Source organism: Calliphora vicina, chromosome 3, assembly GCF_958450345.1.
Source record: "Calliphora vicina chromosome 3, idCalVici1.1, whole genome shotgun sequence".
Taxonomy (NCBI): domain Eukaryota; kingdom Metazoa; phylum Arthropoda; class Insecta; order Diptera; family Calliphoridae; genus Calliphora; species Calliphora vicina.
Window position 1 is genome coordinate 75,995,226 of NC_088782.1, and position 129,734 is coordinate 76,124,959.

At 30.8% G+C, this 129,734-nt stretch overlaps 4 protein-coding genes across 4 annotated transcripts; 2 read left to right on the forward strand and 2 right to left on the reverse strand.

The window, feature by feature from the left end:
* The first annotated feature begins 36,027 nt into the window (after positions 1 to 36,027).
* On the forward strand, positions 36,028 to 56,192 carry LOC135954430 (uncharacterized). The gene is made up of 3 exons (XM_065504602.1): positions 36,028 to 36,286; positions 53,758 to 54,038; positions 54,111 to 56,192. Exons 1-3 carry the CDS (start codon positions 36,097 to 36,099, stop codon positions 54,990 to 54,992), a joined length of 1,353 nt encoding a protein of 450 aa, XP_065360674.1. The 5' UTR covers positions 36,028 to 36,096; the 3' UTR covers positions 54,993 to 56,192.
* A 1,618-nt stretch (positions 56,193 to 57,810) lies between these two features.
* Positions 57,811 to 60,440, reverse strand: Srp68 (signal recognition particle 68). Its single transcript, XM_065502999.1, has 3 exons — positions 60,268 to 60,440; positions 59,778 to 60,127; positions 57,811 to 59,551 (listed from the first exon to the last, which is right to left on the reverse strand). The coding sequence occupies exons 1-3, from the start codon at positions 60,362 to 60,364 to the stop codon at positions 58,193 to 58,195; spliced, it is 1,806 nt and encodes a 601-aa protein (XP_065359071.1). The 5' UTR covers positions 60,365 to 60,440; the 3' UTR covers positions 57,811 to 58,192.
* Positions 60,441 to 62,836: 2,396 nt separating this feature from the next.
* Positions 62,837 to 68,355, forward strand: pix (ATP-binding cassette sub-family E member 1 pix). The gene is made up of 7 exons (XM_065502916.1): positions 62,837 to 62,973; positions 63,282 to 63,495; positions 63,557 to 64,167; positions 64,233 to 64,428; positions 67,063 to 67,583; positions 67,647 to 67,881; positions 67,949 to 68,355. Exons 2-7 carry the CDS (start codon positions 63,283 to 63,285, stop codon positions 68,003 to 68,005), a joined length of 1,833 nt encoding a protein of 610 aa, XP_065358988.1. The 5' UTR covers positions 62,837 to 62,973; position 63,282; the 3' UTR covers positions 68,006 to 68,355.
* Positions 68,356 to 78,680: 10,325 nt separating this feature from the next.
* Positions 78,681 to 88,465, reverse strand: LOC135954401 (myotubularin-related protein 9). Its single transcript, XM_065504567.1, has 9 exons — positions 88,242 to 88,465; positions 87,836 to 87,998; positions 87,479 to 87,729; positions 87,037 to 87,400; positions 83,945 to 84,191; positions 83,651 to 83,879; positions 83,175 to 83,587; positions 83,022 to 83,119; positions 78,681 to 79,153 (listed from the first exon to the last, which is right to left on the reverse strand). The coding sequence occupies exons 2-9, from the start codon at positions 87,980 to 87,982 to the stop codon at positions 79,082 to 79,084; spliced, it is 1,821 nt and encodes a 606-aa protein (XP_065360639.1). The 5' UTR covers positions 87,983 to 87,998; positions 88,242 to 88,465; the 3' UTR covers positions 78,681 to 79,081.
* Between the last annotated feature and the right edge of the window lie 41,269 nt (positions 88,466 to 129,734).

A 129,734-nucleotide genomic window follows, 5' to 3' on the forward strand; every position in this document is an offset into this window, starting at 1 on the left:
ACAGAACAAAAACTAAAAGTCAGAATGCATTTCGACCTTCGAGGGAAATGTTAACATATCTGTAACTAATATCACAGTTAAATTTAAAAAAATATATATATAACTACTTTTTGAGATAATTGGTGTTTTGTAATCAATGTTTCCAATTTATCCCTTTTCTGCCTAAATTTAGCCCTTTTCAATCTTGTTTAGCCACAAAAAAATTAATTTAGCCTTTAGCCATTTTTTTATTTCCATTTAGCCATTTTTATGTCTAAATCAAAACTTATATATTTAATCTAATGATCTGAAATTTTTGCTGTTGAAAATTAGTAAAATCAGTTCAAAAAAATTGGCAGGAATATTATAACTAAAAATGTTGAACCAGTAAACAATTTAAGCACACACAAATTGTTGGAACCTTCCATACATTCTTCGAAATTGCTCTAGTTCTAAAATGCTCAAGCATTTTATTATTTGCATCAAGGAAGCATTCAAAATACAAGTTGTATTCTTGCATGGTTGCTCAGAATAGTGTTTCCACGGCAATGACTCTGTAACTTTTGAAACGATTGAGATATTTTTGTATTTTTTAATGTACATATAACTTCTTGAACATCCATATTTTTACAGCATGCCACAGCCGTAATTTCTAATGTTTTGACCAAATATTTTGGCTACCTTAGTTTTGATATGTTTACTAACTAATGGAAAAATTTATGTTTTTGAATATTTTTTTTTTCTGCATTACTTGAGAGTCAAATTTTGTTAGAAAGATAATTTTGTCTAGAAGCTTAGATTTATTGCAAATGTTTAAAAAATACCATTATTTACCCAATTTTACAACATTCAATCGATTTCCGGCACGTGTTCTAGTTATCCGATTGCACTTAAATTTTGCAGTAGTTAGTTTTAGCTACTAATGAACAAAATAAGACCCATCCACAGCAAATCTATTTTTAAGGGCATGTCTAATGTACATACATACATATATACAACATAGACAAAATAAACGGAAGCTTCAAATAAATACAATGTTATTAATTAAATTCTATAAAAATATAGGTGTTAATTATTTAATTAATTGATTTATGATGGTCTAGCTACTTCAAGTCCTTCGTTGATCAAATATTTTATATCGAAATCTTTTTTACTATGTAAAAATGTTGTTATACAAAAGTATTAAAAATACTACAAATAAAATACAAAAAAAATCTGTTTTCGATCATATATGACTTTTGAAAACAAATTCAAATCTTTTCTAAATTAAAAGTGTTCGATATTGTCAATTTCAGAATAGTTCCAGAGAAGCTTACCATTTATTATTGTTATAGTAATTTGTATATCAACTATCAAAATAGATGATTTTGTCATTCCGTTTGTAACACATCGAAATATTCATCGCAGACCTACAAAATTATATATATTCTGGGTCCTTATACAATTTTAAGGCGATCTAGCTATGTCCGTCTGTTGAAAACACGATAGGGCCAGAACGAAAGGAGCTACATGTGTGTTCTCCTTTAGTAAAAACCGCAAAGGTTTCCTCCTCTGGGGTGTATCAAAAACTGGCTTCGCTCAGAAACGTTTTTTTGAATTGCGCTAAAGATTTCTCATCTTGGGTGTATCAAAAAATGTCTTCGCTCAGAAAAGTTTTTTTGCATTGCAAAAAGATTTCATATTCATAATACTTCATAAAGCCGAATTTCATTTCGCACCAGAGCCCACTGTTTTTTTACGTTTTTTTTGGCATAAACTCTAATTTAAAAGCAATTGAATTGAAATTTGGTTTGTATACATTTTTATACTCCCAAGATGACCTGCCAAGTTTCATATGATTTGGGGCACTATTTCATATAGCTGTTATATAGCCGATCTGGCCGATTTGCCCCAACTTTTTTGTTTATAAAGCTATTGAAGTGAAATTTGATTTTTATTAATTTTTTATGTTTCTAAGATGACCTACGAAGTTTCATATGATTTGGGGCACTATTTCATATAGCTGTCATATAGCCAATTTGGCCGTTCCGACCGATTTGCCCCAACTTTTTTGTTTATAATGCTATTGAAGTGAAATTTGATTTTTATTAATTTTTTATGTTTCTAAGATGACCTACGAAGTTTCATATGATTTGGAGCACTATTTCATATACCTGCCATATAACCGATCTGGCTGACATTTTGACGTTTCCACTAAAAATATAATTTTTAAATTTTGATTTTTTCGAAAACGTGTGTATTCGGACAAAAAGGATTAGTTTCTTATTAATCTGCACACTTTGGTTAATAACTTCTCACTTACAACTTTTTGCAACGCTTTGCCATGCAAAAGTACTGATCCACGAAACACAACTACACTTGTTAATCTCATTCTAAAAATACATATAAACAAAACACGGTACAATTGAACAAAAACACATAACAACGTCACAAACATTGGTAAACTATAGTTTTACATACCAGTACAAACGTTTTCCATATTAATCCTTTTCACTTTTGTGTAAACTTTCGCCAGAACAAACAATCAAAGTTGCAAAATTTTCCCCGCCAATTTTACACAAAACGTGTGGTACATAATAATCTTTCTTTAACATCGCGCAAACATTACAGTATTGGTCCACATGTTAAAGTTAAATGTTTTTTTTTAACTAGGGTGTTTAAAAATTAAAAATCAACAAAATTTTAAAATACTTAAACAAAACAAAATTTACTTTATGCCAAAAAAAACGGGAAAAAACCAGTGTGCAGAGTATGAAATCTTTACGACCTGACAAAGACCGACAATGCACAAATAATTTTTCTGAGCGGAGTCAGTTTTTGATACACCCCAGAAGAGAAAACCTTTGCTACCAGCCGAAGGCCGGGAATGCAATAAGTTTTTAGTATGCGAATCCGGTTTTTAATAAACTTCAAAGGAGAACACCTTTTTATTCGATTAAAATTAAACTTGAATTATAATACATGAGTTTTTGACAAGTATTAATACTTAGTACTGTAGTCTAAAAATACTTTTATGAATAAACGCTTTTTCAATACATAATAATAATAATAATAATAAACGCACTCAATTTTTATACCCGTTTGTAATTTCTACATTTTTCATTTCCGACCCTATAAAGTATATATATTCTGGATCCTTATAGATAGCGGAGTCGATTAAGCCATGTCCATCTGTCTGTCCGTCTGTCTGTTGAAATCAATTTTCTGAAGACCCCAGATATCCTCGGCATCCAAATCTTCAATAATTCTATCAGACATGCTTTCGAGAAGTTTGCTATTTAAAATCAGCAAAATCCGTCCATAAATAACGAAGATATGAGCAAAAAACCGGGACAACATAGATTTTTGACCTATTTTTTATCTATATCTGGATTACTAAGTCATTAATATAGACAATATGGATATCTAATGATAGATATTTCAAAGTCCATTGCAGCGATGTAGATAAGGCTATAGTAAGTTGGACCTACAATGAGTCAAAATCGGGAAAAAAAATGTTTAACCCGAATTTTTTTTTCATCAAACAATTTTTTTTGTCATAAATATTTTTTTTGTCAATAAAAAAAAAAACTTGGAAAAAAAATTTTTTTTAAAAAAATTAAAAAAACAATTTCGAAAAAAAAAATTTGTGTTTAAATAAAAATATTTAAAAAAATTTATTTTAAAGTATAATTTGGTGAAGGGTATATAAGATTCGGCACAGCCGAATATAGCTCTATTACTTGTTTTATGTATTTTTGTTATATCTTTGTTGTTCTCACCCAAAAGCAAAATTTAACTTTTTTAATGAGAGACAACTTAACGGTACTTTTTGAAAGTAAACAAGTTTTTATACCTTTGTGCCTTAATTATGCGATCAAATGTTCTGGGTGCTATTTTAAGTGGAAGATTCGTATAAACGCAGACGTGAAATTTGTTTTTAAAAAAGTTACCAAAAATAAAATATCAATTTTAGTTTTTTTTTTAACCAAAGGTACGTTTCTAATAGTAACATCTCAATTTACTGCAACTTTTTCTATTTGAATCAATAAATTTCATCACATTTAAAGATGCCCAAGGGAACATTTTTGTCCGATCAAGAAAAGATTCAAATTAAATTTTTTCACGACCAAGGATGTTTTAATAGAGAAATTGGACGTAATTTCTTGAAGAAATATCAAAATTATGGAGTTCGCAAACCTACAAAGGGAAATACAAAACTAACAAGAACACAACTTAATCTAATAAAACAAGAAGCAACCCGCAACAAATTGAATTCCACACAAATAAAGAATAAATTGAATCTTCCAGTGACTTCCAAACACGTTGCACATATTTTGCGAAACGATGAAAACATAAAATGGAAAAAGCCGAAATGTAAACCAATGCTAAAAAAGCACCATAAAGAAAATCGTCTAAAATTCGCAAGAAAATATATGAAATGGACAGATGAGTGGAAAAAAGTAATTTTCTCTGACGAAAAAAAAAAATTATTTAGACGGTCCTGACTCATACTCATGCTATTGGCACGATTTGAGATCAAACGATTCGGATGACAAAACGTAATTTCGGTGGTGGCAGTGTTTTGGTTTGGTCAGCGTTTTCTGCAGTTGGCAAGTCGAAAATATGTTTTGTTTCGACAAAAATGAATAGTGTGATTTATAACGAACTGTTGGAAGATGCTCTTCTCTCATTTATGGATGAAAAAATTGCTGAAGATTGTATATTCCAACAAGATAATGCTGCAATCCATGTTTCTAAGCAAATCGAAATCTTGGTTTAATGAACATTGCATTCTTCTGTTGGACTGGCCGGCTTGTAGTCTGGATTTAAACCCAATGGAGATCTTGTGGGGATACATGGCCCGTAAAGTTTATGCAAATAATGCCCAGAATGAAAGCATAAAGACAGTGACAGAGCTGAAACTAAGAATTAAACAAGTCTGGGAGGAAATTGATTCCAATCTGCTTAAAAAATTAGTGGAATCAATGCCAGACCGTATTTTTGAAACAATCCATAACAAAGGATCAACCACACATTATTAATAATGCTACAGTGGCCCATAAATTAAAGTGCGTTTATAGAAAAATACCTTTAAAAATGGCTGTTACTCTCGAAAATGAAGTAAAAAAAATAAATAAAGTACAAATGAATTTTTTTGTAAACAATATTTTTAAGTGAAGTCTTAACTAATTTAAAAAACAAATTTGTAGCCCCCTAAATACGTTCATGTTTAATTTTTACAATCTTTTTAAAAAAAAAGTATTGTGTGTTTATAGGAATATGCACCAGTGTATATTCGGTAGTGCCGAATCTTAAATACCCTCCACCTAAATATGGTAGTATAACAACTGAAATAATATAACAATTGTTAGAAAGACCAGCTGACACAGAAGATATTTTATTTCAAATTTACAAAAAATTGTATCTAATTCAGCAATTTATAATTGAAATTCCCATTAGAACGTACGAAATTCAACAATTTATATACTTAATACTTAATAATTAGTTAATACGTTTGGATCAATATTTTTCCTTTTAACATCAAGTGAAGAAACTGAATATAAACAAGTAAGAGATCTATATTCGGCTGTGCCGAATCTTATATACCCTTCACCAAATTATACTTTAAAATAAATTTTTTTAAATATTTTTAGGTAAACAAAATTAAATTTTTTTTTTAATTGTTTTTCAAAATTTTTTTTTAAAATTTGTTTTTTTAATTTTTAAATTTTTTTTTTTGGAAAAAAAATTTATGACAAAATAAATTTTTTTATAAAAAAAATTCGGGTTAAAAAATATTTTTCCCGATTTTGACCCATTGTAGGTCCAACTTACTATAGCCTTATCTACATCGTTTGACTTTGAAATATCTATCATTAGATATCCATATTGTCTATATTAATGACTTAGTAATCCAGATATAGATCAAAAATAGTTAAAAAATCGATGTTGTCCCGGTTTTTTGCTCAAATCTCCGTTATTTATGGACCGATTTTGCTGATTTTAAATAGCAAACTTCTCGAAAGCATGTCTGACAGAATTATTGAAGATTTATTTCAACAGACAGACAGACAGACAAACAGACAGACAGACAAACAGACAGACAGACAGACAGACAGACAGACAGACAGACAGACAGACAGACAGACAGACAGACAGACAGACAGACAGACAGACAGACAGACAGACAGACAGACAGACAGACAGATAGATAGATAGATAGATAGACAGACAGACAGACAGACAGACAGACAGACAGACAGACAGACAGACAGACAGACAGACAGACAGACAGACAGACAGACAGACAGACAGACAGACAGACAGACAGACAGACAGACAGACAGACAGACAGACAGACAGATAGATAGACAGATAGATAGACAGATAGACAGATAGACAGATAGACAGATAGACAGACAGACAGACAGACAGACAGACAGACAGACAGACAGACAGACAGACAGACAGACAGACAGACAGACAGACAGACAGACAGACAGACAGACAGACAGACAGACAGACAGACAGACAGACAGACAGACAGACAGACAGACAGACAGACAGACAGACAGACAGACATACAGACAGACAGACAGACAGACAGACAGACAGACAGACAGACAGACAGACAGACAGACAGACAGACAGACAGACAGACAGACAGACAGACAGACAGACAGACAGACAGACAGACAGACAGACAGACAGACAGACAGACAGACAGACAGACAGACAGACAGACAGACAGACAGACAGACAGACAGACAGACAGACAGACAGACAGACAGACAGACAGACAGACAGACAGACAGACAGACAGACAGACAGACAGACAGACAGACAGACAGACAGACAGACAGACAGACAGACAGACAGACAGACAGACAGACAGACAGACAGACAGACAGACAGACAGACAGACAGACAGACAGACAGACAGACAGACAGACAGACAGACAGACAGACAGACAGACAGACAGACAGACAGACAGACAGACAGACAGACAGACAGACAGACAGACAGACAGACAGACAGACAGACAGACAGACAGACAGACAGACATGATCTTGGATCTTCTTTTAAACCCAGGTGCGACGGTATCCATATTGGGCGGCTTCCTGGTCAGCATCTGATCCCATGTTAGGGGCGGCTGGAGTATGAAACCTGGCGGTAGGAAAAAAAACGCAAACAAAACCAAAAAAACCCAAATGAAATTATGCAAACTGAAAATGGAAACCTTACGGTGCAGGGATTAATAACCCAGTACCGGCGGCTTTGACGGGTGTGCAAGCGGGCCCTCAGTCGTCGAAATCGTACTACCGTAATACTCCTCCGGTGGCTTACTTGGCTGGAGAAGTAGATAATGCTACAAGCTCCCATGAAACTACACTCTCAGATCCTTTTGGCAGTAGTGTAAAAATTATGCGATCACCACCACATGCTGTTAAAAGTGTGGTTATGAATAATGATAAGGAATTTGGCAGCGACGATGAAATTCGCCTAACTCAACTCAAGTTTGAAGAGGAGAAACTTTTCTATGAACTGGGGAAGAAATTGAGTATAGTAAACGCCGTTGTGACCAACGCGAAGAACATACATAAACCCATACGAGATAACCTGACATGTGCTATTGCTCTATATCAACAAATAAGGGAGTATAAAGAAGCTATCGCCAAAAATCCTTGTGAACAAGTTGAAAGCAAAAAACAAGTAGTAAAAGAGTCAAAGTATTCTCAAACTGAACCTCAACACCGAGTCCCAATCATGACTACTGTAGAAAAGGGAAGCAAGCGTCTGTCGTCTGCATCCCCAAAAAATGATCGATCTCCTAAGAAACAAAAAACCATGGATGCACCTGTTTCTTCACCCAATAAGGAAGATGTAAATGGTGAAACTGAAATAACATGGAAAGAAGTTAAACACCGAAAGAAAAATAGAAAGAAAACAACTACTAGTAGTAAACAAAGACCAGTACGTAATATTGGAGAAGCCCTAACTCTTAGAACTAGTAACTCCAAATCGTATGCAGAAATGCTGAAGCTTATGAAGGAAAACATAGACCCAAATAAACTAGGAGTTGAAGTAAATGAAATGAGACGGACGAAAGCTGGTGAATTACTCATAAAACTTAAACATGGTGAAGGTAACGCTGAAAAATTAAAAGAAGTTCTATTAAATACACTGGGTCAAGATGTTACAATCAGATCTGCCACTAAAAATAGTAACATTGATATCAGAGACATGGACGAATATACTGAGGAACATGATATTATTAATGCCCTTATAGTAGCCACTGGAGTAAAGGAACCCACGCCCTTCAAAATACTAAATATAAGAGAGTCGTACGGCAAAACGAGACAGGCCTTAGTCCAAATGCCAATGAATTTTGCTTCAAAACTAGTAGCAGAGGGAAGAATAAAAATAGGATGGATCAGATGCAGAGTCAGAGCAAAGGAACAAATTCCCAAGTGCTTTAGATGCTTGGATCAAGGACATTTCGCGAAGGAATGTACTGGTGTTGACCGCACAAATGTTTGTAGACGATGCTGTACCTTCGGTCATAAATCTAAGGACTGCAAGGAAAAACAAAGATGTATCCTATGTCAGGAAGCAGGGTTACAAGACATTGAACATTTTATTGGCAGTGCAATATGTGCAACAAATAGAAGAAAATCACTGATAAAACATGATTAAATTTCTACAGATAAATCTTGGACGTGGAAAACAAGCCCAAGACCTATTATTACATAAGATACTGGTGAGCAACATAGACATAGCGATTATATGCGAACAACACAGAGCACCTGATTCACAAATTTGGTACCAGGATAAAAAAAACAAGCGGCAATAATGGTTATGAATACACATATGAATATAAACGAAGTATGTGAAGAAAACGAGGGTTTTGTATATGCCACCATAAACACCATAAGAGTATATAGCTGTTATTTTCCTCCAAGCCTGGACATAGAAAAATTCACTGAACAGCTGCAAAATCTCGACATTAGTATTAGAACAACAAAAGGAGCAGTAGTAATTGGAGGAGACTTCAATAGTAAATCACCAGAATGGAACTCAAAGTTACTAGATAAAAGAGGAACAATCGTTAGTGAGTTGATAGCCTCATTAGGTTTGATAATATACAATAGTGGCGACAGTGCAACTTTTAGGGGAGGAAGAGGAACTAGTATCATCGACATAACATTCGGTAGTTCAAACCTGTATAACGAGGAAATGGATTGGAAAGTACTAGAAGATCTTACACTTAGTGATCACCAGTACATATCGTTCTGTATCGATAGAAAAAATTTGACGCAACCTATAGCATTGAATCTTCCACGATGGAATATAAGAAAGCTAAATGTAAATGAATTCACAAATACGCTGCAACAAGCCAAACGAAGAACTAACCTTGAGAATTCTGATAATGAAAGCATAATAAACACCACAATTAAAATTATAACAAAGTGCTGTAATGCTAGCATGCCGAAAGTAAAAGAGTACAATCAAAGGAAAAAACCGGCCTTTTGGTGGAGCGAGGAGATTGGACAGCTAAGAAGCGAGTGTCTGCACGCTCGCAGATTGGCAACACGACATCATTCAAATGTCACACTGGCAGAAAAGTACAAGCGACTGCGGAAAAATCTCAGAACGATGATAAAAAATAGTAAAAAGCAAAAATGGAGAGAGCTTTGTAGTTCCCTAGATGCTGATCCTTGGGGAAAACCGTACAAAATAATTACGAAAAAGATGTGGGCGAATAAACCTATACCTGGAATCAAAGAACCAATGTGGGCATTCAAGATTGTGTCTACTCTGTTCCCAATGGACAGACAAGGTTTGATATATAACCCCAAACTTCAAACAGAAGCTCGTTTCGTGCCCTTCGATTTTGAGGAACTAAAAAGAGCATGTGTCAAACAAAAAAAGGGAAAAAGTCCAGGTCCTGACGGAATACCAAATGAGGTACTCAAACTAATAGAGCAGTTTTGGCCAGAACTACTTTTGAAAGTTTACAACTTTTGTTTCAAAAATTGTATTTTTCCAAAATGCTGGAAATATCAGAGCCTAGTGCTCCTACGTAAGGGTGCAAAACCATTAAATGAGCCAAATTCATATAGGCCTCTGTGTATGATAAATACAATGGGAAAACTGTACGAGAGTCTCCTATTGTATAGACTGGAAGAGGAGATAAGGCAGCTGGGTGGTCTATCACCGAAACAATATGGGTTCCAAAAAGGAAAAAGCACAGTTGATGCCATAAAACAAGTAATTGATATTGCCCTGAAAACCAAGAACACAAAGGGCTTTTGCATTATCATTACACTAGATGTTAAAAATGCCTTTAACACAGTTAGGTGGAAGGTAGTGCTAGACTCTCTTAAGAGCAAGGGGACCAGTAAGTTCTTGTACAATACAGTATCGGACTATTTATGTGATAGAGTCCTTATGTATCAAACAGATGTAGGTATGAAAGATTTTCAAATATCTGCAGGAGTCCCGCAAGGATCTGTCCTAGGACCTTTTTTGTGGAATATTATGTATGATGGTCTGCTAAATACTACCCTCCCAAACGGTGCACACATAATTGGATATGCTGATGACATAGCACTTGTCATAACACACACGTTACCACAAGTCGTAGAAATTGTAGCAAATGACAGCATAAGCAGATGCGATAGATGGCTAAGAGAGCATGGTTTAAAACTAGCTGCTGAGAAAACTGAAGCAATCTTAATTACAGACCGTAGAATTTTTACAATGCCAGAAATAACGATTCAAGGCAAACATGTACCTTTTAGTCACAGTTTACGATACCTTGGCGTACAGCTGGATTGCAGGCTAAATTTTAGCGTACATGTAAAAACCATCCAGGATAAGGCATTAAAAACGGCGAATATATTGGCAAGGATCATGCCAAATAGAGGTGGCCCAAAGGAGTCGACAAGGAGACTTATAAATAGCGTAGTCCACTCACAAATGTTGTATGCTGCTCCAATACTCTTGCCAGCGATTCAAAAGAAAGGTGTTATATCCCAACTCTCGAGACCACAAAGAATGAGTGCTCTAAGGATAATATCGGCGTATAGGACAGTATCTACATGTGCATCACAAGTGCTCGCAGGAATCCCACCGATAGATCTTCTAATATTGGAAAGAGAGGAAATATGGCGAAGACTGAATATGGAAACCCAGCCCAGAACTGAAAATCTCTATAAAGAACAAGTGAAGAAGGATGCTAGATCAACACTCATGAGTAGATGGCAAGAACGTTGGGATCGTGATGATAAGGGCAGGTGGACCTATCGACTTATTCCAGAGATAAGAAACTGGCTAGAGAGAAGACATGGTGAAATGATTTTTTTCCTAACTCAGATAATGACTGGTCATGGAAATTTTAATTCATACCTAAAGCATTTCAAAATAAAAGAGAGCGAAGACTGCGGATCACCAGATGATAACGCCGAGCATGTACTATTTCAATGCAGCAAATACGATGATATGAGAATATCTCTATATGAATCTATAGGTGTTATACTCACCCCTGAGAACATTGTACCTGAGATGCTAAAATCTGAAAGATCATGGAAATGCTGCCAGGACTTCATTAATCGTATTATGAAGTATAGGTGTCATCGAACCACCGAACCCCTAATCTCTAACGAGGATGGGGGAGTAGGGTTTGTAATTTCGTAATGGCAATTTGTCAATAAACCACCCACCCCGAAGAAATGCGCAAGTAGTCCCGGGATGGGGCGGGGATGATATCGTGGGGACACTAGTTGATAGCGCGCTATCACTACGTCCTATATAAAAAAAAAAAAAGACAGACAGACAGACAGACAGACAGACAGACAGACAGACAGACAGACAGACAGACAGACAGACAGACAGACAGACAGACAGACAGACAGACAGACAGACAGACAGACAGACAGACAGACAGACAGACAGACAGACAGACAGACAGACAGACAGACAGACAGACAGACAGACAGACAGACAGACAGACAGACAGACAGACAGACAGACAGACAGACAGACAGACAGACAGACAGACAGACAGACAGACAGACAGACAGACAGACAGACAGACAGACAGACAGACAGACAGACAGACATACAGACAGATTTATGTATTTATATGGGAGCTGTGGCCAAATATGGACTGATATTCAGTAGTATGATTTTTGAATACAAATTACTGATCTGTGTACTATTTTGGTTCAATATATGGAGCTTTGACCTATTATGGGCCTAAGTATTTGTGGGCTATTTTGTAGAACTTCATACAAACAACTCTATTAACAAGAGTGGAGTACAATTCTTGGATACAAATTACTGATCGGTGCAATATTTTGCTTTAGTACAGATTATTTTGGATATTTGTGCAGGTTAATGTGTTTTCCGGAAGTGGCTCTTATATAGCTATGGCTAAATATGGACCGATATTCACAACATCCAGGAGTATGATTGCTGGATACTGATCTGAGCGTAATTTCATTTTGATATCGATTTGTTTTAAATATTTATTAAAGTTAATATCTTTTTCGGAAATGGGCCTTATAGGGGAGCTATGACCAATTATCGGCCAATCTACGTAAAATTTGGTATTTATAAGAGATTTATGAGTACTTAACTGATGTTCCAAAGTGGGCCTTATATGGGAGCTATGGTCAAATATGAGACCGATACTTGCAAAATTCTGTAGTCTGATTTCTAAATATAAATTACGGATCTGTGTAAAATTTTGTTTGATATTGATATTTTTTAGATATTTATGTAGGTTAATGTGTTTTTCGAAAGTGGTCCTTATATGGGAGCTATAACCAATTATCGGCCGATCTTCATAGAATTAGGTACAGCGATTTTGGTATATATGAGGACTATTTATGACGAATTTAAACATAATAGCTTTATTTATAAGACATTTATGCTTATTTAAGTGATTTTTTTAAGTGAACTTTATATGGTCAAATATTGGCCGATCCACAAAAAATTTGGTGTTGTGATTTTTTAAGCACGCAACTTATTTTTCATGAATTACTGCAATTTCGTAAGCATTTACAGACCATAGAACCATATTTCGGGAAGAAATTTTTATGGGGGCTAGGAGAACTCATGGACCGATCCTTATAATTTTTACCAGAGTTAGTCCATTTAACATAAAAATAAAGTGTGTAAAATTTAATGGTATTATCTGCAATATATTTGCACAAATAACAAAAACTATTTTAAAATTATCAAGTTTTTTTTTAAGTTGTCTCACATTTTGGATCATAACTCTGGTTCCACTGAACCGATTTTGCTGATTTTCAATACCAAACTGCTTAGGAGAACCATAAGCATTTTTTTGGAAGTCTACCAATTTTGTTTGTCTATTTTGGACGTGAGCGTGTTTTACACAGACAGACGGACATGGCTCAATCGACTTAGAATTTCAAATGAATATTTCTCAAATGAATATTTCTCAATGTTACACATGGAATGACGAACTTATATATACCCTCATTCACCACTAATGGTGGTGGAGGGTATAATAATAACATTACATTTTAAAGCATTTAATTCAAAAGTTGTATTTATATATATGGTTACATGACCCAAATCAAAGTCCTTACAAACAATTTGCTGCGTATAAATTAGAACAGAATTTATACTTGATCGTTTATTATCAGTGATCACACAGTGTGTGTTCTGTGTAACTAAACAATGTATTGTTTTTGATATATCAACGCTTTGTAGAACAACACATGCTGACCTTAGACAACCAACAACCGATTGAGTTTTATTGTTTCAGAATCCATACATCAAGTGTAAACGTAAGTAAGTAAAAAAAATATTCATACAGATTCGCAAATTGATAGAAATTTACATTCATGTGGATGACGTTGTCTGTCTAATACTCGTAGTATTTGTCTTCTAAGTGAGTCACATAACAAAAAACTATTTTCATAGAACAAGAGTATTAGGGTTCCTGAAGACACTACGCTCTACAAATCCCGGTATTTAAGAAATCAAATCCAATTTCACATAGTACTTAGTAGGATATTCAAATTATTTGATTTTTCTCTTGTTCGAATAAAACGAATAATTCGAATAAAAGATTTTAACTTGATCGAATAATTCGATCACACGTTTAAAATTAATCGAATTATTCGAAAAATTTTATTTTTTTAAAAAAAAGTAAAGAATGAAGTTTTGATGTAGGATTTTTAATATTATATTGTTAAAGAAAAACAAAAACTAACGCTAAAGTTAACAATTCAAGTATTGATAATGTTAAAAAAACATTCGAAAACAAAGTCTTTATCATTAGATTTAATAAATATTTTACAACACTTACGAACGCGGTTAATAACATCTTTTATATTTTAAGATCGTGGTCTTCGTCTATTTAAACTTAATCATTATAAATTTCATCCTCAAAATCATATTCGCCATCACTTTCAACACCACTTTAATCTATGTTAATATTTTGATTATTAATTGCGATTGTGCTAATATTTCGCCAGCATATGTTCACACCACGGCCGCCCCGTCATTCCTAGACCCTAAAATTTCTGTTTCGCAATCAATTCTAAAATTATTCAGCCATTTTTTACTAAATAACAAATATTTTTATTTTCATTGGTTCAAGTCCTAAATTAAACATTTTGAAAGACTTGTTTTTAGCAGGGACGGAATATAACTGTTATTTTTTTATTTCAGATAAAAAGGTTACGAGGAAATTCCTTTTATTTAATATTGGGAATTTTTAACCATTATCATTGCATATATATTATTTTGGTTATCGTAACCAATTAAAGAAAGAAATATTTTTTTTTGGTTATCGTAACCAATTAATGTAAGAAATATTTTTTTTTGGTTATAAGTAACCATTATATCAACCAAAAAAATGTTTTGGTTAGAAATAACCATTACAAAAAAAAATTATTTTTTTTTGGTTATAATAATAAAAAATTAATTCATAAATATTGAATAAGCCGAAAAATAAGGGGAATTTGACAATTAAATAAAGTACTTGTTTTTGTTCGAGATGTCCCAAAAGTAATCATCTACATATATTCTTTTAAAGAGTTATTTGTTTAGAATTATGTACATATTTACAAAAAATGGAAGTTCGTGGCTGCGGTTTGAACTAACAACCTTCCGGCTGCTAGTCAACTGTTGTGCTGACTACACTACTGCTTAATTATTGTATTATGAGTCAAATAATGGTTTTTAATATATTGTCGATTGTTTTATTTATTATTATACATTTGTGGAGAGATATTTTCTTGAATTTTTAGTTTTAACGTAATACAAATCGGTTCAGCAGTTGTTGAGAAATTTAAAGCTAGGTGAAATAATGAACCAATTTCAGCCAGTTTCAATAAGCTTCCTCAGGCCATATAATAGACCTAATAAAGGTTACATACAGTCAATTGCAGTTTTAATAAAGTTTTTAATGGATTTAGAAATCCCTATTTAACATTTATGAATTAATTTTTTATTATCAACTAGCTGTACTTGGTCCAGCCGTTTTTGAGTTCATTCGTAACATACATACATACAAGAGTGTTTTGGAATTTCGGAACGCATACCCTATTCCCTATTATGTTGACAATAAATCCCCAAGTGATGATCAACAAATTCTGAAATTGAAATTGGAGTTTTGAAACTGCCATTAAAAAAAATATTTTTTTTGGTCATAACTGCGAATAGGTTAACGGTATCCTACGAAGACAAAAACTCATATACAAGTAAATATGGATATATTTTAAGTAAAAATAAGCTCTTATTTTAATATTTCTCAAAATATGTTTATTTTGTTCCTACGTTTCTTGTGGCCTGAGACACGTTAATGGCCTGGCGATTTTTGAATAACTTTAACATTTTTTAACCATTTTTTGTGCTTTATGTCTTATTAGAACGACAATTACGTACACATATCGATTATTTTAAATTAAATTGCAAAAGTAATTATTTAATGGCAAAATTTTTACAAAAACTGAAAAAATTGCATTTTTTCCCCTTGTAAATGCACCACAATACTAAATCGCAAGTCGGCACGGGTTGCAATCATGATAGAAAGACAAAATATCATATTTAACTATAGTTTTATATACATATATATATAAAAATTAGAGGGTATGCGTTCCGAAATTTCAAAAAAAAATTTTTGCGACACTCTAACATACATACAAACATAAATTTTTATATATATTAACGGTATAATGTAAAAATTTGATTTTTACACACCCCTCCGCCCACAGACCGAATACCAAAAATCTGACCTTATAGTGTTAACCGCTGGGATTTTCTGAAGATACCCTGAAAATTTCATCAAAATCTGTCCAGTCGTTGTTGAGTTCATTCGGAACATACCCACATATGTACATACAAACATCCATTTTTATATATATATATATATAGATTTCATACATGATAACCAAAAACAAATAATAAATTTGTTGTAATGGTTATTTCTAACCAAAAACACATTTTGTTTGTTATAATGGTTATTTGAAACTAAAAAATCTTTTTGGTTGATATAATGGTTACTTATAACCAAAAAAAAATATTTCTTAATTTAATTGGTTACGATAACCAAAATAAAATATATCTTATAAAAATGGTTAGTTATAACCATTTTATAAATTCATCAATATAAATGGTTAAAAATGATTTTTTTGTCGTTTGTCTTATAATTGTTACGTCCCTGGTTTTTAGAACTGCAACTTCTTGCAGTAATATTTATATGTTCCTAGAAGGAGCTATCGGACCAACCATCTACAGTGATTAAAATACTCCCTTTATCTTTAGTTATTTGTCGAATTTCAGAAACCATAAAATTTTTGGGAGAATCCATATAAAAACGGACAGAAAATTGCTATTTTCGGATTTGACGTATTTTAATAAATTTTACCACACATATTACGGTTCCAAAGGGTTCCTCAAATCTATGACTATTTCATTGGATAACCTTTCCATTTCAAAAATATAGCGATTTGAAAATTGAAAATTTTTTTAAAATTGTCTAAAATTATATACACATTGCCCATAACTTTGAAGCTGCTCAAAGTGCAACATAATTTTTTATTCCATTTTAAAGGCAAAAATATTATCCTTAAAATGGTGTGAATAAAATCTATTCCAGTGCCATTTCCTTAAAGACAGCATTTCTCATTTCTTTCCTTTTGCGTTTAATAGTGCTTCCCAACGCTGCTGCAATAGGGGCCATTAATCTTAAGGCTTCCCTATCAGAAACCTTATTGCGATCTAATGCACTAGTGACATGTTTGGAAAATAAATATTTCTTTGCAACTGTTTCAGTCTGCACGTCTGTTTGGGATTCCCTTCTTTTAAAAGATGCATGAAACGATTGAATTGCAACAAAAACAGTGTAAAATGAAACAAAATATATTTTTTCTCGCACAAGTGTTTCTGTATCTTGAGTTTGCGAGAATTATCTGTCATTTAAAAAATTTTCCAGCAATTATTGGAAGGATGTGAGAAAAAGTGTTTCTGTAACAATATTTTGCGAAAAGTTTCTCACAAGAATTGTCAAAACAAGTCACATTTGAAATTTGTGTGAGAAAAACTAAATTTTAAAAAATATAGATATTTTTAACTTCGTATGTATAAATATGGAACCCAAATCAGCCGAAAATGTAAGCAGCACAGAGTTTGAATAAAATAATTTTATATACACATGTAAGTACACAAAAATGTGTTTCAAAATAATTTTTTTTAAATTCAGCAGTTATAAGCGCCACACTATACTTTTTGTTTTATATTCAAATGATGACAATCAATAAAACACAATTGTTATATTTTGGCATTTTAAATGTTTTTGCCTTTCACTGTTTTCGTTTTATTATAATTTCTTTCTTTCGTTGACGTTTGTCTTGCATTTGATTACTGGAATTACTGGAAATATTCCAATAAGAACAGAATCTGTATTGTCTGTTTTCGCATTCAAATACAGAAACACTTTTTTCTCGCACATCGAGAAACGATGGAATTTTTTGTTTCACACTTCATGTGAGAAGTTTTCCGATGCGAGAAATACAGAAACGAGCTATTGGCTTCCATTCTAGCTGCTCTTGAAATAGTGTTTCGCTTTCCTTTATTTTTCTTTAACAGAAGCCATTCAGAATGTATTTTTTCAAGCTTATCAATACAGTAGACGCTCATTAGAATTTTAAATTCGAATTTCAGAGCGTTTTTTTTTTTTTGTTATTTGAACACAAGAAATCTCCAATTTATTTTTAATCTGTTTGAACATAGTAAAAATCACCAAATTATATATGTTTTCTCCCTATTTGTTGTTTTTTTTTTGTCGCATTTATGTATACTAGGATCGCCCGGTGGCCGAAATTCGACCTTTTAAACGCTTTTTACCACTTTTATGGAAAGAATTTAAAAAAAAATGATATTCTGCAAATCTAGACCATATATGTTTCATCAATATTGGTGGACAATAACATACTTAAAAGTGTACCACAAAAAACGTGTGGCCTATTTATATATAAGATTTGTGGCTAGTTTATTTACGAAATTTGAAAGTGAAAGTGTATCATTAGAAATGTCAAATAAACGTAAAAAAAACACTTTGCCATTGGAAACTAAAGTCAAAATATTAAAAAAAGGGAACCGGTTAGCCCTAGATTTTAATGTGACAACATCTTCAATCAGCTACATCAAATCACATTGCTGAATATCCTAAAATGGAAAGTCGTCTGTATGAGTGGTTTTTAAATCAACGAGAAAAAAAGTGTACACTGACTGGGCCCATACTTAAACTGAATGCTAAACAAATATTTCGGGAGGAATATCCCGATAAAGATGAAAATGCATTCCGTGCAAATGATGGATGGTTTACCAAATTTAAGAAACGACACGGCATCCGTTTTTTAAAAATTTGTGTGCGAGATTCTTTCTAGTGATGTTGCTTCAGTCACTCCTTTTATTCATCGATATCGAGTTAAGGTCGCTGAGATGGGGTTAATGGAATCACAAATTCATAATATCGACGAAACCGGATTATTTTTTAGTTGCCTACCAGACAGAACATATATCTCTGCTTTTGAAAAAAACGCCCCTGGACATAAAAATTAAAAAAAAGACAGAATTTCAATCCTACTTGGTGCAAACTCTGATGGATCACATAAATTAATTCCAATGGTAATTGGAAAAGCAAAAAACCCCAGTTGTTTTAAAAGTTTCAATAATCCTCTGCATTACACCTTTTCAATAAATGCTTGGATGACTTCTCAGATTTTTCACGAATGGTTTCACCGAATATTTATTAAAGAGGTGAAAACAAATATTGATTTCAGGTTCAGTAATTTTAAAACATTTTTTAATTTACAGGTGATACGCTTTTTTCAAGAAAATAATTTGCCACCGAAAGCCATTTTGCTAATAGATAATTGCTCCGCTCATGCACCCATTGAGAAACTTAAATGTGACGATGGAAACATAGTTGCATTATTCTTTCCAAATGTGACAGCAGCTTTACAACCAATGGATCAAAACTCTATTAAGTTAACAAAGCTCAATTACAGAAGTGTTACTTTCTCAATTAATTGCTGATGGTGGTGAACTGAAGAATCATTTGAAATCCCATTCAATTCGCAATGCAATATTATTACTGAAACAAGCTTGGGATGAGGTACCACAAAGTGTTATGAAGAAATCTTGGTCAAAGTTGTCCAATTGGGACTCTAACCAATACGACAGCGACGATGACGTGCCAATAGCGCAATTGTTGCAAATAGATCAGGTCTGCAACGAAGGTATTCAGAGAACTCAAGCTCTTTTAGAAGAAATAGCTCCAAACGATTGCATCGGTATAGAAGACATCGACAGATGGAATGAAGATATGTTTGATGAAGGATATGTATATGTTCTCAGTAGCGATGGTGAATCTTCGGATAGCAGCGAAGACGATGTTGTTGAAGTCTCACCAGTTGTCTCTAATACTACAGCCATTGAAAGCGTAAAGAATTTAATAAAATGGTGCAATAACAGTGAATTGTTCTCTATTGTGCAAGCTATCCCTCTAATAACTTTTAACATTATTATTTAATTTTTTTTTAATACATATGTAAAATATTTTAGTTTTTTGGACTGAATTGTTATGTTTATTAATTTAATTTATAAAAATACATTTAATGTATTGGACTGAATTGTTACGTTTTGTTTTCTTGTTTTTATGAAATAAAATTTAATTAAAAAAAATTTATAAGTGTTTTATTTTAGTTTTTGGAAGTAAATTTACTCAATTTTTTTCAAGCTGGAAAAAATAGAATCTAAGAAGAACTTGCCTTAGAGTTGGTAATTGATTAAATCTAGATATTGGTTCTAAATCATTGACACCTATCATGAATATAGTGTCTGCTTGGCGCGTTGAACTTGATGACAAAGCCATATTTTATAACTTTACAATTTTTAATGAATTTCGACATTAGCGGTATTCACTGTTAAGTGCGAATGGTCTAGCATCATTGCAAATGCAAAATTTTACCGTAATCCAATAACAAAATACACACAAAAACCTTTACAATTTAGCATTTGCAATGATGCAATACCATTCGCACTTAATACTGAACTCCGCTATTGTGTAGTGACCATTGCAGTTGAATCAAAATTATTGTAGCGGAGTTCACTATTAAGTGCGAATGGTCTTGCATCATTGCAAATGCAAAATTTTACCGTAATCCAATAACAAAATACACACAAAAACCTATAAAATTTTGCATTTGCAATAACGGAAGACCATTCGCACTTAATAGTGAACTCCGCTTGTATGTTTTTGGGCCATAAGTGGTGTGAATGCACCTGTAACAAAAACTGTGTATATGAAAACAAAAACAACGCTTGTATGTGCATTATGCAACGTGTTTAGCATATTTTTGTTCGCGTCTTTTCATGTTTCCGCTCTATGAGTATTTCTCTCAGCCAATATCAATGAAATGTGTAATTAGGCTTGCCAGTCTTGAGGATTTGTCAACAAAGATGTGGATTTTGTAAAGTTTTTGGGGACAGAAATTTTCGTTTGGTGACCGGGGATTTTATTGGGGAAATTTTAAAACATTTCGGGGATTTTATAGGGATAAAAAATATTTACGATAGGTTTGTTTTTATTATCGATAATACCATTAAGTTAGCAATAAGTGAACTTTATTTAATGTTCTTTGAGTAGACAATAGATATGTTTAATGTTATTGAATGTACTTATTATAACATATAATATGATAAATACAATCTTTAGATCCTAATCAGCATTTCCAAAAAATTTTCTAATTAGAATTTTATGCGCAGAACAAAACAAATATTGATGGTAAAGTTAAGTTGAATTCACAATTGATTATTCTCAAATTTTATACAAGACTAGCTGACCCGGTGCGCTTCACCACCCCAATTAGAAGAAAGAAATAGTACTATCAAGTCTCACTTTCTGAATCTAATTGTAAATGTCTAATTTCATACTTCTGGGTCCATTATTATAGAAAATGCAAAATGTGTTCCTAATTTTAAATTTTTAGGTTTATTATTATAAAATATTCAAAAAGTACTATTGCAATAAGGAAATAGTACCATTGATTATCACTTTTAAATTCGCATTCACTAAACCATAACCCGTCAAGTTTGAATTTTAGATTTGTATATCATTTCCTACGTTATCAACTAATTTTGTTTCTATAATACTTAATATTTAATAAATTATCACAAAACCGAAACCGATCGATTTTTAATTTTTTAAAACCGAAACCACGGTTTTGAAATTCTTCGATTTTTTGGAAACTCTAGGTCCATTATTATAGGAAATTCAAAAAAGTACCATTTGAATATATAAAAAGTACCAAAAATCCCCCACTTGTGGTTTCCCACTCACTCGGGTCCATATAAGCTTATTTTCATGACTTTAGGTTCATTGGTGAAGAAATTACAAACAGTACCATTCGAATAAAGAAAAAGTACCAAAAAGTCTCCCCCTAGAATTCTAACTCACTTAGGACCATGTATGCTTAATTTCATGTTTTTAAGTCCATTGCTATAGAAAATTAAAAAAAGTACCATTAGAATAAACAAAAAGTACCATGAGGTATCCGCTTGAATTTTCAATCACTTAGGACCATATACGCTTAATTTCATATTTATAGGTCCACTATATTATAGAAAATTCAAAAAGTACCATTAGAATATAGAAAAAGTACCAAAAAGCACCCACTTGTAGTTTCGCACTCACTCGGTTCCATATAAGCTTTATTTCATGTTTCTATGTTCATTGGTGAAGAAATTACAAAAAGTACCATTTGAATAAAGAAAAAGTACCAAAAAGTCTCCCCCTAGAATTCTCACTCACCTAGGACCATATATGCTTAATTTCATGTCTCTAAGTGCATTGTTATAGAAAATTCAAAAAAGTACCATTAGAATATAGAAAAAGTACCAAAAAGCCCACACTTGTGGTTTCCTACTCACTCGGTTCCATATAAGCTTTATTTCATGTTTCTAGGTGCATTGGTGAAGAAATTACAAAAAGTACCAATCGAATAAAGAAAAAGTACCAAAAAGTCTCCCCCTAGAATTCTCACTCATTTAGGACCATATATGCTTAATTTCATTTTTCTAAGTTCATTGTTATAGAAAATTCAAAAAAGTCCATTAGAATAAAGAAAAAGTACCAAAAAGTCTCCCCCTAGAATTCTCACTCACCTAGGACCATATATGCTTAATTTCATGTTTCTAAGTCCATAGTTATAGAAAATTCAAAAAAGTACCATTAGAATATAGAAAAAGTACCAAAAAACCCACACTTGTGGTTTCCCACTCACTCGGTTTATATATAAGCTTTATTTCATGTTTCTAGGTTCATTGGTGAAGAAATTGCAAAAAGTACCATTCCAATAAAGAAAAAGTACCAAAAAGTCTCACATAGGACTATATATGTTTAATTTCAAGTTTCTAAGTCCATTGTTATAGATATTTAAAAATAGTACCATTAGAAGAACAAAAAAGTACCTATAGTTCAGTTCACACATTTTGGTACCTAAATATTATCCCCTATTCCTAACACTAACTTCACTCAGATACATATCAGCTAACTTTAATGTCGATAACTGAAATAATTTAAAATGTTAAAAAAGTACCATTAGGAGAAAAGTACCAATTTCCCATTACTTCTTACTGAAGTTTGAAATTTAAAAATATTCCATTTTACCAAAATTGTTTATGCTACAGGCATGTCTCAAAATATTAAAATCTGTGTTAATGTGCCCAAGAATAAATATGTTTTAAAAAAAGTACCAAACTGTTTACCCGGATTTGGCCCAATATACACCTTGGTACTCGAGTTCCAAATAACACCCTGTTAGTTAATTTTTGTATGAATCCAGGTACCAACGTTAAAACTATTATCAAAATTGGCTTAATAATTTCAAATATAATGTATTTTCCCGATTTTATCCCCTTTTTGGTACCTTTTCTATCCCCATTGAGGTGGTACAATTTTATTCAAATAAATTTCTGTAACGTGGTGGGAGCTCATAATAAAATATTCGTATGTCTATGTCAAATTATAGAAAAACATATTTTATGAAAAATATTTACCAAAAATAAACACAATTTTTATCTCTTAAGGGTTCGAATTTCCAAAAAGTACCAAACTTATATTTTTTATTTTTTAATAAGTAAAGAATACGATTTAAAATTTTATTCTATGTTTATTGGTTTAAAAGATACATAGGGTGCCAAAAAAGTACAAAAATGCAGTTTTTACCCGTTTTCTTCCCTAAAAGTTTCGAATTTCGAAAAAGTACGAAACTCCTGTCAGGTTATTTTTTGAATGGAGTAACATGCTATTTTAAGTTTTTTTGTATCTTTATTAGTTTTGAAGATATAAGGTTACCGAATTTATCCGTTTTTAGCCTTTTTACCCCCTAAACGTTCGAATTTCCAAAAATCCCTTCTTATCGGATCGTTTTGGGGAGGGAGGAACCCACAGTTAAAATTTCATGATTCTAGCTTCAGTCGTTTGGGCTATGCGATGATGAATCAGTCAGTCAGTGAGTCAGTAACGTTACTCTTTTATATATATAGATTTGGAAAAAAAACATTCAAAACAAACTTTGACTAATTTTTAAGAATTTTGGTTTGAAGGAACCTTTTTAAAATTATAACAACTAATTTGTTCGGTTTTTGGCAAATTAATTTAATATGAAGTTTAGTTTTTGTGAAAATTTCAAGGAAAACAATATTTGGGGATATTTTTAATTTTGGTTGGGGGCAACAATAAAAAGTACCTGGCAGCCCGGTGTGTAATAAAAACAAAACGTACCGTTGCAAAAAAAAAAAACAAACGTGAATGGTATTTATAAACTGATTTTTTATTTTATCTAACATCCAGGTAAAACAATTCATGAAAAAGATTTAATTAAAATTTTATACGTAAATATTTATTTCATAGCTACCTTTATATGTATGTATGAATACAATTTTCAAACTGTTAGTTGGTGGGTTGGTTCATTTGCATTTTATTCAATTTTAATTTGCAATTGCACTTGCCGTTATTTAGAAATACATACATTCACATTTTAACCGCATCTACACCCCCCCCCCAGATTACTCACGCCCTCTTATGAATTCAAATACTTTATTTATTACACATGCAAACATCATGTCTGTATTTATTGATCGTACGCATTCAAAATACGATTAAATATGTACTACATATTACATACTACATACCATATACTATATCTATTCGACTTTCAAAGTAAGCCAAGTGCAATAATGTCTGTGCATTTAGTTTCTGTCGTTGTTTTTTTTTTTCACTGCTAAAATAAAAATGTTTTTCTTTAACATGTATTCGTGCATTTGTACAACTATGACTGCCTACTTTCAAGGATAAGTTCAAAATTTCAAGTGCAACAATGATGACGTACGTAAACTCACTCATACACATGAAAGTATGTATGGAAATACAGAAAAAAAGCCACTCTGTTAAATCCCATCAGTTTTACAACTAGTCAAAGTATCCCTTATAGACAGTAATTTCCGCTAATATCTTATCGTTTGGCTGACTCAAATTTATATATTTATATATGTATGTGTAGTGCAGAGAGAAGTCAATTGTCACTTTAGTGTCTCTATGTAATGTAGAGTGTAGTCAGTTTAATATTTTAGTTGGTAGTGTATTTAAGAATTTAGTTATTTTACTCACCAGAAGTAATCTAGAAGAAGAAATTGAATTGACACAAAGTGTACCTTTGTAATCTGAAGTGTAATATGATTAATTTTTTTTTGTTATTCTCATTCCATTTACTTACTGCAAATTATATATGTATATGTATGTCCCCTATTAGACCAATTTGTAGTCATTTCTAAAGTGTGATTATATTGATATTTAAGGACTAGCTATTACACTACTATTACAATAATTATATAATATAGTTTAGAGACTAGTGAATTTACTTACGCCAAGTAATCTAGAGCCTGTCAATCGTATTGGATGAACCCTTAGCAGACAAACATGAAGTCGATTTAAAATGTTTATATGTATAAGTATTGTCATAAAGCTACACTTTACTGTCTCTTTCTGTATTATTAAATGTATATGGGCATTTCCTATAAAATGTTGATAATCATAGCTCACATATAAGGCCCACTTCGAAAATTACTCACGAATATAAATTATTGATAATGCCTTCGAATCGCAGAAAAAAATGCTAGGTAAAATTTTTTTATATATTCCTTGGAAAATCAAAAGCGTACGAACGTACGTTCGTGACCGCAGGAAATTTTTAGCTTCCATCTCTAACTGTCTCTATATAACCAATATGTGAATCAAATGCGCTGACTACTTTGAACCAGCTATCAGACAGTAATCTAAGTGGGGTCAATTGACCCCCTTAAAATAACTAGTTTCGTAGCTAATTATGTAACTAGTTGTGATCCTAAATGATGGGTAAACTAACTAGTTCGAGACAGTCACCCAGAACTGTTGGGTTACAAAAATTCTTACACTTATGCAATTTTGACTAGCTTTTGTATACAAAACTAGTCGGCTGTGCAGAATTTTTTGCTCCCTTCATTATGTTATGATCCAGGGGGCTAATTACCGCAGTCGAACTCGATATCGAATACCTATTTGAACGTGCGTGTATTTATTATTTTTGGGATTCTCTTATTCGATATCGAATAAAATGTATAGAAAATTGTAATGATTGTGCTCGATAACGAAGGAGTTTTCACCTAATTTCGAATACGAGTCCGAGAATTTGCCCCCAGAATAAACTAATATACATTATAGGGTCGCAAATGAATATTATAGAAACAACAAACGTAATGGTAAACGTATTAACATAGTGAACGAAATAACAAGTATGATATCTCAACTACTACAAATCATCTAGTGACAGATCATCTTTTTTACATACCCTAAGTAGTAGTAACTATGGTATTAGAAAGTCCCATGCAGAGCATTTGTGAACTGAGATCCGTATGTTCTGTGAGCACTATTAGGCTATTCAATTCCAAAATGTTTTCCATCCGACCAGAATTTCGGAAATATTTGGTGTAAAAAAATCGATTTTTCAATTGCCCATTAACATTTGTTGTTAAAGAGAGAAGTATGTATAATGCTCAATTCGGACGGACCAAGAAATAACAGACGAGGCTGATTAAACACCAAATAATATATTAAAGTCTAATAATTTCTATTTAAATATTTTGTATTAAATCGATATTGTATATTGTCTTACAGGTGAAATATATAGGTAGAAGGGTGCAGAATTGGAAAATGTGAATGACACTTGGGAAATAGGAAAGGTCTTTATGAAATTATGAAATCCAAATTAATATTGAGCAAATGCAAATTGAAATTCAAAATAGCAAATTAATATTTATAAAATAAAAATTGAATTTGAGAAATCGAAATTAATATTAAGAAAACACAAATTGTAAATGAGTAAATAAAAATGTCGAGAATTTAAAAACTTTTTCTGCGTTTACACACAGCAAGTTTACTTGAAGCAAGTCTCATCGATTCCCTTTTAAACTTGCTCGTCTGTTTACACACAGCAAGTCTGTGTTAAATTTTGTATGTCAAAACCTCGTAGACGCCATAGTGAAAATGAGAAAACAAAAGAGAATTAGAGAGACTTGCCAGTACAAGCAGACTTGCGGCAAGAAAACTTGCCCTATGTAAAAGCTGACTTGTATGACATTTTTTAAATAATTTGTTCTTATAAATGTATGTTTGTAAGTATACTATGAATATGAATTTCAAATTAACTTCAATTTAAACCTCATAGAAATTTATTATTTCTCAATATCAATTTAGAGGGTACTGCGTAACTCAATCCGAATACGAAAATGTGTGTATTTTCACAATATTAATTCGGACTTCTCCATTCCAACTTGGTTTATCTCAGTATTAATTTGCTTTTCTGAAAGATTTCTAGATTTCTATTTGTATTTTCTCAATTTCAAATTGAAATGGTGTAGGGCTATTTTAATGCAGACTTGTATTTTCAATAACTACAAAAGTATTTTTATGGACCTTGTAAATGTGCTTTTTTCACCTTGAATATATAAAAACCTTCAATGAATAAAATGGCCCCAAAAGTTATATTTCGAAATGACGAATTCACTCAGCTAAACAAATTGTTTACCTAAATGGATCTTTAAACTAAAGAAATGTATTAAAACTGCAAGGTTTTTTAAAATCTATACAAAATAATAGTTGTGTTCGCGTACTTGATAATTTGTAATAATTTGTACAAATTATCACTGGAAGTTACGGGATTCCGTTCGTTTACTTTTAAAAACTTGTAACGAGAGAGCAAGAGTGTGTTCGTAGATAGAGAACATGATATTTTTTACAGGACATTTTTTGTCCAGTAAAAAATATCAACATGAAAAATATGTTTAAAACAAATTGTTGCAAATGTAAACAAAACAAAAAAGTTGAAAATTAACAAAATTTACAAGTCTTGCAAAGAAAAGAAGTAAAATAACACAAAACAAATGTTTTAAATTGATTTATAATAAAATACAACTTATTTTTACAAATTGTTGTTCGCGTACTTTTTGGATATTTTTTTAGATTGAGAGTAAATGTATTTTTACGCTCTAAATTAAAGTTACTGGATAAGTTTTACTGGAAAGTACGCGAACACACTTAATATTTACCTACCTGTCAATGGCACTATAAAAGTCGCACAAATAAAATTGCATATTATAGCGAAATTATTTCAATTGTTCCCCACTAAGCATTTTTGCTGGAATTCAAGTTTAAAAAAGTTGAATTCCAGTCACACATTCAAACTTCAAGGGTTGAAATACAGTTGTATTACACTTGATTTCAATAGTGAAAAGGAAACTTGAATTCAAGTCGAACATTACAGTGTTAATACAGTTGAATTATAATGAAATACAAATTGAATGCATACTATGTTTAAAATTTAGTCGTCAAAAATATTTTTATTTCTTGAAATTTATTGCAAATATGTAAATTTCAATACTTTTAGCAAACATTGCAGTCAACTAGAACTGCTCGATATGAATTGTGTAATATGTATTAAGATTCATTTTCGAATGTTTTCTTAGCATGTGAATGTATGAATGGCAGTTGCATGTCGCTGCAATTGTCGGCATTTAGTTGTCTGTTGGCTTTCCGAAAAGCAAAATGTGTTTAGAGATTTTAGTTTAAATACATACATACGTACATAAATACAAACATATGTATGTATATATGAATGTGTATAAAGAAACTATGTATATGTAGTATGTCTAAATCATATCTGGTTGTTTAAGATATTTCAAATACGAATATTTAAATCAAAATAATCAATATCGACTTTTGCGTTCCTAATACTCGTACTTTGACAAAATCATGCATGTCAGTGTTTACATGTGCATTATAGTGGCAGACGAATGAATGAAAAGTGCGAAAAAAAATATTTGAATATTAAAAAACGCGGAATATCGTGACACTTAATCGAAAACTTCAGTGCTGAAAATGTCAAAGTTGCAGAATATTCATACATCAATCACAAATACCGTCAGTGTTATGTATTTAACTACTTTTCATATTTAAACCCCTCTGGTAAAACTGTAGTAATATACAGAGTATCCTAAAACTATTTTGGTTACGCATTTTTAGGAGAAATTAGTCTTTCATTCATACATCCAATTTAAAAAAAGTCAGTTAAAAATCAATTTTGTTTGCAATTGATGCAGTTTATTTACATTTGTTACTCTTTTCTTCCAAACTCTATGTAACAAACTCTATGTATAATTTTCTTGTTATCAACATTATTTTCGTAACTTTTCATACCTGCAGCTATGTGAAACAGTAGTACCAATTTATAGTACATACTATAGAGGAGTTCAGTATTAAGTGCGAATGGTATTGCATCATTGCAAATGCAAAATTGTAAATGTTTTTGTGTGTATTTTGTTATTGGATTACGGTAAAATTTTGCATTTGCAATGATGCTAGACTAGACCATTCGCACTTAACAGTGAATACCGCTTATATATCGAGGGACTATATTCAAAACCCTCTATCTTTGATTTTCACGAAAATTACTTTTTGATGGTAAAATGTTCATAACGAACATAGTACAAATTTTTTTGCTTTTTTATTTGAATATTTGTAATTTCTCTATATTATACAATTAATTTTTTCCAAATTTTCAAATACATACATACAGTTTGTCAAAAATATCTTTGCACAGTAAACAAATTTTTAAAATTTTATTTTCATTTAAGAATTCCAAGAATAAATTCATTACATTTTTGTTTTTTTTTCACACATTCCGTTATTGGACCTCTTACGACTATCTGACTCCACCAACATATTTAAAATTGACAAACATGTTACAACACCAACAACAAAAATATATGTTTTTGCAATATGAATGGTGTCAAAAAAATCTTTGCATACTGAGTGAAGAAAACAAAAAATTGGTTAAATATACTCGAATTTTGTGCAAATAGGCCTTTTTATGAATGTTATCGCATTTGAAAGAGGTTGCATAAAGTTTAGTTAAAAAATATTTTTTTTAAGTTCTACAAGTGACTTTATATTTAAATAAAAATAATGGCAGGAAATCGCATTTCGAAAAAGATTATACTTTTTGTATTTTAATTATTATAAAGGAAAATCTGCAAGCGGAAAATGATTATGGGCTAAAAGTATCACATGAAACACTCCGAAATGAGCTACTAAAACACAAATATTCCTCAGGAATGGCTAGGAAAAAACCCCTGCTCTAAATCAAAAATATTGAGAAACGATTAAAATTTTCTATAGAGTACATTTCACTCCCTCCAGAATGCTGGGACGACTAAATTTTTTCTGATGAGACAAAAATAATGTTGTACTGGAAAGCTTTCAGTTATGGTATGGGGTTGTATATCCAGTAAGGGAGTAGGGGGTTTAGGGGTAATCAGAATTTTGGATAAAATATTGACGAAATAATCTTGATGTTTTAAAAACCGATTTAACCGCTATCATTCTGAAATTCGGTTTTGTTGACCCGGTAAATTCAAACAAGTTTTAATACAAATATAACTAGACAATGATCCCAAAACATAACTCTTATTTATTTGGTCGTGGTTACTATATAACTGTACAAAAGTTATTGATACCCCTGTCCGAAGTCCTGATATTAACCATATCGAAAATTTGATATCCCTAAGCTAATTAACTCAATGGGCAGCCGTAATTGATGCTCAAGTTCGACACACAATATATTAGCAGCTAAAACCCTGCAAATCTATCACAAACTTAATATTTTATCGAATGTGCAAACATTTATTTGACATTATAAAAATTGATTTTTTTGTCCTTTTTTATTATAAATATGAATGGTTTTATTGAAATTGATTTTTTTTTGTTATCTATTATATTAATAAACATATGTTTATAAAAAATGTGTTGAAAATAATAAAGAAGTTGATTATTTATATTAGTAATCAATGTTTTCTTTGAAATTTTGTTTTGTTTTCTTTATGTGCAAAGAATTTTTTGATAAACTGTATGCATTTCAAATATAATTTCTTCATGTTTTTTTTTACTAATTTTTGTATGCTGAATATGAATTTTACATTTTTCAATCATTTATCAAAATAGCGAAAGCCGATTCTGAATTGAATTACTTACCATGAACATATTTTACCTTTTTGTTTTTGGAAAATATAAGGTCCATGGAATAAAAATAAATGTTTTAAGTTGGAATTTGTTTAAAAAATGTGTATACTTTTAAAGTGTCATCATCATGTGGCTACCAAAACCGCAATTTCCTCAAGTTTCATTAAAATCGGCTCAAAAATATATAACATTTCGTTATCTTTTCATTAGAAATTAAAATATTGAAAAATTTGACCTTTGACCTTCTTGATTTAAAGGTTAAAGTTTTCCGATTTTAGTAAAGCTTTCATACCATATTTATAATTACCAGGACTATAATATTATGAATAGGTTTTACTTAAAATTTATAACAGTAAGGAAATTGGGCTCATTCGCCAAAATATGGTCAAAAAATTCTTGAAAATCGCAAAATTTATATCGCAAGTACGGAAAAACTGTAAGAGGTATTGACATAATTTTTTCATATTTTTATTCCCTATTTTGATCTCAATAAATCCCAATGTGATGATCAATAAATTCTGAAATTTGTTTTACAAAATTTTTTAAAATTTGAAATGGTGATTTATTTTAATTTTTCTCGAAATATGTTAATTGTTATACCCTTCACCATGAGTGGCAAGGGTATATATAAGTTTGTCATTCCGTTTGTAATTTCCACATTTTTCATTTGCGACCCCATAAAGTATATATATTCTGGATCGTTATAGATAGCGGAATCGATTTAGCCATGTCCGTCTGTCCGTCTGTGTGTTGAAATCAACTCTCCGAAGACCCCAAATAACTTACATACACAATTCATACATCAATATCTCCGAAATTCTTCAAGCTCGGTCGCTATTTAAAATCGAGAAAATCGGTCCACAAATGGCTGAGATATAAGGAAAAAACTAGGACAACCTCGATTTTTGACCTATATCTGGATTACTAAGTCATTAATATAGACAATATGGATATCTAATGATAGATATTTCAAAGACCTTTGCAACGACGTATATATGGGTCAAAATCGGAAAAAAATATTTTTTAACCCGAATTTTTTTTCATCAAAAATTTTTTTTAACATTAAGGGTTCACCAAATTATACTTAAAAATATTTTTATTTAAACAAAATCAAAATTTTTTTTTTAATGTTTTAAATTTTTTTTTTTCCAAATTGTTTTTTAATTTTTTTTTAAAAAAAAGTTTTTTCAAAATTTCTTTAATTAATTTTTTTGGAAAAAGAATTTATGACAAAAAAAAATTTTTGATGAAAAAAAAATTCGGGTTAAAAAGATATCCATATTAATGACTAAATTTTTTTTTCAAGTGGCCTGAAAGAGTTAATGGTCTGGCGAATTTGTAATAACCAGGGAAACCAAAATATGCAAATGCATGTTTTTTCTGGTGAGTCTAATGAGCACATGGATAAGATATTTACACGTTTCAGAACTATTTAAGAATTTTGGCATCGATTTGTTAGTGCATATTATTGCATATTTTACCCTTAAATGCATATTTTTGCATATATTTGTTTTAAGAGCATATTTATGTCATATTTTTGCGTTTTTAGAGCATATTTTACTGTTTAATAGCATATTTTGACTTTATCAAAATCAAATTTTGTCTTACTTATTTTTCGCTGTTGTGTTAAGGTTTTTACTTCCTTTGTTTAAAATTCAAAATTGAAAAATAGATGGCTTTTCACCCAAAAAAAAATTAAAAAACTGAAAAAAAAATTTTTTTGTACACCTATTTAAATTTTTTATTTTGAAGTATAATTTGGTGAAAGGTATATAAGATTCGGCACAGCCGAATATAGCTCTCTTACTTGTTTTAAAATAAAATAAGCACTATTTTAATAATAGCGCCATCTAAATATCAAATTTTAGTTCTAATTCAAACTAATCCATTCTAAGTGTTAAAGAAATATTGTCTTTTAAATTCGCTCCTATAACATCAGTTGATGTCGAAAGAAAATGTTCTATATATAAAAATGTTTTCAGATCCAATAGACAACGATTTTTATTTGAAAATTTAAGTCAATATTTTGTAATTTATTGCAATAATAACCTTAATTGAAGAAGTGACTTTATATTTATATGAAATATCATCAAAAAATACATTTTCATAGCTTAAGTTCCTATAGTTTTTATGTTGTATTTTTTTGTTATAGTTCATGTTATTTTTGTTTATTAAAAAATAATGTAAAAGTTTGTTTTTTTAAGAGCATATTTTTTAAATTTTAAGAGCATATTTTAAAGTTTTTACTGCATATTTAAAGCGCTTAAAGCGCTTTTTTAGAGCATATTTCTGGTTTCCCTGGTAATAACTTTAACATTTTTTAACCAAATTTTGTCATTTATATCTCATTATAACGATAATTACGTACACATTTCGATTATTTTGCATTCAATTGCAAAAGTATTTATTTAGTAGCAAATTTTTTACAAAAACTGAAAAATTTGCATTTTTTCCGAATTTTGGCGATAATACAGTTTTTGGGTAATTTTGACCCAAAGGAAATACAGGTTTAATTTCCAAAATTTTTGTTAATGTAATATTCATTAATATAAATAAATCTACATATTTCTAGAAAACAATGCAGAAAGTTAACGAGTTTCACATATTTATTCCATATAAATAGTAAAATTTTGCATATATCTGAACTTTGACCTCGATGCTCGTTTTCCGATTTGGCTCAAATTTTCAGCATTTAACTTTTAGGCCTAGTATTACAATATTCCTTCCTCTTCAAAATTTTAACAAAATTTTTTTTCCATACAACTGATTGTCACTCTATTGTGCATATCTAGAGAAAAAAAACTTTTTAAACCATATATATCTCATCAATATTGGTGGACAATAATATACTTAAAAGTGTACCACAAAAAAACGTGTGGCCTATTTATATATAAGAAGATACCCGTCACCTTCGTGAGAAAAGTATATATAAGTTTGTCATTCCGTTTGTAATTTCTCCATTTTTCATTTCCGACCCTATAAAGTATATATATTCTGGATCCTTATAGATAGCGGAGTCGATTAAGCCATGTCTTCCTGTTTGCCTTTTGAAATCAACTTTCCGAAGTCCCCAAATAACTTACATACATCAATATCTCCGGATTTGCTATTTAAAATCGAGAAAAGCTGTCCACAAATGGCTGAGATATAAGGAAAAAACCATTTTTGATTTTTGACCTATATCTTTATTACTAAGTCATTACTATAGACAATATGGATATCTAATGATAGATATTTCAAAGACCTTTGCAATGACGTATATAATACCATAGTAAGTTGGACCTACAATGGGTCAAAATCGGAAAAAATATTTTTTAACCAGAATAATTTTTTTTCACCAAAAGTTTTTTTTCGCTAAATATTAAATATTTGGTGAAGGGTATATAAGATTTGGCACAGAATTTGTTTATAATTTTTTAAAATGGCAGAAGGGGAAAACTTTACAGTGTTGTTATATTCTTCGTCGTTGAATATAACAGATTGGCAAAACTGTAAGGTTTTCCCCTTTACTTTTGTAGGAGGAAATATAAAAACAACGGTTAAGCATGGTATGGGGCTAAATGTCTACCGATAGAGTTCCAGTGCAGAAAAAATGGGTGTACAGAGAAATAGCTTTTATTAAAACCCACCTCCAAAAATATTGATTTTGTCATTCCGTTTGTAACACATCCAAATATTCATCGCAGATGCACAAAAGTATATATTCTGACCACCTGTCTGTCTGTTGAATGCGCGAGAAGACCTAAGGGGATGGAAATGGGCAAAATTGGTCAAATATAATCAGAGTAATGGACCAAACTGTGATACAATCTCCATATTGATCTTTTGATAAAAGGCCAAGTTCTGTTGAAAATTACCAGAATCAGTCATTGATTTATCCCAGCACGCATACAAATTTCTAACCAAATCGTTATGATAATGGGGGTGGGTTAGTCCCTTTTTCTTAATCTCTGGTATACAAAAATTATATAAATTTTCCATAAATACTCTCTGTTGCTAAAGTTTGGTATTGAAAATGGGCAGTTTCGGTTCATGAATACTGTTTGAGCCAGGGAGACCAGCTGCTCCCTAATGGAAATTAAAAAATCTGGAAGCGAGATTAGTATTAAAAATCTCGTAATATTCCGTAATATTTTTCTTACAAATCCCGGGATTTCAGGATTGAATTAATTTTGCAAAAGTTTTTTTCAGACTATGAATATATACTTGTCAAAAGAATAATTGTGATACCCATATTGACCATGTTTAAAACATAATGTTTATTAGATTGGCAGTTCGATAACACGCCAATAACTTACTATTATTAGGTATTAGAATATGGGAAGCCTAATTCATACATATTTATATTATTTGTAATAAAATGATAAATTTGTAATAATAAGAATACACATATATAATAAAAATATTTGAAATTTCGTATAATTTACAAATAATATAAATATGAATTAGGCTTCCCATATTCTAATTCCTAATAATAGTAAGTTAAATAGATGATATTTACAAATAGACCTTGACAATGAAGATTGTTGATGACGCCCTTGGCAGGGTAGAAAATGCATTCCAATTTGCCAATTGTCTAAAATTTTAGTATTCAGTGATATTCTTTGAATTATTACAAATAAATTGTAATAAAAATGAACTTAAGCCTAATTAAAAATTTACTTTCAAATTATATATATATAAAAAGTTCGAATAATTACCAAAAATCTATAAATAAAATTACATAAATATTTATAATATTTATATATAGTATAGTAATAATAAATATATATATACATACATACATACACTGATGGACAAAAGTCACCGTCATTTCCCTTTAGAAAAGGACTACCACGTTATAAATATAATTGAAACACAAAATTTTATTATCATATCTCATATAAGGATTTGAATTCGAATTGTGAGGTTATGTTGGTTTATTCAATTTTAAATACATGTTTCCATCAAAAGAATTACTGAATTTAAAACAATGGCATGCGAAAATGAATATGAAGAGAATTTGGAAAACCTTCGAAAACTTTTCAGTGTCAGAAATATTGTACCGTTTAATATAAAGCACGTGAAATGTTCAGCCGGTAGCAGTTCCGGTGATAATTACATGTCGGTTGTAAAACGTTTGCAAATACAAGGACATTCGAGTAGCAACGACCAGAATGAAGGTATGTTTTGAAGTTTTTAAATTTGTAACATATTTATGTGGATATATTAAATCTTATTTACCTATTAATTTTATTATTATTGTACAATCAATTCAGCGCACTATAAATTATTACAGGGGATATATTAGACATACTGCACAGTGGGTCGTATCTAATATTTTAAAAATAAATCTTCCATTTTTACTTGACTGTTCAGATTTACATGAAATTTCAGGACCGTCATCTTTATGTATCGTTTGATTCCGAATATTTTAAATAATCTTGTTTGGACGAGTTTGAAATTTCAATTTCTAAATTTGACCATGAATTGATCCGGTTTTTTCAAAAATTCGTGCACATTTTACGACCGACTTCGTTAAACAATAAAATTTTCAAATATCTTCTCTGAGTCTAAATAATATTTAGATTACATATATTATAATCGATTTTAAAGTAGAAAAAGTACGAATTTTCGTTTTTTTTCATTTTTATTTTTCTAAAAAGTATCTCTACAAACATTGGTAGTTGCTGAATTTTTTTCCTAAATCAAAGGTCAGCCAAAGTTAATTCTCCAATTTTTAATATTTTTTTCTAAATACATATGGGCAATTCCATATCATCGTACGTGACATTTGTACGCCTATAGAGTGGAATAGATTTTGCAAAAATAAGAGTATTTAATAATTTGGTCTTTATTTTCCATTCAGAGGGTACTATATTTAAAAATAATAAAAAGTTATTTCGAAACATTGTTGTCCAAAATATCGAGCGAAATAAGAGTATATCGTACGTGACATAAAACGGAAGTCATTTTGAAGTACATGTAGAAATATGCGAACATTTTCGAATCGTGAGAGGCGTTATGTTTTCTTTTAATTTCTTACACTAAATCTGACACTTACGGTATGTCATACGTAGATTTTTCTCTTAAAATAAAACAATATAAAAAAATGAATGGAATATATACATTCGGTTTCAATAAACAATTTTATAATAGCAAAATAAACAATCAGAGTCAAATTCATTTCATACTATATGCTAATACGGAACTTAGTTTTAACCGCAATTTAAATTAAATTAAAAAAAATTAAATATAGTCAGTTTAAACTATTACTATGCCAATAAAATATTGTAATAAGCTCTAAATACTTACACATAGTAATATTTTTGTGGTTTCTCCTATTCAAATCATCTTGAAAACAAGTTTCAAGGGTTTTTGAGTTTTCGGTCGTGGTAGTCATTCTCGTAGAATTGCCCATATGCAGAATTTCTTATTATAGTAGTTAAAAATATAAGCCTTTAGAAAAAATTGAGACAATCTGTTCATAAATGTATTCGTTTGATCTGAAATTTATCTTTCTAAATTTCTTATACATATGTATGTTATAAATCATTTATAAATATACTAGCTGACCCGGTGCGCTTCGCCACCCCAATTAGAAGAGTGGAACAGTACTATTAAGTCTCCCTTTGTGAATCTAATTGTAAATGTCTAATTTCATATTTCTGGGTCCATTATTATAGAAAATACAAAAGAAATTTACCACTAAAGTCACCATTTGTGAATTCAAATTCATTCAGAATCATGTGTGCCTAATTTTAAATTTTTAGGTTTATTATTATAAAATATAAAGTACCATTGTAATAAACAAATAGTACCATTGATTATCACTTTTGAATTCGCGTTCACTAAACCATAACCCGTCAAGTTTGAATTTTAAATTTGTATAGCCTTTCCTATACTATCAACTAATTTTGTTCCTATAACAATTAGTATTTAAAAATTATCACAAAACCGAAAAAAACGAAACCGCGGTTTTGAAATTGTTCGGTTTTTTGGAAACTCTATGTCCGTTATTATAGTAAATTCAAAAAAGTACCTATGAGAACAAAGAAAAAGTACCAAAAAGTATTGCCTTGAATTTTCACTAACTTGGGACCATAGACGCCTAATTTCATATTTCTATGTCCATTATTACAGAAAATTCAAAAAGTACCATTAGAAAATTCAAAAAAGTATCGCTACAATATATAAAAAGTTCCAAAAATCAGGCACTTGTGGATTCCCACTCACTCCGGTCCATATAAGCCTTACTTCATGTTTATAGGTTCATTATACCTACACACAGAAAACAGATTGGTTGAAAATCGGTTGTAATTATTAAAATTTAATTACGTTAAACAACATTATATTCTAATCATTAAATAACTGTATATTTAATCGTTTTTTAATGTTTATAACTGAAATACAGTTATTGTTGTGGAATTGTGGTTCAAATAACTGTAAAATGTTGGTTTGTGTCTTTACTAATATAATTTTGGTTAATTTGGAAATGACAACCAACACTATTGGGGTTTGTAATCGATAAATTCGGTTATTATATAAAAAATACCAATTCGGTGTTCTCAACCGACGGAAAATAATGAAATGGTAGATTTTATTGACATTCGTAAAGAAAAAACAATTAAAATAAATTTAAAAACAAAAATTATTAATCTGTGAATAAATTTTGGGCAACAAAAATTAAATTATACGGAAGTGTAAGTAATTAACACCAATTTATTTCCTAAAATATATGTGTGTTTCATTAAGGACCTTTTAATATTTTTTAGGAGTTTAAAGAAGAAAAAATCATGAGTGGAACCACCGAAATAGACCGAAAAGCTAATTCTCAACTAGCCATAAAACAATATTTTCCCATTATAAAATCTATTCAGTGAAAAAATAATGCACAAAGCTAAAAAGCCTTCTATTGCAGTTCAGTGGTTGTCACTTATTGAAGTGATATTGTTCAAAACACGATAATAGCTTTAACATTGCCCAAATGCTGAGGCCAACGAGACGATCAACCAACATCCGGAGAAGTACATTTAAGTTGACTCTCTCAACAGAAACCAATTTGACTGGAGGCACATGAATAATACTACTCTGGATAGTTGCTGGATGTGAGCATAGTTCAGTGACTGTAGGAAAAATGTAAAAGAAGGACGAACGAACGGATTGCAAACTGTAAATCCCATCATACTTTAAAACACTAAAAACAATTGAAATTTATGTTTATATATGCATCTTTCTTTATGCCCATATTTATTAAATAAAGTATGTATGTATATTAAAAAAGAAAAGTCAAATTATTTTGAAATTAATTCACAGTAGTCATTGATACGTACTGTCCCTTTCACCGAATTGTATTTGAAATCAGTTACGAGTACTAATAAATTCAGTAATTCCAATCGAATTATGAGATAGTTATTGTAACCGACAAAATTCGATTGGCGCCAAATTCGGTTGTGAACACGAATCTGTTTTCTCTGTGTAGAAACTTTATTTCATGTTTCTAGGTTCATTGGTGAAGAAATTACAAAAAGTACCATTCGATTAAAGAAAAAGTACCAAAAAGTTTACCCCTAAACTTCACACTCACTTAGGACCATATATGCGTAATTTCATGTTTCTAAGTCCATTGTCATATAAAATTCAAAAAGTACCATTAGATGAATAAAAAAGTACCTATAGTTCAGTTCTCACATTTTGGTACCTAAATATTGTACCCTATTTCTAACACAAACTTCACTCAGATACATATCAGCTAACTTTAATGTCGATAAGTGAAATAATTTTAATTTTTTAAAAGAGTGCCATTAGGAGAAAAGTACCAATTTCCCTTTTCTTCCTCGAACACCCCAAAAAATATTCCATTTTGCCAAAATTGTTTATGCTACAGACATGTCTCAAAATATTAAAATTTGTGTTAATGTGCCCATGAAAAAATATGTTTTAAAAAAGTACCAAACTGTTTACCCGGATTTGGCCCAATACCTTGGCACTCGAGTTCCAAATAACACCCTGTTAGTTAATTGTTGTATGAATCCAGGAACCAATGTTAAAAAAATTATCAAAATTGGCTTAATAATTTCAAATAAAATGTATTTTCCCGATTTTATCCCCTTTTTGGTACCTTTTTTATCCCCATTGCTTTGGAAAAATTTAATTCAAATAAATTTCTGTATCGTGGTGGGAGCTCATAATAAAATATTCGTATGTCTATGTCAAATTATACAAAAACATATTTTATGAAAAAGTACCAAAAATAAACACAATTTTTATCCCTTAAATTATTCAACATTTCCATAGAAAAAAAGTGATTTTTATTCCAGGCTATGAAATTTTAGTTGGGTATGTTACATACCATCGGAAAGGCTAATGTGTCTAGTTTCTCTGCGTAAGTTTAATTTTTAAGGTTTACACACAAATATGAAAAAAATTAAAATAGTGCAAATTTAAAAACCTTTGTCTTGAGTTACAAAACATTTATTTTGATAGATATCCCACTCGCATCCCACTAAGCGACCGAAAAGGTTTTAAAGGAAAATACCTAAGCTTTCTTTTGAGAAAAAAAAATTAATAAAAAAAGAGTCCATTTTGGAAAAAAAAAGTCAAAAAGGTTTTTGATTTTTCAAAAAAAAGTAAAAAATTGTATGTCTTGAGTTACAAAACATTTTTTTTATAGATATCCCACTCGCATCCCACTAAGCGACAAAAAGGGTGTTAAAGGAAAACACATAAGCTTTCTTCTGAGCAAAAAAAAAAATAAAAAATGGGTCCATTTTTTTAAAAAAAGTCAACAAAGTTTTTGATTTTACAAAAAAATTCAAAAATTTTAAATCTTGAGTTACAAAATATTTTTTTTGATAGATATCCCACTCGCATCCCACTAAGCGACCATATAGGTCGCTTAGGAAAAGACCTAAGCTTTCTTAAAAAAAATACAAAAAAAAAATAAAAAGGGCCCATTTTGAAAAAAAAAGTCAAAAATATTTTTGATTTAAAAAAAAAAATCAAAAATATTTTATTAAATTTTTTTAATTTTTTTTTTCGAAAGATTGCATAAATAGCTATCTAAAGTATTTGGGACACATTTTGCTAAGAACAATAGGTAATAAGTTATATGGATAAAAAAAAAACACCTGTTTGGCCAAAATGTCAAATTTTGACCTCCTATAACTCAGAGAGTTCTTGACCGATCTTGTTGAAAAATGGTGTCCGAATTACTATCCAATTTCACTTGACGTGAAATGCCCCATATGTATAGATAAACTTAATACTACGTTCAGACATGTGTGTTTGAACGTAGTATGAGTAATATTGCTTTTAATTAATATTACACATACGTTGAATAAAAAATAAATGTATGAATCGGAGATGTGCATGAATACCATTCAAATGACATATTTATTATTTTACAAAAGTGAATACTGAGTTATCACTATACATATACAAAACGAATATTGTCATTGCATGATTCACCATGTGTTTTGTTACTAATTACAAGTAATTGCTTGCATATTCTGTAAACTCTTACCATTCACAAAAGCATCGAATCAATATGAATGTTATGAATATAAGAAGAGTGTTATGAATATATTTGAGTAAATATAAACTTTCCTATATGAGTATATTTGAATTAATTTAAGACTGTATTTAGAAGGATTTTTCTTGCATATTTCTATTTTTTCAATATTTTTTATTAATTCGCAGTTCATTGTATTAAAAAAAGACGAAATTTAGTTCTTGAACCACGCGTGAACATTTACATATTTAAAATAAATTAATGCACTAATTTTGTCTTATGTATTCAACTTAGCATCGAGCTTTTATGAATCATTTGAATATTTTACATACAAATCAAAACACAGTAATCATTGCTATCGGCATTTTTTAAATGACGATAGCAATAACAATATAATTAGCTTATGTTGATGATTGAAAACATTACAAATGAAGTGATTTCATTCATGTAGAAAAAAAGCGAATCAACTCATGTACATCTCTGGTATGTACATTGTACATACACTGAATCAATTAAGTCTCCGTACAGACATACTCATAATATAAACTAGTAATTTATGGTCACTTTTCAATACATATTTAAACCTTTTTTAATTCATTTTATAAAAAATCTTATAAACTAGAAATCAACATAAAAAAACTACAAACATTTTCATTAAAAACATAAAAATTTACATAAATTCAATAATTGTACGAAAAGTATCACCAACAGTTAACTATTTTAAGGCAAGGAATCCCAATATTAAACTTAATTGCATTTAATATGTGGTAGGTCCTCCTTTCTGAGCAATTGCTTCATTTTAATGGCTGTGCGTGGAATGGACCAGCTTTGTTGCTGTCAGGGAATCCAGAAATAAGCAAATTTTAATGAATAGAAAGAAAATTATTATTAACTTGCAAAATGAAGGAAAAAATCTAACCGAAATCAAGGATACTGTAAAAAGACCACGATCTTCCATTCAGTACGTTATTCAACAGTTCAAAAAAACTGGAACAAAAAATAGAGATTGGATTACGCTATCGAGCATATTGATAAAGATTTTTAATTTTGGGATCGAGTTATTTTTAGCGATGAAAGTAAATTGAATGTTTTTGGTTCTGATGGAAGAGAAATGTTATGGAGAAAGCCAAATACTGAAATGAATCTGAAGTATTTGACGCTAACCGTAAAGCACAGAGGAGGTAACGTTATTGTTTGGGGTTGCATGGCTTCATCTGGGGTGGGAAATGTTATTTTTGTTGAAAACACGATGGATAAATATACATACCTTAATATATTAAAAGAAAACTTAAAACAAAGTTCTGAAAAATAGGCTTGGGACGTTTCCAACAAGACAACGATCCCAAACACAACTCTAGATTAGTAAAAGAATGTCTTATTTATAATGTTCCTAAGCACTTAAATCGCTCAATCACCTGATCTCAACCCGATTGATCATCTATGGGATCACTTGGAAAGAAATATTCGACAGCACACTAAACGAGTAAAGATCAGCTAAAAGTTGTTATAATAGAAGAGTGGTATAAAATAGATTCCCTGACAACAACAAAGCTGGTCCATTCCATGCACAGCCATTAAAATGCTGCAATTGCTCAGAAAGGAGGACCTACCACATATTAAATTCAATTAAGATTAATATTGGGATTCCTTGCCTTAAAACGGTTAACTGTACGGAGACTTTTTTGGTGATAATTCTCGTCCAATTATTGAATTTATGTAAATTTTTATGTTTTTAATGAAAATGTTTGTAGTTTTTTTATGTTGATTTCTAGTTTATAAGATTTTTTTATAAAATGAATTAAGAAAAGGTTTAAATATGTATTGAAAAGTTACCATAAATAGCTAGTTTATATTATGAGTATGTCTGTACGCAGACTTAATTGATTCAGTGTATATCGGCACCTAAAATGCAAAATAACGTAACATCACTTTTCATAAGTTGTATAGGAGAAGCAAAAAACGATATAAAATGAAAACTACTTGAGATATTAAGTGCGTACTTTCCAGTAAAAAGTATACAGTAAAAAAAAAGTTGGCAACCTTTTGGATAAGACGTACTTTTTTGTCAAAGCTTAATCGTTCTTAAAAAAAATTTTAAATTTTGTATTAAAAACGGTGCTATTTATATTACAAAGTTGTTAAACATATAAAAGAATTCATCAGGTGTTTGAATAAAATAAAATATGCCTAAAAGTAAAGCTCGTCGTAGTTTAGCAAATAAAAAAATATTGCTTTGTAATCATTGTGAAGATGAGATAAAAGAGGAATCCGATGATTTTATAGAGTGCGATAAGTGTGGGAAAAATCTTAATTTTCAATGCACTCAATTGAGTAAAAGAGAGTTTGAGAGTTTATTGCAAAATGAAAAAGAAACTTTCAACTGTCATTTGTGCAAAGAAGGAGATGGAGAAATAAGAAAAGAACTAAATACAATTAAAACTGAACTAAGAAAACTAGAGAAGTTAGAAAAGTTGGATCAGCTGACAGATTCGATAAACTTCATGTCAGCAAAGTTTAATGAAGTGTTTAAAGATGTTGCAGAAAATAAAAAGAAGATAGCTGAAGTACAAAAAGAAAACAAAAAATTGAAAACAGAAATAAAAACTTTAAAAACATCTGTGAAAATACTTAATGATTATCGAGTTCAAAATGATTGTGTTATAAGAGGACTAAAAGTTGATGAGAAAGAAAATGCTATGGATGCTGTAGTTAATCTGTCAAAGAATGTTGGTGTTGATTTAGAACCAAATGCTGTTAATGCTGTGTATTTTCTAAGAACTAAAAAACAATCTGAGGACGGGAAAAAATCTGTTGTAGTTAAATTTTCATCCAAATATCATAAAGAAAGACTGATGGCTTCCAAATCAAAATTGAAGGGAAATGAAAGCACAAGTGAGGTGTTTGTGAATGATTTTCATAGCAAGGAAACTATGAACCTTCTTTATTATGCCAAATCATTAAAAACAATTGGGTATCAATATATTTATGCAAGGAATGGTAGAGTCTATTGTAAAAAAAGTGATATTGCAAGACAACAGCTTATCAAAGATGAAGATGATGTTGATAATATGTTATTGGAAGCAACAACAAATAAACACTGGAAGAGAAGATCTTTGGTCAATAGTCGAAGAATTGATGATGCTAATTCAAGTGATGATGGAGATGATGGTGCTGCTTACGTGTCCCCTTAAAAAGGAATGTATATATTTAAATTGTTTAATTTTTTATAATTTTTTATAATCTTATATTTTTTTATGATTAAAAATCAATATTTTCAAGAATTTGCAAATTTTAAAACTTATATTTGTAATTTGAATTCAAATTTTCTTAATATTATTAGTATAAATATCAGAAGCGTTTCATCTGTTGATAAATTTAATAAATTCAAATCGTTGATAGCAAGTTTTCCTAAATTACCGGATATAATTGCAGTCCAAGAAACTTGGTTTCAAAAGGATATTACACAAATTTACAAACTTCCAGGTTTTAATAATATACATTGTTGTAGAGATGATGCTTACGGTGGAACGACTTTATATATAAATAAAAACATACAATTTACTGTTGAAATATGCATGTTGCACTTTGTTGAGCTAATAGTTGTGACTTTGAACAGTGTTAACACATTGACTGCCACGTCGGACACATATGTGTGACACTGCACTATGCGGTTTACGCCACGTCGGACACATATGTCCGACACGACTTTTACTTTCTAGAGACATGTCAGACAATAGTGCTGGATTTTAAGAATTTTTTCGATGTTGTCTGGAAGTTCCTCATCAAAACTGTAATCTTCACATTCTTCATAACTTTCTGAACTTGTACTGAGTATTTTTTCTAACTCAGTATCCCATAAAAAATCCTTTTCGCCATTTCGTAAGACCGATTTTTATTTATAAAAAAAATCTGTTTCTAAGCAGTAAATATTACTGACAGTAGCCTAAATTCCAATATTGAAGTTTTCGAAGAGATTACGTAAAGAAAATGCTGTGGCCCCCAGCATCTTATTTGCTGAAAGTGCCTTGGCAGTCAATGTGTTAAAGTTGAAAGCAAACCCATGAAGATAGTGTCATTTTATAGATCGCAAAAGTGTTGCATAAATGACTTTATTGCTATTTTAGATGGTATTTTAAGCGAACATGCTCGGAATCCAATAATTATGGTTGGAGATTCTAACATTGATCTTATTCAAAATTCTCATTTTATTGATTTGATAACCACTTTTCAAAATTATGATTGCTATAGTGCCCATAATTTAATAACTAGACCTGTTAGTAGAACATGTATTGATCATGTTTTTAGCAATTTTTCTGAAGAAATTTATGTTGATTCAGTTGAATGTAATTTATCAGACCACAATATAATTTGCTGTAAATTTAAGAAAGAGATAAGGGAAAACAAATATGTAGTGATCGGTAAGACGCACTGTGACTACGCAAAGGCTAAAGAATACTTGCAAAATAATTTACCGGATGACTATTCTTCATTTAATGCATCCGAATTAACTAATGTTTTGGTGCATTGTATGAAAGGTGCTATAAATAATTCAATTGTAGTAACAAAGTGTAAAAAACAGCTACGTTTTGATTTAACTCCATGGGTGAATAAAAATCTTCAGGATTTAATTTTATTTAAGGAAAGACTATTAAGGAGAAGACGTAAATCGAAAAACAAGCAAAATATAGAAGATATTTTAAAGCGAATTAGTAAAATCATAAAAATTTCTGCAAATAAGTATTATTACACTGAAAGTTTATTAAAGGCAGGTAATGATCCAAAGAAATCGTGGAAATTTATTAATTGTACTCTTGGTTGTACGGAAAGTAATGATATTAACCTTAATGATTCTCAAGGGCAACCAATTATATGCGATAAAGGTGAAATGTTTAATTCGTTACGGACTCTTTCTCAATCACCCCATCGTTTTAGACTTCTAAATATAAATGATAATGATATTATTGAAATAATATTAAAGTTGAAGGATAATAAAAGTCCAGGCTTTGATGGTATTTCGCCTAAATTTGTAAAAGAGTGTAGAGATGAAATAATCCCAATTTTAACTGATATTTTTAATAAAATGGTGAATAATTCAGTGTACCCTGACATTTTAAAAGTGCACAAAATAATACCAATTCCAAAGGAAGCAAATGCTACAAATCTAGATAAATATAGACCTATCGCTGTTCTTTCTACGATTGATAAAATTTTTGAGAAGATACTTTATGATAAACTTTTGTTATACCTTGAAGGAAATAATTTTTTATACAATTATCAATTTGGTTTTCGAAAGGGATGTAGTACTGAAGATGCTGTATTAAATGTAGTACAGTTTATCTGTAGTGGGCTTGATGGTGGTTCTGATGGAGTTGCCGGAATATTTTTTGATTTTACTAAAGCTTTTGATTTAGTAGAACATGAAATAATGTTACAGAAATTGATGAAATATGGTATTCAAGGACGTGAACTTTTATTGTTTAAAAACTATTTCTTAAATAGGAAACAATATGTAAATATAAATAACACGGACAGCTTTATTGGTTCTGTTGATTATGGTGTGCCTCAGGGTAGTGGATTGGGTCCTTTATTGTTTTCCGTATATTTGAATGATTTAAAAAATCTGAATTTAGATGGGCAACTATTTATGTTTGCAGATGATGTGTGCTTGTTCTACCCCTACAAGCATGATTTGTCACTTAAGACGAAAATTGAAAGAGATGCTTCGCTAATATTTGAATTTGCACGATTAAATCGTTTAGTTCTTAACCCTAATAAGACCAAATTGTTACGTTTTAGACCACATGCTTTAAGTATAAATAGTAACTTTAACGTGTTTATTGATGGGAAGACTATTTATGAAACCCATTCTGTAAAGTATTTGGGAATTATGTACATTGCAAAGTAACTTGTCATGGGATATACATATGCATGATTTGAAAAAGAAAATAGCTCCGGCAATTGGAATTCTATATAAATTAAAGAATAAACTTGATGTTAAATCAAAGATGATGATATTTCAATCTCTGATCCAATCTCATTTGAATTACCTAGCAATTATATATGCTCACAATAAAAACAGCAATTCACTGAAATCTCTTCAATGCATGCAAAATAAAGCATTAAAAATTATTTTCAGATTACCAATACTGTTTTCAACTGTTACATTGTACAAAGATATATGCAAAACTATTTTACCAATCTATGGATTGCATGAGTATCAGGTTTTAATGTTTGTTTTTAAATGCATTAACCATATTGGTCACCAAAGCTTTACATTTTCTCAACACCAATTTAATATTAACACCCGAAATAGAACAAATTTAATGATTCCTAGATGTAGATTAGAATCAACCAAGCAACGCATTGATTACGTAGGTGCTGTAAAATTTAATAATTTACCTGTGGATTTAAAATCAATTAATCGATTTTCGTTATTTAAATCATCTTGCAAACAACGTTTATTTAACAACTTTGAAACGCTTTTGTAATAACAATTTTTTTTGTTGTTTAAACCATTTTTGTATATATTTATTACAATTTAGTTATTGTTTAACTTAAGTTAAATATTTTATTTGCATATTTAACAATGAATTATTGTGCCAACTTGCCTCAATAAAGCCTTAAGGGCGCTGAGGCCGAAATTGAAATGTATTAAATTTATTGTACGAATAAAATATTTTTCTGTAGAATGTTTTTCTATGGAAAAGAAAACAAAAAAAAACTTTAATTTAGAGCGTAAAAATACATTTACTCTCAATCTCAAAAAATAGCCAGAAAAGTACGCGACCAACAATTTGTAAAAATAAATTGTATTTTATTATAAATCAATTTAAAACGTTTGTTTTATGTTATTTTACTTCTTTTCTTTGCAAGACTTGTAAATTTTGTTAATTTTCAACTTTTTTGTTTTGTTTACATTTGCAACAATTTGTTTTAAACATATTTTTCATGTTGATATTTTTTACTGGACAAAAAATGTCCAGTAAAAAATATCATGTTCTCTATCTACGAACTGTCACTTTTAACACTCTCTTGCTCTCTCGTTACAAGTTTTTAAAAGTAAACGAACGGAATCCCGTAACTTCCAGTGATAATTTGTAAAAATTATTACAAATTATCAAGTACGCGAACACAACTATTGTAACAAAATTTTCAAATCTGAATTACTTACAATGAAACTAAAAATATATTTTATAAAAAAAAATAATTTTTTCAAAGTACACTTGCTATGTGTCTTATCGCTACCTAAATATAGAAATGCCCTAACTAAAAATGTCCTTACTTTAGAGGAGAAGGACACAAATTAATAAAACTTAAAGTTCTGTAGTTACAATTTTTATACCCTACACCACACACCATAGTGGGGAGGGTATTATGCGTTTGTGCAGATGTTTGTAACGCCCAAAAATATTGGTCTAACACCCACCTTAAAGTATACCGATCGACTTAGAATCACTTTCTGAGTCGATTAAACGATGTCCATCCGTCCGTCCGTCTGGTCGGCTGGCTGGGTGGCTGTCCATGTATACCTTGTGCACAGAGTACAGGTCGCAATTTTGAATATATTTCGATCAAATTTGGTACATGTTATTTTTTCGGCCCAAGGACCAAGCCAATTGAAACTGGCTGAAATCGGTCCATTATTTCACCTAGCCGCCATACAAATGTCCTTCCGAAATTGGACTTTATCGGTCATAAATGTTTAATTTATAAATGTATCTCCACAAATTGCGCTCCAAATAAGTTTTATATATACAAAATTCATGTCACCAAATTTTGTTACGATCGGTCCATAATTAGTCATAGCTCCCATATAGACCCATTTCCGAAAACCACTTGCACAAATCGCACGTTAAAGTGATTTGTGCATATAAATGTTGGTATAGAGTCTATTCTATAGAAACAAAATTCAACATAAATAATTTGCATATAAACATAAATCACACGACCTAATTCAATGGTGATCAGTCCATAATTGGTCATAGCTACCATATAAGGCCCACTTCCGAAAATCACTCACGAATATAAATTATTGATTTTTTAAAAGAAAAATATTTTTGCTCATTTACTTAGGGTATTATATGGTCGGGCTTGACCGACCATACATGAGTAATTATGGACCGATCGTAACAAAATTAGATGACATGAATTTCGTATATATAAAACTTATTTGGAGCGAAATTTGTGTAGATAAATATATAAATTAAACATTTATGACTGATAAAGTCCAATTTCTGGAGGACATTTGTATGGGAGCTAGGTAAAATAATGGACCGATTTCAGCCAGTTTCAATAGGCTTCGCCCTTGGGCCGAAAAAATTATATGTACCAAATTTGATTGAAATATCTACAAAATTGTGACCTGTACTTTGCGCACAAGTTTTACATGGACAGCCAGCCAGACGGACAGATGGACATCGTTTAATCGACACAGAAAGTGATTCTAAGTCGATCGGTATACTTTAAGGTGGATGTTAGCCTAATATTTTTGGGAGTTACAAACATCTGCACAAACGCATTATACCCTCCGCACTATGGTGGTGTAGGGTATAAAATAAACATAGCATACAGAGTAGTATTATTTTAGGACATTTTTAAAGCATTGTGAAATATTATAACATTATGACAATATGACAAACTTCATACTTATGCTAAAAATTCATATTTTTCCCTGCTGTGTCTCTGACTCGTGAAAAAAATAGCGATTTGAATTTAACGGTCAGCATTCATCATGTTTATAAACATGTCCATCAGTAGAAGCAGTTATTAGTATTGTTTGTAAGTATCAGTGTTACCAGTTTAACCTTTTTGAGGCTAAATTTAGTCTTTTTATTTACTATTTAGCCTCGGAAATGGGCCTTATATGGGAGCTATGACTAATTATGGACTGATCTATTTGGATACTAACATATTTCAGAGATCATTAATGAAATTTCCGATAGTGATCCTTATACGGGAGCTATGGTTAATTATATACCGATCTTTACCAAATTTGATTGAGTGAGTTTAGGGGGGCTAGGAGAAATAATTAATCGATTCTAACCAAATTCAATAGGCTTCGTCCTTGGGACAATAGTTTGATTACAAGGTTTACATGGACTGACATCAACTCAGAAAATGCTGAGGAGATTGGTATACTTTAAGATGGGTGTTGGGACAATATTTTTTGCAAACATCAGCACTACCCCTATATACCCTCCACAATATTGTGATGTATGTAGTTTATAACAAACATTACTCTCATGTACCCATGGGATCCATTGTTATACCCTTTATAAATATTACTAGGTGTGAACTACTATATATGTGAAGAGAAGAAATGAAATTCGAAGGAAAATAAAGAAGTCAGGTGATATAAAGAGGATGAAAGTGAAAAACTCCAGTCCTTAAAGGACAAGAAATATGTAGACTGGGTTTTTCAGATACCTAAATAGCCAACCTATTCCCCTGATAAAGCCTAAAAGATTACCTAGATCATATCCAGCTACATCCCCCAGTTCATCACGGAATCCATGTAATCTACTTTTTACCATTGCCTCCCACCAAACCGTGCAACCATAAGTAATAATGGACCTTACAACCGATGTGTAAATCCAGTTTACCATGACTGGATGTAGTCACCAATTCCTACCAATAGAATTCCTGCATGTGTAGTAGATATTGAGACCCATTTTAGGCCTTCCCTGAGTATTCTTATTCAATGATAATTTGTTATCAAGAAAGGTCCATAAATACTTGGATACATTCTGATAAAATCAACCCTAAACTCCCTACCCTATATTTCCTAGAATAGAGTACTAACTTTGTTTTCGTTGGGTTTAGACCCAGCCCATTTGCCTTGGTCCAGGTTCACAACGTAGTCCGTATACGGAAAAATCTTGGTACCCTTAGATTAAAAGATCTTGAGAATAGAGTTCACCGCTAGTAACCATAACAGGGGAGACAATACTACACTTGAGGTGTACCCCTGGAATTACGTCTTGAAATCCTGTTATCCCCTAGGTTTGTGTTGATAATCCTGCTACCAAGCATCGAAACTATCCAATTCACCAGGAAGTCCTTCATTCCGAGTTCAATTAACGATGTCCAAAAACACAGCTAAAAGCCCAAAAATCCAGCCTCATGCAGCACACTTTCCACAGACTTACCTACCATTGAGGTAGGCGTGCTGAGCGTAGCTATGAGGTGAGTATCTATATTGCTTAAGATAAAGATATATCAGGCGCTCAAAAGTATTCAAAAGAAAAGACGATAAGCTGATATGTCTAAAATCCTTTGGCTTCGAGTTGCTAACCTTACCGGCTTTAACTATAATGATTACCTTTACCTCCCTCCACCCTCTCGGCAGATACTCTACTGAGACATCTCCTGAAAATATCAGCCAATTGAAGTAATGCGTCCTGTAGAATATTTCATAGCATAGTCGGATAAACCCCGTCTCTACCGGATGATATAGACGGATCAAAACTATTTACCGCCCATGCTATTCCCCTGAGACTATTTCCTCAATACAATTAGAAATATGACTGAGACCCGTAGGTGTAGTCCTGGCCGTCGTCACTAATTTCAGTTTCTACACAACCAGGAAAGAGTGTTTCCATAACAAGGGGGAGTGTCTCTGAGCTAGACTCCGTCCATGATTGGTCCTCCCTTGGAATGTACCCTACAACTTTTAAGTCTTTGGATAAAATGCAAGAAATTGCTATATTCCCGTAAAACATATTTTTTGGCTTCAGTTTGTTATTATAACTCCGAAACTACTGAGCTGATTGAAAATCAATATACAGTGCACTCGCGATAATATGAACTAATTAAAACCAGGCCAGTTCACTTTTGCAAGATTGTTCTATTTGCGAATGGCAGCTAATTCTCTTCTACAGCTAGGGAAATCCCCAGATTATTATACAGTTGAATTAAAATTTAGCCACTATCCTGTTGATTTAGATTTCAACTCTGTATAGATGATAAAATACGTTAAAAACAAAAATAAGCTGTTCATATTTTAAAGCTATCCAATGGAAGTAAAAAGTGTTCATATTTTGGGGTGTTCATATTATCGCAAATGCACTGTATAAACGGATTAAAGGTTATGTAAATCTCAACTCCCCAAGTTTATTTTAATAACATCGGACTGACCCTTTTTGAGATATCATTAATTGTGTGGAGAAACGTCTAACAAAATTTATAATTTTACTTAAAAAGTAGTCAATCCTTTTTTTTTTTTGCTGTTGACCTCTGTAATCGATATTTCCATTCAAGGCTATTAAATTACATTCCTTCTTATTAAAAACTATAATTTAAAGTTAAATTAAACTACCAAATGGCACATTAATAAAAAGTAATTGGAATGACGAACTTTTCGCGAGAGCAAGAAAACGGTTTATTTTTTATAAGTCATGTAAAATTACTCATTAAAATCTTTGATGACTTCGGAACCAATAGACATATTTGAGAATACTTTAACAAGTAAAAGAAGGATCTATGGTGGAATAAAAAATATGTTGGAACGTTTGACATGTCGCACTGGTTCAACAATACTGTATTAACTCAAAATTTTAAAATGTTCAGTAGAGGGCAAAAACTGTTTGTGATTACATTTTAAGAGAATTTGAAAATCCGAAAACATCATATTAATCAAATTCCATTTGAAAATATATTTACATTGTTTTTCTTTAAAATTTTTGCAATTAGTGCAAAATAAATCAATTTTTTGAGTTAATACCATTTTTCTGAAACTTCTCTATATTTTTTGTATTATTTTATCAACAAAACAGTATCAACTCAAAATACAACCAAATTTAAATAAAAAAATTTGATTATTTTTAACATGAATAAAGGCTCAATGTATAGAAATCAAATGTATGTATTTCTATTTAAATTTTTGTATTATATTATCACGAGAATGGTCTCATATGTGGTTTTCGAGATGAAAGAGTAATCGGAATACGTTGAAATTTTTACAGTAGATAGATATTGATGTTAGTTGATTTCTTGCAAAAAGTGAATTTTTAAAAATTTTGAGTTAATACAGTATTGTTGAACGAGTGCGATGTGATTTTTTGATGTCGCAACGACGATATTTAATTGTTTCACATTGTAAACATTATGTAATAAAAATCTAAATATTTTTCATTTTAGAAGAATACAGAATGTTCCTTATTATAAAACGACAAATACCAAGTTTATCTAGACGACAACTTTATCGTTGTGATGAAGCGTTCTGTAATGAAATTAACGCTTACAATCATATTGTCCCACTATTGGAGCAATATATGACAGAGACAATTTTTCCGAAATGTTATTATGCTGGCCACGACGACATGGGTGAAATAATTGTCTTGGAGGATCTTAAGGAAATCGATTTTCGCATGCAAAATCGTTTGGCTGGCTTGGAACTCAACTATTGTGAACTGGTAATGAAGGTATGTTCATATGTATTTCCATATAAATTCAATTCAGAAATTTCTTATTATTGTTGTTTTTGCTGTTTTCAGCAACTGGCCAAGCTCCATGCAGCCTCTATAGCAGCAAAGCAATTGGACAATGAAATGTTTCGAGATAAATGTAAACAGATAAACGAAATTGTCTATTGTGAGGAGGCTGAAGAGTTTTACAAAAATATACTGGATACATCAATACAGGAATCTCTTAACAGTTTGCGTGCATCAAATGTTGATGGCTGCCTCACGGAGCCAATACGTTTGATAGAAAAACTTCAACACAAATTATTTGGCCAAATACAAAGTTGCATAACAAATTCGGGAGATCATATGAATGTAATGTGTCACGGTGACCTTTGGGTTAATAATATTATGTTCACCTCGTCAATTGCAAGTACTTCACCAGCAACTAAAGCCGAAAATAATACAGACTGTGCATTACAACAATGGAATCATCTCAACAATCGGCCCTGTAATGTAAAATTCTTTGATTTACAAGCGATGCGCTATACTTCACCCGTATTTGATATACTCCATTTCATTTACACAAGTACAAAACGAGATCTTCGAGATTTATATACAAAACACTTGCTGGAAACTTATTGTCTCGCATTATCGTCTAATCTGGAAAAGCAATTCGTGCATTCGCTTGGCGAACTGGATGCAATACGTTCAACATTTTCTCTGAGCAATATTACCGATGAGTATTATAAACACGTTCTCTACGGTTTAGCAATTTGTATGTGGATTCTGCCTGCGGTCACCTTTGATCCCGATAATATTCCAAATTTGGATATGATAAGCGAAATGAATAAGAGCGCAAAGGAAATTAAATGTACACAGAAATTAACACCCGAATATCATTCTCGCCTAAAAGACTTGGCATTGGAATTTTATCAAAATGGATATTTAAACTGTCTCCTTAATAATGAATGATTTGTATTATATTCTAAAGAGAGTCAACTCAAAATTTTTAAATGTTCACTTTTTGCAAGAACTCGATGTACAGTATAGACATATATAGATGTTAGGGTATTAAATTAATCGGGTTTCTTGTTTAATCGGTTAATCGAGCAAATAATTAATCGAGATTTAGATTTATTCGGTTAATAATCGGTTAATTTAAAATTATTCGATTAAAAAATTATTCGAAGTAAAAATTTAGGTTAAATACAGATTAGAAATATATTAACATCTACTATTTATATTTCTGAAATCGCATGATTTGTTGAAAATTTATTTAAGAAATAGTAAAATGTCATAAAACATTCAAAGACGTTTTTCTCGAAACGACTTTTTTTAATTATGACGTTGCAGCAAATGAGTGATGTATGAGTTGTTTAGGGTTTTAGTGAGATCTTCTGAAATAATCATTTATAAAAATAATATAATTTAAACGATTTTTTTCTTTAGATTTATTAAAACTTTTCTTGGAAAAAATCTCTCGCTGATTGTATATGTTGGAGAAATAAAAAGCACGATAAAGAATATTCCTTTTTGGATTGTTTTAGATTTTGATCGATATAATAGTTTCGTTATGATCAAATACTGATACTGTCAGTTGTTATACATACTCACTAATCATGTTTATTGGATGTTCAAATTGTATTTGAATTGAAAGGGAAAAATAAATACAAAACAAATTTTTAAAGTTCAAAAAAAAGGAATTTCGGTTAATCGGTTAATCGACACAAATTAATCGGTTTATTTGTTATTTTAAAATCGGCAATTTTAAATTATTCGACCAGTGAACCGTCCAAAATTAATCGTTTAACCGATTGACGACGTCTTCAACTTCCATTGTAAGTTAAAAAAAAAAAACAGATTTTTGCTTCTACTGAATATTTTTAAATTTTGAGTAGACTCTCTTTAGATCTTTGGATAATCGATTGATCTATTTTCCAACGAATAACGAGTATAATAACAGAAACTTTACAATAATTGGTTTATTAAAAATCAGGTACAGAATATAATAATTATTCTTAAAATTTAAAACAATATAATCAAATACAAGGAACACAAGGAAAAATGAATTGATGAATTACATCGATGTAATTTTCCGTAGATGTACTATCGGATCACCGTCTGCGTTTTATGTGCTGTTTTTATAATAAAAGCGAGTACTTTGAGTGGAAATTTTACATGTGTTTTGTTATTGAAGTATTGTTATCTTTAAATCATAAAATGGTAAGTTATTTGATAACGCCAACTAAAATTTACGATGCCGCACAGTGGTATAGAAAAAAAGAGGGAAAAAAATCTGTAACTTCTAAACCTTTAGTACGATTTCACATGCGCAAAGAGGAAGTGTTGTCGAGTTTAAGTTTTGAATTTGGACTACATGGAGACCTCGGGTATGTTAAATTTTTAAATCGATCCTATTTTTTCGTTTGTGCTCGATTTCAAAAAAGTGCATATATAGAATATCCTCGTCGAGCACTACAAAAGCCTATTATAGCTTAGAAGATATTCGCATTTGAAAATTAAATTTTCAACATTTTTACCCACCCTACTCCAGTTTTTTGATAATAGCGGGTCAAAATATTTCTGGATTCAGTCGACATCAAGTGCTCATTGAATAAAGTTCGATTTGTTGTATATCGCGTTCGTTGTTACACATTTACTCAGTATAAAACTTCGTATATCATCTTGTACTTTATTATACAAATTCCTATATCTTAATATATCTCGCGGAATTGTGAAATAATTTTCTTTTGCATTAAATACATACAATAATAGAACACTCCCCAGGACGAAATTTTTTACATGTTCTGGATCCAGACAAACGTAAATCTACTCCATCACCAAAACGAAAAAAAAACAATAATAATTTAAACCTTAACAACTCGTTTGATTTTCCCAAAATTGGCGAAAAAACCATAAACAACTCTAAACATCAAAGCCCCAAATTCATAGTGTTAAAAAGCAAAACACTTTCATCTATTGATAGCTCTTAAAATCCTTGTAAAATCAGCGACAGGAGACCTGAAGTAGACTCTTCACTTTCTGAAATGCAGTTTTAAGTAAATTATTTTACCTGCAAAATGGATATCAAAATTATTCAGAGGAATATAAATGGTTTTTACAATAACCTTAATGAACTACAACTACTAATACATGACAATTCACCTGATATTATTGCTCTACACAAAATTTAAACTTATGTGGATTCCAGGTCATATAGGTATCATGGAAAAGACTGTAGCAGACGAAGCAGCTAAATATGCTAAAATGGATATCAAAATTATTCAGTGGAATATAATGGTTTTTACAATAACCTTCATGAACTACAACTACTAATACATGACAATTCACCTTATATTATTACTCAAACAAAATTTAATAAGATTAAAGTAGAAGAAATGGAATATTGGACTAACTTTCAACACCATTACAAAATGTTTAATCTGCATAAAATCCCAACTTTATATCCAAAAGAAGCTTTAAGACGTGATATTCAAATATATATAAAAATTATAGCCGTCTAAGATTAGGACACACATTAATCACACATAAGGCGATTTTTCGTTAAGGTAGGGTCGTAACGTGTTTTTTGTCAAATATATATGTTTAGTTTTTTGGAAAAAAGCAATTTTTTCCCATTAAGTTATCTAAAAAATTTTAACTTTTTGAAACTATACTAAAATTGTATAGTTTTAGCTATTACAACATCAACGAAATATAACCAAAACTAAAACATTGTTGGTAAAAATCCAAATAACTTAGACATCTATTAAATAAAACGTTTTAAAAATTCTGTAAAATGCAATTTGTTGAATTCTTTTAGAGCAACCAAGTGTTTGTGTATTATAAATATGGAAAGAGTACAAGAAATTGATAAATTTGTTTTTAAGTTTAATAAAAATATATAAAATACCACTAACTGATAATATAGCTTAATACGAAATAATCAATGTATCAATTGCAGTGTTTTTTTTATAAATTTTAATGCAACGTGTTCTAAAATTTATTTCCACTGAACATGTATTTACTACAGTATTCAAAAAGAAAAAATCGTGTAATAACTAACACGGTTTTGTTAGGTTTGAATGCGGCTATTTTGTTTTGGAATAATAATGGTGTTTTGTATCAACAAATTATAAAATAGTAATAAAAACATGATGAAATTACTTCGTTTACTTGTTACCACCCCAGCCAAGAAAACCTTTAACAAATCCAGATATACCCTTCTTTCCAGGCGATTGAAGTTTATCCTCCAGTGATGGGAACTCAACATAATTTAGTGCTAAGTCAAAGAATAGTGGTTTACAGGGAATGGCCTCCATTTCTGGTGTCATTTTGAATACATTGGGGTTCTTTGTGTGCAACGATTGGTCCTCTTTGTATTGTGATAGACGTTCGAACAGAGGCTTAGATGATTTCTGTGATTTAGAGGTAAAAATAGGATCATCCGAATTGTCATCTTCGAGAACACTGTATGCATGAGCTGAGAACTTGCAACTGTCAATAATTGAAATTAGTTTCTTTAAATCGTTGGCCATATTGAATTCTGTACTGGGTTTGTTCTTTAGGGCTTCATTTGCATAATTTGAAGAACGTTCATACAGAGCAACAGCTTCCTTCCATTTCTTCATGTCGATAAGAGTGAGTGCAATGTAGTAGCAGCGGAATGCCTTAAACGTCAAAGCCAAGTTTTCTACCTCGGCTTGGTAGACTGAATCATCTTCCATACCGTTGATTTGCTGCATTTCAGTTACGTTCTGCAATATGATCTCATACAAACGAGTTAAATCCTGAGGACGCACTCGCTTTCCCTCGACCACATTGAGTTCAGATTTTTGATTGGGATCATCAAAACTTGCCTTAGCTTGCTCGACCAAACACAAATTACGTTGTAAAGTACGACTATGGCGAATGTACGACAGATATGCCAAAAGATATTGGACACCGGACACAGTTTGTCCTGTGGTCAACGAACGTAATTTGGGATCCTGCTTTATTTCTTCCTTTACAGCCTGTATGGCATCCTTGCAGTCCATAAGAGTACGTTCGATTAATTCTATCTTCGAATCCACCTTTGAAGTCTTCTCAAGACCCTTGTCTAATTCCTGAGCGCTTAGCAAAAACAGACGTACCTTTTCCGGACGAACAGTAACTTTACGACCACGCCATTCAATGGTTTGCAGGCCTTCGCTGCTCTCAGTTTTGGTCTTGTTAACAAGATCATCAAGATTTTCAAGTAAACCTTGTGCATGGAACTCCAACAAATCATCCATATTTCCGCCAGCGGCACGGCCACCACTTATGTTGTAAGCACAGTAGCGCAAATTAGGTGTAAATTCGTTCACCTTGGCACGATACAACTCCTGTTCATCTTCTGGCAAAGCCTTTGTCAAATTTTCATAGACAACTTGTGCCCGTTTCAAATGTTCTCCTGCAGTCTTCCATAGCTGCAATTCAAAGTGCAAAGTTCCATGCATCCATGACACATATGCTTCACATTCCAATTTTGTACGAGCATCAAACGCTTCGGACTGTAATAAAAAATATAGTTACACTTGATAAGTTTGAAGAAGCATATCTTAAATATAATTAAATATCCTTGATTGAAATGCAAAGTAATGTACTACAATATTCAGTGATAAGTGTTGTTTATATATTTTTCTTTTATGAAAGGCACATGACTTTCAATAGAATATAATTTCTTGTTTTGATTTTTTGCATTTCACCTAACGACATACATATTTATTGTTTACTTACATTGCACAATTCCTGCAAATGCAGAGCGTAAGAACAAGCTTTTCTTAATTTACTGACTAAATGGAAACGTTTACGTGGTTCAGTATTTGATTCCTGCTTTAGCTGCATGGCGTAAGCCCAAGCTCGTTCCGCACTGATTAACGGAATGTGAATAAAACGCTCATCGGCACGTTTTCCCGTCAACTGTCCCAAAGTAACGTCACGACGCTTGAAGTGTCTCTTATCGCCCTGGGGAAACTTCAATGCTTTGCGCAAACGACGAATTCTTCTGGTGCAATATCCACGGTAACGTTGGAAGTCGCCGTGACGCAAGCCATGTTGTTGCTGGGCCTCCTTAATCATATGTAAAACTGAAATTAAACTCAATGTTGTTAAGGAAAACTATTTAGTACCCTTTAAAAGGAAACTGGAAGTGAAAGTAAATAAAATTATTGTAGGTTATATAGACACCAAATATATTCAATTGGTTTCGAATTTTTGAAAAGGATACTCTCTACTGTGAAAACCTTTACAGGTTCATTTTGAGCGGGAGCCAGCTCCGCTTCACTTTTATCAACATTTTCCGGTGGATTGCTTTCTTCAACCATTATGTTTATTAAAATTTTCTTTTAGTTGGCAAAAAAATATGTCCAGCCTCGAAGCTCAATCAATGACAGGAATGCACTTTTGGGAACTGTCAAAACGTCATCAATGTTAAACTAATAACAACTCTGTACTTGTTCAATGTTGCAATAAAGAGTAGTACATTTGAGTTGTTAAAATTAATAAATTAACTAACATGTATTTATTATTGGTCTTTTCAAAAATACAACAAAAGGACATTCAATATTTATTAATTAAACAAAAAAATATATATTTTCAATATTCCTCCAAATGTACGAAGAATAATGAACACAAACCATGATTTTGACTTTTATTCGTTTTTAGTAAAACGAGTTATTGTGAACTATGTATAGGTATATAATTTGATTTGGTTTATATTGGTAACGGTATTTTGGCAACGGTAATAACTGTCTGACTTACGCTGCGTTTAGTCATACAAGTAGATTGATGAAAGTTAAGTCTATAAGTTGCTTTTACACATGAAAGTAAAAGTTCAATGTAAAGAGAATGATGGTGCCAAAATGCCACAAATATAAGAAAATTACAGCTAATTTGATAAATAAACCTTTTATATATAAGCATTTGTTATTTTTAAGTCCATTTGCGGCTTGGAACAAAATTTTATTATGTTCATTAAGGTATTTATAGACTACAGTACTGAGTATTAACACTTTTCAAATTTCATTCGATATTTCAAAAAATCGTTTCGTTGTTTGCACGATAGTATTACAAATATTTTATTTCTTTGTTGATTGATATTTTTCTGCAAACTTTATTTTATATTCTGTTGACATTTTTGTTAGCCTTATTTGTATTTATTATGATACTTGAGTTTTTGACAAATATTAATACTCAGTATTGCTGTCTATAAATATCTTTAATAATACAAACATTTCTAGGAAAAATGTTAGTGTTAACAATTTTTATAGATATTAGTAACAATTTTATTTATAACAAGTAAGAGTGCTATATTCGGCTATGCCGAATCTTATATACCCTTCACCTTTGTTGTGGATGCATTATTATTTTTTATAATAAGTATATAGGTATGTATGTACATTGCCCATTTTCAGCGTACAGCCAAAGTAAATTAATAAAGTAGACTCAGTAGAACAGCTGACTATTTTTTTTACTTTGGTCTACTCTGTCAATTCACTTGTGGTTGTTGTGGCGAAAAATACAACAAGCCCAAAAGCAAAAACAACAACAGGCAACTTTGACAGCTCAGACCTTAAACCAAAACAAAATTGCTTGTGGTTTTTGTAAATGTTGTATTTGTTGTAGTACTGTCGCTACTTTATTAATTTACTTTGCGTACAGCATCCTAAATTTATCAAGAACACAAAAAACAACAACAACGCCAAACGAAACAGAACACCAAAAGAAAAAACAAAATACGCAAGGCAATGAAACCAACACACATCCAAACATACGTTTAATTGTATAAAAAACAACAACAACGCCAAAAGAAACAAAACACAAAAGAAAAACAAAATACGCAAAGCATGCACATTCAAACATACGATTTGTTGATTTTTTGTCAAAAAAACCAACACACAACCAAACAAACGTTTAGTTGTATAAAAAACAACAACAACGCCAAAAGAAACAAAACACAAAAAAAAACAAAATACGCATAGCTTGCACATCCAACCATACGTTTTGTTGTTTTTTTGTCAAAGCATGCAATACATTGTGTTTTTTGATGAAATTTTCAGAGGTTGTCTCGGATTTTTGCTCATATCTCCGTTATTTATGGACGGATTTTGCTGATTTTAAATAGCAAAATTCTCGAAAGTATGTCTGACAGAATTGTTGAAGATTTGGATCCCGGAGATATCTGGGGCCTTCAGAAAATTGATTTCAACAGACAGACGGACAGACAGACGGACATGGCTTAATCGACTCCGCTATCTATAAGGATCCAGAATATATATACTTTATAGGGTCGGAAATGAAAAATGTAGAAATTACAAACGGAATGACAAACTTATATATACCCTTCTCAAGAAGCTGAAGGGTATAAAAACTAATTATTAATTAATTATTTGAGTTAGTTTCATTATGTGGTAATGGTTTTAAGTGGAAATTATAACATAAGTTTGCACATTTTTATGTTCAAACTGCTTATTGCCTAACTTAAAAATTTTCAATTGGAGACCGCATATGATTGTGTTTGAACATTTATTTCGCAATAAATAATAAATTTAGCAGACAAATCAAGTAATATATAAAAATATAAATACGAAAAATAAATTTCATGTATACGTGTTCCGTTATTTTGCCGACGTTATTTCTTATGTTCAGAAATAAAAATTGCCATTGGTGATAGGAGTTAAACACAAACAACGTTTTCCACTGTGTAATAGTTTTTGTGTCTGTTGTGATCTTCATATTCGTAAATAAATACACGGTTACTTAATATGTATTAAAAATTTAGTTTTCAAAAAAGTATGTTTTTAATGCACTTGTAAGCAACTGATAACAACTTCAAATGCAAGTAGTGAATTTTGACATTTTCTTTTTAAATATTCGGGGCCACGCAGCTAGGCGTTTGCCATTTTTTTATTTAAATAAATTAATAATTTTACAGGTACAAATTTAATAATTTTTAGATTTGCAATTAATATACAATAATAAAACAGAAAAAAGTCCAAATATAGTTCGGAAATGATAGGGAAATTATAAACATATTTGAGTTAAAAGTTGAGGTTATAAACATACGTTTGCATGTACTTTCACTCTTTATGAACTGCAGTGCTTAGCTTTTGTTTAAAATATGAATTAAATGTGCTCCCCTTGACGTAGAAACGAATGATTTGTCACTTAAAATTCAAGCAGTAGTCACATAAACGAGACGAGTGTTTAATTGTAAGTTTTTCTATTTTGATATTTGTTTAGGATGGCTAGCCGAAGGGACAACGAGGAGACTGACAAGCAGACACGTATTGCCATCGTGAGTGATGACAAGTGCAAGCCCAAACGTTGTCGTCAAGAATGCAAAAAGTCCTGTCCTGTGGTGCGTATGGGTAAATTGTGTATTGAAGTCGCACCTACTTCGAAAATTGCAGCTTTATCTGAGGAACTTTGTATAGGTTGCGGTATCTGTGTCAAGGTAGACGAATAATAATGTATGATTATGTATGACTTAATAAAAATCATTGTTTTTTTTTTAGAAATGCCCCTTTGAAGCCATTACCATTATTAATGTTCCTAGCAATTTAGAAAAGTGTACCACCCATCGGTACGGAAAGAATTCGTTCAAATTACATCGTCTGCCTATACCACGTCCTGGAGAAGTACTAGGTTTGGTAGGACAGAATGGTATTGGAAAGTCAACAGCTCTAAAAATTTTAGCTGGCAAACAAAAACCAAACTTGGGGCGTTATATTGACCCACCAGATTGGACTGAAATTTTGGCTTATTTCCGCGGATCAGAATTGCAAAATTACTTTACGAAAATCCTTGAAGATAATCTTAGAGCTTTGGTAAAACCGCAATATGTCGATCAGATTCCAAAAGCTGTACGTGGTGCTGTTTCCGATTTGCTAGATAAAAAGAATGAGCGTGATTGTCAAACTGAAATTTGCAAAATGTTAGATCTTACACACATTCGCGATCGCAATGTTGGTGAATTGTCTGGTGGAGAATTGCAGCGTTTTGCCATTGCTATGGTATGCATTCAAAATGGTGACATTTTTATGTTTGACGAGCCTTCGTCATATTTGGATGTCAAACAACGTTTAAATGCTGCTTTAACGATACGAAGTTTGTTGCATCCCACTAAGTATGTCTACCTATTTTGTGTTATTTTATTAAAATAAATCTATTTGATTTTTTTCCTTTTTTAAGATTCATTATTGTTGTTGAGCACGATTTGTCTGTTTTGGATTATTTGTCCGATTTCATTTGTTGCTTGTATGGTGTTCCTGGATGTTATGGTGTCGTTACTATGCCTTTCTCTGTGCGCGAAGGTATAAACATTTTCTTGGATGGTTTTGTTCCTACCGAAAACATGCGTTTCCGCACCGAATCCTTAACCTTTAAGGTAAGTAAAATTGTACTAATTTGCACTGGGAAGGAGATTAAAAAAACACTTCAGAGTTTGATCGTCGCTCGTTTAAATTTTAACAATTTTGGAATCGATTTGGTTCCTGTATAATTTTGATTTTTTTTTTACTTAAAATCTTTGTTAAAGCATACTTCTTATATGTGCATATTATTGCACATTATATTCTCAAGAGGAAGAGTGTACAGCAACTTCAATTAGGGTCCTAGTGATGAGCAAACAAAAAAAAAATAAAAAATGCGCAACAACATGAAGAGATGGTGTAGAAGTGATCTCATACTTCGACGACTGCGTTATAATAGCGACGGGCTAAAACTTTGATGACCTATGCGGAGTTGTCTAATGTGGATATAATCTAATCATACTGAACATAACTATCACCACTGGAACACCATATACACAAGGAAACGAAAGTTCTCTCAATCATGGAACACCGAAGCTTGGGATCGGAGATGTAATAAATTCCGCGTTTACCCCGTTCAAAGTTTCCGAAACATTAGTCATGTCCCGAAAGCCATATCAGCGTCAGTCACTACAGTCTCTCGATGTTATTCAGAAACTCTCGGTATTTGAGAGTAAAGGTTATGTTTTTATAAAAATAAATCCATTTAAAGAAATTCGCTTGAAATCGGAACAGTCGTAGAACAAATCTGAGTTGAAGAAGAACTCGAGCGTCATTATTTCTTAAGGACGGTCAGGCCGATTTTTGTTGTTTGGCATTCGAGAGTTCTGCGTCTCATCTCGCACAAATCAATACGGCATCTCTGCTCCATTTTGTTTATGGCAATGTTTACTCAAAAGAAGAAAGCTTCGGGGCAATATCCTTAAATTTAAGGTGCCGAATACCTGTCGGTTGCAATCATTCTTGTCAACGATATTAGTAAAATATTAATTAGTCAGAGAAATAAATACATACGAAAATATCAAAGATGTAGGGATTTTAATTCCAAAAATCCATTGAAAAGTATTTCAAGGCAGTTAAATAATCTAATTGATTTGCATCTTAATAAAGACCGAAATGAATCGTGGTGAATTGGGGAGAAATACAATCGGAATGAAATACATTGCGAATAAAAAAATTAGAAGATAAAAGAGGCACTTGATGGGAAAGATTTTGGTGGGCTCATACTGTCTTCAAAAATACCTGGCAGAACATACATATGACAGCCACTTCCATCAAAGTTTGAAACCGGTATGGGAGCCTAGTCAATAGTCCTCATAATGCAGTTTTGGAGCTTTTCAAGGTTTTTCTAGAATCTGAAAAGAAGATATTGGAACAAGAGTTTCTTGACAATTATTCGGAAATGCCAATGAACATAGTCAGGTCGGAATTTAAGAGGCTACTGACAAAAGTGTATGATCCGTAGAATTCTCAAGTTTTTAACAATGTCCACTCTTGATAGATTTTCTGAATATACTTTTTTACAATAAAATTGATATACTGTTTGTACAAGAATCCCATCTTTGGCGTAGGGTTGCCAATAAACTAAATACCTACAATTTTATCTACGGCCACTCTCCAATTGGTGGATCAGTTGTAATAAAAGATATTAATTTTTACTGTTTCTATATACAAATTGAAATCATTGTAAATGATATTTATTTTATTTATTTATTAATTTATTTCGTAATCCAAGAAAAATTCTATTGGGATCAGTCCATATTCCATGCAATTTGCGTGGACGCCAAATAGCCATTAATTGGATCCAAGACAACAGAGCCTGACAGACACAGCACCATCTCTCCCAAATGGTTCCTCATACCTAGATCATTTCTTAATAAGTGCGAATATGGTGAATCAAAATATTCTTAATTATAAAATATCCAGCTTGGCCAAATTTTCGTATCTCTTCCCGATCATGTTGGAACTAATGTTTAATGAGCTAGACTTTGTTTTGAAACTGGCTGCATTTCCTACGGGACTTTTTTTTTCGAAAAAAGTCTCAATAAAAATATTACTTATTTTTAAAATTTCTTCTAAAGTTTATGTTTGTACAAGCTTTTTTAGACTACATTTCCTTAAAAATTGTCTCTTTGTTTAATTATTTAGTTGTTAATCGTTGTAATATTTTGAGGTAAATCTTAAAAAGATTGTAATTAATTATTTTATAAAGGTTTCAATAATGAGATTAATAATAAAGTCTAATTTCGCATTGGTATTTCTTTATACGTCGCATATATTTTATATGTCGCATAACATAACATTTTGAGTCGGTTACGTTAAACCACATGCATGAGTTTAGTTTTAACCTTGATTTGAGGTTATGAGAATACACAGTTGATATACACATTTTGTGAATAGAGAAATACTGGTGCAGGGTCACATAAAACTAATTTTTAATGGAAAATCTGGTTGAGGACCATACGAAACTCATTAGTGAAGAATAACTTGGTGGAGCACCATTAGTACTCGAAATCAAAATTTCAAAGCACCTTCTTCTTAGAGAATGTTATAAGCCGAAACGTGCAAAATGTCCTGGCATATACATAGCTTTAAAGCTATTGATTCATTTATAATATAACATTTTATAGTTGCTTAAATTCACTCAATTAATTTGAACTATGCCAGTAGCGTGAATGATTATTGTAATTAGAAATTTATGTATTTTTCAGGTATCTGAGTCCGCTACAGAAGAAGAAGTCAAGCGTATGAACCATTATGTGTATCCTGCCATGGAAAAAACTTTGGGTAAATTCTCGTTGACTGTTCAACAAGGGCATTTCAGCGATTCTGAAATTTTGGTATTGCTTGGTGAAAACGGCACTGGAAAAACAACTTTCATTCGAATGCTGGCCGGTAATTTACAGCCTGATAGCAACGTTGATTTGCCTGTATTGAATATTTCCTACAAGCCTCAAAAAATATCACCCAAGTATCAAAATCATGTACGCCATTTATTGCACGATAAGATACGTGACGCTTATGTCCATCCTCAATTCATTGCCGATGTCATGAAGCCTATGAAAATGGAAGAAATCATGGACCAAGAGGTGCAAAACTTGTCTGGTGGTGAATTGCAGCGTGTTGCTTTAGTTTTGTGTTTGGGTAAGCCCGCCGATGTGTACCTTATCGATGAACCTTCAGCCTATTTGGATTCAGAACAACGTCTGGTAGCTGCAAAGGTTATTAAGCGGTAAGTTTTATATTCTACATTGATTATTTACATTCATTTGGATCAACTAATATTTGTTCTTAGTTATATTCTGCACGCCAAACGTACCGGTTTTATAGTAGAGCACGATTTTATTATGGCCACGTACTTGGCTGACCGTGTCATTGTATTGGAAGGTCAGCCCTCAGTGAAGACAACAGCCTATTCCCCACAATCTCTGTTGAATGGCATGAATCGTTTCTTGGAGCTTTTGGGTATTACCTTCCGTCGTGATCCCAATAACTTTAGACCACGCATCAACAAGAATAATTCCGTAAAGGTACGATATTCAATTCATTCATCATTGAAACTTCAACATTTAATATTTGTTTATTTATTCTTTTTAGGATACTGAGCAAAAACGTTCCGGTCAATTCTTCTTTTTAGAAGATGAAGGCAGATAAACATTCTGATCTTTTACAAATCCAATATGAAGACAGTTTATTAATAAAACCCCCTTAAAACAATATTTTTTAATAATTTAATTCAACAAACAACATCCTACAAATTTTTTTAACATCATTTTTTCGACATTGTATTTAACTGCAGTTTTTTTTGAACATTATGTATGTATTTTTTAGTTAACTTAATTTAGTATTCATACTTGTTTTCTTTAATACATACTTTTTCAATAGCAAGACAAAAATATTACAAAATACAATTTAGTTAAATAAAACGTAACAAAAACCAATAAATATATAGTTGTGCAAAAAAATAAAAATACAGAAAATGTACGCATAACGACAAACCAAAACACATTTCTTTAAACTAATAATATTTTGGAAAACCAAAAACTACTAGCTTTCTTAGCCAGAGATGTAGGTTCTGTTCAAAGAGGTCCCGTCAACTATTCTTTGTTGTTTTGATCCTATACCACCGTAATTGTAAACAATGAACCCACATGATTTCACTTTTAAATATATACACCAATTTAATCAAATTTACTTTGGTTATCAAAAACTGAAATCTAACACCTCTCAAGAAAAGAGGGTCCCGGTGAAATTTTTTCTCTTGCTTGTTTAAGCAGAATATACAACTGGGAAACTTGGAATGTTGTATAAACATATGCTATATAGAGTATTCAATGAGGAAATCGAAAAACTAAACTTGAAAAAATACAGAAAGTTAGAAGTAAATTCAGAAACAAAAAGGAGATATATAAGGAAATGCTTGCTGTGCCATAAATAATAAAGCGGAATTGGATTCGAGAGTATTTGGAGTGTTTAAATAGGTGGTTGGGAAGTTAAAGGTTAATTAGATTCTGGTGCTTTGATAAGTATTTTAGGAAATAATTGTTATAAGATTAGTACACAATTCTAACACATTTCCTATTAGCGTCCAAGGAGACCTTTTTCATATTAAATAAAAATTTAATATAAACCGGTTAATCGTTTTTTTTTGAAGAAAAAAACCGAAACCGTTTAACCCCTTGTGAACCAAGACTTGAATCGTTGAAAAAGTTTTATTTTTTCTATGAAATGTTGAAAATAAGGACTTCAGGAAGTTATTTACAAAATATTAATTTTGTGTTGGACCTGCAAGGAACCGAACGGGACTTGCAAGGATCCGAAAGGGACCTAGTACCGTTGGGTCAGCATCAGCCAAAAGATAAAAAAAACTAATAGAATTTTGTTTAAATTTTATTAATATATTGATTAGTTTTGTAACTTTTATAACATTTTCTATTACAAGTCTATTTTATGGTATTTTACGAAACAGCAATTTTTATCATTACAACATTAATAAACACCACAATGAGAACATGAGATAATTCACAGTTATTCTGGGTAAGCGAGTTTGCCAATAGGCAAAAAAATATATTAATCCAAAGATGATAGTGAACTTCAAAGTACTTTTGGGCAAAAAGGGTCAAAATATGTTTTGTTTTTATTTTGTAAGCTTATTATTGTTATGGTACTTATAAGTACCGTCGCTTGACAAAGGGTTAACCGGTTTTTTTAAAAGACAATCAAAACCGGTTTTTTCAAAAACATACTTTTTCGGTTAAACCGGAAACCGGCTTTTCAAATTTTCCGGTTTTTTGGACACTCTTATATGAAAAGAGTGATGGAAACTTTTGTGTACGTGTGATTTTGCATCCTTATCTAATTTATGCATTTTGTCGTCTATAGAATATATGTATATCTGAACTGCTTACTCTAATGTTGTTTACTAGTCAACATTGATGTATATATCGGTCACAGTTGATTAATCAAACTTGATGGATATATTCGTCACTGTGGAAGGACATATCAGTTGAAATAAAACAATATTTATCTATCTTCTATATAAATAAAAATCAATTGTCGTTCGTTGGTAATTGCATCAGTTGAGAACGGCGGGACCGATTTAGACAATTTTTTTAAAATGTTGGTCATAGTCCAACTTAGGTTCTTACGGAACGAAAAATTGACCACGCCCACTTTTTTCGATTTATCTAAAATCTGAAAACGGCTACACCGATTTGGATAATTTTTTGCTTAAATGTTCGTAGTTATCCAATTTATGTTTTTACTGAAGGAAAAATTGACCACGCCCTGTTTTCGATTTATCTAAAATCGGCTAATTTTTTTTTAAATATTCGTAGTAAAATTCGTAAGAAAAATTTACCACGACCACTTTTTTTCGATATATCTAAAATTGCAGAACGCCTGGACCGATTTGGCTATTTTTTTTAAATGTTCGCAATAGTCCACAAATGTTTTTTATGCCCAATAATACGCTCACTAATACGACCACTTATCAAATGTTTTAAATATGTGACCAAAGGTGGTGACATGACATCTGGAAAATGGTTGATCGACCGCCATCTACAACATTGACCAGATTTTTTGATATGTGCCGGAATGATAAATTTATCCGAACCTGCTATACTCCGAAATGCTAATATCTTGGCATATACTTGGAATCAATCGTCAAAGAAATTTTATTTTCCAACGACGCATTTGGTCCATCCGAGAAACGAGTGCTTCTAAGTATTTGCGTTGGCCAAAAATCGATTTTTTATATAAAAACTCACAATATCTAAAATCGCTAATAACTTGGCTAATAATCGTTTAATCAAGAAAAGCAGCTCGATCTGTGATCACTCATATTTCTGTAGCTGTGATCATCACTCATATTTCTGAACAAAAATCGATTTTTTATATAAAAACTCAAAATATCTAAATTCGCTAATAACTTGGCCAATAGGCGTTTAATCAAGAAAAGGTGCTTGATCTGTGATCACTCATATTTCTGAACAAAAAACGATTTTTTTTATATAAAAACTCACAATATCTAAAATCGCTAATATCTTGGCCAATAAGCGTTTAATCAAGAAAAGGAGCTCGATCTGTGATCACTCATATTTCAGAACAAAAATCAAATTTTTATATAAAAACTCAAAATATCTAAATTCGCTAGATCTGTGATCACTCATATTTCAGACCAAAATTTTATTACTTATATAAAAACTCAAAATATTGTTACGAAATTGTACTTGAATTCAAATATAACGATTCTAAGGGCTGATTTAAAAGTAGCATAATGCTTTCAAATAACAGTGCTGTAATTGCAAACTGTAACATATCTGTGGGCATTATTAAATAAAAGCTTTCAGTTGATCATTGATCGTAAGTTGGCAACGGTGTTTGAATTCGAATATTCAGTTAAAGAACATTGTAGAAAGTACACCACAAATGGCGTATGATCTAGAATATTCGAACTTTGACAGTTAAAGAGCAATCTTGAGTGCAGATGGCAGTGTTATAAATAGTGGCAGATGTTGTAGTCGTGAGTGAGTTTATCAGAGACGATTTGGGATTTTCGGGAAATCTAAAATCCCGAAAATTATAAGAAAGAAACGTAAATAATTATGTCTTTACAATTGAAAGTAAATTTTTTATTTAGCAATTATGGTTTCGTCTGCCTTTCTGGAACGAATTTTGTTTCCGACATATGCTGCTGCCGAAAAACATCTTTCATATTGGCAAAACCTTTTGCAAATACTTATAACAAAGTATTTTCCTCTTGTTCTTTCCGAAATAAAGAGATCTATTTCTTTTGCAAGCTACAAATCTACATTATAACTTGGTTTCGTTATTGTTATTTGGGGTTTTTACATTTATTAATAATATCTTTTAGCCTTTGAGCAATCGAAATATTTTTTTTTGTTCGAGCTCCTCATCTGAGACACAAAGTATACAGAGGCGACACGGCAAAAAAAAATATATTTGTCTCTTTCGCTCGAAACAATTTCAACTGGTTTGGTTTTGTGCTTATTTATATAGTTGTTTGTTTTAACGGAATATCTGTATTAACTCGCAAATTTGTTTTCTCTTTCTATCTAAACAATTTCAAAAAAAGCTGATTTAGTGTTTTTGAACTGTCAAATTTGACGCTTCTGTATACTTTGTGTCTGAGATAAAATCAATTTCGTTTGAAGAGGATTTAAATTGAGTTTTGTTAGATAACTTACAAAAAAAATGTGAAGAATTGATTTTCCAGAGCCCCACTCTAGAAAAACCAAAAATACCGCTTTCCTTTATTAACTATGTTGTAGCAGGAGTTGAGCTTAACAACTTTGCTGAACATCACTTTGCGATATTTGGGCATGTAGAATGTCAAAATGCATAAAAAGGCACACAAAAATGACAATTTCCCCTATTTATTTATGAAAAACGGGATTTGGGAAATCCCGAAAATCCCGGGATTTAATATTTAAAAATCCCGGGCTTCGGAGTTTAAGAAATCCCGAAAACCCCGGGATTTTCGGGAACGGGATTCCCCGTTTGGCATCTCTAGTTGCCACCCATAATCGACTCATAAATGAATTGATTGATTTTGTTTACATCACAAATGATACAGTGAACTGAAAACTTGCATACATCTTTGATGCAACGTTCGAAACATGTGCTCTATAGGAAATTTCACCTATTTTAGTGGCCATAATTACAGCCGATAATAGACGGCTGAACCCCTTAATTGAACACAAAAACATATTTAGTTTCTATAGAAAAATTCCACTTTCAAATGTAAAAGTGGAAGTAAAAATTAAAAAATGTGTAAATAAAATGTTTAATATATTTCTTGCATACTTTTAGGAGTCACAAATATACATTTCATTCGTAATCTTTGTTTTAAAAAAATTGTAAGTGTCGCCTTAAGGCATGTGAAGTTTTTGCAGCAAAATGTTTTTACGAAAGCTGTATGCAAAACCAAAAGTTAAGAATTGGAACCAGAGATCGAAAATAACTCGTTCATATACCAAAAACCCCAAATTGTGATTTATATTTTTGTGATAAAAATAAATCACTGAAAATAACAGTTATAAAATGATTTTTATTTAAATGGTTTGGTATGACCATTATTCGTTTTTGTTGTTTCTTTTTTGTTTCTCTCAACCCCAAACCTAAAATGTTCTCGAATAAATCACTCTCTCAGTGATATATCACAAAAAAATATTTTTAAATGGCTGCGAATGAGAATTTACCATTGAAATGAAAGTGAACCCGTTATTTTCGGTCACTGATTGGAACATACGATAATTTTCACCTTCGTAAAATTTCTGTGCCTAACCTGATTATTTAAAGTTTTCGGGACAATGACTCCCAACAATACGATTTCGTAAGTACGTATAATCAAAAAAATCAAAATCGGGTTTTTGATTGATTCTGATTCATACGGTATACTACTTATACTTCTGTGTCGAAAAAAATCACGATTTTATATCCATAATTCAAAACTACGTATCAACATGTGTATGATATTCATAAATCAAAAGTACGTATCATCCCACTTGAGTGATAAATGAAAACAAAATATTTGACATTTATTTTTCTTCTAATTTATTAGTGTGGATTTCGTTTACCATCTATTCAACAAGGTAAAGTTTACATTATCTATCTATTCGTCTATATAAATAAAAATCAAATGTCATTCGGTAATTGCTTCAGTTGAGAACGGCTAAACCGATTTCGACAATTTGTTATTGAAATGCCGTCATATCCCAACTTAGGTTTTTACGGAAAGAAAAATTTACCACGCCCACTTTTTTCGATTTATCTAAAATCGGAAAACTGCTGCACCGATTTGTCAAATTTTTTTTAAATGTTTGTCATAATCGAACTTATGTTTTTACTGAAGGAAAAATTGATAAAAATTGATTTTTGATTTATCTAAAATCGGTAAACGGCTGCACCGATGTTGCTATTTTTTTTTAAATGGTCGTAGTAATCCAATTTTAGTTTTTACTAAAGCAAAAATTGACGACGCCGCATTTGGGTAATTTTTTGTTTAAATGTTCGCAATAGTGCACAAAAGTTTTTTACTTAAAGAAAAATTGTCTACTTTTCAAATACATCTGCAAATATGTAACCAAAAGCAGTGAAATGCCTGAGTTAGTGCGGAGAATTCAACGATGAAGTCACTCAACTTCAAATGGGCAGCTATGTTAGCAGTAGCGAAGCAATTTAGCGAATTTGTCATTTGCCATTCATGAAAGTCATCAATCAAACGTCAAACAAATTTCAACGGCGGTTGAAATTTATTTTATTTTCAGACGACGCATTAGGTCGCATTTACTCAGTCCATCCAAGAAACGATGTGTGTTTCTATTTACGTTTGCTATTAGTCAACGTTCGTGGTCCAACATCATTCCAAGATTTGCGAACTATAAATGTTGAATTGTGTGACACGTATAAAGAAGCGTGTCAACGCTTGCGAATGTTAGAGAATAACACTCATTGGAAATACTCTCTCGGAGATGCTGCGCTTTCGTCCAAAGCTCATTAAATACGAACATCCCAACATGTTGAGATAAACCGACTGATTCGTGAAGCAAGTACATGATGATATTTTGCATCAGATGCGTATTTGAACATCAAATTCAAATTTGTAACTGAGCGAGGAAATTTACAACGAGGCTTTGAAATTGATAATGTCGAAAAAGGTATTATCTGAGTTAGGCATGACAGCTCCCAATCGTCCGATGCACAGAGGTTTATAAACTTTTTTTTTGGAAATAATTCGGTATCTCGCGAAATTTTAGATACATTGTTACGAAATTTCACATGGTTGGGGCTGAGGGGTTTTTGAGTTGATTTACGCTTGTTCAGCTTCCTAGCGATAAGGGGGGATAGTGCATAGCCCCCAAAGTTGGTCACCTCGGGTCTCAAATTTAAAAAAAAAATCCATTTATGATCCGAATGAGCTGAAATTTTAAATATAAATAGTCCTTGAGAGGGTCTACAAAAAATACGCTTACAAGTGTAGGTTAGCTCTATTAGTTGAAGAGATATTCAGGTTTATTGATTTATTTTTTTTAATTTTGCTCGATCTTTTTATGTTTTTACGCATCCAAAGTTGGAACTTGTAAAAAAAGGGCCGTATTTTTTACGTTTTTTCCCAAAAAAGCCCATATATTTTTTCTTTTGTAGAAACAAATTTTCTTCGGGACTATATAGAATTTTTACATGATCCGGAAGGACAACTTAATGCAAAAGCGTGTAAAGAAAAATTTAACTCACTTAATCGGACATATCACCCCGCAGACCTATCCAAACTTGTCCAATTTAAAAATAAAAATTTCGGTTTGAGTAAAAAATTCTAAAAAGGCAAAGCACGGATCCACGAAAAATCTCCATATTTGTATAACCCCATATGTTTCTTAAACATTTACTAAGTGTTTTTACTATCACACGGTAAATAATGTCACAGTAGGCACTTTTCTAAAAAAACTCAGTTTTTGGAACACATTTTCCCCGTTTTAGGTATTTCGGTATTTGAAAATAAAACTGTCAAAAAGTCTAATGCCATTGATTTAAGGACATTTGAGTATATATTGGTTCCAACTTTCTTATGATATCTTTAACTGTTAAAATTTTACATTAAGTCAAATTTTATATTTTTATTCATGGAAAATCACCATATTGTAATTTTTTTAAGTTTTTAAGGTAAATGACGTCCCAAAATTTTATAAAATTATTAAATTTTATTAAAATGTCAATCCTCAAGGTTTTCAAAAATATCAAATACTTTAGAATTTTATCGCCAATATAGCTGATATTATAAAAATAAATTTCGACCCTCCGTAGGCCCGCCATATCTAAAAAAACATAAAAATATCGAGCAAAATTAAAAAAAATAAATCAATAAACCTGAATATCTCTTCAACTAATAGAGATGACCTACACTTGTAAGCGGATTTTTTGTAGACCCTCTTAATGACTATTTATATTTATTTCGGATAATAAATGGATTTTTGGCGATTTTTTTAAAATATTTGAGACCCGAGGTGACCAACTTTGGGGGCTATGCACTGGCCCCAATTATCGTAACAATGTATCTAATAGTTCGCGAGATACCAAATTACTTACTTTCTTGATTAAGTGCGATGCACGGCGCACTTAATCAAGAGTTGTGACGAGAAAAACAATATGATTGCGATGCCTTAAGGGAATCAGTTCGAACAAACGTTCCAATTTTGAATCGTCAACAAAAATATGCGTACGACACTCTTATGAAAGTTGTGAAAAATTAAACTAGAAGGATTTTTTTTTGACTCTCCAGGTTGAACTGGAAAAATTTTTTTGATCCCGTTGATTTTGGCAACGATACGCTCGCAGAATGATAATGCACTTGCTTCATCAGGAATTGCAGCTACGTTGTTGGAAGGCGCTCGAGCTGCTCTAGCGTGCTATATTGGATGCGAAAAACATTGACGTCGACGAATTGAATTTTAAGATTCAAAGTGATATCGCTGTCGAATTGATGACATAAAAATCGGTGGATTCCGTTACTTCCCAAGATGATGTCGTCAACTATCCAACCGAGTTTTTAAACTCGCTGGAATTACCCGGATTACCGCCTCACAATCTCCAACTGAAAGTCTGTTCGGTAATTATTAGGGTATTCAATCGGTTAACCGTTAATCGGTTAACCGATTAATTTTGGTCGGTTAACTGTTCGAATAATTCAAAATTGCCGATTTTCAAATAACGAATAAACCGACTAATTTGTGTCGGTTAACCGATTAACCGAAATTTCTTTTTTTGCACTTTAACATAATTTTTTTGTTTTTAATTTTCCATTTCAATTCAAATACAAATGTCAAAGTAAAATTACATATTTTTTCGAACATTCAAGAAATATGTTTAGTGAGTATTATAATAACTGATATATTTAATTTACATGTAATTGTCGGATGAGAACATAATAGACGAAACTGGAGACACTACTGAAATAAGTTTTTTTTTCACAACTTATCGAAATTATTAAAAGTATTTAAAATCTAAATAGTCCAAAAAGGACTCCAATGGTGTAATGGATGATTTTATATGCTTAGAAAAAACTAAAAAAATAACTGAGAAATTGGATATTCTTTACCTTGTCTTACTTTCGATTTCTCCAACATCTACAATCAGCGTGGGAGTTTTTTCCAAGTCGAGTTTTATTAAAACTAAAGAAATATTTACTGTTTGGTTGAATTGTTATGTTTTGTTTATTTTTTGTTCTTTTTATTAATAAAATACTTCAATAAGTACACAAAATTCGTGATTTAGTTTCAGTTTAACATTTAAATATAATTTATTCGGTTAATCGAATAATTTAAAATTAACCGATTATTAACCGATTAAATCTAAACCCCGATTAATTATTTGCTCGATTAACCGATTAAACCAGAAACCCGATTAATTGAATACCCTAGTAATCATAATGTTACGAAACATAAAAAACCTGATGCATAACGTCATCGAAGCAACAATACTTAAATGAAGTAGAAAGGAGAATACGTTTTGATACCACGGATCCAATGGCTCCGTATGACACCTGTTTCCGTGTCGGAAGACTATCATCATTATTTGTTTACGTGTCAGAAATTTTTTTGAAAAATGTCGTGTATCATAGTATCACAGCAAAGCAATCGAAAAAAAGTATTTCTTTATTTTAATTGGTTACCTGAATATTGATCTTTCAATCAAAATGTAAATAGAACACCATAAGATTCATTGTACATACTATGTACATTAGGCATATAACTATTGACAATTTTTGCAAATATGCTAATTGGCATAGCATAGTCGAATAGAGCATTAAAAAATATAAAAAACCACGGTATTATTTTTTCGCGGTTGTTAAAAAAGTTCACGCACCAAACGCAATAAAGTTTTTCATGAAATAATTTCAATTATTTTGAAATACATTTGCCCAATTCACAATTGATGTCGTAGTATTGTAGAATTGTATGTCATAAATATTTTTTAAACTAATTTTTCGAAACAAAAAAAAAACATTAGTATAAAAAATTACGACATACAACGATACAACGCTACGACACCAATTGTGAATTGGGCAAATATATTTTATTTTAATAATAACTACGGACATACTTCAAAAGAAAATTTTTAAATAAACTTCCCTTATTTTTTTTAATCCCTAACACTTGCAAAAAAAAAAATGAAATAATTTATATAATTTTTCAGAGAAAAAAAAGTTTGGTTTATTTTAGAAATTGGTGTTGGTGCGTGATGTTTTTCATTCCAAATGACCTAAAAAAATTATTTTCATTACTTATAAAACATTGGCCATCACGTGGTGGTATGCCAAAAATTTCGCCAAAATTAGTTATATGCCTAATGTATGTACATATTTTCAAATCAAACGTCATTTTTCAAAAATACGTTATTTTCTCTTTTTAACTATTTTTACACATTTTAAACAGCTTCTCACAAATTCACAAACCGAACATTTTTCTAATTTGGACAGGACAACGTCTGTCGGGTCAGCTAATTAGTAATACAAATTTTTTTGAAGTTGACACATAATTTATTGCATCCAGTCGTATTTGCTTACCAATTTAGAAACCGATAAAGTAAACGTAGAGCAAAGTTATCAAAAAATATTAACCAATTTGTTTAAATTGTTATGTTTTTGTTATATTAAAGCAAAAAACATGCATTTTGCAAAAATGTTGGCCAATAAAAGTGGTAAAATTTCCTTAGTGCCTTTGTTTTATCAGAAACATCTTAAATTCAAATTCACAAGTATTTTATTTCTGTTGTATTTTAGTTATACAAAGATTAATTTAAAAAATATATGTCTGTATGATTGTATATGTATTTATTAAACTATTTACAATTATAGAATATAACGTTTCAAACGAAACAAATTTAATGCAAAGATAGTAAAAAAATAAATTAAATATTTTTTTTTTAAATATAAGAATGCATAAATAAGAATTTCAAAATTCCACCAAAATATTGATCAACTGATTCAAGAATATTCTTGTTTGGCATATTTTGATTTTTTAAAGTATTTCCTCATCATTATATGAACATTTTTATTTTATATTACAGTATTTATTTAAACTTACAGAAATGCTAGTGAAACATTTTATTTTTTGTTGTGAATATTGCATATTCACGATTTTCGATAAAAACGTTTTAACTTAGTTAGAGAGCGGTTATCAAAAAAGTTTTTAATTTGGATATCTATTTAAATTAATTGATTGATTTTATTATGGTAATAACTTCATTTGCCAAATCGGCTGCCTGCTTGCGTAATTTTAATGCCTAGAAGAAGAAAATAAATAAATATATAAACTTTACATGCACCATCATTAGAATTTCCCAAATTTCTTAACAATACACAACGGGAATTTAAATTAGGAATATTAAACTTAAAACTTTCAAGTAATTTTACTTTAAATTTAATTTTTTGATTTATAATGTTACTTATCAAATGAGCATATCGCACTCGTTCAACAATACTGTATTAACTCAAAATTTTGAGATGTTCAGTAGAGGCCAAAAACTGTTTGTGATTACATTTTAAGAGAATTTGAAAATCCGAACACATCATATTAAGCAAATTCCATTTGAAAATATATTTACATTGTTTTTCTTTAAATTTTTTGCAATTATTGCAAAATAAATCTATTTTTTGAGTTAATACCATTTTTCTGAAACTTCTCGATATTTTTTTGTATTATTTTATCAACAAAACAGTATCAACTCAAAATACAACCAAATTTAAATAAAACAATTTGATTATTTTTAACTTGAATAAAGGCTCAATTCAAAATAATACATTTTTTTATGAAAATATACGATGTATTTCTATTTAAATTATTGTATTAACTCAAAATAATACCTTTTTGTTGATACAAAGGTAGTACTAATTATCACGAAAATGGTGTCAAATGTGGTTTTCGAGATGAAAGAGTAATCGGAATACGTTGAAAATTTTACAGTAGATAGATAGATATTGATGTTGTTAGTTGATTTCTTGCAAAAAGTGAATTTTTAAAAATTTTGAGTTAATACAGTATTGTTGTACGAGTGCGATATGTATATGAGGTGAAAAAAAATGTTGCTACACCCCTCAAAATAAACATTGGTTTGGATTAAAAATATAAAATTGTTCATGCTGCGAAATCTAAACTAGACCCAAAAAGTTTATGTTGAGTGTGTAACAAAACACTTTTTTCTGTGAGGCGTTCTAATGTTTAAATGTATGTACATTAGAGTGTTTCATTATATTTTGAAAGTTTATGCGGTAGACATCTATTTTCATACATAATTAAATACGATGGATGGAATGGATTGGAACACAGTACTAATACTAAACAAGAAATCTTCAAAAAATTTGATATGTGAATACCTGTTTGTCTTATTTTTATACCCTTCAGCTTCGTGAGAAGGGTATATATAAGTTTGTCATTCCGTTTGTAATTTCTACATTTTTCATTTCCGACCCTATAAAGTATATATATTCTGGATCCTTATAGATAGCGGAGTCGATTAAGCCATGTCCGTCTGTCTGTCTGTCCGTCTGTCTGTCTGTCTGTTGAAATCAATTTTCTGAAGGCCCCAGATATCTCCGGGATCCAAATCTTCAACAATTCTGTCAGACATACTTTCGAGAATTTTGCTATTTAAAATCAGCAAAATCCGTCCATAAATAACGGAGATATGAGCAAAAATCCGAGACAACCTCTGAAAATTTCATCAAAAAACACAATGTATTGCATGCTTTGACAAAAAAACAACAAAACGTATGGTTGGATGTGCAAGCTATGCGTATTTTGTTTTTTTTTGTGTTTTGTTTCTTTTGGCGTTGTTGTTGTTTTTTATACAACTAACCGTTTGTTTGGTTGTGTGGATGTGCAAGCTTTGCGTATTTTGTTATACCCTTCAGCTTCGTGAGAAGGGTATATATAAGTTTGTCATTCCGTTTGTAATTTCTACATTTTTCATTTCCGACCCTATAAAGTATATATATTCTGGATCCTTATAGATAGCGGAGTCGATTAAGCCATGTCCGTCTGTCTGTCCGTCTGTCTGTCTGTCTGTTGAAATCAATTTTCTGAAGGCCCCAGATATCTCCGGGATCCAAATCTTCAACAATTCTGTCAGACATACTTTCGAGAATTTTGCTATTTAAAATCAGCAAAATCCGTCCATAAATAACGGAGATATGAGCAAAAATCCGAGACAACCTCTGAAAATTTCATCAAAAAACACAATGTATTGCATGCTTTGACAAAAAAACAACAAAACGTATGGTTGGATGTGCAAGCTATGCGTATTTTGTTTTTTTTTGTGTTTTGTTTCTTTTGGCGTTGTTGTTGTTTTTTATACAACTAACCGTTTGTTTGGTTGTGTGGATGTGCAAGCTTTGCGTATTTTGTTTTTTTTTGTGTTTTGTTTCTTTTGGCGTTGTTGTTGTTTTTTATACAATTAAACGTATGTTTGGTTGTGTGTTGGATTTTTTGACAAAAAATCAACAAATCGTATGTTTGAATGTGCATGCTTTGCGTATTTTGTTTTTCTTTTGTGTTTTGTTTCTTTTGGCGTTGTTGTTGTTTTTTATACAATTAAACGTATGTTTGGATGTGTGTTGGTTTCATTGCCTTGCGTATTTTGTTTTTTCTTTTGGTGTTCTGTTTCGTTTGGCGTTGTTGTTGTTTTTTGTGTTCTTGATAAATTTAGGATGCTGTACGCTGAAAGTGGGCAATGTACATACATATATACTAATTATAAAAAATAATAATGCATCCACAACAAAGGTGAAGGGTATATAAGATTCGGCATAGCCGAATATAGCACTCTTACTTGTTTTTTTTTGTGTTTTGTTTCTTTTGGCGTTGTTGTTGTTTTTTATACAATTAAACGTATGTTTGGTTGTGTGTTGGATTTTTTGACAAAAAATCAACAAATCGTATGTTTGAATGTGCATGCTTTGCGTATTTTGTTTTTCTTTTGTGTTTTGTTTCTTTTGGCGTTGTTGTTGTTTTTTATACAATTAAACGTATGTTTGGATGTGTGTTGGTTTCATTGCCTTGCGTATTTTGTTTTTTCTTTTGGTGTTCTGTTTCGTTTGGCGTTGTTGTTGTTTTTTGTGTTCTTGATAAATTTAGGATGCTGTACGCTGAAAGTGGGCAATGTACATACATATATACTAATTATAAAAAATAATAATGCATCCACAACAAAGGTGAAGGGTATATAAGATTCGGCATAGCCGAATATAGCACTCTTACTTGTTTTGTTTAAAAGAGTTATATAAATAATAAGTTATAATAAATAATAAAATGTAAAATATTTAGAATAACATTAAGGCCCTAATTTTGTAAATCACGTCACCAAAGTGATATTTATATGGAAAGCAAAAACAAAATTTCAAAAATTTTAAATATTTGTTTTTGTTTTATATACAACATTTTCAAATTATGAAAGGCAAACCAACGCTTGAATTTTGGTGCGTTTGTTCTGTTAAGAATTTGTATATAAAACAAAAACAAATTTTTAAAATTTTTGAAATTTTGTTTTTGCTTTCCATAAAAATATCACTTTGTGACGTGATTTACAAAATTAGGGCCTAACATTATATCGTTAGCTTAGTGTACAAAACTATGTTAAAAATCTATATTGTCATTAAAGTTGTGCTCAAAAGGCAATGAGCAACGATTTTGATATCAGTAGTCAAGATGATATTAAATATGATCCAATATTTCCTTAACAAATTTATGATTTAATACATAACTAATAATTAAAACAAGTTTGACGCTATTATATAATCAATAACGTATATATTCAATTCCATTTGACTGAGATAATAACGTTTGCATACCAAAAATGGACAAAATTCACTTTTGCTTACCACAGTATAACAATGAGAAAAAACGAAATAATTGTAATTGTTTGTGTTTAAATATGTTTTCATAAAAAGTGGACTTCATAAAAAGAGCACACTAAGCTAATGATATTCTTAATATACACCCATGTTCCAATAATCTTAGAGTGCTGAAATTGAATTAAGGTGTTACGTATGGTAGCCCCCCTTCAAAATGTTATGTATGTAGCGCATAAAAAATACACATGGAACACTCTAAAGGACATACATATATAAATCATAATTAATGGACAACAAACTAACCTTGGTTCGCAATTCCTTTTCATTTGTTACAAGTTCCTGTATTTGAATGTTGGTGTTTTCGTTATTCTTTTGATCCACAATCCAACGCAAGTACAATTCTAAACAAAAGAGACAAATACAATGGCGAAATGAATAAAAATTTCATAAATTTACCAGTCCAAAGTTCCAAGCTGATTGGAGCCACAGATGGCCATATAACACTGGGATTTGGTTCGTATAGGGGATTAAGAAAATTTTTCAAAACTTCCGGTCGGTTTAGATACGACCATAAACTTGTGGTACGAGTATGAACACGTAAATCACTTCTTTCCCTTTCCGAATCGCAAAGAAATGTACCATATTGCGAGAAGTAACTGTGTTCGAAGAGTAATAATAACAGCTGCGTGCTAAATTCGAAACTGCATGGAAATTGTCTATACAACTGATGAATACAATCTAAAAAAAGAACAAATGTAGCACCCGAACTTTTTTGACGATTTTGTGAAGGCGTATAGCATGAATGGCGATGACGTGAAGCGAATGGATGTCCGGCTTGTATCCATTCTCGTTCGATTAATGCCTGAATTCTGAAAGTTTAATAATATTATAATTGTTAAAATTGTTTATGGTTGGAATATTATAATGCTCACCCTCTAACGGTGCGACAATCCGGATTAAGTATTATTTGAACTAGTGATGTTACTATTAATGTGGAATCCAAACCTTTAGCACCATGTACTAATACGGGACTACCCTCCTGATCCAGACATTGAGCAACTACACATGCGGCATTTAAAGAATTCAAAACTAAACTTAGCCAATTGCTACTTTCCAAGCGAGAAAGCCACTTATCCGGTGAACATGATATATCGTTACAAGCTAAATACATGGGATGACTCGGGGAATATAGAATTTTAATTGAATTTGTTTTTTATTACGAATACCTTCAATTAGTTTGGAAAAACTATCTAAAATGGCAGCTGGCGAAGAAACATTACCAATCGAACGATTGACCTTTTTCCATTGCGAATAGTGTTGATCAGTTTCGGTATTGGATTTTCCTTTGCCCCACGTATCAACTATAAACCCCTTTTTACTACGACCAAGGACAACATTTAATATAGCTTCATCGGCTCGACATCTTTTAATACCCTGAATTGACAAAGGCTGGGCACTGCGTAAAAGAGCTGCCTGCAAAAAATAATATTTATTGTAATATCAACACAAATTTGTTGATCTGTTATCGCATTTCAATTGCTTAATACAATGAATTAAATGAACCATGAAATCGTATAAACTCCATATACATAATAAATTTGTTTTAAATTCACAGCTATTTCAGAGAACAAAAATATATTTTGAAAACTGCCGCGTTAGCTTTTATCTCCTGAACAAGTGTGATTCGAGAGGTAATTTCTGTACCATTTGCTGGTTCGACATAGTTTCTAGTAATGTAATTTCTGTCTTCTTTGCTGCTATTTGCAATGTTTGCTTGTAGGTATTAGACTCCAACTTATTTTTTTCTTTAGAATAATTTATATTTCTATCGTACAACTTTTTCTGTCTATAATATTTTATTTTATTTTGGTTTTTGGTAATTTCGATAGCTCTTCACGACGTCTTATCAGGCAGTTTATACATAGTTGTCTCCCTCCAACTTTCAATATATGTTTTACGGAATTTTAAAATAAAAACTTTTTGGAAAAAAAAAAAAATAAATATATTTACGATCGCGAACGAGACACACTTTGGACATTAAAATAAAATATTGTAAAAACCATGTTTTTTAGTACAAGCCACTTAATTTTGATTTGGATTAAAATCTTCTGCCACTGTATTAGAACAATAGCAGAGTACTGATAACAAACGAAGATTTAGGTACCGGAAAGCGACATTGGAATATGAGCAAAATCAATTGAAAAATTTACAGTTAACTAGATTACCTATAAAATACATTTGGGGGATTCAAACGGTCTGCTATTAAGTCATATTGTAATGTCCTAATATATTATGATAGTTTAAACAAATTGTTGTTGTGCTTCAAACCAAAAAAAAATATTTTATAAAATACAATAAACATAGTTCAAAAATTGTTATTAGTTTAGAACCTTTTCGTTTAAAGGACATTATAAATAGATTCAAAAAAGTTTTTTTTTTTAATTTTTCCTCCAAAGCAAATATGTAATACTTAAACTTATTATCAATATTACAACAGAACAGAATGTTTAAGTAGAAAAGGAATATATTTATTGCTAACCTCTTTAAGTGTAAACAAAAAAAAATATAAAAATAAAAATTAGGACATTATGACTTAATAGCAGACTGTTTGAATACCCAAATTATATTATACAAACTTAGATATTTATTTAATGTAATGTTAAAAAAAAATTATTTGTTTATGAATATTTGCGGTCACGGTGAACCTTTATGTGGAAATAGCTATCGCCACTTTCTCGGTTTCTGTAATAAACAACAAAACATATAAAGCTACACATACATATTTATTACATACGTTTAATTACTCAGTGTAAAAGAATCAAGTTTGAACCATATTCTAGCTGATAACTAATTTAGAGATTGTTATATAAATTATATTGCTTTTCTCAAATGGACACTACTACCTAAAAGTATTACATTTTTGGAATATATGTATGTGCAAAATTTGTTGAGAGAGGTAAAAATATCATATTAAGCATAGCTATCTTTGTTTTAATCGGTAGGTTTAAAACATGTATTTACATATAATGCGCAAGGCAAGAGACTTGCGCAACTAAATTGCCTAGTGTGAAAGGGGTCTAACACTGGATACAGTGGTGTTAGGTGTGACGATTTTACGTCATTTTGACGATTTTTTTTAAGTAAATTTAGTGATTTGACGTTAGTGATTTGACGTTCATGCCGACGATTTTTCCACTTAAATTTTATTTTAGAAATTAAAATAAATATATAAAAAAGAGAGGAAGTTTTTCTTGAAATTTATGTAAAAGTAAAGATTTCTCAATGTACAATTGAAATTTAAAATCAATTTGTTATAGATACAAACAGGATGCACTAAGTAAGGTGAAATCAACAACAGAGCTGATTTTTATTTATCTATTTTGCAAGTGCTTGAGTTTTGTCAAACTGAATTTATTTTGAAAAAATAATAAATTTTATTTTCAAAGAAGAAAATTTTTAAATCAAAAAACATGAATGAAAATGTGAATAAAAAGATTTCATATAATGAAATTAGGATAAAGCACTATTGTTCTTTTTCAAATATAATTTAAATTTAACGGCCGTTTTTTAGTTAATATGCAAAAATAACAAATGTGTTTACATTGGTAACGGTTTTATCAAAGATTTTTTCGATTTTAATATTTTCTGGAAAAAGGTCAAATCAAGCAATAATCCAGCGTTTCCGAATTTATGTGGTTTTGTAAATGACTTAATAATTTTACAAAATTCATCAGTATTTTTAGCCAAATAAATATAAACAAAACTAAGACAATAAATTCTTTGAGACAAAAAAACCCTTGAAGAATGTTTATTTTTAAAATAGTATTTCAAAAACAGTTTGTATGTGAATATTATTAAAAAGTTAGTGACAAAAACACTGTACTGAATAATATTAATGTACTTAAACAAATACTGTTAATTTATTTTTGTTAAATTCGATGTTTTTAGTGTTTTATTGATACTGATTTTAAGTCTTGACGATTTGATGACGATTTTTTTTCATAATTTTGACGATTTTTCCATAAAAAAGCCTAACAGCACTGACAGGTTTGCTGGCCTACTGAGCGATAATCTAATAGCTCAATTTTAAAATTAAAAAATCTTAAAAATAATTATTTTATAAAAGTCGACTACAGAAATCTAATGTTTTCATCTGTCAGTCGAAGTCAAAAATTGATAATTAGATTTGCCTACCATTCACTAGTTGGGATAACGAGAGCAACCTATGTAGTTGTCACTATTCTAAAATGTTTATGAATTTGTAAATCAATTGTAATTATGTACTGTCCAATTGAAATAAGATCAGTGTAATACTTACACCATTTTCATGACGGTAACTAAGAACAGGAAACCGGCCACCGTCTCTAAATGCTGCTGATTGTACAATTTGTTCATCAGTTATTATTTTTGGTACTATAAGAACTGAACCATAGGTTGGGCACAATTTAAAATCTTTATTAATATGTGTAATGCGCCATTCGCAACCCATCGTTGTCTCTGTGGCAATAGTAACCAGAGACGAAGCGGCTGCAATGTCATGACCATTTGAGAAGTGAAATGTTGAGGAAAGTGGACTTGAATTGCTGAATGTAAAAGTATTGCTATTACCACTACTTCCACTACCACCACATATATTATTGCAGGCACTAACGGAAATGAGTTTTGAGAATTCCAGCTCTGGCCTAAACATTAAGCGATTGTATGGTAAAGAAAATAATAAAATAATATATCGAAATACCAGTTGCACACAGTTCACACACCTGAATATTGTATAACCATCCTCTAATATGGTGTACATGGGTCGATAGAAGAAGGGGTACTCCAATTCGGGATTGTTTAAAGTACTAAGAGCCTCCAGGGATGCCGCTACGTTGAAGTATTCTTTGGAATTTTTGATTTTCAAAGAAATTATGCGCAAATCTTTGCATCTTAATGTTATAAGGCCACCGACAACAGCGTTCTGTACGATAAACGGTTTCTTCTCCACACTGTCAATATTTTTGTGCATAAGCTGCAAATGGAAACAGACATTCACAAATAAATTATTTACATATCTAGTTGTATATGTTGATAGTTTAGCCGACATCCAATAAGCAGCAAACACAATCATTACTTACCCACAGTTCCTGGCTGTTCTCCTGACGTGCACTCAGGAGCAAATGATGACCAGTGATGCATAAACGCCCTTCGACTGTTGAATTCTGATGGTCATGTAGAAAAACTCCATCCAATTTAGGTGTTTTTATAAGTTCAACAAATTCCATTTTATCTGCTTTGCTTCTAAATAGTAAATCAAACGACAAAAAGGACGATACACAAAAACAAAAATAAATAAATATATACTGTTATCGACAGTAAAAAAATAGAACACACATACTTATATTTATCAGTACACAAATATGTAGTTCAAAAAACACCGTGCACAATCTCCCTCTGTAAAGGGGCAAGCATCCAACCAACTGTAAACAATTGAATTGAATTGGTGCGCTTGGTGATGGATGTATAATGATTTTATATCTCTACCTTTACACTCTTGTATATACGCTTTATAAACTTCCTCCTTATTTTTTTCACCACCTGCAGTAGACTCTAGTAGTTAATTATGAGCCCGTATTTGATTTGTAACACTTTCATGACATTTTCCATGCTGTCGCAAATTGTAACCTTGCTCAGCAGTAATTTGTAGTCAACTAGTGGGTGGGTGGTTAATAGTATAGTTCAATTGGATTTATAATTAGTAGCGCTATTTTTCACAATATGTTTTATCTAATTTTATTAATTCTTTGTGTTAAATTTTTTTACTTTTATTCAGTTTTGTCAATTCACTTGTTGATCATTGAATATGATGCTAAGATTATAAGTTAGTTATTTCATAAAATACTGCACAGAAATGATAATATGCAACAATAAATTGTATTTGTTCTTTTGCATTAAACGTCCTTATCTATTAAACAAACCGAAAAACAAAAAAGCAACAAAATTTATTTATTTGCTCTTTGTTTTGTTTTGTCAACAAAAAGCTATTCGTATTTGACGTTTTACTTTATTTGATAAACTAGCTTTTTAAAAAAGCTCTTTAAGTATCAGGGTTGGAAAAGTATATTTAAAAATTGTACCAATTGGTTTTAAAAACTAACAGCCATATGCATAAAAATTTAAAAAAGGTTTATAAACCAATTATAGGAAAATTTTCATAAAGTTGTATTCATAAACGATTGATAGCTTAAAATACCTTTGATAAACAATTTTTAAATGTACAAATTTTAAAGTAGGTTCGACCCTACTATAAACCTACTTTAAGGAATTCTTTTTACTTTTTATCTTAAAAAAGAGGATATTAAAGATAAATTTGGAATAATAGACGATACTATTGCAATTGCTAAACACAATTTCCACTCCGCTGGCGAATAAGTTCCATTTTAATAGTATATGATTTTGTTTGATATTCCTCCGGCAGTGAATAACATGAGGTTCACAAGTTAGTTTGAGTGGCATTTTAGTCATTTACATTTAACCTGCAACGCCATATAGTAATAAAATGTGTAAACATTGTGGAAGAAGGTCCACACAATCTAATATACCCACTCCGGAATTAAAACTATGTGTTTCCACATATAAATTCATTAAATTTTGTTAAAATTTAACAAAATGTCAATAAAAATAAATTAATAAAACAAATTACATATAAAACAGTGATGTTTATTTTATCACAGAATATTCGTCATTCGAATACGTTTCATAATAATTGAAATAAAATATATAAGCTTAATATAAATTTAATAGAATCAGATATTTTTAATTTTTTTTTTTTTTTTTAAACAGACACAAACTGCGAAGCGTTTTGCTTGTCTGCAGTTACACCCAGAGTCTCTGGCAGGAATTGAACCCGCAACCCTCAGATTAATAGTTCAGCACACTATCGACTGGTCTATCGGGGCACCCTATATACATTTTTTATCTAAAAATTAGTTGTTATCTTCAAAATGTATTATTACTAAAAACAATTAATGAAAAAACAAAATTAACGAATGATTTATCCTAATTGAAAGCAACACTAACAACAAAACAGGGAAAATAAATGAGAAGCATTGCCAGCTTAGACAAAAATCAGTACATTAGTTATTGTGCCTTTAACAAACATTTATGAATACAATACTTTTATAAATGATTTTTAAAGCAAAAGTGTTTGTTAACTAAATTGTGTTTTAAATCTACAATAAGTTTGGCTGGGTTTAGACCCTTTTAAAGTTGCTTCCAAAAACATTTTGGGTTTATACGATGAATTTTGATTGCATGTCTTTTTTGCTGCCAGGGTTGATTTTTATTGTTTAATCGGCTAATCTTCTTTACCCTGCCGTCACACGATCAAGTTTTTCTTGATAGTCTGTCAAAGAATGTTTTGACATAGTGAAAATAATTTTTGTTTTGACTCTCTCATAATAAAAAACAAAATCCGTTTAAATTTTACTATTTTGGTTTATTAATTAATTTTTAGCTATATATTAACTAACAAATAACTGCAAGGAGAAAAAACCAAAATGTTAAGATTAACAAATAATATCTAAAAACAAAAGAAACTCCAGAATTTTGTTGTCAAGAAAATGTTTTTACAATTTCTTTTTTCGTGTTTGTTTTTTATTTCCGCTAAATTTTACCGCTCAAAATATAATTTGTTTTAGTCAAGTAACCATTGATAATGATTTAACAAAAGTTTTGTTTTTTTATTACTAAAAACGATAAATTTTCGACAATTGCAAAAATGCAAATGGCAAAAGAACATCCATGAATGTGATTCAGTAAGTTTATTATAACCACCAGATCGGAAAAACTATGCAAGAATTATCTAAAATGTTTTCAATAATATGGTAAACAGTGTACACAATTTTAAATCGCGCTGAATACGAAAACATGTTGTCTTTGAAACTTTTACGTAAGATTCCGGAGAGAACACAACGTGTTTTAAGAAGAAAGGTGTACAGATTGTATCGACAAATTACAATGTAAATAACTCTGCACAAGTTAAGGAACAATTAAGGAACGTGCTACTAGATAAAGGCGAATTACTTGTGTCGTTCGATGTAGTTTCCTTATTTACAAATATTCCTACCTATTTAGCTGTGAAGAATATGTGGCAACACAACCCTATTCTGAAAAAAGGAAGTTTTTCTGGCATCATTAACAACTCTCGTTAAATTATCATTATTCTCGTAGCTTCCAAATCGTTTACACGTTTTCCCTAATTTTTATGAAATATTATCTTAGTTATTATTAAATAAATAAATTGATAAGTATTTGAATTGATCACAAAAAGCGTTTAATTTATATACGAACAAAATCGTTAAATTGGTGACCCCGACGTGATCAATTCAAAGTTTTCATAAGAATTTTGAACAATGCCGGTCGATGATGAGAAAAACGTTCCTATCAACGAGCTTGAAAATGTTCCACAAATCCCTAACGTCAGTGTGGACGCGGCCTCTGCCGTTCGTTTAACTCCACCTAGTATGACTGCAACAAATATCGAGTCCTACTTCATGTCTTTAGGGTTTTGGTTTGCTGCTTCTGGTATACAGCGGTATCAGCTTAAGTACAACACTACCATGGCACAAGTACCACCACAAAAATTAAGCGAACTACGTTCAATAATCGATGCAACACCTCAGCAAAACAAATATGAGTACATAAAATTCAAACTGATGGAGTATTTTGCAGACAGCCAACAAAGGCGCTTACAGCGAGTTTTATCAGAAATGCCATTAGGGAACATGAGACCATCGCAGTTGTTAAATGAAATGAGACGTGTCGCTGGAACATCTTTAAGTGAAACAAGTAAGAGAGCTATATTCGGCTGTGCCGAATCTTAAATACCCTTCACCAAATTATACTTTAATAATATGAAAATTTTAAATATTTTTAGGTAAATACAAATTCAATTTTATTTTTCCAATTTTTTGGAATTTTTTTTTTGAAATTGTTTTTTAATTTTTTTTTTAAATTTAGTGAAAAAAAAATTTGGGTTAAAAAATATTTTTTCGATTTTTGACCCATTGTAGGTCCAACTTACTATGGTCTTATATACGTCATTGCAAATGTCTTTGAACTATCTGTCATTAGATATCCATAATACAGATATAGGTCAAAATCTTGTGTAGAACAACATTTTCTGTAGAAAATCTTGTCTATAACAATATTTTCTGTAGAAAATCTTGTGTAGAACAACATTTTCTGTAGAAAATCTTGTCTATAACTATATTTTCTGTAGAAAATCTTGTCTATAACAATATTTTCTGTAGAAAATCTTGTCTATAACAATATTTTCTGTAGAAAATCTTGTCTATAACAATATTTTCTGTAGAAAATCTTGTCTATAACAATATTTTCTGTAGAAAATCTTGTCTATAACAATATTTTCTGTAGAAAATCTTGTCTATAACAATATTTTCTGTAGAAAATCTTGTCTATAACAATATTTTCTGTAGAAAATCTTGTCTATAACAATATTTTCTGTAGAAAATCTTGTCTATAACAATATTTTCTGTAGAAAATCTTGTCTATAACAATATTTTCTGTAGAAAATCTTGTCTATAACAATATTTTCTGTAGAAAATCTTGTGTAGAACAATATTTTCTGTAGAAAATCTTGTGTAGAACAACATTTTCTGTAGAAAATCTTGTGTAGAACAACATTTTCTGTAGAAAATATTGTGTAGAACAACTTTTTCTATAGAAAATCTTGTGTAGAACAACATTTTCTATAGAAAATCTTGTGTAGAACAACATTTTCTATAGAAAATCTTGTGTAGAACAACATTTTCTATAGAAAATCTTGTGTAGAACAATATTTTCTATAGAAAATCTTGTGTAGAACAATATTTTCTATAGAAAATCTTGTGTAGAACAATATTTTCTATAGAAAATCTTGTGTAGAACAATATTTTCTATAGAAAATCTTGTGTAGAACAATATTTTCTATAGAAAATCTTGTGTAGAACAATATTTTCTATAGAAAATCTTGTGTAGAACAATATTTTCTATAGAAAATCTTGTGTAGAACAATATTTTCTATAGAAAATCTTGTGTAGAACAATATTTTCTATAGAAAATCTTGTGTAGAACAATATTTTCTATAGAAAATCTTGTGTAGAACAATATTTTCTATAGAAAATCTTGTGTAGAACAATATTTTCTATAGAAAATCTTGTGTAGAACAATATTTTCTATAGAAAATCTTGTGTAGAACAATATTTTCTATAGAAAATCTTGTGTAGAACAATATTTTCTATAGAAAATCTTGTGTAGAACAATATTTTCTATAGAAAATCTTGTGTAGAACAATATTTTCTATAGAAAATCTTGTGTAGAACAATATTTTCTATAGAAAATCTTGTGTAGAACAATATTTTCTATAGAAAATCTTGTGTAGAACAATATTTTCTATAGAAAATCTTGTATAGAACAATATTTTCTATAGAAAATCTTGTGTAGAACAATATTTTCTATAGAAAATCTTGTGTAGAACAATATTTTCTATAGAAAATCTTGTGTAGAACAATATATAACAATCTATAGAAAATCTTGTGTAGAACAATATTTTCTATAGAAAATCTTGTGTAGAACAATATTTTCTATAGAAAATCTTGTGTAGAACAATATTTTCTATAGAAAATCTTGTGTAGAACAATATTTTCTATAGAAAATCTTGTGTAGAACAATATTTTCTATAGAAAATCTTGTGTAGAACAATATTTTCTATAGAAAATCTTGTGTAGAACAATATTTTCTATAGAAAATCTTGTGTAGAACAATATTTTCTATAGAAAATCTTGTGTAGAACAATATTTTCTATAGAAAATCTTGTGTAGAACAATATTTTCTATAGAAAATCTTGTGTAGAACAATATTTTCTATAGAAAATCTTGTGTAGAACAATATTTTCTATAGAAAATCTTGTGTAGAACAATATTTTCTATAGAAAATCTTGTGTAGAACAATATTTTCTATAGAAAATCTTGTGTAGAACAATATTTTCTATAGAAAATCTTGTGTAGAACAATATTTTCTATAGAAAATCTTGTGTAGAACAATATTTTCTATAGAAAATCTTGTGTAGAACAATATTTTCTATAGAAAATCTTGTGTAGAACAATATTTTCTATAGAAAATCTTGTGTAGAACAATATTTTCTATAGAAAATCTTGTGTAGAACAATATTTTCTATAGAAAATCTTGTGTAGAACAATATTTTCTATAGAAAATCTTGCGTAGAACAATATTTTCTATAGAAAATCTTGCTTAGAACAATATTTTCTATAGAAAATCTTGCTTAGAACAATATTTTCTATAAACAATCATGTGTAGAAAATCTTAACTATAACTATATTTTCTGTTGAAAATCTTGAGTGTAACATTTTTCTATAGAAAATAAAATAATTTTCTATAGAAAATCTTGTCTATAACTATATTTTTTGGACATGTTGTGTATAACAGTATTTTCTATAGAAAATCGTATGAAAAACAGCATTTTCTTTAAAAATCTTGTCTATTATAACAGCATTTTCTATAGAAAGTCTCGTATTCAACAGCACTTTCTATAGACAATTTTGTGATAACAGACGACTGTTTACAACATAAAGCTACTGTAATATGAAAATATTAAAATTTTAAGTACTCTGGTGATGAAGAAAGTAATTTTTTAATACTATTTTAATACGGAACAAAAATATAATTTTCCATCCCTGTATATAAGATTAAAAGTAAATCTTAAAATAGGAGAACACATATGGAACCGTAACAGCAAATCCAATATAGAATCGTTTACATAATCTGTTGAAATTTCATAAAATTTTATAGAAATTGCAAACGGAATGACAAACTTACATATACATATGATGAAGGGTATTAAAAGAATTAAACACAACAATCGAACAAAAAGCTTTTTCTGAAATGTTTGTTATTTACTTTCATGTTTAAAAACGGCTAAAAAAATAGAATAACAATATGGGAGTCAAGGCGAATTGTTTAGACAAGTGAACTGTCAATTCACTTGTGATTGTTGTGGCGAATAATAGAACAAACCCAAAAGCAAAAACAACAACAGGCAACTTTGATAGTTCGACTATCTTTTAACAAAAAGATTTGTTGTTTTTGTACATGTTGTAGTTCTGTCGTCACCTTCTATAGATTCGCCTTGCTGGGAGTGGTTGCGTTGCTCAATTATTTGTTGACAATAGCAACAAACAACAACAAAAATGAAATAAGCGCAAAAGCAACGTGCTCAAACAACGTGGTTGTTGTTTTTGTACAATATGTGTTCTGTGCAGTGTTACCATATGTCAAGTTTTTCCTTTTTAGCAAGGTTTTTGAGACGCAAAAAGTTTTATTTTAAAAAAAAAAAGTTTTTTTGGAAAATTGATATCAATAAGTTGAACCGATGATTTCAAAATGATAGTAGATAGAGATTGATTTGAATATATTGAAAGTGTATCCAGCACTAAATTCACATAAATTATCTCAGTTTGATTACATGTATGTACGAATTGGGTTTTGTAATTTTAGTATGTACTTAGAAATAAAGTTTTCTTCAAAAAATATTTAGCAACACTGGTTCTGTGTACGCGTGAGAGAGTTGCTCTTTTGAGAACACATTATAAAAAGCTCTCTCTCAAGGCGAATTTATATACCAGGTGGTGTTGATAATGTTGTTTTGATGTTTGAGCTGCCAATTATCCTATGATTGTTGCGGCGAATGCTACAACAAACGTAAAAGTAACAAAAACAACAGGCACACTTTGACAGCTTAAACCACATAAACAAAAACAAATTGCAAGTGGTTTTTGTAAATGTTGTACTTGTTGTAGAATCGACACCACCTGGTATATAAATTCGCATTGCTGAAGATTGACAAAAAAACACATACATACATACATACATACATACATACATACATACATACATACATACATACATACATACATACATACATACATACATACATACATACATACATACATACATACATACATACATACATACATACATACATACATACATACATACATACATACATACATACATACATACATACATACATACATACATACATACATACATACATACATACATACATACATACATACATACATACATACATACATACATACATACATACATACATACATACATACATACATACATACATACATACATACATACATACATACATACATACATACATACATACATACATACATACATACATACATACATACATACATACATACATACATACATACATACATACATACATACATACATACATACATACATACATACATACATACATACATACATACATACATACATACATACATACATACATACATACATACATACATACATACATACATACATACATACATACATACATACATACATACATACATACATACATACATACATACATACATACATACATACATACATACATACATACATACATACATACATACATACATACATACATACATACATACATACATACATACATACATACATACATACATACATACATACATACATACATACATACATACATACATACATACATACATACATACATACATACATACATACATACATACATACATACATACATACATACATACATACATACATACATACATACATACATACATACATACATACATACATACATACATACATACATACATACATACATACATACATACATACATACATACATACATACATACATACATACATACATACATACATACATACATACATACAAATAAAGATTTGTTTGTTATTATACATATATTTGCATGATGTCATTGAAAACAATAACAAATTACATTGTGTTTTGGTTTTTTGGTTATATCTCAGCCCAGGTCCAACTTACTATGGTCTTATATACGTCGATGCAAAGGTCTTTGAAATATCTATCATTAGATATCCATATTGTCTATATTAATGACTTAGTAATCCAGATATAGGTCAAAAATAGGTAAAAAATCGAGGTTGTCCTGGTTTTTTGCTTATATCTCAGCCATTTGTGGACCGATTTTCTCGATTTTAAATAGCAACCGAGCCGGAAGAATTCCGGAGATATTGATATATGAATCATGTATGTATGTTATTTGGGGGCTTCGGAAAGTTGATTTCAACACACAGACGGACATGGCTATATCGATTCCGCTATCTATAACGATCCAGAATATATATACTTTATGGGGTCGCAAATGAAAAATGTGGAAATTACAAACGGAATGACAAACTTATATATACCCTTGCCACTCATGGTGAAGGGTATAAATATACTCATCGACCTATGGGCTGCACGTCTCCCAACACATGCCCAAGCCGCCGTTATAGCAGCCAAAGTTGACATCGCCGACTGTTATAATACCCTCAAATCAGACTGCGCCAACTGAAACAAATAAAACACAACAATTAATAGATGTTAGGCTAACAAAAACAACAATGAAAGCCACTACCCCTAAAAACTCAGGTCACATTCCGACTTCAACCACTCGCTCTGGTCGTCACGTAAGACTACCGATTCGTTTCTCATGAGCTAGGTCCAGTCTAGCCGGGGAGTACTGTGGCAACACTACCCTATTCTGAAAAAAGGAAGTTTTTCTGGCATCATTAACAACTCTCGTTAAATTATCATTATTCTCGTAGCTTCCAAATCGTTTACACGTTTCCCTAATTTTTATGAAATATTATCTTAGTTATTATTAAATTAATAAATTGATAAGTATTTGAATTGATCACAAAAAACGTTTAATTTATATACGAACAAAATCGTTAAAAATATAATGAGTAAATGGAATATAATAACAGGACATACAAGGATACCTAGGTCCACATTTTTACACATATTGAAATTCTGCCTGAATGACAACAACTACTTCATGTATGATGACAAGATATACAATCAAACTTTTGGAATGCCCATGGGCAACCCTCTCTCCCCAACAATAGCGGATATTATATTGGACAGCCTACTTGACAACGTATTAACTGTTTTGAAGGATATGAACATACAAATTAAATATATAGCTAAATATGTTGACGACATCTTAGCAATCATTAATCCTAATGACATGGATGAGATTATGTCAACATTAAACAATTACCACCCGAAAATAAAATTTACAGCCGAAACTGAAGTTGATAACAAAATAGCTTATCTGGATATTTATTTTGATTGGTACGCCAAGTAACAGCATCTGGCAGAACCATTTACAAATTGCAATATTTTCAAAGACGAAAACACCGATTGACAAACATCAACAAATGCAAACAAAACTAAAAAGTTGAAAATTAATACAATTTACAAGTTTTGCAATGAAAATAAGTAAAATAGCCCAAAACAAACGTTTTAAATTAATTTATAATAACATACAACTTATTTTTACAAATTGTTGTTCGCGTACTTTTTTTTGTTACTTTTCAGATTGAGAGTAATTCATTTTTACTCTCTAAAATAAAGTTACTGGATATTTTTTATTGGAAAGTACGCGAACACACCTATATATAGGTACAACAGAGATGAGCTTAGAGACAAGAATGGGAGAACATAAAATGAACATAATGAGAGGAAAAGAGACAACTGCACAACATATTTTAGAAACAGGACACTCAGCTGATTTTGAAAGTATCAAAATATTGGACAAAGAGGAAAAGATATACGAGTGGGGGCTTGAGGATACAACGGGAAATTGGCTTGAGGATACAACGGGAAATTGACAAAACGATGAACCTAAGAGAAGACACGGTAAATATAAATATGAGTTACAGGGTTGCTATTAATTAAACGAACTGTGATATTAAACTAAGTTGCACAATTGTTGTTATATGTATGTATTTTATGTTTAATATTATATGTTTAGTGATGAATGTAACACTAATTTAATGTAAGGAAAATATCTACAAAAAACTGTAAGTGTTCTAAATGTTTGTTTTGAAAATATTGTTTTAATTTTAAGTTTTATTATTTAAATAGACGATCCCTGGAAAAAGTAGACATAACATCTACGAAACGTCGGGAAAATTGTAATAAAAATATGATTTTTCATTTACATTAAGGAAATTCAGGCCCTATTAGCTTAAGAAACTCAACAACTTTAAAATAATTAAATTTGGCCAAATATAAACACTAAGTAGACGAAAACCATTTGATATCCATGCGAACGTTTGCATATGAACTTAAAGAAGAATGTAGTGTGACAGGCTCTCACGAAACGGTATGGAAAGTATTGAAAAAGAACGACTATTCAACGGTAAGGCACTGGATACTCCTGCTCAGAGTCCAGATGTAAATTCAATTGAAAATTTATTGACTTCTCTAAAAAGGGCTGCAAAAAGGCGTCCCCAAAACCAGAGCTGTAATTTTGGAAGAATGGAATAAAAACCCAACAGAATATGTGCAAAATTAATCTATTCGATGAAACGGCGTATGAAAGTCACTGTTGATTCAAATTGTGGCCACAAATATTATTGATCATCCTTCAATTAAAGATCCACCCCATTTTTTCATATTATATTAGTATGTAAAAACATTTTCTTGACAACAAAATTCTGGAGTTTCTTTTGTTTTTTTTTATCCTATTTCTTTATCTTAGCTTTGTGGTTTTTTCTCTTTGCTGTTATTTATTAGTTAATACATAGCTTAAAATTAATTAATAAACAAAAATAGTAAAAATTAAACGGATTATGTTTTTTTAATGATAAAAGTACAATTGAAATAAAACATAAAAAATTAACTAAATTGAAAAATTTAAATTCAATTTAAAAAATATGTATAAGAAGAAACATGCGTGTTAAATGTTGTTTGTGTAAATGTCCATTTGAACAAAATCTCGTAAGATTTATAAAATGTCCTAAAATAAAATTAAAGAATGGAGTGCAGCCTGCGGTGTTGAGCTGAGGAAACACTCCCGTATTTGCATGCATCATTTCAATGACTCCGATAATATTGAATTGCATGAAGCCACAAAACGTGCACGTCTAATGCCAAATGCGACATCTTCTCTTGAGCCAGTAAAAGGCGTAAATGATTTTTTTTCGTATGCAAATAAATTATGTATTTCAAATATAAAAAAAAAAATTTTTCAATTTTCATTTGTTGTTATTCGTGTTTTTGGATTTTTGTTTTTTATTTTTCTATTATTTGACGTAACAAGGCATATCATTTTAAACTCTCTCCCTAGTGATTCTACCTTCAAATGGTTGTATCATGGTTGTCACCAAAGTAAATTAATAAAGTAGCGACAGTACTACAACAAATACAACATTTACAAAAACCACAAGCAATTTTGTTTTTGGTTTAAGGTCTGAGCTGTCAAAGTTGCCTGTTGTTGTTTTTGCTTTTGGGCTTGTTGTATTTTTCGCCACAACAACCACAAGTGAATTGACAGATTAGACCAAAGTAAAAAAAATAGTCAGCTGTTCTACTGAGTCTACTTTATTAATTTACTTTGGTTGTCACTATAAAAAATGATCAGGTATAGTCCCCATTAGTATAATTTAGGGTGATCGATTCTTCGACATTTTTTAGAAACCGGTTTTCGGTTTCTTCGAAAAATTGCAATTTAATATAAACCGGTTTCGGTTTCGTATTTTTAATAATAACCGGTTAACCGGTTTTTTAGCAAAATATTAAAACGCCTAGAAATTAGAAGAAAATAAGTTTTATTTTATATTAAAGATCTCATACTTATGATAAAGAATACACATGTATTCTAGTTACAAAAAATAACCCTTTTTAAAACGGTTAAATACTTTTTAATTCTAATTTTGATTACTTCTTTTAACGTTCACAAGGTCTTTGGGTCAAATTCGAACCATTTTGATATTAAAATTGAATTTTTTTTAAAAGTGTGTGGTTGATATTATTTATATTTTATGAATTTTATTTAATTTCAAATATCAACAACTACGTTTTAGAAACACAAATCTGCCAAAAAAAACCAGTAAGAAAGTACGGTCGGTCAAGCCCGACCATATAATACCCTACACTAAGTAATAGAGCAAAAACATTTTTCATTTAAAATTTCAATAATTTATATTTTTGAGTGATTTTCGGAAGTGGGCCTTATATGGGAGCTATGACCAATTATGGACCGATCACCATGAAATTAGGTCGTGTGATTTATGTCTATATTAAAGGCAACTATGTTGAATTTTGTGTGTATACCAACATTTTATGCACGTTAAAGTGATTTTCGGAAGCGGGTCTATATGGGAGCTATGACTAATTATGGACCGATCGTAACAAAATTTGGTGACATGAATTCCGTATATATAAAACTTATTTCGAGCGGAATTTGTGGAGATACATATATAAATTAAACATTTATGACCGTTAAAGTCCAATTTCGGAAGGACATTTGTATGAGTGCTAGGTGAAATAATGGACCGATTTCAGCCAGTTTAAATAGGCTTGGTCCTTGGGCCGAAAAAATAATATGTACCAAATTTGATCGAAATATCTTCAAAATTGCGACCTGTACTCTGCGCCCAAGGTTTACATGGACAGCCAGCCAGACGGACGGACGGACATCGTTTAATCGACTTTAAGGTACTGCTACACGTTCAATATATATTGTGATATTTGGATCGCGATCCATTGTAATTGATCACGCAAAATTAGGTTATTCTGCGATTTGGATCCATCAATACTGCATGCTACACGTTCAATATATATCGCGATACTGGATCGCGGTCAATATATATTGAACGTGTAGCAGTGCCCTTAGACTAATATTTTTGGGCGTTACAAACATCTGCACAAACGCATTATATCCTCCCCACTATGGTGGTGTAGGGTATAAATATCTATAAAAATTTTTTCACTTAAGTGTTAAATTTGACCTGGAGCTAAAATCTTAAATTTTTGTTACGCACAATTAAGTTAAATGTTTTCAGAGCTTTGGTAGCACTAACATATCGAGCCCTAACCTCAAAAATAACGTAAGCGACATTTTGTCAAAACTGACTTTTTAATGAAAATCGATAGAAAACTTTCGTGCTCATCAAGACACGAAATAATGAAAATTAGGTGTTTATATATACAGAGATATCGCAATTTCAATTATATCGTAAGCGACACAAACCTGTTTGGTTTAGCGCAAAAATAACGTAAGCGACATAAAAGCAAAAAGGGGCGGTAAATGAAAGTATGAGTAGCCGAAGAACTAGAGAGAAAATCAAAAGAAATTGAAATACAAAAAGATAGATGTACTAAATGTGATCAAGGAAAAAATTTAGACAGCACACAGTGGTATGAGAATAAAAAATATGGAAATAAATCTGTAACTTCTAAACCCTTACGAGTTTAAGTTTTGAATTTGGACCTCATGAGCCCACCAGGAGCGGGACCAGTGGTTCCCAAAGTAGGACACCACATATAGAATCTCCTTGTCGAGCACTACATAAAACCTCATCGTAGCTATCATCTATTGTTAATCCTATAAAAGAAAAATGGATAAAATCGGGGAATATTTGGAACCGCGGTCACCAAAAAACTGGAGTAGGGTGGGTACAAATGTTGAAAATTTAATTTTCAAATGTGAATATCTCCTAAGCTATATGTGGGCGCTACGAACGAAGTCCCCAATGAACAAAGTCCCCAAACCGAAAATGAATTAAAACCCCAAAATTGGGGGTTTAATTCATTATGAATTAAAACCCCAAAGTTCTAAATGAAATTAATCCCCAACAAAAAGAACTAAACCCCCAAACCGAAATGAACTAATTCCCCAATTGTTTTTCATAACAAAAAAAAAAACTTGGAATGAAATAAATCCCCATTTTTCTTATTTTTTTGAAAACAATTAACAAAAATATGCAAATTCAATAAAATTTAAACTTTATATTACAAACTGAATAATTAGTTGAACTCGAGAATGAAGATTGAAAGAAAAAAAAATGTTTTCAATAAATCTAACGGTTTCTATACTGAGGTTATAGTATATAATCTCATATTTAAGAAAATGAACTTAGACCCCAAAAATTTATTAATAAATTTATTTAAAAAAGAAGAAAGTGAACTAACGCCCCAAAAAAATTTTGGGGATTTATTTCATTTTCAGAAATTGGGGTGTAATTTCATTATGAATTAAGTCCCTAATTTTAGAAATGAAATAAATCCCCAAAAAATTAACTAAGTCCCTAAATTTCGTTGTTGGTTTTTCCTATATAAACTTTTGGGGCCTTAGTTCATTTTCGGTTTGGGGACTTTGTTCATTGGGGACTTCGTTCGTAGCGCCCTATATGTGTAATTTTTTTTAAATCGGAATACAGACGAAGAAATAGGATCATTTTAAAAATTGAACATACCCGAGGTGTCCTACTTTGGGAACCTCTGGTCACGCTCCTGGTGGGCTCATGAGGTCCAAATTCAAAACTTAAACTCGACTACACTTCCTCTTTGCGCATGTGAAATTTCATTCAAAGGTTTAGAAGTTACAGATTTATATCCCTCATTTTTTATTCTCATACCACTGTGCATCGACAATAACCAATTTTAATAATATAGTCAATATCACCTACCTTGAGATCCATGAGCATTTCCATGAGTCGGAATTGATTTATAGGCGTTCTTGGTTCAGATTTGGTCGTGTCCACGTATACAACAAAAGGACCCTTGTGATCCTCCTCATATTTGACTGGCATGTCTATAAAAGTAAATATCGTTGGGTCCTCATGAGTTTCCGTCGTATCCAAACCATATTCACGTGTTGATAAATTATTCATGGATAAGATGTTTTCAGCTAACTTTTCAAAATACATATTTCGGGCTGTCAAGGGCAATTTAAACGAAAGGTTGTCAATATTAAAATCTGGTATGCGTGATAATTTCGGCGGGGCTCCGTTTCACCCTGACGTGCCATAGATTGATAACGAAACCATTCATTCCATTTGGACAATGCTATAACTGTTATAGATTCAACCACGTAGTAGACAATTGGAAGAAAAGGACAAGACATGCAACAACTGCTTCAAGAGACATATTGATGGGGAACTGTATGATGCAAGTAATATTCAGTGTTCTAATTGTGGTGATAACCATGCTCCAACTAATAGAAATTGTCCGGCCAGAGAAAAGGACCTGAATCTGAAGAGGATAATGGTATTGGAAAATTTGAGCATGAAAGAGGCGAGAATAAAATACGCGGGTTTGGTCGGAGAAAACCGTTTTGAAATACTAGGGGATGAAGGTATGGAGAAAGCTTTTCCGCGAATCAACACCAGAAACGATAATTTGATAAATAACGCAACAGAGGCTGCCAAATACTTACACAAATCAAACACCTTTGCAAAGGTGGTCAAAAACAATGCCAATAGACAAAGAGAGGAAACCAATGTTAAGATGAATATATGCGTGAGATTACAAAGAAACATGAAATTAATTATGAAGGCAGATCCGAAATATGGGGAATTCGAAATTCCTTTTTTAGTAAATGGGGTGAAGAGTCCCTTAAGAAGACCGACAGAGATTTCATTGGAGAAATTGCCAAGACAATAGACAGAGTAAAATAAAACATTCGAAAACATATGTAAAAATGTTGTAGGTGTTGTACAAAATATTTACAGTGAATGTCACTTAAAATCGTACACCATCGTATTCAAATTTTATTCATTAGTTTTAGAAAGTTGATGTTTTGGAAATATTTTAAAATGCTATTTTTATATTGTGTGTGCTATTACCTATCAGAAAATTGGGTATAATTTTAATTGCCCCTATCCACAAATAAAAAAATTGGGTAAGACTGTCAGTGCCCAGAATATCAACGCTTCATTTAAAATCGTAAAGGCACTAAAAAATAGCAAATGATACCCTACAAAGTATTAGGATTATTTAATATTAACATTTTTTTTAATTTTTAAAGTTTGAATTATAATTTAATATAATTGTACGAATTTAAGTGAAATATGAATTTTGTGATGTTCTTTAATTTTCATCAATATTTTTTTAACGAATTGAGGTTTTGTTAACTTTTTTGTTGAAATCAGGGTTTAAAATTAGTTAAACGTTTTTTACATTTGACTACCGACTGCGCAATAAATATGAATCGTTTTCATATTAATGTGCACAAATACTGAAAATATACAAACTATAAACCAATGCCATATATGCACAAGCTTCATGGTAGAAATATTTGTCGCAGTTTTTCCAAAAATATTTTGCCTTACAAAATATTTTACGTTGCAGCTAGAAGACAAAATGAAAATTTTGCATTTTTAAATCTTTTGCTGCCTAAATATATGTATATTTTTGGTTAGCAAAAACAAATGAAATTGCTTGTGTATAATATACAAAAAATTACTACAAAAACATCATACATGCAAACAAATTGCAGCGTGAAAACCATAAACTGCAAACGATATGCGCAGTGAAAAATTCAAACAATGAAAATATGGAAGATGCTAAAAGTAGACTGCCAAACCATACGAAGTTGAAAAATGTAAAATACGAAATTGTGCAAAGTTAAAAATGTTTAAAGCGAAAATGTTTATTTTTAAAATATTTCCGCCGCATATATGGTTTTGTTTTGCCGCATATAGTCATTGAGTAGAAAAATGTGAAAAAAACTATGAAGTTGATTTGGGTGTACAAAATAAAAATTGTATTGAAATGTGTGTTAATAAAGAATTTTAGTGCAATAAAATAGAAGTTTTATTTTTTGAGGTATGTAATTGTATGTATTGTGAAAGATAAATTAAATTAAATAAGATTCTGGACAAAGGATAGCTATTGAATTTTTTGATTGATTGGCTTTTTTAATACGAATTCAAATGTATTCATGCTGGTGGTAATAGGAGTCCAGAAAAATTAGTAAGAAAAAAAATAATTTTGTATGTAAAGCGGTTAAAAAAGGATATATAATGCAACAACAAAATGTGACAACAACAGCCAAATACCATAAATAACAGGATCATTCATTTTATGAATAAAATCTATCATAATAAAGTGTTGTACATTCAAATGTTTCCTTTCGTAAAATTTGCAACAGGAGAACAAACAAAAAAATAAGCAGCATAGAAAATAATTGTGGAAGAACAATTTTATGTGTAAGATATAATCCTTTTTTCTCCTGCTACAAAATCACTCACGATCACGACTGAACCTATTTATGTATTTGTTTATGATTTTTGCATAAATTGTTGTTGTATGTACACACATCCAGCAATTTTATATCATAATTACCTACTTGTGTGTATAAGTTGATGTTGTTGCAGTTAATTTCCTTTTGCTACTGTTGTAATTATACCTGTGCCTTTTTTGCATTATATCTTACACATAAAATTGTTCTTCCACAATTATTTTCTATGCTGCTTATTTTTTTGTTTGTTCTCCTGTTGCAAATTTTACGAAAGGAAACATTTGAATGTACAACACTTTATTATGATAGATTTTATTCATAAAATGAATGATCCTGTTATTTATGGTATTTGGCTGTTGTTGTCACATTTTGTTGTTGCATTATATATCCTTTTTTAACCGCTTTACATACAAAATTATTTTTTTTCTTACTAATTTTTCTGGACTCCTATTACCACCAGCATGAATACATTTGAATTCGTATTAAAAAAGCCAATCAATCAAAAAATTCAATAGCTATCCTTTGTCCAGAATCTTATTTAATTTAATTTATCTTTCACAATACATACAATTACATACCTCAAAAAATAAAACTTCTATTTTATTGCACTAAAATTCTTTATTAACACACATTTCAATACAATTTTTATTTTGTACACCCAAATCAACTTCATAGTTTTTTTCACATTTTTCTACTCAATGACTATATGCGGCAAAACAAAACCATATATGCGGCGGAAATATTTTAAAAATAAACATTTTCGCTTTAAACATTTTTAACTTTGCACAATTTCGTATTTTACATTTTTCAACTTCGTATGGTTTGGCAGTCTACTTTTAGCATCTTCCATATTTTCATTGTTTGAATTTTTCACTGCGCATATCGTTTGCAGTTTATGGTTTTCACGCTGCAATTTGTTTGCATGTATGATGTTTTTGTAGTAATTTTTTTGTATATTATACACAAGCAATTTCATTTGTTTTTGCTAACCAAAAATATACATATATTTAGGCAGCAAAAGATTTAAAAATGCAAAATTTTCATTTTGTCTTCTAGCTCCAACGTAAAATATTTTGTAAGGCAAAATATTTTTGGAAAAACTGCGACAAATATTTCTACCATGAAGCTTGTGCATATATGGAATTGGAAAATAGTATTTATATTTTTAGTATGTATACAATGAAATATTATCTTGTTAAATATTTGTTGCAGTTTTCATGTAAAATTATGAATTTTTTTGCAATTTTTTGACTAATATAGTAGTAATTTTAAACTCTGGTTGAAATACATATTTTTTGTTCCAATTAATAAAATGACTTTTAATTTTTTATATAATCACCTATTATTGGCTGTATAATTTTATATTTAAAAAAAAATATGTTGTACGATTTTGAGTGACACTCACTGTACATATATAGAAATTATCAACGAAGCTGAAGAACACAAACAAGCCTTTTGCAAACTTTTTTTACAGAGTTGCAAAAAAAGTACTATTTATGTAAACATGAGCAAAAATGTAAACAAAAGTTGGCAAAAATATAGCTATATTTGTGGAATCATTAGCTGGTCATTTTAAAAGATAATTTAATTTTAAAAACTGGAATAAATTACTGAATGACCGTAGAATCAGAAAAGTAGAAAAATAAGTAAAAAGTTTTTTTGTTCTAAAAAATAAAATATTCGTTGAGCACCATTATGGAAATGAGTTCCGAATAAGGGATAAAAATGCCTATTTATTGATGTATTGAACATTTTTCCAAGTACTTTCAGTCAGCAAACTTTTGATACGTAGAAAAATAAGTAAAAAGTTTTTTTGTTCTAAAAAATAAAATATTCGTTGAGCATCAACATGGAAATAATTTCTGAATACAAAATTCCTATTCACTGATGTACTGAACATTTATCTAAGTACTTTCAATCAGAAGTTATCTCTTTCTAAACTTTGAAAAAATCGAATGTGATTATGTGTGTGCGCACATGTACAATAGACATGCCCTTAAAAAATAGATTTGCTTTGGATGGGTCTTATTTTGTTCATTAGCAGCTAAAACTACTGTAAAATTTAAGTGCAATCGGATAACTAGAACACGTGCCGGAAATCGATTGAAAGTTGTTAAATTGGGTAAATAATGGTACTTTTTCCGATATCTTGAAAAAATTCCCTATTTGAATGCTGTATTTTAAACATTTGCAATAAAACTAAGCTTCTAGAGAAAATTGTCTTTCTATCTAGCAAATCTATTTTTTAAGGGCATGTCTAATGTACAAGCACAGCGGCAAACAGTGTTGCCAACTTATTGCTTTTCGCGCTATTTATGGTGCTTTATGAAACGTCATACGCGTAAATTTTTTCTTATGCATTAAACACATTCAAGACAGCAGGCTACCAACTTCAATCTGTCAAAAATAAAATGCACACGTTTATATGGAGACGATTATTTTAACGACAGCACAGCTACACGGCCACACGACTACTCATCAAGGTTGCCAACTCTTCAGCTCTGAAAATGGCTAGATTTTGAATTAAAAATGGCTAGAAATGGCTAAAACCCAAAAATAACTGAATACAAATTCATAAATATTACATTTATGAAGTCTGGTTATGTGTTAACTTATAGTTATACTGACAGTTTTCAAAAATAATATTAACAGACTTCGTGTTAATAGGGTTTAGCAGATTAACCCCCTTTTTCTCAATCTCCGGTTATCGTTTTTCGTAACGATATACTTCCAATTAATAGAAATTTTGTATGAGAACTGTCAGTATATCGTCACGATAAAAAATAACCAGATATTGAGATAATGGGGATAAAGATTGTAATATCAATATAATTTATTTTTCTTTTGATAAACTGAACAAATTTCTGAGCACTTACAATCAAAATCGGATTCATTGAAAAAATGCAAAATTGATTTTTGAATATGCCTGATATGTTTGCTTTGGAAACAATTTCGAAGCCTGTTTTCATAAAACCAATAATATTCTCATCATATCATCAACAGATGAATTTGTTTAAAAAGATTCGATGCAGACCTCTATGTCAATTTACAAAAAAAAAATACTGTTTTATTTTTAAAAAATTCCAAAAATGTTCAACAAAAGTATAAAATATAAAAGGCTAGGACAAAATAAAATGGCTAGATCTTCCGGCTAGATTAAATCTAGCCATTTTTTTATAGCTAAATGAAAATAAAATCGCTAGATCTAGCCGGAAAATGGCTAAATTGGCAACCTTGCTACTCATGCCGATGTAGCCGAATTAGGCTAATTTCTATTTTTATCAACTACAAAACAGAAATAGTGTTGCTAATATAATAAAAAAATGTAAATCAAATTAGTGCTTAAAAAAAAAATATATTTTTTACTTAATTAAGAGAAGTTTCTGATAACCATATTGAAATAAATTAATAACAGGTACATAATTAATTATAACCATATATATATTTTTACTCAAAATAATTGTTTCAGTCTTAAATACTTTGGAATGTTGTACGGTTATTTTTTATTAAAGTGGCACCACTGAATTATTAATCAGCTGTTTACTTTGTAGCTGTCGTCTTTAAAATAATTCAGTAGCTGCCACACGACTACAACTGTAACCAGCAGAATTTGTGTTCGTGTAGTCGTGTAGCCTGTTGTCTTGAATGTGTTTAATGCATTATAGTGTTTATTTACGGTAAGGCACTATTATGGTGCTTTTCAAATTTCATTACTTTCAGTGCTTTTTTTGATTTTTAATAGCTTTTATATTGAAACTACAAAGAAAAATGTCCCAATTTTTTTTAAGTGTAAAATTTACAACACGATATGGTAGCTTACTAAAAAAATTTAAAGAAATGCTGTGTGGTATCTTCAGAAAAACCAACGGTACTTTAAAATGTGATACAAAGAAGAAATGAAAACCAACAGCGTTTGCAAAATAATAAAAAATATGCATACATATAATAAATGTACATTAGACATGCCATTAAAAAATAGATTTGCTTTGGATGGGTCTTATTTTGGTCATTAGTAGCTAAAACTAACTACTGCAAAATTTAAGTGCAATCGGATATCTAGAACACGTGCCGGAAATCGATTGAAAGTTGTAAAATTGGGTAAATAATGGTACTTTTCCGATATCTTAAAAAAATTCCATATTTGAATACAGTTTTTTAAACATTTGCAATAAACCTAAGCTTCAAAAATATATATAATATTTGTCGAAGATTTAAATAACATTATTTAAATCTTTTTTAATAAGGAATTTTGTATAAGGATCGTATACCAATGTACTTAAATTTTTTTTAATTATATGAATTGTTTTCTTTTGTTTTGTAACTATATTTTATTAGTTTAACCATAATATTTACTTATCAAATAAAGAATAATAAAAAGTAAAAGTTTTATAAACGATTTTTCTTACTAAAAAAATGGTAAAAAGGCACTACCCTTTTTAAGCTCAAAAAATACGCTTTTTTACCCGTTTTTTAATTTTTTGTGCGCCTTTTTATATACAATCGTTGGCAACACTGGCGGCAAACCGTACATAAAAAATTCGTCATTAACAATATTCCCTTGAATTGTGATGTATATTTTCCCCCTGATATGAATTTATATTAAAATTTCTGGTAGTAACCATAAACCCATAATTTTTGAATGGAATGTAGGCAATGGGACATGTAATGTCAAACGGAGGTTGATTCACAATAAATTGAAATGTCTCTTGAAATCTATGGTACTAGGGGAAGAAATAGAGGAGATACAGGAGAAATTTAAGGAGATCATTGAGAAAAGTACGGTGAACTTGAAACCGGGTCATGCATTTGTTGCCAAGAATTGGTGGGGTGAGGAAACCACGAAACTTTTCAGACTACCTAATGCGGCAAGACTCAGATATTATAAATGCAAGACCTTAGAAAATATCTCTAGAGCTATAGAGGCAGACAAGAATTTACATACTTACATCAAATCCAGAAGAAAGCTTAATTTTATGGAACTACAGGATGAACTGTCAAATCCAATATCAATTAAGGACTCCTGGAAAGGAATGAATAATCTCAAGAAGTTTAGACAATGCAAGAAGGTTAAAAATTTCTGAAATTTATTTCGAACGGTGACCATGTGTGTTTGTATGTGTGACACTGACAACGCTTGATGGAAAATCAAAAACATCCCTGCAGTTCATTGCACTAGTTCCGCTACGTCGAATCGTTGGCCACTAAGAACTACTACTAGTGAATTTTCAACCCACTCGCAACGTTATTGACTGGTGAATTTAACACGGGGATGTCATTGCAAGTGGCCGATTGGCACACTCTGCATAACACTTCACTATTAAATTCAATAGTGAAAATACTCCAGCATTTTATTTATTTTATTTTTCTTGAATTTATTTTCAAAAACTTAGGACAAATAACTGACTATTGCTTATTACTGAATATGCTGGTGAAATGTAGTGCAAATGATAACCATTTAACTACCACTTTAGCAGCCACATCGAACTAGTTAGTTGTAGAAGTAGTAATATAGCTAGTGCAAGGTTTCCAATTGGCACTTTTCAAACTGCTGGGATTTTGATTTTTAGCATGCTTGATGTCACTTTTTGATAGTGTATGGTGTTTTCTCATCAATCACGAAGTCATTTACAAAAATATTTCAAGGTGTGAGGTTGATAAGTGTGTCGGATGAAGAGAATAATTTTTTATATTACATATTTCACTTATTATTTTTGTTTTTTTCTTTATTCTCAACATGTTCTCGTTATTGTAATTAAAGTTGCATCCGATATTGACATTTTTAAATACAGTTTAGTGCAAATAAAAATTAAATATAATTCCCGCTATTGGTGTTAACACCACAAAATCAACAATAAAATGCAGATTGACGAGTCATCCATCAAGTGTACATCAAAGCATCAAATTACACGTACACGAAAGTGACATCAAGCATTTTGATAGTGTATGGTGCCCTTAACAACCAATCGAGTTACGCCTTTTTTATATTAAGCCATCGACCTGAAACTTCACTGTAATTGCAGACTTTTATAAGACATAAGCATATCAAGGCGCGTAGCTCAACTTTAAATGTTTGTAATTTTTTTTAAATGCAATATCTTCATGATTTTTTTTCTAGTTTGTAGTTTCATACATTTTTTATTAAAAATAAATAAATTGTAAAACGCTTGAGCAGAAAAAAAGTTTAAAGGTTTTAAAATATATCTCTTTTTTGAACTTATTTTGAAATTTTGTATTTTTTGTATAAAAATATATAGGAAAGCAAGGAAAAGTAGTCGCTCATTTACATTAGATTACTTGCCTCTCCCCAATTGCCGATCCAAAAACTGATCATGGGTTCAGGTATTTCGCGCCAACAAATTTTTATATTGCCCCAAGAACTAAGTCTACTGAATTTGGATAGAATCGGTCCATTATTTCTCCTAGTGCCCATACAACTGCCCTACCTCATAAATATCTTAATTATAATCATATCCAAACCAAATTCAGCACACATAAGTTTTATATATACAAAAATGATACCACCAAATTGTTACGATTGGTCCACAATTAGCCATAGCTCCCATATAAATACCATTCTCGAAAATAAGATTCAATACAAATAAGTTTCATATCAAAAGAAAACAGTTTATAACCACTCGGTGTAGGGTATCATAGGTCGGCAAGCCCCGACTATACTTTCTTACTTGATTTTTAATGATTATAATGTAATATAAAATATTATCTTATATGGGAAGTGGGCGTGTCAGTTGTCCAGTTCCCCCCATTTTTCTACAAAAGTTGTGAAGTTAGTCATATATTACTTGTACCAAAATGCGTGACTGTACCTTTTTAATTATTATCGAGTTATGAATTTTGATAAGCTAGAATGTCAAAACCTCACACTGTGCAGAGGCAATCTGATATCACACATCCAACGATGACAGCTGTCCAAGATACTACCCTTGTTGATGACAATCCCTCCCGAGAACTGGACTTGGGTTTACACAGCAGCGGCACCCAGGAAGATCCTGAGTCAACTAAAACCATCAAATTCCAGTATGAAGACTTCTTGGAATTCATCAAATCTCGTAACCAGGAATCAGCAAGTGGACTGGATGGCATTAACTATCGGATGATTTTGAACTTGACTAATGAGAACTGTCTCATTCTTTTCAATGCTCTGAATAGAATATGGATTTCTGGTAATATTCCACCCTCTTGGAGAAGAATTAGGGTGCACCCCATCCCGAAGAAGAAGGATTCTACAGACATCATGGATTTCAGACCCAGTTGCTGACTTCCAATTTTTCTGAAATGTACAGAGGGTTTAATTAAGATCGAATTGGAGAAACACACTAGTCGGAGGAACCTATTGCCAAACAGTTCATATGCTTTCCGCAAGAATTTTGGTACTACTTTGTGTATAAATGAATTGATAAATATTGTACAGTACCATAGATGGATATTAGTAAGGCATACAGCGTATGCTGCAGGGTCCGGAATGCGCAACATAGCTAATCTGTTGATATTGCCTAAGCCTCTTCTGAATCCAATGACCGTTCATGTGCGGCTTATGGCCGCACCCTACATGAGGTGCCTCTGTTGTTGAAAAAGCAGAACATGGCGGATCTAGAGCGGACGCTCGAAAAAAGCCCGTAATTCCGGATGTAATCTGTACCGTGTCCATGGGATGAATGGCACTACGTTGGTGTGTCTCCTAACGGTGGCCTCCGGACAAGGGCATTGTCCGGTTGTATTTTTGCCCATCGACAACAAGGGGCTCTGTTGTATGATGTTCTGTTCTCTCCCCATTAATTTTTATTTCTTTACAGATGGACAAGGATGAAGGATCTCATGTTCCTAATACTCCAATGGATAAAATGGATGATTACTCCGTTGCTACTGAGCACCAGACAAAGAGTGTAAATAACAGACCTAAATTATGTGGGGCTGCACGAAAACGTCTTAGGCTATATATTGAGCAAGGTATGGACATCGAGGAGGCACGAATGATGTGCCTAAAGCCGATGAAGGAAGTTCGTAATGAGGTGCGTGACCTTAAGATCCCCAGAAAGAGAGGTAGGTCAGACGGGTCAACTCCCGAAAAACCAAATCCCCCTAAGAGAGTAGCTAGTGCAACTGCAGATGGCATAAATCTTACCAAAGGCACAAACACAAGTAAAGCTAATCTACCCTTGTATAGTGATGTGACTCAAATCGTATGGTTGGGGGTAATACCATCGGACTTCCCGAATACGATATGGTCCGATGACAAGCTTAAGCTTATACAGGCAGCAGTCCTAGATAAAATTGTGGAGCTGAAAAAGGGCTCTATAAAACCTCAATTTTCAGGCTGCACTTTCAAACCTGGCTGGCTTGTATTCAACTGCAAAGGCAACGATTCAGCAAAATGGATTAGGGAACATGTTCCTACGCTGAAACTATTGCAAGATGCTGCGATAAAGGTTGTATCGGAAGATGAGGTGCCTAGGACTGAAAAATTCGTAGGATATTTCCCAGAAGCGCCTGAAACACCTAACTGCAGAATCTTATCGCTTATTGAAGGCCAGAATGATGACCTAACGGTTGAGTTCTGGAAGGTCCTGTATCGAGTCAGTAAGGGTAGTATAGCGGAAGGATCAACAGCGGTTTGAGCCCCCTTTTTTCAACATCTACACAGCAGACCTTCACGAACTTGAGGATGACAACTGTTATATTTTCCAATTTGCCGCTGATTTCTTCCTATTGGTTTTTGGTGATACTTGGGAGGATGCTAAAATGAGGTTGCAATTGAAAAGTGGCGAATTTGTGGAGCAATGTCGTGTATTAAATTTAAAGATCATTCTTGAGAAGACCAACATGACTACCTTTGGTAAACGCGAGGCACAAACGAACATTGTCATTGGGAACACTACGATACAGGAAGTCAATCAGATCAGTTATTTGGGAAGGATAATATCATCTAATAATGCCTCATGTTAATAGGATTCTGGAAAAGGTTAACAGAACATGTTTTTTCCTCCAGACTATCAGTGGATTTTCCTTTGGGATAGATCACAAAAGAACCCTCATATTTTGCAAGACTTTTGTGCGTTCAAATATAGAATATGCAGCATAATCATTTGCAAATGTATCAAAGAGCGCCTTAACTAAACTTCAAAGTACTAGCAACGCCCACTTGAGAAGGACACTTGGTATGATTAGGTCAACACCAGTGCACTCCATGTATCATATGGCCTGTGAACTACCTACCAAGTATAGACTGGATCTGGCCACGGCAAAGGAACTGATGAAGATATTCCAACTAGACCTGATCACGGCTGATTTACTCTTGATCGGGAATATAAGGCCATTTTATCTAACCTGTAGCTCGTTTCTGTATTTCTCGCATCGGAAAACTTCTCACATGAAGTGTGAAACAAAAAATTCCATCGTTTCTTGATGTGCGAGAAAAAAAGTGTTTCTGTGTTTGAATGCGATAACAGACAACACAGATTCTGTTCTTATTGGAATATTTCCAGTAATTAAGTGTCAAATGCAAGACAAACGTCAACGAAAGAAAGAAATTATAATAAAACGAAAACAGTGAAAGGCTAAAAAATTTAAAATGCCAAAATATAACAATTGTGTTTTATTGATTGTCATCATTTGAATATAAAACAAAATGTAAAGTGTGGCACTTATAACTGCTGAATTTAAAAAAATAATTTTGAAACACATTTTTGTGTACTTACATGTGTATATATAATTATTTTATTCAAACTCTGTAGCCCGTTTCTGTATTTCTCGAATCGAAAAACTTTCCGCATGAAACGATTGAATTGCAAAAAAAACAGTGTAAAATGAAACAAAATATGTTTTTTCTCGCACAAGTGTTTCTGTAACAATATTTTGCGAAAAGTTTCTCACAAGAACTGTCAATCGTTTCATGCGGAAAGTTTTTCGATTCGAGAAATACAGAAACGGGCTACTGGAACCTCTTCCGAACTGCCGATCGAAGACTACAAAGATGAAACTATTGGAGAAATTCTACCATGGCACTATGGTTTCAAATCCAGTTTTTATGACATAAATTAAAATAATCATGTCAGAGCTTTTAATTTCAGCACATTTAATGTCCATGGCATATAAATAAATTTAAACAAAAAATAGTCAATTGAACCACGCCCACACCCTACGCCCACTAAATGGGAAGGTATCCAAACTGAACTGTTTTTTATATGTAAAAGAAAAGTATATATTATTTGTTTTATTTGATTTTTTTGTTAATATTCAGATTTTTATTGATTTTTTTTGTTGCCCAATCCGACAGCATTTCGGTACGGGTAATCAAAAATTGTGCTAAAATAAAATGACAATTGTGGGAGTTTGCTGCAAAATGCTGCCGAGATGTGAATATACACTCAAAATACACACTTTGGTGAACACTTCCACATTTAAACTTCCATGCAAGTTCGTGCCCAAACGCAACTTTTGGTACACGGAACATATAGGTAATAGCGAGACTACAAAACTACACAATCACAATATCGAGAATTACGACAAGGACTCAACAAAAATAAAATTCAAAAATATGCCATGAAACTACTTACCTTGGGCTACATTTGCCATTATTGAAATACTTTATAACTTTATTTTTTAAGGTTTGCTCGTTATACAATTTTAACGCTGTTTTAAAACTTATTTAAAAACACGTGTTTTAAGTTTCAACTTTGAAAGCCTAGCAGACCAGCAGTGTTGTCAACTGTTTTTTTTAAATATATTTTCTTGATTGCTTGGAGTGTTGTATTAACGAAAATAAATTAATTTTTAACAATTTTTAAAATTTTTTTTTTGAATTTTTGCCAAAATAGCGCATGGGAGTAAGCAGGAATTGAATGCTGACATGATTTTCGAGGAAAAACATAGTTATCTGGTTGAAAAGGGAATGAATGTAATTTTCACGGATGGTTCCGTAATGGAGAACCAAACTGAAGGAGCCTTTTTCGAGAAACTCATCCATGTCAGTTGAATTTCTAATGATTGAAAAGGCGATTGAATTTGTAAGATCCCGGAAGATCAATAAGATTGTTATTTTTACGGACAGTAAAAACGGTTTATGGGCTTTAAGGGTACCCAAGGTAACCAGATCTGTGGGATAATTACTAGACTGATTGGGATCTCTGGTAATGAAAAAGTAGACGAAGCTGCGAAGGGAGCGGTCAGGGAAGGTGAACTGCTCCAGAACAAATGGACCAAAGAGGAATCTAGTAGGGTAATTGAGGACAAGATCTGGAAGAAATGGGAGAGAGAGTATGTGGACCGAAGCAGATTGAAGGGAAACGATTACTTTAGGATATTTCCCAATGTAAGATCGAAAGCCTGGATCTTGGATAAATCGATAAGACTTAAACCGGTATAGATTAAGCAGATAAACAGGATCCTCACGGGACACACATTTTGACCACATTCCCTTTACCGAATGCATGTTACTGAGAATGATAAATGTCATATATGCGATGAAACGAATGACGATTTCCACATCATCTTTAACTGTACCTTGTATAACATTCAGAGGACCGATTTTCCTTTACTAGAGCGCTACAATAACACTACCAAATTCTTCATGGAGATGGGTATTGAAGATTATGTCATTATATGGGAATTCCTTAGCTTGATTGACCAGAAATTGTAAGAAGATATTATATTTATTGAAATTGTTGGTGGCTTTATATTCCTGGGATCAGCCAAGTAAATCCTTCCATCCTTTGCAACAGCAGAGAGGCACAAAGTAATTCTAAAGCGGCAAAAAAATAAGGATGAATATATTTTAAAACAGTTACACTTGCGAACACAAAAATAGCAGCACCAGTACAACGTCATTAAACACTTTAAACTTACAATTTTGTTTATTTCAATAATCTAAAAAATTTAGCTGCGTATGCTGTAAATATAAACTTCTATCACAAAGAGCAAATAACAATTTTGTAGCTATGACCCCTAGGAGCCTGTACAGAAACAAAATACCAATCTCAAAAAAGAATTGGCATAACCTTCAAGATCTTAAAAAAAAGCTTCCCACAGCCTGTCACCATTATTATGATAATTTAGCTTTTAAAATATAGTTAATGTTATTCTGAATAACTATTTGTTTCATTTTGCAAAATTAAGATTTTTTTATAAAAAAGTAATTTTTAAAGTTTATTATACATAATAGCAAATATTTTACGAAAGCCATAACTTGAAATTTTTTCAAGGAATTGAAAAATGAAAAGTCCTATCTAGCATAACATTATTAAAAAGTAAAAAATCTTAAACACTATTTTTTTTTTGTCTTTTATTTGAAACTGCATTAAAACTTACTTTTTTTCCCTAAGTTCAGATATAGTTAAGTTTTTTACCTCCTGCTCATTTTTTTAAATGTGAGTTACGTATTTTCTAAATTAAAGTAACGATATTCTGGATCGTTATAGATAGCGGATTCGATATAGCCATGTCCGTCTGTCTGTTGAAATCCGAATGTTCCGAAGCCCTCAAATAACAACCTTTTGATACATCAATGTATCGAGTATAGACCTGGCCCACAAATGCCTGAGATATAAGCAAAAAATCACGACTTCCAAGATTTGTTTATGTACCGTCAATGGGTCAAAATCGGAATTAATCAGCCCAATTATAAAAAAAATTTACCTTTTAACATTGAATTTGAATAGGAAAAATGGGAAGAGAAGGGACACTCCCTGAGATTTTTTTCATAATTGGGCTGATGAATATTTTTAAAAACATTTGTTTTACCAAAAAATTTGTTCAACCTTTATCTTGAAGTATTCATTGGCGAGGGTTAGAGTGTCCCAAAAATTTTTTTTAGTTTTGTAAATTTTTTTAGTTTTGCCATTAAATAATTACTTTTGCAATTTAATTTAAAAGAATCGATATGTGTACGTAATTGTCGTTATAATAAGATATGAAACACAAAAATTGGTTAAAAAATTTTAAAGTTATTGAAAAATCGCCAGGCCATTAACGTGTCTCAGGCCACTAGAACAAAAATTAACATATTTTGAGAAATATTAAAATAAGAGCTTATTTTTACTTAAAATATATACATATTTACTTGTATATGAGTTTTTGTCTTCGTAGGATACCCTTAACCTATTCGCAGGTGTGACCAAAAAAAATTATTTTTTTAACGGCAGTTTCAAAACTCCAATTTAAAATTTTTAAAAATTCTGAAATTTGTTTGTTAAACAAATTTCAGAATTTGTTGATCATCACTTGGGGATTTATTGTCAACATAATCTATATACATATATAAAATACAAAAAATGTTTCTACCTATGTCCGTTATATACTCTGAGACCATCCAACCGATTAGCTCCAAACTGGTATCATTGGAAAGGAAATTTTCTGAATATGGTTTAGACACCTAAAATACTACATTAGGTCCATTCGGTGATTTTGTAAAGAAGCTTTTCGAATTTTCTCATACAAACATTTTTCATCTATATATGTATGTATATAAAAATGGATGTATGTTCCGAATGAACTCAAAAACGGCTGGACCGATTTTAATGAAATTTTCAGGGAATCTTCAGAATATCCTAGCGGGTAACACCATAAAGTCAGATTTATGATTTTCGGTCTGTGGGCGGATTGGTGTGGCAAAATCAAATGTTTACATTATACCGCTAATGCCATAGGGAATCTTCAGAATAGTCCAGAGGGTAACACTGTATAGTCAGATTTTTAGGCCCTAATTTTGTAAATCACGTCACCAAAGTGATATTTATATGGAAAGCAAAAACAAAATTTTAAAACTTTTAAAAATTTGTTTTTGTTTTACATACAAAATTTTCAAATTATGAAAGGCAAATCAACGTTTGAATTTTGGTGCGTTTGTTCTGTTAAGAATTTGTATATAAACAAAAACAAATTTTTAAAATTTTTGAAATTTTGTTTTTGCTTTCCATATTACAAAATTAGGGCCTTAATATTCGGAGGGGCGTGTAAAAATCCAATTTTTACATTATACCGCTAATGCCATATATTTCATAAAAATGGATGTGTGTATGTATGTTCCGTATGGAATCAAAAATGGCTGGACTGATTTTGATAAAATTTTCACGGAATCTTCAGAAAAGTCTTTTGGGTAACAGTGTATAGTCAGATTTTGGATTTTCGGTCTGTGATAAACAATTTTGTTTACTCTTGCATATTAGGTGCATGAATAAGAAATTTCCATATGAAATCTACTTTTAAGCAAAAAATTATGTTAACAAGCTCGATGACCAAATACAATAGAAAGTGTCTGGCGAAACAATAAAATACAAATCGATTGACACAGTAATGAACGAAGAACAAGACCTACTTAATTTTTGAATTCATTGGAACCAGCCGAAATGCCACCACATGTATTAACATTGAATTTTGGATTAACGACTTTTTCCGACACTGTATATTAAAATCGAGATCGAGATGCAATATAAAACATGTTTTCTAAAGGCCAGCAACGCGGACCGGGTTCAGCTAGTAGGGAATAAAAATGTGAAAAAATTATGTCAATACCTCCTATAGCTTTTCCGTACCTGCGATTTAAATTTAGCGATTTTCGAGAAAAACTAATTTTTTGGCCATATTTTGGCGAATGAGCCGAATTTCCTTACTGTTATGATTTTTAAGTAAAAGCTATACAGAATATTATAGTCCATGTAATTTTAAATATAGTCTGAAAGTTTTACTAAAATCGGAAAACGTCAACCCTTAAATCGAGAAGGTCAAAGGTCAAATTTTTCAATATTTGGAATTTCGCATGGAAAAATAGCGAAATGTTATATATTTTTGGTCCGATTTTGATGAAAGTCAAGAAAAGTATAACATGATGTCTAGTATTTATAATAACAGCACAAAAATTAAAATTAACCCTTAATAGCACTTGGTGTTAAAAAGACACTCAGCTTTTAAAATCACGAAAAACACATTCGATATGAATGTGTTAATGTTTTTCAGAGGTAAGTAAACTCAATCATTAAAATTGTTTTTTAAATTTAATAAATCAAAAGTACACTAAAGGGTTAAAATCAATTTTATTATTCAAAAATCCTCAATAAAATATTAATTACGTTATTAAAGCAAAAATCAGGTATAAATACAATATTTTGCCGTTTGAAAAATGTGTTGTCAAAATTGAACAAAATTGTGACATTTTTCAAAATGTCTTCGTAATACTATTTTCTAATACACAACACAATATTTTAAAGTTTGTTTCCTATAAAAATCAAATTTTCATCAGCACTATTGAAATGGACTATTTTTTAATGGTTTTAGAAGTTTGGGGTAATTTTAACCCCAAGTGCTATTAAGGGTTAATTTTAATTTTTGTGCTGTTATTATAAATACTAGACTTCATATTATACTTTTCTTGAGTTTCATCAAAATCGGACCAAAAAGATATAACATTTCGCTATTTTACCATGAGAAATTCCAAATATTGAAAAATTTGACCTTTGACCTTCTCGATTTAAGGGTTGACGTTTTCCGATTTTAGTAAAACTTTCAGACTATATTTAAAATTACATGGACTATAATATTCTGAATAGCTTTTACTTAAAAATCATAACAGTAAGGAAATTCGGCTCATTCGTAGTGTTTATAAACCGGTTAACCGAAAAACCGGTTTTTCTTCGTAATCTCGGTTTTTTGCGAACCGGTTAATTTAAAATGTTGATTATCGGTTAACCGGTTTATCCGGATTTTATCACTCGGTTAACCGGTTTTTAAAATTTGGGACTAAAATTTATAAATCTCACGTTTTTGTGCATTTTTAGTATTCATTACATACACATTATTGGCCTGATTTGAAACATAAACTGCTGATTTACAATACAAACCTCTTTAGATTAATATTTTTAAGAATTACAATGATTCTGAATAGTAGAGAACGATGAGTTATACTTAAAAACTTCTTCAGAATAAATTGCATATAATGAAACTATTTTACCAAACTTTAAATTGAATTTGATGTACATACCTTCTTTCAATAAATTTGACTTCATTAGTGTGTTTTGTTCTTAAAATTTAATTTTATTATTCATTTCGTTAGCTTAGTGTACCAAGTCCTTTTTAGAAATATTATAGGAGAGACAAACAACGTTCTAAAATCCATGATTTGAAATATTTTTGAAATCTATGATTTATAACAGTGGTGCCCGAAATCACAATTCCCTAGCACGCGTAATAGGGCAAGAAGATTCTGCTGACGTTACTTTGATACACATACACTATAAGCTTACTTGTGCGTTTTCTTATAATGATCATGTGTTTGTTGCTTTGTTTTCATCTCAGAGAACAAAATCAAATCAAATTCTCCGCTGTTCTTATAATGATCATGTGTTTGTTGCTTTGATTTCATCTCACAGAACAAAATCAAATCAAATTCTCCGCTGTTTTACCAACTCAACCAAAGCTTTGATGCAGTGATGTTAACCGTACGGTAATTACCGTATTGTACGGTAATTTAGACCTCTGTACGGTAGGCAGGTAATTTCTACATTTGTACGGTAATTTTAAAAGGTTTACATTTTTAAAAATTATATCCCAAACGTTATATTTCTATAATGTGTCTACATAGTTATAATGTACATATTTCTCATTAAAATAATCATAAAACTTTGAGGATGATGATAACCAACTACCACTAGACAAAATATATCTAGGCGGTAAAGTAATCGCAAGTCTTTCAAGTATGGATATTTCAACATACAAATTAGTATTAAAAACTGATCGTCATAAATCCCCAATTGTTCGATACCAACATTTCTATAATTCCTTTAGTTTTGCATTTCCCAGAAGCTGTTGAAATGGATGAATTTAAATAAATAGATACGGAATTTATATTATAAGGCAAACAAATGATGTTGATAAAAATGGCATTCTGCTGTTTTACAAACATGGTCCTATATTCAAAACCCACTATCTTTGATATTCACGAAAATTACTTTTTGATAGTAAAATGTTCAGTAAAACAGTACTCATCTATGCACAGTGTCAGATTTTGCAAATTTAGGGGGACAAAACTCATTTTTTTTGTGTGTTTTTTTGATTAAGTTTAAATGCAGTACGACAGACAACTGTCCAAATAATAAATAAATGCTTAAGAAAGTGAAGGAATGTAAACCAAAACAAGGTAACGGTATTCTGAATGTCGTGTATATTACAAAAAATAAAAATCTTATTTTTATCTGCCGAGTATTCAATAACTTTAAATCATTATAACTTTTTTGTTTATGGATATTTTTCCATTTTTTTTTTTTGCTTTTTAAAGGTATTAATCTATTTATTAATAGTAATAAAGCTTTTTGAAAAATAAGTGAGGACACATTTTTCTGTGCAGTTTAAAGTAAGTCATTTTATTTTAAGTAAGTTTTGAAATTAACAAATATTTAATGGAATCAAAAATATAGAATACCATTTGATTCCAAGGTTCTGTTGGCACTATATGATAAATTGATATATAACCTATTGGGATTACAAAATATTTTTTGCATCTTTTTGCATACCCCATACACATTTTTTCAAAAGTTCATCATGAACTCGCAAATGTCGAATCAACAAATTTTCGATGTTTGGTGTTCCGCTGCGCCAAATAATAAATATGAGCGGGTCTTTGATTTTATTTTAGGAAATATTAGTAATGGATCACATCAAACTATTGATCTTAAAAAATTAAAAATTTTTGTTAGTAAAATTTGCCATGATATACTGGAAAAGTGGAGGAAGTCTCAAAGATTAAAATCAAAGTTTTTAAAAATTAACAGTGAGTGGCTTGCATATAAAATTGATTTCTCAGTATACTTGAGTCAACCTTCTATTTCAAAGTCCAGAGGTGGTAGACCAACAAAAAATTTCGTTGACTGTTGTCGAAAAACAAAAACAAGAAAAGCAAAGGAGATTGTGAAAGGGACCACTCCGAATGAGTTGTTAATGGCAGCGGCTGTACAACTACATTCATCTGGTAAGCGATCTTCAGCTGCAATTGTAACTGAGCTTGCAAATGCATCCCAAAAAAGAGGTGTCTCAATAAAAATGGCTAGAATGTCTAATGAAAGGCTAACAACTCTTTCTCCTGACCAGGCCTTAGCAATGATAATTGATACCGATTTATCGACGCATAAATATCGATTAGTAAGACAACATACAAAAGCTGTACATCCCAAGATATATCCATCTTACGATTTAGTATCGAAATCGAAGCGTTTATGTTATCCGAATGGTATAGTTGTCACTGAGTCGTATGCGGCTATTAATCTTCAATCTTTAATTGATCATACAGTTGAAAGACTATGTTCCGCTTACGAAGAAGTTTTTCTATCGATACCGAATAATTTCCATGATGTAATTATCATTATTAAATGGGGCTGTGATGGAGCTGAACATAATCAATACAAGCAAAAATTCGCTCAAGAAGATATTTCGGACGAAAATTTGTTTAGTATTTCCATGGTCCCAATTGAAATGTATGTAAATACAAAGGATGGAGTTAAACATACTATTTGGAAAAACTTGGCACCATCCTCAACGCGGTATTGTCGTCCAATAAAATTTATATTTGCTAAAGAAACTAAAGAACTTATTTTAAATGAAGTAAAGTTAATTGAGAAAAGTGTGCAGTGCACTTTCTAATTATTCATCGTCACAAGCATGCTATATATGTGGAGCAACACCATTAGCTATGAATAACCCAGTGGCAATTTTAAATAGATCAGTGGATCAGCATATGCTGCGTTTAGGAATTTCTCCTCTCCATGCCTGGATCCGTTTTATGGAATGTCTCTTACACATTGCATACAGAACAGACATTCAAAAATGGCAAGTTAGAGGAGATGAAAATAAAGCAAAATTGTTGGAACGAAAAAAACATATCCAAAAAAGATTTAAAAACGAAATGGGATTACTAGTCGATATGCCAAAACAAAAATCCGGAAATTCTAACGATGGAAACACGGCAAGAAGATTTTTTAGAAACGCCGAGAAAACAGCAGAGATAATTAATATTGACATGGAACTGATAAAACGTTTTCACATTATCCTAGAATGTTTAGCATCAGGCTATCCAATAAATTCCACAAGAAATATATATTTAGAGAAATATTCTTGGTACTTCATGCCAGTGACAGTACACAAAGTCCTCTTCCATGCAAAAGAAATTATAGATAGCAGTATTCTTCCAATAGGCCAGTTATCGGAAGAAGCACAGGAAGCTAGGAATAAAGACAACAGAAGATATCGACTAAACTTTACGAGAAAAACATCTAGAGTTGACTCTAATACTGATTTATTGCATAGACTTTTGATATCATCTGATCCGATAATATGCAGTTTGCGCAAAAATCCGAAAACTAAAAAACACGTTTTAACTCCTGAAGTTTTGGCATTACTTAAAGAGCAGGATATTTATAATGACGACTCTGATGGCTCTGATTTGGAATAAATAATGTAAATTAAATGTTTATGTACTTACCTACTATTGTATTATTCTGTAACAAATATTAAATTAATAAAAAATAAAAATATATTTTTTGACCAGCTATAAATTTTTTTTTCAGTGTAGTAAGGCCCGAGTATTTTTAAATATGGGTTTATCCTAATGGGTTTGCCCTAAAAAATCTCCTGGCCATAACTTTCAATCTTTCTTTGGCGCAATCTTAGCATATTTATTCTTACTGTTACATGGGAGGTGGGCGTGTCAGTTGTCCGATTTCGCCCAATTTTTCTAAAAAGATGCGTCTTTTCATGATAATACCAAGTTCAAAAATTCGTGGCTTTACCATTAATAGTTTTTGAAATACAGAGTTTAGTCCCCCTAAAATGGCAAAATCTGACACTGTGCTATGGTGTGAATTTCTTACAACCATATTGTCTTTTGCTGTTTTATTTGCATTTTTGTTATTTCTCTATGTTATACAATTAATTTTTTCCGAATGCAAAAGCCTCTATCTTTTCAAATAATTTTTTGGAATAATTTCTTCTTGCAATTCACGTTTTCTTACTAATTTTTGAATGCTGAACATGAATTTTACATTTTTCAATCATTTACAAAAATTAATTACCATGAAAATATTTTACCATTTTGTTTTTGGAAAATATAATTTCCATGGCATATAAAAAAAAATAGTTAAAGTTAGAGTTTGCTTAAAAAAGTGTCTACTTTTAAAGTTTTTTTATCTTATGTTGTATTATTAGCCGTTTCTTAAATAAATTACGTTAAAAACTGACGATGGCATAAATGAAATCAAAATAATTTAATTCTATTAAAATGCAAAATCCTCTATGTTTTCATTTTAATATACACATTGAATATTTTGAGAAGAAATAGAGGGATTTTCATACCGAATTTTAATAACTCAATACGCGAAAAAAAGTTTTTTGGCTTTCCTGAAAAGTTGTTTTTTAAGATATACTACGTTTATACGTAGCCTATTCGCAAATAAAAATTATTTGCAATTAACTAACTCACTGTTTATAAGTCGGAAAATTTATGTTTTTATGTGATGCCGGATGGTAAACTTTAATAAATAAAAGTAATGTTTTTGAACAAAATATGATACATTTTTTATTTTTTAAATGCAAAAATGATAGAATCTAAAATTCATATTTGTCTCGCAATCCAATTAATGCAAAAACACAATGAAATATTTAAAAAAAGTCTTAATAAACTAAAAATGTTAAAACATATGGCAATGCTTAAAATCTTATTTGCAAATAGTGTCGTTAATCAGGAATTGTTTTCGTGAGTTAGCTATTCGCAAATAAAAAATTAATTCACTGTTTATGCGGCAAATTTTTCTAAATGCAATATTTTTATTTGCGAATAAGCCGTTCGTATAAACGTAGTAATAGAGAGTTTTGGATATAGGCCCTCGATATATTGTATTATAAAAATAAACCTGTTTCAATAAGAAAATATTATTATTTTTGTACTAAACTTTGGATACGGTAATTTTACCTAAAAAACGGTAATTTTTTTAAGGCTGTACGGTAATCGAAATTAAAAAGTTAACATCACTCTGCTTTGATGGTATGTGTTCGGGCACCACTGATTTATAATGACAAAAAATCACAGCTATGAAGAAGTGCGTTTGCATCTTATTGGTACTTTTTTGGGACTTGTAACATTTTCTGTTCCATATCAGAAAGTCGAGGTGATAATAAATTTTAAAATTATCAAATATTTAATTAAAAAATTTATTTACATTTTTTTGTTGAAATTTAATGAATAAACCAATAATTAAAACAAGTATGTATTATATATTTAGTAACATATTTATACTCAATTCCATTTGACTGAGATAATAATTTTGTAATTTTTACAAAATAGATGGACTTAGCACTTTTGTATATTTATAGTTATTTAATATTAACCATTCCTGACTACTAAAAATTACAAAATTTAAAGTTGTATATACTTTATTGGACATTTTATGTTTCCTAGTCTGCTTTTACACAGGGCAATTTTTCTTGCGCAAGTCTAGAGTTTATAGGAGAGAGAGGCAAGAAGAAAGAAGAGGGGTACACACTTGCTTGTACTGGCAAGTCTCTTCAATTCTCTTTTGTTTTCTCATTTTCAATATGGCGTCTATTAGGTTTTGACATACAAAATTGCTCACAGACTTGCTGTGTGTAAACAGACGAGCAAGTTTAAAAGGGAATCGATGAGACTTGCTTCAAGTAAACTTGCCCTGTGTAAAAGCAGACCTACATATATATGACGGTTAACCGGTTTAACCGGTTTTTTCGATGTCGGTTAACCGAAAAACCGGTTTTTTAAAAAAGTTCAATTTTCGGTTAACCGTCAAACCGGTTTTTTAAAAAGTCGGTTTTTTATAAACACTACTCATTCGCCAAAATATGGCCAAAATATTAGTTTTTCTCGAAAATCGCTAAATTTAAATCGCAGGTACGGAAAAACTATAGGAGGTATTGACATCATTTTTTCACATTTTTATTCCCTATTATGTTGACAATAAATCCCCAAGTGATGATCAACAAATTCTGAAATTTGTTTAACAAAATTTTTAAAAATAAAATCGCATGTCGGGTCATACCAAACCATTTAAATAAAAATCATTTTATAACTGTTATTTTCAGTGATTTATTTTTATCACAAAAATTTAAATCACAATTTGGGTTTTTTGGTATATGGACGAGTTATTTTCGATCTCTGCTTAAAACATTCGCATTCATTTTATTCGATACTGTAGTATGATTTAGGCTTGAGTCGCAAATGAGCAATATGTTTACAAGTACAATAAAACAACACGAGATTTGTTAGAAAAATTATTAATAATTTTGTTTATTTCAAAATATTATTTTTTGTACCAAAAATGTATAAACTTAAAATTAACATAAAGAATACAAAATGATTTTTAAATAAACATGAATGATTTACAATATTTATGTACTATGTGTTTATGTATATAACATTTATATTACAACTAAATTAAATGATAATTAAATAAATCCAATTGATTATACCAAACAAAAACATATAAATAAATATTAAATAATCTTAAGTAAACTTTGCATTACTAAATTAATGTGGATGAGTTCTTTAAAAAGATTAAATAGGTATTAATGAAGAAATTAAATTAAATATGTATTTCATTTATTTACAATTTTTTCAAAAGAATACATACAAGCCAAGTTGAAAACAAAATAAAAACTAAAGATCCAAAATGTTGTTAAACACTCGTAATATAAATGGAATGCTCAAATGAAATTTAACCAACAAAATATTACTGATTTTGAAATAAAAAAATAAACGTTTCGTTAAAATAGGGAAGACTTTTGAAAACAATAAAAAACAAGTATTTTTGTAGCATTTGACAAATTTGGAAGTTTGAAGATTAAAAAAATGTTTGATTTAAAAATAGCCATTAAGATGGTAAATTATATATTTGCTTATGTGTAATACAAAAAATTCTATAGATTAACAGTTTTTTTTTTTAATTTGCCTTTATTTCTCTAGAATTACCAAAAAAAAAAATACATCATAACAATTGTTTTTTCACTCAATTAGGAATCAAAAAGTATAAGCCAATGAATTTTATTTTGAAATCGTGTCGAATTAAAAATAATAATAGTAGAAATTTGCAGTAATTAGTTAATGGTATTAAAATCTGAATATAGATGTTCGACTTTTCGATTATTTTGATTTCAATTACTCGAATAAAATTTTGATTTATTTTATCGACTTTGATTTTGTATAAGAATTAGCGTCAAATGTTGATGATAACACTATAATTTGTTTTATCGTCCAGATTTGCAATTAGTTTTGGTGGCTTTTAATACAAATTTCAGTATTAAAAACATTTATGGTATTTATGCATAGTGGTAATTTTATAACCCAAATTATTGATTTTCAAATTTGCTGCTTATATTAATTTCAAAAATTATCAATGTGAAATTGAAAACCTTTGCGATTTAGCAGGTTACTTTCATGTTTAAAATTAAATTTGGGGATTTTTTCATACTTTTAACTTTGACGGCATTCGCAAAAATTAGGCTAGGTCATAAAAAAATATTTAAAATATATAAAAAAAAATATGTTCTTTACGCCATCAAAGTGTTTTTTTAATGACACTAAAAATAAAAGCAAAGTTTAAGGCCCTAATTTTGTAAATCACGTCACCAAAGTGATATTTATATGGAAAGCAAAAACAAAATTACAAACATTATTTTTTTTTTATATACAAATTCTTAACAGAACAAAGGCACCAAAATTCAAGCATTGATTTGCCTTTCATAATTTGAAAATTTTAATTTATTTTTATTTAATTTCAATACAAAGAAGCCTTCGTGGCCAAAAAATACATGTATTGTTAAGAATATATCTATGTATGTAAGTAACATAAGTAAATATTTA

Coding starts and splice junctions, on each gene's coding strand:
- LOC135954430 (XM_065504602.1), top strand. CDS start 36,097: ATGGCATGCGAAAATGAATATGAAGAGAATTTGGAAAACCTTCGAAAA. Junction 36,287..53,757: donor TAGCAACGACCAGAATGAAG/GTATGTTTTGAA, acceptor TCATTTTAGAAG/AATACAGAATGTTCCTTATT. Junction 54,039..54,110: donor ATTGTGAACTGGTAATGAAG/GTATGTTCATAT, acceptor TGCTGTTTTCAG/CAACTGGCCAAGCTCCATGC.
- Srp68 (XM_065502999.1), bottom strand. CDS start 60,364: ATGGTTGAAGAAAGCAATCCACCGGAAAATGTTGATAAAAGTGAAGCG. Junction 60,128..60,267: donor AAAGGTTTTCACAGTAGAGA/GTATCCTTTTCA, acceptor GTTTAATTTCAG/TTTTACATATGATTAAGGAG. Junction 59,552..59,777: donor ATTTGCAGGAATTGTGCAAT/GTAAGTAAACAA, acceptor TTTTTATTACAG/TCCGAAGCGTTTGATGCTCG.
- pix (XM_065502916.1), top strand. CDS start 63,283: ATGGCTAGCCGAAGGGACAACGAGGAGACTGACAAGCAGACACGTATT. Junction 63,496..63,556: donor GTTGCGGTATCTGTGTCAAG/GTAGACGAATAA, acceptor TTTTTTTTTTAG/AAATGCCCCTTTGAAGCCAT. Junction 64,429..67,062: donor CCGAATCCTTAACCTTTAAG/GTAAGTAAAATT, acceptor TGTATTTTTCAG/GTATCTGAGTCCGCTACAGA.
- LOC135954401 (XM_065504567.1), bottom strand. CDS start 87,982: ATGGAATTTGTTGAACTTATAAAAACACCTAAATTGGATGGAGTTTTT. Junction 87,401..87,478: donor GATGGTTATACAATATTCAG/GTGTGTGAACTG, acceptor CTTAATGTTTAG/GCCAGAGCTGGAATTCTCAA. Junction 79,154..83,021: donor AAAAGGAATTGCGAACCAAG/GTTAGTTTGTTG, acceptor TTCTTCTTCTAG/GCATTAAAATTACGCAAGCA.